Source organism: Rhinolophus sinicus, linkage group LG02, assembly GCF_036562045.2.
Source record: "Rhinolophus sinicus isolate RSC01 linkage group LG02, ASM3656204v1, whole genome shotgun sequence".
In the NCBI taxonomy this organism is placed as follows: Eukaryota; Metazoa; Chordata; class Mammalia; order Chiroptera; family Rhinolophidae; genus Rhinolophus; species Rhinolophus sinicus.
The window spans coordinates 102,874,592-103,018,770 of NC_133752.1; the positions used below are offsets into that span (position 1 = coordinate 102,874,592).

General features: G+C 42.9%; 1 protein-coding gene across 1 annotated transcript; it reads left to right on the plus strand.

Annotated features, from left to right (window-relative positions):
- The first annotated feature begins 270 nt into the window (after window positions 1-270).
- Window positions 271-74,126, plus strand: ITIH5 (inter-alpha-trypsin inhibitor heavy chain 5). Its single transcript, XM_019738263.2, has 14 exons — window positions 271-477; window positions 9,144-9,188; window positions 18,184-18,347; window positions 19,260-19,361; window positions 22,549-22,799; window positions 38,736-38,905; window positions 39,635-39,751; window positions 58,978-59,146; window positions 60,896-61,205; window positions 64,504-65,060; window positions 67,617-67,670; window positions 69,599-69,715; window positions 71,613-71,990; window positions 73,055-74,126. Exons 1-14 carry the CDS (start codon window positions 388-390, stop codon window positions 73,351-73,353), a joined length of 2,823 nt encoding a protein of 940 aa, XP_019593822.2. The 5' UTR covers window positions 271-387; the 3' UTR covers window positions 73,354-74,126.
- The last annotated feature ends 70,053 nt before the right edge of the window (window positions 74,127-144,179 follow it).

The window sequence follows — 144,179 nt, forward strand, 5'->3', positions numbered from 1 at the left end:
GGGGTGGCAGGTGTCACAAGAGCTGGATGGAGAAGGCTTCGAAGAGGGCAAGGGAGGAAGGGAGTCGGGACGAGCTCCCGGTGTCTAAGAGTTAGGGGACAGGGCTGAAGGACGGGCCAGGAGAGGACCCGTGGGACGAGCTGTGCACGCGGCTGGCCGGGCTGCAGGGTCTTCTCCCTAGAGCAGTGGGGACCCGGCTTGGACACGGGGCGGCGCGGGGCGGGCCGGGGGCGGGGCGCGCGGGGCGGCGGGCGAGAGGGGTGGCGGGGAGGCGGGGCCGTGCACCTCCGCAGCCGCCAAGCCCCGGCGCTGTCCCCTGGGCGCGTCCGCTGCCCGAGCCCCCGCGCTGTCCCCTGCGCGCACGTCCCGCCGCTTCCCAGTGCCGCCATGCTCCTGCTGCTGGGGCTGTGCTTGGGGCTGCCGCTCTGCGCGGGGTCCCTGGAAGAGGCGAAGAGCTGGGGTGACACTTCGGAGCAAGTAAGTGGAGATCTGGGGGACCCAGGAAGGGCGCCGACTGCTGCCCCTTCCCATCGCCTCCCTCGGGCGCGTGGACGCTGGGCAGGCTCTTGACCTGGAGGCGAGGAAGGGAGGGACCACCCCCATCTCCTGTCACATCGTCCCCAGTCTCCTCTCCGTTCCCCAACCTTCTGCGGGGGAACTCCCCCATCTATTGGTCACTGGGGTGAGAGTCTGGATGGTGATATTTCCTGCAGAACTGTGTTTGGGACTTCAGAGTCCTGCAGAACCAAATCTCCTTGGCTTCTGTTATCCGCGCAGATTACTGCTAGTAGTTTTTTATTGTTCATTTGTGAGCCAGAGCCCCAAGCTAATTACAAGGATCTTTAAGACGAGTGTGCAGGGCAGGGCGTTGTTACTGTGGTTACCAGCTCTCCAGAGAGAAAGCACAATCTAGGGAAGAAAGTTCCCAACTGTTGGAAGCCTCTGCTTTTCCCATCTGAAAGCAGGGCGAGCCCGACTCTCCACCCGGTGCTTATCACTGGGTTAGCAGTTTAAAGGTGGCGGGTGGTAGGCGGAGGGCCAGGAACCAAAATGTCTCACTTCTCCTAGTTAGTATGCTGTGCGTCTGCCGGGGTTTGTGTTTTAAATGGCTCAACCTCACAGGTGGATAAAACCCACAAACATGAAATCTCAACTCAGTGTTCGATGAACAGAAAAGCTTTATGAAAAACAGAGAACGAGCTCACAGGAATATCGGTGTAAAGCCCTTGGCGGGAGCAGGAGCTCTGTCTCAGGTGGACACGTCCTGGTGCGGTTTACACCCCCCCCATGTAAATCACATTCAAATTGTTTAGCCTAAGGCGTGTTTTCGCATGAGGGGAGGCAGAGATGAGTAGACACACTCCCCCCCACCGTACAGCACCCTGGTTGGTTTGCAGAGCGGATCTGGAAGATGGAATTGGCCTGAGCATCAGATGGTTTCCTTCATGTTGACTCTGCCTCTCAGATGTGCTTTCTGCAAAATGGAAGAAATGGTCATTCTCTCATAGGCTTGTCAGGAGGCATAACCCATAAAAATTCCAGGAGGCTTTGCAGTGGAGAGGGGAAAGTGCTGGCGGGGATCCAGAGAGAAAGGCTGGCCTTAGCCATTTCCAGTTGTGTGGCCTGGGTAAGCCGTTTCATCTCCTTGCTCCTTCCTTTCCTGTTGATCACAGCAGGGAGAACGTGTCCTCGTGGGCATGCTTGTAATGAGTCAGCCGCTAGTTTGTGGCAAGAACTTGGTATACAGTGAGCACTTAGTAAATGGCAATGTTTTAGTAAGTGGTTAAGGGCATGGGCTTGGTGCCAGGCTGCCTGGGTCTGATTCCTGACGCTGTCACTTAACAGCTCTGTGACGCTGGGCGGGTTACTTGGGGCCTCAATGTCCAATTCTGTAAAATGTGGGAAATAATGGGATGATGAGGATTGAACAGTTAATGTCCCTAAAGTGCTCGGAACAGTGTCAGCACTTCATGTTGGCACTGACGGGTAGGCTCGGGCAGCTGAAGTGCTGAGGGAAGGAATTTAGGGTAAAGATCTTACAACGTTTTGGGGGGTGTGGAGGAAGGAGCATGTGGGAAGAACTGAAACAATAATTCTGTTTATGCACTAGGAGGAGAGATTGAAGTTCTAACATCTGCAAGTCCAAGGAGGCTAAGCCCCCATAGAATAACATGAGTTTGGCTCCTTGTAGTGATTTCATGCTGTCTTCAACCCATGGCCTTATTTATTTATCTTGAAACAGACTAACTTAGAAGAAAACTCCAAGACAGAGAGTTCTGTGAACCTTTGCAATTTTACCTTTTTATCTCGACTCTATTACAATTTTTAAAAATGTACTTATTTAGTTATTTAGTGTGAGGTAGGATTTAAGAGCACAGGCTCCAGAACCAGACTTTCTGGGTTCAAATCCTGGCTCTACACTTTCTGGAGAGTTACTTAACGTCTGCGAGCCTCTGTTTTCCTTATCTCTAAAATGTGGATGATGTGACTTAAGAGGATTGTGAAAATTAAGAAAATTAATGTACTTAAAACTGAGGGCAGTACCTGGAAATGTAGTTAGTGCTCTAGTCTCAAAACGATGGTCTTCAAAATTACATGTAACTCAAGTGTTCTTATGTAACTGAATATGCCTATTAATTTGCATTGCAGTTTCACAGATGTTATCTTCTGTCATTTACCTTTAATTGGAGGTGTTACTAATAACACCTTAGACTCAAATTTCTTTCTTATCCATAACCAATATTTCACACAGTAGGATGTTTCAAACTTTGGTGTGCAGAAAAGACACTCAGGGAGCTCATTACACATTCAGATTTCTGACCCCCACTCCCATCGACTTCGATCCATTAGGTTTGCATGGGGCCTAAATGGTTCTGATTCGGGTGATCTGTGGACCACAGTTAGAATAATACTGCTTTAAAAGCATCTTTCAGGAAATTAATGTTAAAAAAGAAGTCTCTTGTATAAAATCAGACTACTACAAATTTATCTGTTTTGTAAGTTTCAAGTTGATATGGTTTCTTTAAATAACAATAGGGCTGTATTCCTGTTATTACAAAAGCAGTTTTTAATTTACAAAATAATAATAACTATCAATTATTGATGGTCCATAATGTCCCAGAGAGTTTGCTAGGAGCTCTATGTAAAAACAATCAGAAGCAGTCAAGTGTATGGTTAAGAGTACTCCAAGTGGAGCCAGAAGGCCTGGGTTCCAATCTGCGTCCCACCACTAACTGGCTGTGTGTACTTGGGCAAGAAACTTAACTTCTCTGAGTCGAAATTTCATCTCTGTCTGCAAGATAGAGTTGTTAATAGTTCCTACCTCATAGGCAGGGGTAGGTCTGAGTTTTGAGGATGGAGTCAAGTTTACACAGCTTGCAGGGCCCTCTTGAAGATAAAGAATATCAAATTGTGACTACCCAACTAGTTGCTAAAGTGAGCATTTATTTAGGACGATAAGCAAATCACAACCAACAATACATTTGACAAGCCGACAAATACAAGTATCACCCATTTACGAGGGATTGTAAAGTGAGGGCTCGTGAAACTTATTACATTTTATTAGCTTCTGAATGATAATAAAATATGAAATAAAATAATAGTAAACCACTTCTGTTCTTATGGTTGTTGTGAGGATGAAATGGATTAATTCAGGCAAAGTACTTGCCTATAGCAATGTTCGCTACTGTTAGTATTTATGTGCAACCTGGTTAAATCTCTGATTATCACTGCAAGGGCAGTCTCGGCATTCTTACTTTACCCACGAGAGGCATGGAGGTCCACCCAGAAGTGTGACGTCCCTACGTGCCCAGCCTGGATTGGAACGCAGGTGTGCTGATGACAAAGGCAGCTCTCAGTGTCTCCTCCAAAGACCAAGCCACTTTCATATTGACAATTGAATGTAATTTGTTTCAGTGTGATTTTTATTTGTAGCTCCTGGCACGTAGACAGTGTTCGATAAATGCTTGTGATGGCACCACATCGATTGGGATGACGCATTTCTAATTCCCCAAATTGAGAATTTCTGGAGTTTTAATGTGTTAGGATCTCTCCCTCTGAACCAAACCTTTGCATTTGGGAAAACAGAAAACCAAGACAACTGTGCTTTTTCTTTTCTTTTTTAACTTTTGAAAAGTAAAGGAAATAAAAGATTTTGTGAGCTCCAGACCATTCAATAATGTCTCCTTTCTATGGGCATGAGTGGAATTGTTGAAACGGAGGCGGAGGCGTAGAGCTGAATGGGGAAGGAGATTCCCCATTGTGGAAGAGATTCCAGAGATTTCCTCACTCCCAAACCAGCCCTATCTTGTTTCTTTGTGGGGGGTGTGGTGGGGGGAAGGAAGGCTTGGGATGTCCTGAGAATCGGGTGAGGAGTTGTATGTGGCTTGGCATTCCTAACTCGCAGTCTTCCCAAAACCTAGATGCTCAAACTTAAAGCAGTCTTGCCTACGGTGCTGTCAGAGTTCCAGTGGGAAGTCCCAGCATGCTTTCTCAAGAACAGCAGCATCTATTTAGGAAGATGGGGTTATGGGATGGAGACCCGAGCATTCTGGGGAAGGGGAGGAGGTCCTGAACCTCTTCATTGTGTTCCCACAGGCAAGGTCCATTTCCCTTGTTGTTCACAGTTAAAAGAAACAGAGACTTGCCTAAGGGTAGTTGTATTTTTTTTTTTTAAGTTGCCTGGAAATTGTTTGGAGTTTTAGCCCCAGAATGAAATTTCTTCTTCCAATCCTGAATTATGGGCACCCCAAATTGCAAATGGTTAATAGCTGCACAACCTGCAGGAACATTGCTCCAAAGGAAGAACACTTTTGTGCAGGTGGTATAGAATTATCCAAATGGGGATCTTCCCAGACTACCCCAGGTGATGGATGGCATCCCAGTGCCTTCCCAACCTGTAGCCTTTGGTTTTGTTTCAGGTCCTACAAGAGATCTCTGAGGCAACTGATGCCTGAGTTCCCGGGTCTTGGTTTCAGGATTTCAGAAGTGGGGGCCAACTGGTTGATGACTTCCTAGTTCACTGCCTCAGGCTCTCGGTGGTGTGCGGCTGAGGCTGGCCTAAGTGCAGCATCTCATGGCCCTGTTATGGGACCTAGAGTCACAGACGGAGTGACAGAGCTCTAGAGGAAGGTAGAGGGCATGAATCCTACCTTGACGACTCTCTGTCACTCAACCTGGATTGTTAAAGCACCCACACCAGAAAGCAACGTATGTGGTCCACGTGTTCAGAGTCTCTTTCACCACAGGTAGAATTAGGCTTTACTGCTCTCCTGACTTCCCAGGCTCTTTCCCATTTATGGACTTTTTAGAGTGCTCTCAGGGCATTTCTCCTTTCTTCCAATCGTGATCCAACATTGTGATAGACTCTGGGGAAAAATACAATCTCTATTGTCCAACTTACATCATTTAAGCAGTGCCTGCTGGTATTGACCTATAGTTGGACTAACTAATGATGGGTGGGGGGAGGCTGGGGGAGATTGTAAATGCCTCAAGCCTGATAGTGTTCTTGCTACATCCCTTGTGCAAAGGAAATCTTCAACCACCCTCTACCTCCTGGAAGTGAATGGCCACTGTCACCTACACAGCCACCTTTTCTCTCGGGCCCCTGGCCAAAAACTAGGGCTGTCCCATGCTCCCTGTGTGGGTCTGCAGCCCGCAGCTGGAGTCACAGATGCAGCAGATGTTGGGAGTCAATCCTCGTGGACTCCAGAGGAGCCACCCCCCCCAAACAAAGAACAAAAGTTCTGGCCACATTGTCACAATCATGACAATTTTCATGATCACTAAAGAACATAGTGCAGTCTTGTTTTTATTCCCATTTCCTTTGTAACTTATAAAAATTACTTTGTCTAGTCAATTTTCATGAGTATATTTGTTTCTTTTAAGTTAGATAGTATGGTCCTTGATGGCAAGGACATTATATTTCTCAGTCAGTGTTGTGGCATGGACGTCTTCTGTTCTGATGCTGGAAGAAATAAACTCAGCTCAGGAAGAGCGAAGAATCCTATTTGTACCATCTCTTAAGTCTATGATTTGGGGCCCCAAGCAGCTTGGTGGAGGCTCTAAGATTACTATTCATGGCAGTCCTTGATATTAAGCTGGAGTCAGTTACTTCTCTGTCCTTACACCTCGCTCCCAGATTCTCATAAGGCAATGGGATAACACTCAGACAATGAAAGGGATCAGGAACGCCTAACTGAAAACAATGATGATGACATTGGTGTCATTTCCACTTCAGTCCTAGCTGGCACCAGGAATCTGTGTATACCGGGAAGTTTTCATTCTGGTTCAATCTGAGTTTAAAGTTGGACTGAAGTGTAGCCATAGTGATCCCTTGAGAGGTCAGATAGTCATCTCAAAAATGAAAAACCAACTTCTCTTGTTCTCCTTAAAGGTTGTTTATTTTCTTGGAAAACCTATTTTACAAAGGAGGCAACTTCAAAGAAAAGACTTCAATCAAAGAACATAATACCTGAGAGGGGCTGGGCTTTTCTTCTGACCGTAGTTATGTGAAGTGGTCCCCAGCCAATTTCACAACTTTAGGGAAAGGGAAAGCCTGAGATGAATCTGCAGAACTGGTCAAGACCTGGCCTAGCGTGCTTATTGCGGCTTTCCTTGAACAATCTCACACTTCTACCTCATTTTACAAATAGAAACCAGTATCCTCCTAGTAATTGTTTGGTTCTTATTTGGTGTGAGGGCAGATGTCAACCTAAATCCTATATTATTTCTTTCTATTTCATGTTCTATAGAATAGGTTCTATAATGACTTATAATGGTAATTTATGTGTGTGTGTGTGTGTGTGTGTGTGTGTGTGTTTCCCCCGGGAGGGATCAGGAAGAGGATGGGGATTAAAACAGTTTCTGTTACAGTTTTAGTTTATAAATGGAAATATCTTTTTTGTTTTTTCTATTACTGGAAGTAATGATTGCTAATTTGTCAAAAACTGAAGTAGTACAGAAAAGTTCAAAGAAAAAGAATTCAACCACCCAAAGTTAACAGCCATTAGCATTTTGGCTCATATTCTACGCGTACAAACACTTTTACTTACAAAAACAAGGTCCTGTTAGAGATCGTGCTTTGTTATCTGATTTAATCACTTAAACATGTGTTGTGACTGTATCAGTCAGAATTGGCCAGGCTATACTGTCGTGACAAGCCCCAAAGCTCAATGTCTCAATGACAAACGTCTATTTCTTGCTTATATAGCTTGTCCATCTTGGGTTGGCAGTGGAACAGGAATGTACTTTGTAGTCACTTGGGGACCTGGGCTTGATGGAGTAGCTGCCACCTCCAACGTTGCTAATTACTGTGCCATAGAGAAAAAGCATTTCGGCAGGATCACACATCGATAATTAAATACTTGGACCAGAAGTGACAACTGTTTCTTACATTCATAGCTTATTGGCCAGAACCTGTCACATGGTCCTGCCTTCCTACAAGGGGCCAGGAAATGCAATACTTATGGTGGAAAGCTACAGAAGTATTCGGTGAACAGCACCCAGTAAAGTCCAGTAAAATGAACATTTACTGATGTCAATAAATATATTAGATCCAAATCATTATTTTTAATAGCTATATTCTAATTAATGGGTGTATCACATTATATTTAACCAAGCTGCTTTTTAAGGCTATTTTCGGCTATTTCCAATTATTAACAATTGTTTTAAAAGATGCAAAGAATTTTCTTCTACATTTATTGTTTTCTTCTACTGATTCTTTTTCCCCTTATAATACTTTTCTGTAAGTAGAATTTCTAAATTAAAAGACATGCAGACCATGGGAACATAAAATGGTACAGCCACTAGGAAAAGAGTGGTGATTTCTTAAAAATTACACTTAAATGTACCGTATGACCCAGGAGTTCCTCTCCTAGGTATCTACCTGAAGGAAATAAAAGCATATGCCCTACACAAAGACTTGCATGTGAATGTTTATGCAAGTTCCACACAACAGCCAAATAATGGCCCCAAAGTGGAAACAACCTAAATGTCCACCAGCTGATGAATGGATGCACAAAATGTGGTCCCTCCATGAATGGAGTACTATTCAGACACAAAAAGGAATGACGTACTGATACAGGCTACAACTTGGAGGAATCTTGAGAAGATTATACTACGTGAAAAAAAAGCCAGTTATGAAAGACCACATATTTTATGCTTTATTTATATGAAATGTCCAGAATGAGAAAATCCATAGAGACAAAATAGATCAGTGGTTAGGTTAGATTAATAGATTAGAGCCAGGGGACAGGCAGGAGTTTGGAGGTGACAGTTAAGGGGTGTAGGGTTTCTTTTGTGGAAATAAAAATGTCTAAATCAATTTTGGTGATGGTTGCACCATTCCATGAATATACTAAAAAACATTGGATTGTGTACTTTAAATGAATGAATTTTACTGTTTGCAAATTATACCTCATAAAGCTGTTTTAAAAAATGCATAAAATCTGGGCACATTTTTCAAGTTTTGGATCTACGTTGTCAAATTACCCTTCAGAAAGAACGATGTATTATTCACAGCAATAGTAGTTAGCACCTCTGTTATTTAAACGGTGTTTTTCATGAGTGACATTCAACAGCTAGCTAGGACTTTTTCATGAATCCAGAGTAGCTGGTTAATTAATATGATTTTTGAAAATGAGGATTTTTATCACCTTACCACGCCCCTCCTCTGCATGTGGGAAAGTACAACAAATTATCCAGAAAAAACACAATAAGCAAATTTAAGGTAAGTTCAGTTTTGCTTCCAGAGTTTTCTGGAGTTTTGAATCGAATAATTGAGCCCATCGGAGTAAAGCCGAACATGTTTACTCATTGTAATGAACACAATAGCAAAGGGCTTATTTGCAAGCCCCAGTTAAAATGAAACAGAGCACAGATATTCTCGTGAGCTCTTAACGCTTGTCACTTTACCCGCACCCCTGGAACAGAGTTAAGGACACTCAGGTAATGTGATGACAGGGTTAAGCAGCCAACCAGATGTGAGAGGGATGACTCTGACTCCTAATTCTGGCCTAGAAGCTCCCTGATGAAGGGTCAACGCTGCTTTTCAGGGTGGATTTTGAAGTGACTTTCAACCCCCTCATGTAGCTCCTTTCAGAGTGACCCCGCAATCACATTTCACGACTCTTCTCTTTTTGCAGGTTGGACTCAGGGTCCCGAGGCAGGTCCGGCTGCTGCAAAGGCTGGTATGTATATTCAGGGTGCATCTTGGGTCTGCTCCCTCGCATGTCTGTGCGTTTTGAGCCAGGGACGAGCTTTGCTTGCAGCATCTCCAAAGCCTATAAAGTTGCTTCTAGAAGGATTCTAACATCACACAGCATTCGTAGCTTTCATAAGGCTTTCTTTAAATGGATTTTCCTTTCTGGAAAGAGACTGATTTTTTTTTCAGTAGGCCTATAAAGACGAAGTATGGCGTTTTAAAGGCCTTCTTAAAAAAGAAAAACAAAACCTAAATTCACCTTTACTTCTTTTTATGACATTCTTACCCAAGAAATAAAGGCTTCCTTGTGAAGTAAACAACTAAAGCTAGCAAATAATTCACATTTGTAGATTAAACTTCATGCATGCAAGTTGAGCAAGGTTCTCAAGGCCTGTTGGAGGCTAACAGGTGGGAACTCGGGCATTCATTCAACAAGTATTTTTTCTGAACGCTTCCTGTCTGCCCTGCACTGTTCCAGGCACTGGGAATACAGCAAGGGACAAAACAGGCCAAAGACGCTGTCCTTCATAGAGCAGGAATGCTGAAGGGGTCAGAGATAAGCAAAGTAAATAATAAATTGTAAGCGAATTAGTAATGGAGAAGATGAGTACCACCGAGAAAAATAAAACGGCAGAGAACATGGGGGGCCTTCCATACATTGGCATCTATGGGATCCCTCTCTCCCTCCCTCCTTACCTCCTTTCCTTCCTTCCTTCCTTCCTTCCTTCCTTCCTTCCTTCCTTCCTTCCTTCCTCCCTTCCTTCCTTCCTCCCTTCCTTCCTTCTTTCCTTCCTTCCTTTCTCTCTCTTTCCTTCCTTCCCTCCTTTCCTTTCTTTTCCTTTCCTTTCCTTTCCTTTCCTTTCCTTTCCTTTCCTTTCCTTTCCTTTCCTTTCCTTTCCTTTCCTTTCCTTTCCTTTCCTTTCCTTTCCTTCCTTCCTTCTTTCCTTCCTTCCTTCTTCCCTCCCTCCCTCCCTCCCTTCCTCCCTCCCTCCCTTCGTTCCTTCCTTTCCCTCCTTCTTTCCTCCCTCCCTCCTTTTCTTTCTTATCTATGAGATTTCTGATCACTACTTTTAAACTGTGGGATCCTATAATGACAGCTAATGTTTAGTGAGTGCTTGCTATGTGCCAGGCATTGATCTAACGGCTTCATGTGTCATAGCCCAATCACTCTTGTCACAAGTCCTTGAGGCATTTTACAGAGGAGAAAACAGGTTCATTCAGCGAGACTGAGGAACTTGCCCTAAACTCCATGGTTGGTAAGAGGTGGTAGCAGTTTAAGTCCCAACAGTCTGGCTCCTGAGTCTTGTGCTCTTAGCTAATACACCAAACTGCCTTCTCAGTTATATGTATTTTTCTATTATTACTTTCATTCACCTGGCCTAGCTCTGTCCATTCTTTTAGATGGTGAGAAATGCTCCAAGTTGTTGGCACACCGTAATTTATTAAGCTTTCTATTATCGATGAGCTTTCAATTGTTTTTCAGGGTTTTATTTTCCCCCCTATAAACACCACTGCAAAAAACTTTGTTCATTCTATCGTGTGGGTGTGTTTAATATTCAATGGCCTAGATTTTCAGTAGGAGAATTGCTGGATCAAAGTGCATGTACGTTTTAAATGTTGATAGATGTTATCAGATTACTTTTTGAATACTGTGCCACTTACTACTGTCTGTATTAATTCCATTTCTATCAGCAGTGATGAATGTGCACATTTCTGCCAGCAGTAGATATAATTACTCTTTTTTGACTTGCCAGTCTCTTAGATATAAAGTGATGTTTCACTGTGCCTTTAGCTTGCATTTCCTTCACTACTTATGAGCTTGGACTTTTTTTGGCCATTCACAGTAGTTCTTCTCTGAACTGATTTTTTTTTCCCAGGTCTTGCACCCATTTTTCTATTGTGTTTTTTATCCCCTCATTGCCAGTATGTTGAATAACCTTATATGGTGTGGATACTCTATTTTTGGAAGAGTTCTTACTAAAATCTGTCATTTGTCTGTTAACTTTGTTTATAGAATATTTGCCATATGAAAAATTTTAAGTTCCAGAGTAATAAGTTTGTCGTTTCTTCATAGCTTAAACTTTTCATTCTTGATTACAAAGACTTGCTTGAGCCTTTGGCTTAGACTGTCTATGTAACCTCTCAGATTTTCTTAGAGTGCTCTAGGAATTGTAAGTTTTACTCTTACATGTATTATGCTTTTCTAACATGAGCTTTGCCCATCCAACCAGTGCCCGAATGGCCTTCCCAGCAGTGCACGCCCCTTCAGTGACCGCACATCACCTGCAGGGTCAACTCCAAGGACATATAAGGTCCTGCATGGTCTGGCTCCTTTCTGGCTCTGTGGCCTCAGTTTACCCTACAAGTCTCCTTATATTTATATTAACTGATCTGCATGTTCTGTTCCCCGATGAATAGAATGTGGGTAACAACAGCTGGGACTCTCCCATTGCCGCCAGTCCTTGACCACAGGGATTTGCTTGATTTCATTCTGAATTAATTCGTTACCCTTTTTATAAAGCTCCGTGGCATCACATACATGCAAAAAAATATTAATAGTTTGAAAGCCAGAGTTGTCTTTGTGTCTGCGTCTCCATGGCGCTTAACAGATACAGGCCTGGTTCTCCTACGACAATTCACTGTCATCATGTGACCTCCCAATGTAAAGGGCCATGCCTGGCACGTCCTTCATAGCAGTTGTTCTAAAAGTTGTGGACTGGATTTGTTTTAAGCAAACGTGGTAAGACACGTAGACATGAAAATGATCTTCGTGAAGGAAGACTCACAGAACCATGGCAACAGGAGGCATGGCGTGCCACGAGGACCAGCTGGGGAAACCCAGGGCCAATCAGGAGGCAGAACGGGCAGGAGGACAGCACAGTCCAGAGCCTTTACTGTTTTGTTTTGGTTTGGTTTGTTTTTTTGCAGGAGAGAATTGGTGAGTAAGCCTAGGATTGGATAGTTTGAATAATTTTGGCAGGCTCTGGGCTACAGTGGTGGTCCCTCATTATCCAGCATCGCCCTGGGATGATTCAGGGCGCGGGAATATTGATTTGGTGTGTGAGAGTTTGATAAAGGAGGTGGTTGGGAATGCGGGCCCTGGACTGGTTCCTGGTAGATCAAAGGTGTGCTCACCAGGGAGTTGTTTGTTATCCCTAGGAATTAGAGACAGCAAATGCCAGAGCATCAAGAATATAGAGCGAATCAGAAAGTCTATGCAGTACAGCAGGTAGCATGGTGCGGGTGTCGTTACCTCATGGAGGGTTAGTTATACACGAGGTCAGACAATTAAGTTCGTGAACTCATCCCAGAAAAAGTGCTACCTGCCTCATTGCTAAATATCGCTATGGTCACCTTCAAAGTACTCCCCTTGGGAAGCTATGCACCGATGCCAGTGCCCAGTCTACCTTTCAAGCCATTCTGGAACTCTTTTTCTGGATGGACATCAGAGCTGTCGTCGTATTACCCTGGATGTCCTGAATGTCACCAAAATGTCTTCCTTTCAATATTTCCTTTTTCTTTGGGTAAAGAAAGAGGTCATTGGGGGCCAGATCAAGTGAGTAGGGAGGGTGTTCCAATACAGTTATTTGTTTACTGGCTAAAAACTCCCTCACAGACAGTGCCGTGTGAGCTGGTGCATTGTCGTGATGCAAGAGCCATGAATTGTGGGCAAAAAGTTCAGGTCATCTAACTTTTTTATGCAGCCTTTTCAGCACTTCCAAATAGTTGACTTGATTAACTGTTTGCCCAGTTGGTACAACTTCATAATGAATAATCCCTCTGATATAAAAAATGGTTAGCAACATCGTTGCAACAAGTTTGCAAACTTAATTGTCAGATCTTATGTGTGTCTGTCTCCCCACTTCCAACTCTAAACATTATGATTTATCCTTTTTGTAGGAGGTGTGTAGAGCAGGTTTTTCTTCGTACATAAAGGTGATAATAGCATTTGCTCTTTCCTCTCCTCTAAACATAATGAAATATTGCTAAGTAGAATGTATTACCACCAATAAGCGATCCAAAGCTGAGGCCACCCTCTGTCTACAGGGGGTAAATTATTTCTCCAACCTGGTAAATACAGCCCCTAGGGAGGTGCCTTGTCTGGAGGTCTTCTGCTTAATGTAATAACAACATGGGTTATGCTGTTTTTCCTCAAAAAGGAGAGGCCTTAGGGTTTCGTAAAATCTCTGGACCTGGAGTCAGCCAACTGCCAAGCCTCAGCCTTCTCCTTTATCAAGTGAGGGGGAGCCAAGGTAGATGGTTTCGAATGTTCTCCATCACCTCCAAAATTATTTATTCTAATGGTTCCCGAAGAACTGTTAGACCAGGATGAAACAACAGGTTAATCTTCTGGGAGGAGGCCTGGCTTCTGGCAAATTCCATCACACATTCCTCAGTTACTTTTCCAGATGGCATCTCGGGTAATTCAGGACATCCTCTGGGTGACTTGATTTTAAGAGACTCAGATGAGTCACACGAAACATTTGGCCCCTTGAGAAACTAATTAAGACACTCCCTGCCTCAAACTGCTTTTCCGTCTGTTTAGCTTTTGTAGGAAAATAATGAAGAAATTATGATGTCACAGGAAGACTTGATATTTGCCCTGTTTTCCGGTTGACATCCCCAAATGAAATGACTTAAATATAAAAATAGAAAGCATGTTGCCTTTTTAAGAACCATGCATTGGGAAAAATTGAGGTACCTGTCTTATATCCTTCCTTTTATGACACATTTTCATGAACTTCTGTCATTCCAAGTTCTGTACTTGGCTTTTTGGGGTTTCCTTTTCCTGAAAATTTCATGTCCCTGGTCAGTATTCTTCTTACAATGTGCCTTTCTTTCTGATTAAACTGCTCGGTTCCAGGAATGTGATGTGGCTCATTACAACTTCCATGAATTTTGTGTTTTTAGAATGTTCTTTCTGTTCTCTTTCATCACATACAAATTCTACAGCTTTTTAAAACCCTTTCTTTTACAGATGTCACTGATTTCTGTTTCTTCTGAAAACTGTAAGGCCTTATAGCCAGTAAGTCATGGATATATATATATGCCCAAAAAAATGTATACACATTTTAAGAAGGAAAAAACAATTAAAATGGTAATAATATACACCGATAACAAAAGATGAATACAAATCACGTTTGACTTCTGCAATTACAAGAGGTGCTCAAAGTGGTTACCATTAGCATCCAGACACTTCTGATTATGGTGAACTACTGCTTGAGCAACATTGACCAAAGTGTCCATTTGTATACATTTTTTGGCACCCCTGGTTTGTGTGTGTGTGTGTGTGTGTGTGTGTGTGTATCTATCTCCTTATATTTTCCAATGTTGCTTTTTATTTTTGCACTTTCTTCCCAGTGTGATCATAGTGCCTTGAGAGAAGGAACCATATGTAATATTTCTTCCCCATCATTCATAGAATTTAGTCTATCACAGTGCTTAATAAACACTGTTTTATTAAAATTTCCTTTTCTGGGGATATATATTTTTCTTTAATCATTCAAGATTCAGAAAATTCAATTCAGTTCCATAAATGTTTTTATGTTTTACCCTATGCTGAGAGCTGTGGGTGAAAAAAATGGAGTAAGTCTTGTGCCTGTTCTTCGTGAGTTTACAATCGATCCGGGGCAGATAAGGGATGGGTAGCTTAAGGGGAGAAAAGGGAGTGGGGCATAGGTTTGTACAGAATTGACTTTAGTAGTTTGTAAACTGACAATGCTGTGATACAAAGGCAAAGGCTATGACACATAAATAACAGCAGGGGCTCCCGTGGGAAAATAGTAACTGGGAAGAAGCAGTAAAACGAAAATAGTTTCCTAAAACTTTCATCAGCCTGTCTCTTGGGCCCATAAACTTTGCTTCTTATTCTTGATGTAATATTATGGGAAATTCTACTATATCCATAATCTAATTTAAGTCCAAAGAAGATGCAATGGTATGGTTAAATTTAGTATTTTGTCAGGTGTCTTCTAATTTTCACACTTCACGCTCAATGAAATTATAATTGATAATCATCTTATAAATAAGAACAAATCAACATGATGTCAAAAATTGTCTCAAGTGTACCAAGAAGGAGATTTTTAATTATTTTGAAACTAGAGCTGGGCAAGGACTACTACTGACGGAGCTACGTTATTTGGAACGCTGTGCAGCTAGAGCTGTACACTCTGTTTACCTAAAATGTAAACTTAAGATTTTCCCCTATTAGTACTCTACCTTTATGTAAAAGAGCTACATAGATTGGTAAGAACTTTTGGACAATGTCAGAATATGACAACACTGCAGAATGGGTTCAGCTTAATGTCCTATGTCTTGAATGTTGACAATTTAATGGATGGTCACTGAGGTTCACAGGTAACTTTTGAATCAGCAACAAAGACTGAATTATGTTTAGCATGCTTTTGGAGTTCTGTATTTTATTGGCCACCTAACAATAGTCACTGCAGAAAGCCTTGAATGGCCAGACTGCCTCTGAATCTTTTCACAAAAGAGGCCAGGATTGGAAGTCAGTGACTCCAGGTTCTCACGCTGGGTTTATTACCTCCTACCTGTGAGACCTGGGGCAGTAAACTGATTGGCCTACGTTGGTAAAGCAAGGGGATTGGACTTGTGAGTCTCTTATTCTTTATGTTTTGTCTTTATAATTTATACCATAACTTCATTCAGTAGGATTTCAGGGTATTTCTAATATGCAGAAGTCTAGTTCACAACACAAAACAAATAAAAGGCATAAGATCAGAAATAACAAAGAGTTCAAAATAACCAACAAAATGACTCAATCCCACTCAAGCGTGAGTCACAGTAAATGCAAATGAGACCAGGCAGGTGTTCCAGTTTCTATTGCTGTATAAAACCCATTCCTCAAATTCAGTGGCTTTAGAGCAACAACCATTTTATTGCACTGTTTGTGGGGCAGAGGTTTGGGGAGGGCTCAGCTGAGTGGTTCTTCTGGCCACATGATGTCCGTGCAGGTTGCTCTGTGCTATTGAGCTGGCAGGCGGGCTCATCTGGACAGTTCACTACAGCTTTGTTCACGTGCTGGGCCCTCGGGCAGGCATGGCTGCAGCTGGACTCCACGGCCACAGTCACTGCAGTGCCTATATATGGCCTCTCCAGTGTGACAGTCCAAGTCTTACATGGTCACGCAGGGCCTCCAGAGAGTGTTTCGACAGACCTGATGGAAGTGGTGAGACTTCCTGTGACCTGGTCTCAGAGTCCCAGGATATCACTGCCAGTGGATTCGATAGGTGAAACAAGTCACTAAGGCCCAGATTGAAAGGGAAAGGAATTAAACTCCAGCTCTCAAAAACAGGAGAAGCAAAGGATTTGTGGCCATGCAAAAAAAAGTATTATTATTTTTCTTTCATTTTTTAAATTATTGTAGTAGAATACACATAGCACAACATTTACCATAACGCTTTGAAGTGTACAGTTCAGTGATACTAAGTACATTCACACTGTCATGCAACCATCACCACCATCCATCTCCAGAACTGTTTTCATCTTGCAAAGCTGAAATTTCGTGCCCATTAAACAGTAACTTCCCACTCCGCCTTTCCCCCAGCCCTTGGAAACCACAATTTTGCTTTCTGTCTCTATGAATTTGATTTCTCTAGGAACTTCAAACAAGCGGAATCATATAGTATTTGTCTTTTTGTGACTTATTTATTTTACTTAGCATAATGTCCTCATGGTTTCTTGGTGTTGTAGCATGTGTCAGAATTCCCTCCCTTTTTAAGGAAGAATAATATTCTGTTATACATATATACCATCTTTTGTTTGTTCATTCAACCATTGATGGACACTTGTGTTACTTCCACATTTTAGCTATTGTGAAAAATGCTGCTATGAATATAGGTATACACTTGGGCCATTTTTAATCTAGTAGAACAGAGGACATCAATGAGTGTGAAATAAGGAAACTCCAGTAAAAACGCAGTGAAAATGACTACTCTCTGTTGGTCTCAGTGTTAGTGAGATGATTGGGATTGGTAGGTCCTGGAGCTGGGAGTCTGGAATGTGGGTCTGATCTAAAGTAGCAGCCACCATTAGTGCCAGCAGCTCCCGGTCGTGTGGGAATGTGCAGCCAGAGTGCCCAATTTTCTGTTTCAAGAGAAATGGGCATTATAGATTTTTATGTGAACTTACCCAATTTTGTAAGTGTTATCACCTAAACTTAATTTTTTTTTTTTAAAGATTGTGCAAGTCAAATAAAAGTATCTATGGAGTATATAATTTGAGATCTCTTCCTAAAACACACCAGTCAGTAAAGATAGATAAAAGACTGATATCATGGCCTACCTGTTTAAATAGTGTAGACCAGGGATCAAACTTTTTCCTAAAGGAGCAGATACTGCTTATCAGAGGCTTTGGGGAAAAAATTAATTAGCATAGACTTTCCTTTTTCCTTCGGGGTGCTCATTCTCCAAATACTTTCTTGAGCTCAGTATTGATTCCCATTTTACTATAATGTGATTGTAGTCCAAATGGGAAAGCCCAGAATACAGGGTCTCTAAGTGGACGTTGAAATTAATTTGAAAATATGAGAATTTCTTTAGGCATGCTCTGATTTTTGATCAATTCAGTGATTCTATAAATGTGACCCAAACATTTATAACAGAAAAATATTATGTACTTGAGGTACATTACTTCTAAAATTCCAACAATTCATTAATCTATTTAAGCAATGCATATTCTCTTTTAAATTGGACATCTTAACTGTTTATTTGTTCAAGTTCGGTTAAAGGATTTGCTTCTATATCATAAACTGGTATTTCAACCACGGTTGTCTTACAAATGTAGGGGGTAAAAAGTGGGACAATCAAGAGAGACAAAGAAAGAAGCAAAGAATTACATGCCAGTGTCTCCCAAAGTGAAAGTTGTTTCTCTTATGGAGAAAAAAGACTTCCATCTACCCCCAAAATGGTTGAATCATGCTTTCACACATCACTGAAAATACTGTGTGTTAATTCTAACAGAAAACCAAACCCTTGATGACAGAATTCTCGGTGAAGTCGACCATTATTTCTCGCTATGCCTTCACGACGGTTTCCTGCAGAATGCTCAACCGAGCATCTGAGGACCAGGAGATTGAGTTTCTGATGCAGATTCCAGCCGCAGCCTTCATCACCAACTTCACTATGTAGGTGACTCATGGTCAGAGACCCTGGAACAAAGATTTCTATGTGGGGAGGTCAGGGTGAGCCTGAGATGCTGTGTGGCCCACAGTCTTTGGCTCTGAGAATTTATTTTCCAGTGGATGGTAAACGGGTCAGAAGGCTGATTTCTTGTTCCCCTCCCTCCTTCCTTCCTTTTTTCCTCTCTCCCTTCCTTCCTCTCTCCCTTCTCTCCTTTCTTCTTCCTTCCCTCCTTCCATTCCCCCTTTTTTTCCCCTCTTTCTCTCTTTCCCTCCAATAAGTGGGTCCCCATTCAGGGCCACACACACTTCCAAGTGATTGTATACTTCTGTTAAAAAGACAGTACTGCTCTCCTCCAGAAATTCTATAATAATAACAATAAGTAAAAAAATCAATAAATCAGATATTGTCAGACAGTAGCAAATGCTATAAAGATGGCAAGTAGGATTGAGAGGGCTCGTTTAGGTCGGGAAATCAGGGAGGTGGCTCAGAAGAGACGATGTTTAAGTTGAGATCTGAATGATAAGACAGCCTGAAACCTTTGCTCGGCAAGACATATTTCTTCTTTTCTTCTGAACTAACCAGTAAAGATCTGCAAAATAGGGTAGGTGTTTGGTCTGAATTTTACGCCTGAGCACGATTCACGTTGGTGAATCATCATGGAAGTTGGTTTGCATAGATCTGACTTCTTCCTGGAGAATCACAGAGGCATCCTGGGTTGGGTCTTACCATTTGGATCGGTTGAAAATTGCCATAGAATGAAACGAGTGATTCAAGGGTAGTGCCCGATCTAGAATATACTTGCATAGCTAAGAGGCAAGTAAAAATATTTTCTAGTGTTTTCATAGTTATGAGATCCATGTTTAAGTTTGTCTCGGAAGTGCAAGCTGGTAACACAGCTGTCTCTTGTGTTTCAGGCTTATTGGAGACAAGGTGTATCAGGGAGAAATTACAGAGCGAGAAAAGAAAAATGGTGATAAGATAAAAGAGAAAAGGAATAAAACCACAGAAGATAATGGGTAAGTGCCATTTAATTAAGAATTAATCCATTTTCTACCTCTTTGTCTGGCCATCTTGATCTCTTTCCTTCCTTTAAGTATTTTTAAATTTTTTTATCATCATAATAATTAAATATACCTGGTTAACAATATAGTAGATAAGGGTTTATAATAAAAAGGAAGATTTTAACACTCCCATTTACCAGTACTCACTTCCTAAAACATTCACTTCTAATAGTTCTGTAGTTTTTTGTAGTTACCTCCCTAACTGTAAATATCATGATAGTCTTGCTTTTTAAAAGTTTCTTGATAAAACTCAGACATTATCTGTTGATTCTCTGCTATGAAGACAGAGGCTTTAGCATAATTACAATAGTCCCATTTTCCCTCTTGTATTCCAAAATTTTACATTATTATTCCTTCTTCTTCCATCAATTTGAGCAGTTACACTGTCTTACATGATAACATTATACCGTCTTCCTTGATAACATTCCCTCTCTTACACTTCATCCTACCTTTCCAATTCCATTTCAAGCACCTGTCTTTTCTTACCTAATCATTTATTTTTGCATTGTCAGAGTTACTAACATTTAAATTCTGATCTGTCACAGTATTTGTATTTTTGGTTTTGTTTATGAACTGAATCTAAACATTGAAAACCAGTAAATAGCGTTTATTTTTTGATCATACATAAATGAGGTTAACTGCAGAGCCACCTAGTACTAAGATTTTATTTCCCTCGCTACCAGCCCCTTTGAAGGAAAATGACCTTAGTATCTAGGTAAAATGAGAACGTGTAAACCTGTTTGGTTCATTAATGAAAGGATGTAGTTTTGAGAAAGCTTGTTTTCTAAAATCATAGACTACCAGAAACTTTGCTGTTAGAAATCCTACTAATGAGAATGGAACACATGAGTCATGGGTTCACTTTAATACAGAAAACAACCACGCTCCACAGCTTCAGATAAGAGGTTATCGGACACGAAAGTCCACATTTATCTTAATTTTGTAGTTTCTAAGAACAAACAAACTTGAGTTTGTTTCTCAGTCCTGGCTGATACTAAATGCTTTACTCACAGCCTTGCTTTTCTGTGAGTCTCCAAACACTGTTTCATTTAATTTTACCTACACTCCACCCTTTCTCCCATCCTATAATAACCCTGTGTCCTTCTTTGTTTGGCAGGGTACTCCATGATGCCTCTGGTACATAGTTTACCTTGCCACAGCAGGTTATTAAAACCTAACTTTGTTAGACTCTAAGTGGATCCCAAGTGGTCTTTGTTAGATGTACTGTATCAGCATTATCTTTTTCTACAGTTCATAAATTGTTCAGAATCATGCCACAGTTTAGTTTAGTTAGATCACAACATATACATGTCTGGTTTTCCTGGAGTTTCTAATTGTCTTTCTTATGAGATAAAACAATTTTGTCCGTCGCTATTAACATCTAGCGAGACACATAACTCATTTGAAATGGTGACTAAATGAAGAGCTGTGACCAAGTTTTTGCAAGCAGTGACATCCATGTCATTGCCAAACGTAACTGGAAGGCATCACTGATTGGGGAGGGACAGCCTGATTCCAGAGCTGTTAGACATGGAAGAATGGGTGTCTCCAGCTCCATGGAAGAGTGTCATTGCTTTACAGCCTTGTCACGTAATGTTTACCCTGGGACATCTTTTCATTTACTTTTCTTTTTTTAAATTTATATTTTATAAAGTTTATTGGGGGGACATTGGTTATTAAAGTTATATAGGTTTCATGTGTACAATTCTATAATACATCATCTATATATTGCATTGTGTGTTCACCTTCCATCATCATATATTTGACCCCCTTTACCTTCTTCTACCACCCCCTCTCCATCCTTTACCCTCTGCTAACCACTAGGCTGTTGTCTGTGTCTATGATTTTTTTATTTGTTTGTTTGTGTTGTTCATTTGTTGCTTTCAGTTTTATCCCACATAAGAGTGAAATCATATGGTTCTCGAATTTTTCTGCCTGATTTTCATTTTCATCTAGGTTGGTTTCATTACTTCTTGTATTCCATATCTTTCTCTTTCTTGGTTCTCACCTTCACCTGCTGGAGTGTATTCTGAAGTAACTGCCTTAAAATGGGCGTGTGAGAGGCAAACTTTCCAAGACTTTGATTAAAATGTTGACCGTGTATTAAATTTAAGATTCATAATAATGTACCCTCCAAACTTGGAAGACATTGCTCCAGTGCCTTGCAACATTCAGTATTACTGATGGTGCATCTAATGTGGTCTAGTACCATTCCTTTTATTTGTTTTCTCTGCCTGACGTTCTGAAATTGGACAATAATGAATTGAAGTGTTAGTCTTTTTTCATTCATTCTGCTTAGCTCTCAATGAAACGTTTCCCTCTTAACACTTGCAACAAACACTGTGTCTCTTTTCAGCGCTGGGAAAAAGGAGTGTAGGAAGTATGTCATCTTAGTCATTCATTTATATGTGGACTTGGAGTTCTCCTCCCTATCTTTGGTCCCCCTTCTCATTCCCACCTTGTGGTGTCCTCCTGAACCAGAGCCTGCAGTGTCTCTGAAATTCTGCAGACAGTTTGTTTCTCTTCTTTGCTATAGTCCCTCCCTATATAGTCTGAGCTGTAGAGTTCTTGCTGTACTGAATCTCCAAGTCTTCCAGAAATGTTTTGAAATGTCCCAACAGCTGAGAGTTGCCCCTACCCTACTTATTCTTTCGGTTTAATCCTGTACTCTCCCGCTGATGGTCAGTCTGCCATCTTGAAACAGAGAACCCTCACTCTGAGTCTCCTAAACACATCCACCAAACTTCACCAAGATATAAAACCTCACGTAGTAGCTATTTCAAGTTGTGTAAAACATCAGGTTCCTTTGGCCATCCCTGCAAAGAGGAGAATGCAATTCACATTGTGACCCCAAAGCTCTCTTTTCCAGCAGTTCACCTATTTCAGTGTCCCCTTTCCCCTTTGCCCCCCTCAGTCTGACTCAGGGAGAGGGAGGAGAGTTCAGTAGTGTTTGAATTCTCTACTTTTCAGTATTCTTTGCACCTTTGCAACCTTGCTCTAATGCAGGCTTTTATCTCTCTTCCCAATGCTAACTTTTATTTTTCATTTCTAAGGACCCTCACAGAGTGTTTGGTGTACCCCAAGGGGACTCGAGGGAACCTGGCTTTCTCTGACCCTCTGTTCCCTTTTCTTTTCCTTGCAGGGAGAAGGGGACTGAGATCTTCAGAGCCTCCGTAGTGATTCCCAGCAAGGACAAAGCTGTCTTCCTCCTCAGTTATGAAGAGCTCTTGCAGAGACGTCTGGGGAAGTACGAGCACGTCATCAGCGTGCGACCCCAGCAGCTAGTGGGGAAGCTGATGGTGGAGGTGAATATTCTGGAGAGGTCAGGCATCGCGTCGCTGGAGGTGCTTCCTCTACTCAACAGCAGACAGAAGGGCAGCGGGAGGGCGGAAGGTGAGTGGTTCTTGCTGGGTATCCTCAGGTCTTCTGGGGTAACTCAGAGCAGGGCGCTGGCCTTAGAGAAATCTATAAAACGCATGACACCCCTTCAACAAAGGCTCTGAGTGTTTGCGGGAATCTGAAAGATAGCAACAAAACAAAGACAGTGCCCTGTACAGTGTGTGTGTGTGTGTGTGTGTGTGTGTGTGTGTGTGTGTGTGTTTAAAGCCAGCCTCTATCAGAAGATTTAAAAAGGTTTAAACCATTTGCCATAGTAATCTCACTTCTGGGAACCTAACCGATGTGAAACAGCTAAAATATTGGGAATGTTACATACATGAACCTGTTTGATAATGTTTGTAGTAGCAAGAACATTCCTTCATCCTAAATATTCAACCATACGGACGTGATTAGGAAAAGATGGTTATACACACAACTCAGCATGTGATAGGGGGAAAAAAGACACAACTGTACATACCATATAATGTTAAATATGTTATAGAGCTGACAAAAGACTAGAAAGTTATTTAAAATAATCATTTTGTATTAGGGGTGAGGGATGGTGGGATCATTTTCTTAAAATCTATGTTTAAAACTACTAGTTTATATTAAATATTCAGTTGCGTGTGCCTTATCCTATAATACCCGTAAGGCTTAATGTCACATTGGGTAGCAAGACAGCTGTGTCAAAAAAATTGCACCAGGATCAGAATGACAAGATTTCAGATTGTTGTGATGTTGAGGTCAGGCAAATGTTAAGTGACAAGTGAACGTGCAGAATCTTAATTCAACCCCTGTGATTGCAAGGAGCGTGGCCCAAGAAGGCTTCTTGTGCACGAACATTTAGGAATGAATATTTAGGAAGGAGAGTGGAGGAATGAGTTGACAAGTAGGATAAGAGAACATTGTGAAAATAGTCCAGACTTGGAGTTGGTCTATAGAAGAATAAACAGTATGGGAAGTATACTTACCTCACCAGCACACAGTTTAGTTAATGACTCTCCACACGATACGGAATTTACCCTCAAACACTGGAGTGTGTCTGGTCTGTGAGGGACTCAGGTCTTTTGATATATGTTGACTCCAAACACCGAGTTTGATCCTCTCAATCCAGATCTAATTTGAAAAGTTAGGAATATTGTCAAGGTACCTGACATTCAGAAATGGCATGAGATACAATACACCACTCTTATGCCATATAGGCAGCCCCGTGTATGGTTAACGGATTCTAGTTCAGTTATTAACTGTAACGTTGAAAAATACTACCTAGACCCTGTGAGATGCAGCTTGCATGTGGGCCAAACAGGGGTGATAACTATCTCATAGGGTCATTGGGATGTGTTAGTATGTGTGACGTGCCTGGGCCAGAGTAAGAGCTTAATAATTGTTAAATATTGTTATTATCATTATTATCTTATACGTACTTTTTTCCTTTGCAAATCTTATCTCCCCAATTAGATCGTAAGTGATTTGGAAGGCAGGTCTTTGTCTAATTAACTTTTGTCTCCTTACAATGCCTTTTAAAGAGTAGATAGCTAAGTAAGTGTCTGCAAATTAGAGATGAAAAGCAAAAAACAAACAAAAAAAACCAAAAACCAAAACGACTAACAAAAAATGATTTTAAATTTCATTTTTTCCTGATCATAACTTATAGGGAAATTTTTCTATGTACAACTGTGTGAAGGAAATATGTTTGCAGGGGAAGAGTCTGAGAGTTGGTAGGGTCTCAGAAAGGGCACAGCAGCTGTGCAGTGTGTCTGGGGTTTATGTCCAGGGCTTGGTAGGTGTGTCCAGGCCCTTGGCAGGCGATTCTGAGGGTAGTTTTACTGCAGTCATGAGACGTCTATGTTTTGCCTTGTGTAGAACCACTGACTCTTCCGAGATTGTGGTGCGTGTGTTGTTTGGAGGGGTTATGAATTATGATCGTTGGCTGAAAAGTTGCTTACTTTTCAGGGCCTGAGAGAATCTCAGAGGAATTTTTCCAGACCATTGATCTCTTGGGAACTGTTTATTTTTAAGGAAATTGTTTTCCTAGGTCTTCATAGCAGAGCAGACATTTTCCCTCCAGAGCATGGTGGTTTCCCAAGCATTTCCCCGGGCCAGGTGCTGTGGAGGGATTGCCTTTTTCTGCTCTTCATTGCCATCTTTCAGAGCTCAGCAGCGATTGTTTCTGCAAAATGGCAGCCTCAGCAGAAGAGGAACAGATGTTGTGATTTTGTCTGGACACTATTGCGTGTTTCCAAAAGAAATCCAGGGTAGAGATCAAACTAGACTCGGCTTTGCATCAAAACATGAGCTGTAATTGCGTGAATGTGGACCCCGGCCAGTACATTCCTCTGATAGGGCAGGCTCTGTTAAGAAGTCAGACTTCTGGAATTTCTCTAAGCAGATCTGTGACCACGGATGCATTTTCATCTTTAGGGTAGCAATTCTAGATAAGGATTGCTCCGTGCTAGATACTAGATTCAGCACTTGCCTGGATCAATATCTTGTTCAATCTTTGTAACAACCCTCTTAGGGAGCTTTTGTAAAATATTGAGGTGGTGAGTTCAACTTCCAGTCTCTCCCTAGTTCTCTGAAAATACCAAAAGAGGCTAAAAGCAATATTACCTATCTTTGCCCCAGTTTGCTTTTCTGTTGTGTCAGAATTGGGCCCACGGCTATGGAATCGTAGATTAATGCGGTCCTTCTCAATCTGTAAACAAATTCTGTGAGGTGTGATCTGGAAGCCAAAAGGCATAATAAACCCTCTGGATTATTAAAATAGTTAACTTATATACTCAAAGCGTATGTGACTTACGTAACTCATGGCTCAGAACCTACAAGATGACAAACTGGTGCGCAGTGAAAGGGCAAGACTCTCTCTCTCTCCTTTGTCCCCCACACCCAGCTCTTCTCCCCTAAAATATTTTGATGATTTATGGCCTCAGTAGAAAGAATGTTTGAAATTCAGACTATCCTGGAATATATTTGGGATGTGTGGTCATCTAAAGGCAAACACTGAGCTCTATATTCCATCTATGTGATTGGTTCAAATTCAAGGGTGGTTATTTCACTCTCTGTGTTAAAATCTCAAACTTCCTATTGTCCCATAGCCCTAAAAGTAGTATTTCCACTATCCCCACCCCCCCTTTTTTTTTAACAGGAAGTTTTATCATTTGTGATGATATCCCTGATAGCTAGGAGTAAAATAAAATGAGATAAACAAAGTAAGAAATAAAACCTTGCCTGTTTTATCCAGTAGCTCGCAAACCTGGCTAAACCCTAAGTCACCTTGAGAGGTCAAAAAAAAAACAAACAAACACAAAAACACAAAGAAATATAGACGACTGGGTTCTCCCTCAAACACTTGAATTAGAATTTCTTAGGGTAAAGCCTAACTCGCTGTATTTTTGGTTGATATTCTATGAATTTATATGAGACACTGAAAAAAAAAAGAGTGCTTTTAATATGTTTATTTATTTGTAAAATTAAAGAATAATGCTGAATATTTTTTCTACCACTAAAGAAGTATGGTGCTATCTGACTTTAATAGTTTAGCCTTTATATTCTTTGCCTTCTTGAAAAGCAGTTTTACTGAGATTTAGTTTATATAGCATAAAATTTACTCTTTTTAGGTGCACAATTCCCTGATTTTTGTACATTTGTAGAGTTGTGCAACCATCACCACAGCCTAATTTTAGAACATTTCCATCACCCCACAGAGATGCTTGTACCTCTTAGCTGCCACTCCTGGTTCCCACCCTAGCCCCAGGCAACCATTAAACCACTTTCTGACTGTAGATTTCAGATAACTACATTTTTAAAAAGCAGCCCAGGTCGTCTGATCCTCAGTAAATGTTGGGAACCCTTACTCTGGACTTCCCAGCAGAATTTAGGGGTGTTAACTGTGTCTGGATGTTGACCTCCTGAAGCAGCTTATAAATTAAACAGGATTAATTCTTTAATTTCCCAGACCCTGAGAATAATCTGACTTTTGATCTTTATTAAAATGTGTATCATTCCTCTTTTCTACCAACACGTTTTTACCAGTGGCTACAGGCCAACACAGAATTACTCACACAGTTGGTGGGAAATAACCTTGTCTCATGCCCAACTTCTCACCAACCTTGAGATGGACAAGTATTGACAGGCCGTCTCAGTGGAGTTGGTGCAGTCCTTCTAACACCGTCTCAAGCTCATTAAACTAAGTGTCCCATCTTCTTTCGGAAAAGGCAAACATGATCGTTCAGCACATTTTTGGTTTCAAAAGAGCTTCTCTACTTCCCTGCGTTCCCACCATGGCTTCCTGAGCCTGTGGGAATTGTCCCTCTCCTGCTCTTTCCACTCTCCCCACCACTGTGAGAGAAGAGGGTCCCACCTCTGGAAGCCTGGCTTATGTCCACATTCATCCTGGCTGTCTCACACAGCCTTGGCTTCTTGTTTTCAAGCTTATTTGGCTTTCATTCCTACCACTTTGTTCCCTAAGACTTCTCCTGGGCTGCTACCTCTGTCTCCAAGCCTCCCAGCTAGAATTCTCAAGCAATCTCAAGTCCTTGTTTCTGTCAAAACTAAGGGACCCATGTGACATCACCCTAATTTGACATAAAAAGGAAATTTTATTTTCAGGAACGAGGAGACTTTCATAACTGTCTTTGTGTTCTCCCGGTGTCTGGTTATCATTGACCATGTGTCACACTGAATATAGTAGAAAGGTAGAATATCGACTTGTGCTCTTTGAAAAAAAAACAAAACATTTTAAAAAGATAACCAACAGAATGGGAGAAAATATTTGCAAATCATATATCAGATAAGAGTCTAGTGTCTGGAGCGTATAAAAATTCTTCAACTCAAACACAAAAATGTAAACAACCCAATTAACATATGGACAAAGGACTTGAATAGACATTTCTCCAAAGCTGATATACAAATGCTGACAAGCGTATGAAAAGATATTCGAGAGCATTAGTCATTCTGGAAATGCAAATCAAAACCACAATGACATACCACTTCACACTCACTGGGATGGCTATAATAGTAAAAAAAGAAACAGAAATGGAAAATGTATTTTGGCAAAGATGTGGAGAAATTGGGACCTTTGTATATCGCTGGTGGGAACGTAAAGTGGTACAGCCACTGTTGAAAACAGTTTGGTGGCTCCTCAAAAGTTAAACATAGATTTACCATATGACCTAGCAATTTCTCTTAGTATATACACAAAAGAATTGAAAACAGGTACTTGTACCTGAAATACTTGAATTGAAATACTTGTACGTGAATGTTCATAGCAGCGTTGGTTACAATAGCCAAAAGGTGCAAGCAGTCCAAATGTCCATCATAGATGAATGGATAAAGAAATTGTGGCCTATCCATGCAATGGAATATTAGTCATCCATACGAAGGAATGAAGCACTATTGACACAAGCTACAACACGGATGAACCTTGAAAATATTATGCTACGTGAAAGAAGCCAGACTCAAAAGGTCACATGTTGTATGATTCCATGGATATGAAATGTCCAGAATAGATAAATCCATAGAAACAGAAAGCAGACTGGTGATTTCCAGGCCCTGGGGGAGGAAGGAACGGGGAGGCACTGCTGAATGGTTACAGAGTTTTCTTTGGGAGTGATTTTAGAACTGGATAGAGGTGGTGGTTGTCCAACATTGTGAAAGTACTAAACGGCACTGAAAATGTACACTTTTGAGTGGTTAATTTTATATTATATGAATTTTAGCTCAAAAACATAAAATGAAAAACATCACATTTTTGGTCATTAGAATCCCACTTCTTCAAGTGCCCTGGAAGCCATGTTTGCTGTGCTCTATAGGGGTCAGCTTTGCATCCTTTACATGCCTGGGAAGGCAAATAATAGGACTAGGTGGAATTCAATCTACGGTTTGCTTTTCAATTGTATCACCCCTATGTAAACTTCCTATACAATGTTGACCTTCAGATAATCTTAAGAACTGAGAAGCTTATTTAGAAAGAAGAGAACCATGCAAAATACAGTTTCATTGCCTTGGCTGGTGGAAGATGAGGTTGGTGACGCTGTAGCGGTCTTTGAGAAAAGGCTAGTAACCAGCCACATGTCCCGCCAGATCAAGTCACCTCTGACTGGAGACCCGCACAATGTCTTGTATTTCAGTAGATGCCCTAGAAGGGGTCGATTGAATCTGTTTTAAAATTTTACGTTTTTCTTTGCTTGGTCTGTGAACCTCATGACTTTGCCTTTTGTTGTCAAGTCTTTCTTAGAATTGTATTCTAGGCAGGTGGCATGGTGTCAGCCATAGAATGGGCGCTCACTGAGTATTTGTCAAATGACCTTAGGAATAATAACAAATTTCGTGGTTGACAATGAAAAGGCTATTAGGTTTTCAACACTTTCCTGGTTTAAGTTGATGAACTTTGTCAGCTCTCTTACTTTGTTGTGAAGGGAGGGATTAGGAGACAGAACTTGATTCCAAAGGATGGTTATAAAAATCTAGATCTCTTCTTCTTTTGCCAAGGTTGCTAGATAAAATACAGGATGCTCAGTTAAATTTGAATTTCAGATAAACAGTATGTCCCATGCAATATCTGTGACATACTTATACTAAAAAAAAAGGAAGAAAAGAAAAAAGAATCATTCGTTGTTTATCTGAAATTCAAATTCCACTGGGCATCCTGTCTTTTTATTTGCTAAATCTGGCAGCTCTGCCCTATTCAAGGGCTGCATTGTGACTGATCGCCCACCCAGGTCCAGTTCCCTGCTGCTCCGTGCTTTCCCCTCCCCCCATCCAGCCTCCACTCTGCAGCTGGAAGGGCATGGCCCTCTTTGGCCTCTGTACATTTGCCAGGAAACAATCTGGTTGTTATGTGAGGGTTTCCAGCTTTGTTCAGTGCAGAAATTATTCAGGTATGAATCATTTGGCTTCATAGTTGGGTTTGTTTGGTTTGGTTTTTAATACCGATATGAGAACCCATGTTATCTTGTTTGTTCTGACAATGGTAGTTCGGTCAAGGTCAACTGTGAGCAGGATGGCTCAGGGAGACCCGGAAGGGTGGCTTTGTCTCTTTAACTTGACATTGGTGAGCAACCTACTCTTTTCCGGGAGACCTCATCTGTTTCTTCCTTTTTCTGCGTCTTAGTTTGGTATGTGAGGTGGGATGTTGTCTGGGCATATGGCACTGTCCACCACAGCTGTGGCTGAAACCAGAGATGGGTCTAGGGCATGTGACACTGGTTACCAAGAGCATCTGCCACACCCACCAAAACACTTTCTAGGTGACCCTCTTGAAGGGCTCCTCTGTCCGCCTGCCAAACTGTGTACTGATGTGTTGAGTCATCTTCACGTTACACATTCAACAAGCTCGTGTTGAGTTCTCACCATGTTCCTGGCACTGTGCTAGACACTTGGAACCTACACATGACTACCACGTTGTCACTGCCCTTGAAGAACCAGAGTCGGCAATTTTTAATAATTAAAAAAAGTTTTTAATTGTGGTGAAGAGCACATAGCATTCAATTTACCATCTTGACCATTTCTAAGTGCACAGCTCTGTAGTGTTGACTTTTTTCATGTTGTCGTGCACCCAATCTCCAGAATTTTTACTTCTTCCCAAACTAAAACTCTATATCCATTCAATAACAACCCCCTATTCCTCTTCCCCCAGCCCCTGGCAACCACCATTCTGCTCTCTGTCTCTATGAGTTTGACTAGTCAAGGTACTTCATATAAGCGGAATCATACAATATTTGTCTTTTAGCGACTGGCTTATTTCACTTAGTATGATGTCCTCAAAGTTCATCCATACTGTGGCATGTGTCAGGATTTCCTTCTTTTTTATGGCTGAGTAGTATTCTGTTGTATGGATAGACCACATTTTGTCTATCCATCATCTGTGGATGGACATTTGCGTTGCTTCCACCTCTTGGCTACTGTGAATATGCTGCTTTGAACATGGCATGTAGGGTCTTCAAGACCCTGCTTTCAGTTCTACTAGAACAAAAGTGGAATTGTTGCATCATAGGGTAGTTCTATTTTTAATTATTTGAGGAACCGCCATACTGTTTTTCATATCGCTATACCATTTTACATTTATAGCAGTGCACAAGGGTTCTAGTTTTTCCACTTTCTCGCCAACAACTTGTTATTTGCTTGTTTTTTTTTTTTTTTTCTGATAGTAGCCATACTATTGGGACTGTTGAGTAGGCAGTTTTGAACAATAAAAAGAGCAAACCCTCTGTAAGGTTGAATCTATAAAATGACACCCAGGTTTTCTGAAGGATTGGGCTGTGTTTTGCCTGCAGGCACAAGGACAATATAGAGGAATTTAACAGAAACCTCTCCCCTCCTACTCCCTTGTTGCTCTAATGCTACTTTTGGTTCAGTTTCAAGTGCTTAGGGCATCTAGTACTGAGGTCCTCAATGGACATGAAATGATATCGGGAAGGGATAATGCATGTTTTTAGGGGTGAACTGCTTTTAGAATGCGTGAGTTAGTTGCTCTTGTTTTCATGCACATTTTCTCTGGGGAAGTCAATCAAAGAGGGAAAACTGAGCGTCAGTAATGTATTCTTTTAGGAAGAAAGAACATTGAATAAGTGGTGAAGAAACTGCTTTACTAAGAAATCTAGGCAAACACCACTTAACTGTAAAGTGATAGAGTTGAATTTGAACTCCTTTCACTGTAAATTTAAGTTATTATTCTATACTATATGTAGCTGCCATATCTGTAGAATGCTATTTTCCCAGAGGATGTAAAATACCAAATATCAATATAGGGAAGAAAACCCTCTTCCAGTAAGAAAACTATATATAATAGTGGACTTCTGAAGGTATTTAACCAAATTCTTTCTCATCTTCATTGTCTCACTTTACCCTGAGACCCAGCCAATATTTTTTTTCAATTGAAGTATAAAGGACATACAATATTATGTTAGTTTCAGGTGTACAACATAATGATGTAATAATATTTGTATGTATTGCAACTTGATCACCACAATAAGTCTAGTTAACACCCATCACAATGTAACAATACATCATACAGATTTTTTTTCTTGTTATGAGAACTTTTAAGATCTGCTCTCTTAGCAACTTTCAAATATGCAGCACAGTGTCATTAACTATAGTCACCGTGCTGTACATTACATCCCCGTCATCGTTTCTTTTAATACTCTGGTGATTTACTTGGATTCTGTCTGTATTGCTACCGTCAGAGATATTTGCCCAATTATTCTCAGTATTTTTGACTGCCCTGTATTTAAGAAATCTCCCCACTGAAGTCCAGGGGAGCAGGTCCATAAATAAACGTAGATAATTCAGCCACTTTTCCAAGGGGAAATGAGTGGACAGTGTTTGTGTGCAAATTCTTTTGTACAATCACCAGGTGTTGGCTGCTTTTCTCCAACAGTAGGGAACCCCAGGTCCACAGGAAACAGGGCAGGAAATCCCTCTGTCCACGGACTCAAAGGGGCGTGGCTTCCAGCTGATGTCCTTGGCTGTGGTTCTTTGCTCCTAAATCTTTTCACCTTTAGTTATGTTACATAGCAGTTGGCTTCCTTCCCCCTTCCGCCCCCCATGTGGTTGTCTAGGAGGAGAATGTTTATTTGTGAATAACATCCATGTTCCAGGACAAAACTAAAGACATATATATTGTTTTCTTCACCCTTCATACAAAATATATGAAGTGCCTGTCATTACAAAAGAGAACCAATGAGAGGAAAATTTAATCACACTGTATGCATGGTTCTTAACCTTATGTTAATTCCTTGGAGAATCTGGTGAAAGCTATGGACACTCTCTCCAGAAAGAAAATAAACACGTATGCTTTCATGCAAAATTATGTATGTAATTTCAGGGGATTCTTGGGAAGCTACTAACTGCATTGTACTTTATAGAGATTGTTCTGTATATAAACATTCTTGAATTTCTGTTATGAATGTTTATTGAAGTGTGCCTCTTATCCCCTTCAAATAATGATTATTTGTTTTTACCAAGCCCTCAGTGATGTAGAGAAACCCATTATGGTAAAATGTGACGTGTATATTATCGAAGAGTATTTTAAACTCACGAGTAACTTTTCATTCTAGTTAGGGAGAAAAAGAAGCTACTTCTGAAGGGGAAGAGGCTGGTGGCTAAGAAGTGGCGAACTGTGTCTTTATTGCTACCATCAGAGGTAGCTGTGTGCCACCTACTATGTGCCAGCCAGCAAGCTCAGTTCCTTGTATATGTGATCTTACTTAATTCTGACATTGATTCTAGGATGTGGATTTACTCCCGTTTAACAGATGTGGAACTGAGGCTCACAGATCTTAAGTCAGTCATTTTGAGTCCGTCAAACTCGAGAGCCCACTTTCTTCAGTGGTATGTGGCTTCTACCATAACACATATTTTCTTGTTTGAAAATACTGGGCTTTCAACAGGAAGAGAGCATCGTGGGGATGCTGGTGTCCTGAGAATGTACTGAGAATAATTGGGCAACTACCCTTTGATGGTAGCAACAAAGACACAATTCAAGCCAATCACCAGAGTATTAAAAGAAAGAGCCATTACTGAATATCACTGAGGACACACTGGAGGCAGTTGTGTGCCCCTAAAGGTTAGCTTGTGTGAGACCACAGGTGCCCGGATTAGAACAGGAAGATGACGTTAGAAGACTCAGCTTCCTCCAATTCAGACCAATTGCCACAGTTCACTCCTACTCCAAACCAAGTGGGCATGAAGGAAAACACCAACAGGAGGGAAAGACATGTGGGTTCTCATTGGAAAAGTAGGTCAGATTCTCCCACTTGGTTTGCTCCCAACCTCTTCCCTTGCCCTGTTCATTATCTTTAGAACACAACCCGTGACTGCTGAGGGCCCTGCTAATAGAGCTCATCATGCCTGTGAACTATTTTGTGGTGGTCAACAGTAAGGAAAAGCTGAATGGTATTATTCTGTTTTGGGATTTTGGTCAGTGATTGTGGGACAGCCTATACTATACTTCATTGACTAATTTTTTTTCCTCCTCAAATAAGAGAATTTTATTTGCTAGAGATATTACTCTGGAATTTTTCCCAGCCAAATTAAGAGAGGGAGTGGAAAATTTACTGGGTTTCATTGACCATGTGGTTCTTAATGGGTGGAAATCAGCCTCAGGAGCTAGGCCTCTTGGTGAGTGACCAAACTGAGAATCAACCCCCAATTTGGGCATATAAAATAGGCCCATTTAGAGGAAATGTCATGAATTTTCATCATGAACTAGTGAACATCAGAGGTCAGTAGGAAACTAAAATAATAATACACTACCCTTTCTCATGGCTTATATCAAAGAGCCTAGTCAAATGAATTATGAAGAGAAAAATTATACTTTTTAATCCCCAGTGCTTTCATTCAACCATGAATGGCGTTAATTCAGGGTAGTTGTAAAGAGCATTTCCATGAGAGATTGAAACAAGAAAAAGTAGGTACATGCTGACAGTATAAAGAGTCAGATCTAATTACAGTAATGTTCGAGGTGTGAAAATTAAGTTCACAAGTTCATCGTGGAAAAAGTGTTACATACCTCACTGCTGAATATCACTAATGTCACCTTCAAAGTACTCCCCTTGGGAAGCTATGCACCCACGCCAGCACCTAGTCCACCCTTCAAAGCAATTTTGGAACTTTTTCTGGAATGGCCATCAGAGCTGTCGTCATATTACCCTTGATGTCCTGAATGTCATCAAAATGTCTTCCTTTCAGTATTTCCTTTTTCTTCGGGTAAAGAAAGAAGTCATTGGGGGCCAGATCAGGTGAGTAGGGAGGGTGTTCCAATACAGTTATTTGTTTACTGGCTAAAAACTCCCTCACAGACAGTGCTGTGTGAGCTGGTGCGTTGACGTGATGCAAGAGCCATGAATTGTTGGCGAAAAGTTCAGGTCATCTAACTTTTTCACGCAGTCTTTTCAGCACTTCCAAAAGTAAACTTGGTTAACTGTTTGTCCAGTTGGTACAAATGCATAATGAATAATCCCTCTGATATCAAAAAAGGTTAGCAGCATCATTGCAACAAGTTCACGAACTTAATTGTCAGACATCGTAGAATGTTAAACTTAGAGGCCACTGAGTGCCACCCAATCACATACATCAAAGGCACGTGACCATTGTCTCTGTGCAGGAACCAGAATCACCTGAAAGTCTTGCTAGAAATAGGACTTCGGGGTCCTACCTCCAGAGTTTCTGATTCACGGTTTCTGGGTGGGCCCGAGAGTTTGTTTCTAGCAAGTCCCCCAGTACCGCTGAGGCTGCTGGTCCAGGACCACACCGTGAGAACTGCTCTACACCGTCCCGGTGGGTGACTGAGTCCCCCAGGGTTGGCTCCAACACTTCTAATGAGCTGAGCAGGGAAAGCGGCCTCTGCCAACAAGACATGTGTCTTAGAGGTTACTGATGCTGCACGAAAAGTGCTTCCCGGGAACTCTCTCCCTAGTCCGAGTTCCGCCAGCTGGAATTACTCTGAGTGCACCTAATGTATTCTGCTATCCAACTCCCAATGACTTTAATTTTTTTAAAAATTGGGGTATTCATGTAGAATAAAGTGTATGAATAATCTGACAATTAAGTTCATGAACTTGTTGCAACGATGTTGCTAACCTTTTTTACTATCAGAGGGATTATTCATTATGAATTTGTACCAACTGGACAAACAGTTAACCAAGTTTACTTTTGGAAGTGCTGAAAAGACTGCGTGAAAAAGTTAGATGACCTGAACTTTTCGCCAACAATTCATGGCTCTTGCATCACGTCAACGCACCAGCTCACACAGCACTGTCTGTGAGGGAGTTTTTAGCCAGTAAACAAATAACTGTATTGGAACACCCTCCCTACTCACCTGATCTGGCCCCCAATGACTTCTTTCTTTACCCGAAGATAAAGGAAATATTGAAAGGAAGACATTTTGATGACATTCAGGACATCAAGGGTAATATGACGACAGCTCTGATGGCAATTCCAGAAAAAGAGTTCCAAAATTGCTTTGAAGGATGGACAAGGCGCTGATGTCAGTACATAGCTTCCCAAGGGGAGTTCTTTGAAAGTGACCGTAGTGATATTGAGCAATGAGGTATGTAGCACTTTTTCTAGGATGAGTTTGCGAACTTAATTGTCAGACTGCACATTATGTGTACAGCTTGATGGATTTCTATATATGTACACACACAATCAGCTACTTCCAGGTCAAGAGTATTTCCACCACTCCAAAAGGTCGACTTATACTCTTTCCCAGTCATTCCTCACCCCCAAAGGTAACCACCATTCTACTCCAATTGCCGTGGACAAGTTGTGCAGCTCTTCAATTTTATATAAATAGAGGCATAGAAAATATTCTTTTGTATTTCATGCTTTACTCAAAATGACTATGAGATTCAACTGTGTTGTAAATATCAGTTCTTTCCTTTTCGTAGTATCCCAAGTTTGACATATTGTCATACATTTAATTCCCTGACCTTTCTTCTATTTTGTATATATTTAAGTTTCCTAATAATGTTAGCTAGCACGACTGCTTCCCATGAATCAGAATGGCACTGAGTACATTACATCACTTAATCTTTCCAATAGTGTGAGTTTGGTAGACCATTAATCCGTTTAACAAATGAGATAACCAAGGCTCTGTAACTTGCCCAAAGTCCCATAGACAATGAGAGGTAGAGCCAGTATTGAATGCAGGGCCTCCTCAGTTGTTCATGATCCTGAGTGCTTAGCTAGTGTGTTGTGCTTCTCATTCTTGGTGATTTGACAATAATCAGTGAGAGGTTGACTCCAGAGAACATGCAAGTTTCCTTCTAGTTCAAGGACTTTTCCATTTTTCAGCCTGTTTTCCTTCCCCTCCATCCCCCCATCTACCAGGCTGGTGAACAGGGGGCTGGCACTTGTCAATGTGTCATCGAGATTTTCCCAGTTCCGTCTTCAGATGAGCACCTCTGTTGGAAGCATAAGACCCTCCATACAGCTGTCGTTCTACAGGAATGAATGCTCCTATTTGCTGGCTCTCTGGTACCGCCCCCATTTCCTGCCCTTGCTAAGTACAAATAATAGAAGACTCAGGTCTGCTCTGTGGTTTCTGTTAAGGTTACACCTAAATGTTTCTGAAAAAGAATTGTCTGTTCTGTTGAAGAAAAGGTTTAAAATTCCTTTGTCTTTAATGACTAATAAACCCTCAGCAGAAGGAAAGTTATTCTTAAATACAAATTACCACAGGCACATTATGCTTTGTTTCCTTTTTCATTTTGCTACTTAGGGATGGAACTTTGCTGGTCAGTTTACTCCATGGTATCAACTTGAATAGATTTAAAAAATAATTAAGATGCTTTACAGCAGTTTTAAGTCTGGCTTTGGGTCAGTATCTGGGTTAAAAAGTCTCCGCATACACTGTTGTTTATGAATTCTCCGTTTTATTTGCCTATTCTTTATGGTGTATGCAGACCTAAAAGTTTGGGTTTCTGTTTCTAAGTATATAGACATGGTGGTGTTTGGATTTGTAAAGGTGGGTAGTCCATGAAATAATTCTGTGTGTTCTAACAAGAGATGAAGTTTAGGCATTAGAAACAGGATGCTCTTTGCTTTAATCAGTCATCTCACTGTTTTGTCTTAAATCACATGAAATCCATTTATCTGTTTATCTTTGTGGGATTCTAATTTATATCTTAAGATCTGTGCTGGAGAAAGCTTCGGGGAAAGGTGTTTTTTTGTTTTTGTTTGTTTGTTTGGTTGTTTGTTTTTAAAGAGCCATAAACTGTCTGGACAACCAGTATGGTAGGACCACCAAATGATTGTTTGAGGAAAGGTGTTCTTTATGGAAGTATTCCATATGGAAGAAATGACAGAATCACAACACCCCTTTTGCAACTCTAATGAAGTAGTGGACCTAAGCAAACATCATCAGCAATTGGTAAAACTATTAAGTGAAAGATCAGCAAGGAACCTAACCGGAACCCACCATCAATCTTACCGGCACTAAAAGGGAATGACTTGATATTATGTACCTTCTGATGTGATGAAGTAGTCAGTACTCAGCATCACTTCTAACCAACCCTCCAGCTCTACCTATCAGAACACGAGGAAAGACAGGGGATTGAGCTGTGGTTCTCAGCCTCAACTGCACATTAGACTCACATGGGGAATTTAAAAGTCCTGAGGCCCAGGCTGTGTCCTAGACCCGTTAAATGAGCTCTTGGCCTGGGCATCAGTATTTTTTCTAGCTCCCCCAGATGTTACAGTACAAGGGAGTAGAGGAGCAAGTTAAAAGACAAGACAAGAAAACAATCATGAAATACAGAATGCGAGAAAGTCCATAGGACAAATGACCAGTGTTTTGTAACACATATATGTAGCAGTAGAAAAAAGCCTGGGGAGAAGGGTGGACACACTTGTAGATTAAAGGGGACTTAAGAAACAGAAATCAAATGTGTGTGGGGACTTGGTTTGATCCTAATTCCAACAAACCAACCATTCCAAGACATTTTCTGAAGAATCAGGAAAATCTAAATACAGACTGAGTATTCGACTATAATAAGGCATCAAGCATTAATTTTGTTACTTGTGATAATGGTTTTACTAAAAAAAAAATGTTCTTATAGTTAGTCATACTGAAGTATTTATGGATGAAATACAATGTCTGGGATTTGTTTTAAAATACTCTAGCAAAAATGGTGAGGCCTGGGCGTCAGTATTTTTTCAGTAAAAACAGATACAAAAGATTGATAAAAAGTTGATGATTATTAAAGTGGGGTGATGGGTACATGAGGATTCATTGTACTATTCTCTCTACTTTTGTGTGTTTAAAAATTCTCATAAGAAAAGATTTAACAGGAAGTATAAAGGTGAAATATATTATAACATATCTCTTGTATTGTGATGTTTTACAAGTACAAAAGTCTAGGAAGTTCATGTGGAATACAAACCTTTATATATACAAACATACAAAATGTATCTGTTCAGTTATTAATCATGTTTATATCTTGTTTGCAGGTGGTGCTAGGCCACCTCCTTCTACTGTTGTCAACCAAAATGAAACTTTCGCCAAAGTCTTTTTTAAGCCTTCTGTGATACAACAAGCCAGGATCGCCCAGAATGGCATTCTGGGAGATTTCATCATTCAATACGATGTCAATAGGGAACAGAGCATTGGGGACATCCAGGTAAGGGGTTCGTTGTTGATATTTCATGTTCATTGCCTGATTCCTCTAGTTAGACTCAGAACTGGGGTTTCCAGTAGTTACCTAAGGGTGACAGAACTTTGTGAGTCTTAGGAAATCTGTTTTAATTCCAAACATGTCTCCAAGGAGACTACTGGTGTTCCCTGGCTGGAGGCTGAGGGTATCTATTTACTGCTTCAGTAATCTGGAGAGCAAATGAAATCTACAGTTTTCTCTGTGATGTTTTAGATGAAGTTAGAATTTTAGCTCTTCTTCATTTTTAATTAAGAGAGACTGGTCCCTGGCTCATTTCCCTTTAGCTTTTATTGCTCCAGATACAGGGTCAGAATAGTAAAATGTATTTTTGTGCATCCAGTATGTAGATAACCTTGACGTCTCAACTTGTAAGATGCTTGGTAAAAACCAGACAATGAAGGAAGCAGCATTCCCAAGTGACAAGGGGGCAGAAAGGGATGGATAATTTAAACTGAATTAGTCAACATAGTCAATAAATTTTTAAGGGATGATTTTATCCTTATACAGATTAAATTAGCAATTCGTTCTCTTGGAAGGAGCGGGACCATGGATGCTTTTGCCCTGGGTGTGGAATCAGCCCCTAGACCCCATTTCATGCTGTCTTTGACTTTTAGAAGTTCCATAGGCTGTCCATTCTACTTAGTTTTTCTACCTATTCTGGGTGCTACCATTTTTCCTTTCTCTCCCCCCTCCCAGGTTCTAAATGACTATTTTGTGCACTACTTTGCCCCCAAAGACCTTCCTCCCTTACCTAAGAACGTGGTATTTGTGCTGGACAGCAGTGCCTCCATGGTGGGAACCAAACTCCGGCAGGTGAGTGAGTGCCACATGGCCAGTTTTCCCTCTCACCTTTGCCAGCACAATGATATTCTCTGTGGGTAAAATTCAATTGATGCCAAATGTCTGCGTTACCCTTCAGCTATTCTGCCTACAGAGGACATTCCTGAACTGATTCAGGTAAGCCATTGACGTTAACTCTCATTTCAGCAGAGTGGTGTTAAGGGAGCAGAGGGACATGTTATAGAAACACCTTGAAGTAAAGGGGGCTGAGAGAGTGGATAATGTGAGACAGGACGGCACTGAGGGTCACTCAGCAGCACCATTGTGGATGGAATAATTCTGTTCAGTAATGAGATCCTTTGAGAACAATGGCAGGCACTCATTGGTCCTGCCCCCCCCCCCCCCCCCAGCTTATCCTTAGAGCAAAGGATTTGTATCTCAGTAATTCAGGCCTGATGTTCTCACAGTATGTAGGATGAATCCTAAAATTCTAGGGATGGGAGGGACATTAAGGGGCTATGTAGTGTATACTGAAAATTAAGTTATCCCCAAAACATTACTATTTACACTTTTTTTTTTTTTTTTTTTTTTAACAAACCACTGGAAAAAGCTAGTCTTATCTTACTCTGATATCCTGGCTATCAGAAAGTTGTATTTATAATATATTTCCAACTCACGTAACAGAAAACAGCTACTGGCTGCCAGACTAACTAATATCTCTACATCCATTAAAAACTTAGCTCTCTTAGCTTTCCTTTCTTAACTCATTATCTATTTTTATCAATTAATAATAAATATGTGGTTTAATGAGGAACAGGTATCTCAAACCTTGTAAGGACCCTCTGTTTCACCTGTTTCCACCCCTAAGTCCCATTCCACAGACACTTGAACCTGATCTTAGCTAATAAACTATTGGACATATTTTCTCTGTTATTACTTGTGAATGGTCTCTTTGGCCATTTAGATTTAAAAATCATGTAGTATAGTATATTGGTCTTTTCTTCATGGCATTTAATTTTTCTTCTCTCCAAAACAGTAAAATAAAAAATCCAAAATGTGATATAAAGATTAGGTTTAGCTATTTTGTTTCAGAGGATAGCCAAATATAATTTCTCATTAATACAGGGGGACGATAACCTCACCCGGTAAGTCAGCTTCCTTTAGGTCTTCAACATCACTTTCTTGTACGGAAGTCAGCCTGCTGACTCCTCCGTTTTTACTGCTTTTCTTTCCGTTGACATCTCTGATCTTCCATCTGAGGTTACTTTTTCTTTTGCCTAAGAAGCAGTCATTAGTATCTTTTTCAATGTGGTCTGCTGGTAAAGAATTTCTGAGTGTTTATCTCTCTGAAAATGATTGATTTCATTCTTTAAGGATACTTTTACTGGTATGGAATTCTAGGTTGGCAGTATTTTCTTTCAGTCCGTTGAGGATGGATTCCATTGTCTCCTCACTTCCATTGTTGCTGGTGAAAAGTCAGTTATATGTTTAATTTGTTCCTCTAATGGCAACTTTTATTGTGAACTGATTTTAAGATTTTCCTTTGTCTTTAGTTTTCTGTAGTTTTAATACAATGGTTCTAGGTATGAATTTCTTCTCATTTTTTCTGCCTGAAGTTCCTGGGACTTCATGAATTTTTGGACTCAGGAGAAAATCCTCAACCATTATTTCCGATATTGCTTTGGCTAACTTTTCCTTCTGGGATTCCAATTCATTGGTACCCCCCCGCCCCAGCTTATCCTTAGAGCAAAGGATTTGTATCTCAATAATTCAGGCCTGATGTTCTCACAGTATGTAGGATGAATCCTAAAATTCTAGGGATGGGAGGGACATTAAGGGGCTATGTAACTGTTCCTTCTGGGATTCCAATGTTAGATTTTTCTCTCCATGTTCTCTATGTTTCCAATGTGCTCTTCTATTTATTCCAACTTTTGCCTTTCCTTAGTTCACACCAAAACTATCTTCCAGTTCACAAATTCCCTTTTCAGGTATGTCTGATATGCTGTTAAACTCATCCATCAGGTTATTTCAGTTGTTACATTGTTTTAGTCTTAGAATTTCCATTCGGTTCTTTTGCAAATCGGCTCTGTTACTTTTTAGAATGTTTGGTTATTTTACAAAGTTTTTAATGATTTTTTTTCCTCAAGCACAGTAAACATAGGTATTTTAAAGTCTGTATGCCGTCATTCCAAATTCTGGAGATGCTTAGGAACTGTTTTTATTGTTTCTCATCTTCTCTCCTTGTGTGACTTGTTGTATCTTTGATTGCATGATGGACATTATATTAAAAACTGTGTTTGTAGAAATAATATGAGGCCTAAGATGATGAATTATGCCTGTTGAGAAAGTTTTGATTTATTTCTGTTAGGTAGGTGCCTGGGGACATTACAGTCTAGGATTACTTTAGTCCATTTTCAGGGCTTGAGATTTTTCTAGGCAGCCAAAATGGCTCATAGCTGGATAACACGGTTCTTTCAAAAATGGGTTTATTTTTATTTTTCATAAAATGTAGTGGGTTTACCAGAGCACCTATCCTTGATGGGCTGTGGACTTCAACTTTTGGCCTCAAGACTACTAAATGCTCAGTCTCTCAACACCTCTTTCACCTTGACAAACATCCCTTAGACAAAAGTGATCCCCAATACTGAGCCCACCTCTTTACATTTTCATCTTCTCCCAGATGTTTTTTCTCACTATTTTGTTAACTCTCTGATACTCTCGATTATTTAAAAGTAGACATTTTGTTTAGCTTTTAAAATTGTTCTCATTGGGAAAGTTGGATACAGATTACCTGTAGGTTTTCTTTATGGGCACCATTTCCCAAAGTTTTATTCACACATAGTGAAGCATTATTTTCGTTATTGATGTTTGAGAGATCACACAGCCTTTCTATATTTATGAAGTACCCTGTAAAGTTCTTTGTTCTATGTACTCCAAGTTTTTAAGTGCCATCATTGGCCAAGTTGATTTTGTGACTTTCTTGGCTGGATAATAGGATATTGACAGAAGGATAATCATGACTTCTTTTGAGACCACTGTTGAACACAGAATACAGCGCTAATTAGGTCTTGCATCTGACTTAATATGATAATTCCCATTTGGATTTTGAATCAATTAACAGCTACTGAGTGGGTGCCATACGAGTATACTAGTTTTCTTCATGTGTCTTGTTAAATTCCTATATACCTATAAAGCTTCAGCATTTTTTTTTGTCTTTAAGACAATGAGCTTCCTGAGGGCAGGGTTTGGGTTTCCCCTGGCAAAACCTAACTTGATGAAGATATTGATGATTAAAGTTACTGCAACCAATCTGAATTTGTGTTACCACTGAATATTTTGTAGTTTGATATTTTTACTTACCATAAAAAAACTATATATGTTAGGTATTCTTTAAAGATCTGTTTTTAATGGCCACATGGAAGCACTATTCTATAGGTACTTCTTTAACAATGGGAATGGTCTATATCTGTGCTATCCAATATGGCAACTACTAGTCACATGTGGCTGTCAGCACTTGAAAGGTGATTAGCAACTGAGGAACTCAATTTTTAATTTAATTTTAATACATTTAACTTTAAAAAGCCACATGTAGCTAGTGGTTACCACAGTAGACAGTTGAAGAAAATTTACTCACTCTACCACCCATGAGAGACTTTTAAGTTCTTTTCTTTTCTTCTTCTTCTTCTTCTTCTTCTTCTTCTTCTTCTTCTTCTTCTTCTTCTTTTTTTTTTTTTTTTTTTGCTATTCTTGACAACATTTGGATGGTTATATTCATGTAAAAGTCCTTGACCGCATGCCCAATCATTTTCTTAAGTTACATTCTTAGAAGTGGAATTACGGGGGCAAAGAATACCAACTCATTTGTGGTTTTTACAGATATTTCAGAAACATTTTCTAGAAAGGCCATACCAATTTATAATATAGATAACTGTTACCAGAGTAGGAATTCCAAATGGATTAAGCAGTTAAAAGTAATCAATGAACCACACTCCAAAATATGTAAGAAAATAATGTGTGTATTTAACTGGTTTTGAAGTAGGGAAGGACTTTGTAAGCCTAAAAGCAATGAAAGTAATTACAAAGGAAAATAAGTAAACCTTAGCTATATAAACATTCTCGACTTTTGTTTTAAGTAAAAACAGAATAAAAGTGAACAAAAGATGGAAAAAATATGCAGCAAAACATTTTTCTTTAACAGGTAAAGAGCAACAGGAGTTTATTTTTAATATATAAAGAGCAATTCCAGATCAATAAAAATGAATCCTGTATAAGAAAATGGGCAAAGAATATGAAACAATTTAGAAGAAAGAAGTAAGAAGATTTAATTTTAAGATTGTGAAAAAGTGTCAAATGTATGAGTAACTAAAGAAATGCAAATTTTAAACATACTATTTTTATCATCATATTGTCAAACTTAAATAATGTAAATTACTTATAATGACAATTTCTATAGTATGCATTTGCAGAACTCAACAAAATTATAATATTTCAATTATTTCCCAATAAACACTAAGAAACACCAAAACAGTAAAAGGCATGGTCAGTTCTACTGCATCTTCACACAAAGGCCGTCAGTCACCCTAAGGCCACAGCAGCTTGCAGCGCTCATGTCTTCAGATGCCTGAGTCACTTCAGAGTTTAACCTCAAACCCGGTCCATTCCAGTGCACAGGGTCTCCTTCCACTTTTGATGGGAGAGCTATCAAGAATCTTCTTACTAAATAACCCCCAGAAAGGTAATTCCTTCCCCAAAATGTGTAGAGAAAACCAGTTAACCAAATCAGGGCTCCTAGACTTACCTTCATAATAATTTGGGCACGTCTTCAAAATGCGGCTTGGAACACTTTCAGCATGCCAGACATTATGCTAAGGGTATCACACGTACTATTGAATAAAAGAATATGTAATCTTTACAACAATTTGGTTGTCATTCCCATTTTACTGATGAAAAAACTGAGGCTTTGCAAAGATAGATAAACTCAGCTAGTAAATGGCAAGGCCAAGCTTCAAAGCCTGGTATGACTGTGAGACCCATGAATCAAACCATAATGCTATGCGTATGGTGTCTCAGTGCAAGTAGCAGTGTGATGAGGCAGCACTCTGCAATGACAGACGTACAAATGGGTCAGGGTCAGTGCAGTCTGACATTTCAAGGCTGCATTTTAGAAGGAAGGATTCCCTTGCATTGTGCAAGGGCAATGTAATGATAGATGTCACTCCATTTGTAATTCTCCCTTCTTCCTTCATTCCTGGATATGAAAATTCCATTCCTGACCAAGCACTGAAAATCTGGCATGCACTCTGCTGGCTTCTAAGATACAGCATGGCCTCTTTCCAGGAGAACCACCCAAGAACAGACAAACACATGTCAGAAGCCTCTAGGTAATTTCTACTGCCCATTGCTGCTGCCTCCAGTGGTTTTGAAAACCACTGACTATCGTAGAAGCTCTAAGCTTCTCTAAGGACACAGCTCTGAGTGAAAAACTTAGTTGGCTCTTTGCAGCATCTCATACACAATATCATGTCCACGGGTGAGGAGGCAAATTACCCAGAAGCACAGGGCTTTCATGATGTGTCAGCGGGTTTGGCAACAGCAGATGTTTGTCACAAGTCCCCTCAAATTCTATGAAGGCTCATTCACTCTTATACTGGATATTCTCGGCTCCTCTCATCTCTGATGGGCCTGAAATACTCCACTGTCCTCATCACTAGGTAGACCACATGTAATAATTCCTTGAGCAATTTATTTATAAAGAATGGTAAAGATTATTGAACCTTAAAACATATACACGTTGAAGGGTATATCAGTACCTTCTGGTGCCTGAAGCTGTGTGCCTCTAGTATTTTCTAGTTCTGGTTTTAATCCCAGTGGAAATGTGAGCCCGGAAGTCAGGACTTAACCAGCCTGGAGACAGATACAGACCCCTCTCCTTCAGCCCCCAGGTGGCTGGCACATGGCTCAGCTGTTTTCTCTCCCACGTGCTTTTGCTGACCAATGTGTTGAGCGATAGTTCTGGTGCTAGGTCAGGCAAGATTTCTGCCTCCCAATTGGAGTTTGTAAAACTTCTCAGTGAGAAGGGGAACTGAGAAGAGCAACAAAAAATTGTGATCAGGGCAGACATTTTTCTTGTTCGTTGCATGCTTAAAGCATTGGCACCAGCAAAAACACATGCCCTCGGGAACATTAAGGAAAATGTATGTCTAGTATTTAATAGATATTTTTCCTCAATCAAGGTCTGCATGTTTTTCTCTGTCTTTTCCCTAATCTATATAATTAGATTTTCTACTTTCACCTTCATATTAGGGAGCTTGGCTAAGGGACCCTCTTTGGCAATCAAGCAGTGACTAACGAATGTATCATTTACCAGATGTCTTTCATGCTATAAGTTTCACAATTCATTTTCATAATCGGTGCCATTCTCTGCCAATCCTAGACTTCCATTAGCTTTTGGAAGGTTGTCTTCCTTTCTTCATTTAATTTAATGCATAGTTTTAGAGGGTAAAGAACAAGCATAATGTTTCTTATCTGTAGCTGCCAAATTTAAATGAGGGGAACTGTGAACTGATAGCCTGGAGAACTGACATCTGAATGCTGCTTGTGTTTCCTTCACTGGCTTATTTCATGCTTCAGCACACCAGCTGCTTCTTCACTGTCCAAAATTGGGCTTCCAAGAGCAATTTGGATGTTTTATGTGTCACCTTATAGGCAAATAGTCTGTAAGCTCCACAGATTTGGGGACCATTTTGTTTTTGATGGTACATGGTCCCAGCTCTTAGGACTATACAGGACAGATAGTAGATTACAACTTTCGCTGCAAAACATACCAGCACATATACATTCAGTGTAGTGTGCATTTTTAAGACACAGTAGCTACCGTTGAACAACTAGTACATATAAAACACTCTAAGAATTTGACATACATTTTTCATTTCTTTTAGCAATCCTGTGAAGTTATTATCCCCATTTTATAAATGACAAGGTGAGGGGCAGGAAGGTGATGTAACAACGCTGAAATACATGGAGTTGTAAGTAGAAAAATTCAGAGTCCAGCCCAGCCTACCCCACTCTAAAGCTCTTCAGTGTAACGTTCTTCACTGCTAGATGTAAGATAACTTGAGACCACCTCTCAAGCTTTCAAGCTCTGCGTGTTCTTATCACCAGGTCATGTGATGTGGCATGCTGCCCGTCTTGGGTGACTGATGTCCCCTGCCCCAAGAGGCCTCAGCCAGCAGCATGGTGTTGTGAAAAACTAATGGGGCTGTTCTGCTCTGATGCATAGAATTAACTATTGGTGTTTTGTTATTGAACTTGAAGCACATCTTGGGCACATACGGGGATGCAGACTTCTTTCCCCTTTACCATTCGGATTGGTTAGGCTGAATGCAATCATGGCGCAGGTGTAGAGTGATGGCAGGTGGGTGGGTGACTGTGCAGCCCAGTGATGTCTAGTGGCACATTCGTTCTAGCTGTCCTCTTTCAGAAGATGTGATCTGTCATGGCTCGGTGACCTAGAGTGATGACTATTTGGTGTGTGGCAGAGACCATTTCAGTTGATAGTGTTTATTTGCATCTACTTAGCTGCCCTTAGCCAAACACTAGCAGATGTATTTTAGAAATGCATTGCAAAACAGACATCTGGGACCTGGGGTGGTGAACAGAAGGCAGTAGGGAAAACTGCTGTTTTTTGACTCTGACTCAGAATATGAGGAAATAAATGATGGACAGAGGACACATTTTTCCCCCTAGGCCACCAGTGAAAATTTGGACATTTTCTTTTTAAGAAGTGCTGTTAAATGATTGCAATATAGATAATTTAAAATAAATTAGAGGTATCCACTAAAATTTTTTGTTGTTGAGGCAGTTAAGATTCACCCAAATGAGGTCATGCTTAACATTTTTTGAGAATCTCTGAATGAAGGCATTATATGGCTCTCGCAGAGAAGAAATGAACAATATAGAGCTTTGAGTGCTCCTGCACTATCTGTTCGGTCTGCAGGCCTTGTTCCCAGCTTCTGAAAACATCAAAAAGCCTAGCTTCCTCTTTCAAATCACTTCCTAATTTTGCACTCAAGGGTGGAATGGAGATTGGCAGACTTTCTCTGTAAAGGGCCAGATAGGGCCCAAAAGGAAACTTTGGCTACAAGTAACAGCACGATAAACACTGTAAATGAAAGAGGATTAAGTAAGATAACAAATATGGAAGTGCTTATCGGAGTGTCAGAAAGCTGTGTCATTCCTGGGTTGGCATCTCCTTGGCTGGCAGATCGAAACTGCAGGCACCCCCTTCTCTGGTTCAGGACACCCGACTCTCCCTCAGGATCCCATCTTGGCTTTGGCCCCAGACTTTAGATTCTCAAAGAATGCAATAACTATTGATTATATGCTCTGGGAGAGCTACTAGACATAGGGATGCAAAGATAAGTGAGGCAGAGCCTTTTCTCTCGAGAGGTCCAGAGGAGAAGGAAACCCATGTGGAAATCGTATGCGAAGTGCTACTATAATAGAGATACAGGTAAGCTACAATCAGGGAGCTGATCACTTGTTTTCAGGGATGCAATAGGAGGTGTTGAATGCTTCTCAGAGGAGGGGATAGTTGAGTCAGTCTTAAAGGTCTTTTAGGAGTTAGTCAAGTGGGTGGGATAAGAAAGGGGGAGAGAGATGGATAGCATGTGCAAAAATGTGGAGGTGGGAAAAAAGCATGTACAAGAAAAGCATCATGCTTTAGTTAAGGACCTTAGAATTTTGCTGGGGAAAGAAACATGCAACAATCCCATGTTAACCAAATCCATCATGTCATGTAGATAGTGGAAAGGATTTTAGGGACGGGAAACAGCTCGAGGTAGTCAACAAATGGTTAATGGTGGAGGTGACAGAGGAACTAGACCTTGAAGATGGGATACAATTTTCTTGGCAGGAAAGGAGGGAGTGAATTCTTGGTTGGGGGAAAACATGAAGAAAGGCATGAAATAAGAGTGAATATGTCATAGCTGGAAGGTTCTAGTAATATTTTGGGTTACATAACTTGAAAACCATCCTGATATGAACATTTAGAGGCAGGTAAATTGTAGCGAGTCTTTTAAGCGCATCGCTGAGCTGGTAGGAAAACAAAAAGCCACAGATTCTAAGACTGAGAAGGGAACAGAGAAGTTAAGTGGTGGGCACCCGAGTTACGTGACAGTTTCCCCAGGAGAGGTGCCAGTCTCCACGCCCTGGGGCCTGAGGTTTTGATGCCCATGTGTACTGGCGATGAGAGCTTGGGCTCCCAGCGTGGGGAGTTGAGTCTGAGATCCTTGCATGAAGCTCGTTCTTCAGTTTTCTTAGTGGGCAGAAGAAAACTCCTGCTCGTATGGACCCTCGAGCTCTCCAGAATCAATCTCCTACCGCAAATAAGGATAAGTACAACCAAAACTCAAAAGAAAAAGTAACCACAGATTCTTCCTAACCTCCAACAATTAAGTTGATCTGGGTTTTGAATCTCTTCCCTCCTGCAACAAAAAGCCCACTTTCTAGTCTCCCGGTGTCTTGAAAAGTATGGAAAGAGGGAAGGAGACGCAGGGGTATCACCTTCTCCCTGCCTGGTGGAGGGTGACTTCACTTCCTTTAAATATTTTCTTACACCTACAGTCTATGTGTACTGATACGCTGCTTACTTTTTTCGTAATTGTCCACTGTTTCCTATTTAGCATGGTGTTTTCACAGCCTCTCCATATCTTTCTGTTATGTTCTTGATGTTTGTCAAGGCACATCCCTGGGGGTGTACAGTGAGTGGCATTGGGTACACTTATACCAGGGGGACAAGAATCATGAGAACTCATGCGTAAGGGAAAGTTGAATGGGTGAAAGGACAATCAGAGAGTCAAACACCAAAAAAAAAAAAGAAAGAAAGAAAAAGAAAAAGAAAAAAAATCTGTAGAATCCAAATATGCAGTTGGGTAATATAAACTTCAGAATTCAGACCAGGCACTGGGGACCAACAATGCAATCATGTTGGTCAGTAGATGTGACAGAACGTGGCTGAAGGACACCAAAGGAGATCTGTAAAGTTAGGTGAACTTCTCTCGGTCAGCATCCTTTTCTTTACTTCCTGTGAGAGCAGGAAACCATCCCTGCAGATGACCACTGGGAGGCTGCAGACAGAAGTGGTAAGGCTAGATTCTTGGCCAGACTGAGAAGTATGGGACAGACAGTGAGGGCAAATCCTAAGGACTAACCTTCCACATGAAGACAAGTGAAAAAGGACTCTGTTTTGAATCTTGAGTTATTTACACATCAAACATGAAAAATGGATGTGCTTAGTACGTCCTAGAGAATCAAAGAAATGTTACTGGCTAAGAGCTATTTAGAAAGCTGTATAGTGACATTATTAGGTAAATGTTTGATACGTTTGTCAAAGCGAAGTCAAAACATTAGGTAACGAATCTTAACATTAGCCAGAACGATAACACAAGAGAGCGTTTGCTTCTCAAGTTAGAATGATGTTATCCAAACACAGAGACTAATGATATTTAGTTATGTTTACATTGCAAAAAATGTTCTAATATCTAAACTGATTCAGACATTTTTTAAGTTAAGGCTGAATTTAGCCAGAATTTAGTCTTTAATAAGCATTCTCTTTTAAAACCAGTCCTGAAGCAATATTGGTAGCTAGACCCAAACGTTTACTCAAAGGTGCTTTTCTCTTGCTTTGAAGAAACAAGCATTTTATATTTTTAAACAGATTGGGTAAGCAGATGTAAATAGGTAATCAGAACCAGAGTTGTAATATAATCTAACACAGTATTGCATTGACAGAGCATTTGAAATTAGAATTCAAACAGTAAGTGAAACTATAATAGCTTTAAAATAATATATTTTAAAATACAGGAGGCCTATGATTTTGCTTAATTTAGGAAATACACTGTTCATAATAGTGTGAACATTAAAATGCAGAGACCAAAGAAAGAGCATTTTCTATATTTAAGTTCTAGGTGAAATTTCAAGTTAATATTTAGCTGTTGACTCAACTGTTTGAAAATATTGGGAGATATGATGTCTTCTATCCTAAATTTTCCATTTATATAAATAAAGCTCATTCGTTTCTGCTCTTCTTCGAAAAGAACATTTTGACTAATAGAAAGAGTTTGTTTCTTGAAACCAGATTCCTAAAATGTGACTGAGACACCACACCTTTTTTGGATACCTTATGTTTCTTATAGTTTAAATTTTTTATTGTTAACATAAATTCTGTAATGTGGTTCAGTTCAGGAGATATTTATGGCAGAGTGAAAACAAGAGGGAACCAGGCATCGTGTTGTCATTAATTCTACTTATGAGTTTACACAACACCCCTTGAAGTGTACTTATTCTGTAGTCAGTGAAATAGCATTATATTTTAATATTTTGGTTTTTTCTCTGAAGCTAATCTGTTGCTAAATTTTTAAAAAAGGTGTAACAGTGATTTAGACACAGATATAGAGAAATGGTCTTTCTCACTCGTTTCATCACCTTGTTTCTAAGGTTGGGATTTTTAACAAATCTGGTTAATCGATGGGTCTGTCATGATAAGATTTCCAAACACTTCTCTTCAAATCACTGAGAGACTTGTCACGTATAAATATAAGGTTCTACTACTTTTTACAGAGTAACTTTCTGTGATCTTGAAATGCTCCTTCTGAAACATAATTGACACCCATGGACTGGCAGCATGTGCTGGCGAGTCACCGCCACTCTGGTCTTAGCCATACCCGGTGACTTGGGGCAGTGCCATGTCTGGATGCCTGTGGAGTGTGCCGAGAGGTGCTGCGATGGCGGTCGTTCCATTCTCCTCATTGTGGGTTTAGACAGGTAGTGAAGGTTGCAGTGAAGATGTGATGTTTAAACTTTGATGGAATCACAGGCTGTGATTTGTTTTTGTCTAGCCCTTCAAGTATAATAGAACGACTACAGTCCATACCACCACCCAGGAACAGGACATCTTGGGCACTGAGGGCGCCCCCTGCTGGCACCAGGAAGGACTACAGGCTAACAGGAGGATTATATAGAGAGGTCTCCCTCTTCTCCCCACCAGTGTCTGTTATCTCCACCCATCTCGGAAAGGGAGAAAGCTGACCCGTAGCCAAAGTTTGTACTGGATGTATTCCTTTTCCTAGTATCATCTCTCAGAAGCTTAGGGCTGTTGTCATGGTATGTATCTATGATCACGATTTTCCTTCATGGCTCAAATCAGACTTTTAGAAGGTCTTAGCGTTCATTGTTGGATTCTTTTAAGCTGTTCATCATAGACAATTTTTCTCTTGGGTTCATTTAAAAGGACTGTGTAGACCGATGAGACAGAAAATGTCAACTCTGTGCTAACCATTTTAGAATGAGGCAAACGGCAGGACTGCTTAGGGGAACAGCACCACCATTCTGCTGAAAACACGGGATGGTTAATATCGAATACTCGTGAACTTGGGTTTCTTCTGTGATGTCATGGGCCTCCCTTGTATTAGGCCCAACAACCCAGGGTTTGTGGTACAAAAGCCTTTTGTGTCAGAGTTAGTTCCTTTTGAGTGTGGTTTGACACAGATGCAGAAATATTTGAGAAAAGCTGCACCAAATGGGTACCCGGACGGAAGTGGTAGCAAGGCATGGGCAGGCAGCCGGTTTTTTTGTGGGCTCCATTCATGTTTCCCTCTGGGGGTCTTGTTATGCAGTGCTTCTCTCCTTGGGAAATGTTTCCGCACCATTCCCGATACGGTAGTTGGCACAGCGGATCTCTTACCCCTTGGAGGCTGTGCCAAGAGCCCACAGCTGCTTAGGCTCAGTTTTGCAGGAAAGGGGGAGAGGAAGCTTCCAGCCCCTGGTTCAGCACAGCTGAACGCAGGGCCCAAAGTGCCTCCTGGACACACCCGTCCCTGGTGATTGTGCTACGAGGGGCAGCGTGAGTGAAGAATGGAAAGGGGGCTGCATCTGTGGGGCCCAGCTCTGCTTCTTCCTGCAGACACCACTGGGCAGACTATAGAATTTGCTTTCCTGAAATCCACTAGCGAGAAGGACCATGGCCAACCCTACTGAATGAATGGAGAACCTGAAACAGAGAGTTTATTTTTATTTGTTTATATCCCACCTTGTCCTTGAAAGACTTTAGATGGACAGAGATTGAAAGACGTACTTAATAATAAACCTACGGCAGAGCTAGAATTAACTTCTAAGACATTGTTTTCAAAGGAAATACCTTTCCCCCTTATAACCCAAGGGAAGTACAAAGGAGAGGAATTCATCACCATAAAATCATTTCAAACAGAGCATAATCCCTAGTCGTTGTGATTGTAAACAACCAGGATTAAAAGCAATCTTGTCTCGTGCCAGCATTCAGGCCAAAGCACTTCTTTGCTACCTAAATAGTACAAGAAATAGGTCCTTTTCAGTTATTAGTTGCATTTGTGTACCTTTCTATCATCCTTCCATCCAAACATAACCTGAATGTTGTAAAGGTCCCCTCTGATTACTTATATGGACCAGTGCTTGCAGACTGCCCCCCTCGGATGGGCGGGGAATGCTTGCGTGCTTGTTGCCTGTGGCGCGGTCCTTTCAGGAATGGTATATACCCACTGGGCCTCTTGCTAGCTGATCTCTTTAAGAATTCTGTTTTCTTCCCCAGCGAGGCCCTTATGTGCAAATTATCCTTCTTTATGTAAGCACAGGGTTTGGCTTTCCTGTCTCTTCCCAGTTACCCTCTCTCCCCAAGATTTACTAACCCCTCCCCAATAGGCTTGCCCTCTAGCAGTGAGACGCAGTAATCTAAACCTGTCTCCCCACGTCAGCCCTGTTCTTGTCCCCACATAAAGACGAATGAGGATGGTAACTTGCTGGAAGCTACTCTTATGGTCTCAAAGAGCAAATGCAACTTTACCATGTCAGACATTTAACCCTCCTTCCTAATCAGACCCATACCCCCACTTATATTCACCTCCATTGAACTGTATGCAACATATGTAATCATAAATTTTATATGCTATTTGGAAAGATCTCCAAGGAAGACAATTCCACAGACTCCTATGGTCACCTATTAGCAAGGTCATTTTGGGGTACCATTACTCCAAGCGGTGCATGTTGGGGTTACTTGTCTCCAGCAGACTGGTTTCTTCCCAAAGTACAAGGCCACTAGGGGGAGCTGTGGGGCTAGGGGGAGAAGTTCCAGGGACATGGCATGCTGGGGTATCCAGTATCTGTTCTTTCAGGTCAGGTTAGGTGGAAAGGGCGTTGGGGGCTCGGTGGTGACAATGCCAGTCCATCGCTTGCACTGTCAGAGCTACCAGCCACCATCATACACTCCTGGGTTTGGGAGGGACCTTAAGAGGAGGAAGTTCATCCCCCCATGGGATGTCCCTTGGCCTTCAGGGTAGTTCAAGCTTCAAACCACCTGTATTGCACATTCTCTGCCTTTCTGGGCTTCCTCTAATCTTTCTGGAACGTGCTTACCCTGTTCTCTGGACTGTATTCTTGGAAAAAGTTTGACTTGGTTTCTGTTCATCTGCAGCATGTAAACACACTGTACAGAGACATCAGCGTAAGCCCACTTACATTTATTCTTCTACCTGAACATTGACCTTCTGCCTGCCTTGTAAGCCTGCTATAGAACGTGGAGTTCCTGGGGCCATCGGCCCATCTAAGGAGAGGGTAGGAGCCCGTGAAGGGTTAAAGGGTGGTGGTGGCTGCAAGCATCAGTGGCAGCTTCTCTCCAGGACCCTTGGGATGAAGGCTGGGAGGCCACCCAAAAGGTCCTAATGCAATTGGCAATTGAGCAACTGTGAGCCTGCTGGCCTGCCTTCCCTTGGTTCATGTGAGGTCAAGTTGCAGCTGTGGCCTTACAAGGTCATAAGAAACCTGGAGTTGCTGAGCTAAGGGGAGGAGGGTGGAGAGGCTTGGACAACTATTCCTACAGCAGAATATCCATCACAATGGGGGAAATACCAGCGAAGGAGGTCTTTGGCACACTATTTCAGGATCCTTAAGGATGCCAACAGCTAAACAAACAACACCCTTCTGACGAGCTTCCCCTAGTCCGAGCCTGGTGCCTGGCCAGCTCCGCGCTTGACAGGGAGCAGTGCGGCTATTTCCAAGTATCTGCCTTGGCCCTGGGCTCTCAGGGACAGCCACTGCTTGCTGTTCTCCTGTCGCCTCACAGCTGTGGACTTTCCAGAGGTCTAGACCCTTGGGCAGCGAATGACACCGAGCCGTCTGATGCTCACCCTGGGGTTCTGTTGGCTCTAAATGGACAGAAGGGTGAGGAGACACGTGTTGCCGGCACGCCGGCTAATGCCATCAGCGTCAACACTCAGGGCGCTCCACCCGCGTCTGTGTGTTGTAATATCAGATTTGTTTATTTTTACTTGAACACTATCCATCAGTCAGCTCAGTGATTCCTCCATATCGCTGTTCTTAGTCTTGTCTGCTGCGGGTTCTCAAGAACAGGGGCTGTGTCTCTCTTAGTCCCTTTGTGTCCATCAGTGGAATCCCACCTCTCTCTCATTGCTCATTCAACAGGTATTTCCTGAAAGCCTACAATGTGTAAAGTACCAAGTTAGGAGGGAGGGAAGGGCCAGGGCCCAGCTGCCTTGAGGAGCCCTGGCTAGTGTGACAGGTAGGCAACTTATTCACTGTTCACTTACTCAGGAAACATGCACCAGGCATCTATTCTGCAGCCAGACGCTGCTGGGGATGAAACAGAGAGTGAGCAAATGGAAAAAGCTCCTGCACTCAGAAGTGTAGAATTGAGTTGGAGAGACAAGTAGATGCACAAATATGTAATTACATGCTCCCCGTAAATGTTGTGGAGGAAAAGAGAGAACAGTGGAGGGAGGGGAGGCAAGAAGCACAGTCTTGGAAAATGATGTTTAAGCCCAGAACTAAGGTGGCTATCTCTAGATGGGGGTAGGGGAGCTTTTGTGAGTTTTGTATGTTTTCATTCTGATCTTTTTTTTTTTTTTAAAGGAATATATACTTTTTTATATTAAGAAAAAATATCAAAGAAAAAACAATGTCTATTGCTAATCCAGGGCAGAGGTGGTCGAGCGCAGATTACAACCTGTTTAGGATGTTTAGGAAGACAAGGGTTTGCAAAAAGAGGTGGAATGGCCAGGACTGGGTGACTGAAGGGCACGAGGCTTAGGGAGACAGGCAGGAAGAAGGTGCAACACGATGTCCGGTTTCTGGCCCGGACCACCGGGTGGCTGGAGGTGCCATTCTCTAGGACAGAGAGCAGCAGAGGAGAAAAGGTTTGGGTAGAAAGTCAAAGCTTCAAATCTTCCACATGATGAATCTGAGATGCCTGTGGGACGTGCAGGGAGAACTGGTCTGGAGCTCATGAGAGCGGTGAGCTCAGGCGGTAGGTGTGGAAGTCGTCCATCCAGTAATCGGGCCTGGATGAACTCACTGAGGCGAGGTGTGTTGTGTGAGGGGGGCTGAGTAGGCAGCCCAGGGTGGGCTGAGAAGGAGGCACCAGCAATAGCGAGGGAGGACAGGTCAGAGAGGAGGGCATCCAGGCTGGTGCCAGGGAAACCAGAGGCGAGCAGAGCGTCAAGAAGGAAGGAACCGCCATCTTGGTAGAAAGCCTACAGATACTTAAAAATGGCTTCCAGATGGTGCTGACAGATTTGGGGTATGGATTCTGCTTATTATCACAAGATCCTTAGACACATTTCCTGGGGGTGAAAGTCAGGGATGGGAGAGGACAGGAAATTCGCCTGCTAGAGTGTCTGTCCTCTGAAAAACCAGGAGTAATGAGACGGAAGGAGGGAAGGCCTAGCACCAGAAGGAGAGGGCAGAGACTAGAGGGGGGCTGTTAGACCCTGAATGAAAATAAGCCTCCCGTTGCCATTCTTTTCTCATGGAAGAACTGGGGGTGAGGGTGAAGGGTGGGGGGGATGGGACAACCCTCTGTAGGAAGAGAGGATGGATTTAATGAACTACGTTCATTGTTCTCGTCCTTGTGTGGATGCTTTCTGCAAGCATGTTATAGGAAATGAATCCATTAATTGCTGCCAGAAATGAAGTGAAAGAAACAAAGAAATAAACAGAGCCCGTCAACATGCACGGACCTGGAAGGGGTCCCAAAATCAGCTGCACATTGTAAGGGTTATAACTCAGAGGAGGCTCAGTGCCAGCAATCTTGGCGCTGAGATTCCACTGCTGCTCATATAAATGTTGGCCCTGGAGCCCGACTTGCTGGGTTTTCATCCAGACTTCCATGGGGCGTGATGCTTAAGCCCTTCACACCTCAGTCGCCTTGCCTGTAAAATGGGAATTTTAATAATCACTTTACATCCTGTGGGTTGTGAGGATTAAATGGGTCCATGGCCTGAGTGTGTAAAAACACTGGCACTTGGCATAAGATCTGGGGAGTAGAGGGCTCCCAGGGAATGCTAGCTGCCCATGCCATCATCGTCATTAAACTCCACTGCTGTCTCAACCTGGGGATGAAGAGATGGGAGAAAATGAGGTACAACTGGCATTCATTCGGTAGGGATCCACCAGGAGAATGTTGGGCGAACATCTGTCTGCTCAGGAGAGAAACTCTTAGCTTACTGAAAGAATATAATATACAGATTTAAAAGTAGATATGTCCAGATTCATTTTCTAATGGATTTTGAAGTTCCTACGGAATTCAAAGGTTGCACGTTGAGATGTTAGAGTGAATACAGCTGAATACAAGATTGAAGAGTAAGACGAAAGAGAAGAGGGACCATTCTGAAGGGAAAGGATAAAGAAACTGTGGCTAATTCGCATAGATGGAGGCAGAAGGTGCAGTGGGAGGGGTTATAAAGCAAAGGCAGAGAGTCATAGAACCTGGGAGAAGACCTACAGAATATTTTCAGGGTAACCATACAGTTCCTTACCACACGTCACTCTGCAGTCACTACTCCAGCCTTTACTGATTCTCTTTAACTCTGCTTCCTCCCCACACTGGCAAGGCAGAGTGAACACTTGTATAACATACTGTGTGGCTGGCCCTGTGCTGAGTGCTTTCTGTGTGGTCACCGATTTCATCCTCGTGACAACCTGATGCGGTAGCACTATTATTGTCCTACTTTTGCAGGTGTAGTAACTTAGGCACAGGGACAAGAAAAAGGTAGTCAGTGATGGGACTGACTACCCAGGGCCCCAGGGCCACACAGAGAGTAAAGGACGGCTCGAGGCTCACACCCAGACCGCCAGCTCTCAAGTCTGTGCTCTTAATCATGGTAAAAGCCACCAGATGTTGTTGTTGTGGCAATTATGTAATAAATGTCCCATACTTCATATGCTGAATCTCTTCAAATGTCTAACAACAATGCTGTTTAGAGACAACAATACATGGTCAATTATTTTAGCAACTCTTGTCCAGGTTCCTAGAGCCTTCCTATTTGCGGTTTCATACGGTCTTTTTCTTCTTTCCTCAAGTCACGTCTTCTATCCTCACCTCTTGTCCCCTCGGCTTCTCCCCACTCACCTGGGTCACCTCGAACCATCACACCTTCTTTGCTTCTTTTCAGAATGTCCTCCCTAGTCTTCCAAGGTCCCTTACGCCTCATACGCACACTCCTCCTCTGTGAAGTCTTCTCTCGTCGCTCCAGCCCACAGTTTTCTCCATCTTTTTAAATGCCTGTGATATTTACTATTTGTACTTGTAATCTTCTAATTCGTGAAATGCCCATTCATTCATTCATTCATTCATTCACGAAGCTTCTCTCCAGCCCCTCCTGTGTGTCGGAAATTCTCCTGCAAAGAGTCACAGTACACCAAGAGAAAGAGATCTAAAGCAAATAATTATTACTGAGTAGTATGCACTTTATAATACAAGCGTATTGAGGCCTATTCTAGTCTAAAGGAGGGAGGTATCAGCTGTCTTTGGAGGCTTAGAAAAAGTTTCAAATAGAGAATGCAGTACATCAGCTGGGTTTTGAAGAATGACTGGGGGCTTATTGGGTGAAAACAATAGGGCATAGGCAGTGGGGGGAAAACACAAGTCAAGAGAACAGCAATTGTGAGGACATGGGGGGTCTGATACACCACGTCTTACAAAAGCATGTGACGTTTCATGTATTAAACACCCACTTGTGTCTTGTATAAAATTGTCACATATCTATGTCAGTTTTTTCAGTGAGCTGACAAAGTTCCTTGACATTTAGCTACGTGCCCTTTACATAGTAGGCTCTTCATGTGACCCCTGAGCTTGTTCCTGGTGTGCAGTTTCCCAGCCAGGGGACATGTGGACTAATTTGATCAGATGTGACTGTTTTGGTTTTGTGTTTGCCTAGACCAAGGATGCCCTCTTCACAATTCTCCACGACCTCCGATCCCAGGATCATTTCAGTATCATTGGATTTTCCAACCGGATCAAAGTGTGGAAGGACCATTTGGTGTCAGTTACTCCAGACAATATCAGGGACGCCAAAGTCTATATTCACCACATGTCGCCCACCGGAGGTAAATATGAGTCCTCCTTTTCACGTTAGCTTTGACGTGATTATAAACGAGTAGCTGATTTCCCCCAAGAGGCGAGGATTTGAATGCTGAAGCTATCACAGGAAAGGCGATAACAGCTGAGAACTTTCCCAGAAGCTTATGTTTCTCTGAACACCAAATCTGTAAGTTCTCCTCTTCCAGGCCCTGAACGAAGATGGTCAAGTAAGTTATGAGGGGAAATACCTGATAGGGTTTGGAGCCTTTCCTGGTTTATCTCACGGGTCCGGAACAATGAAGCTGTTTTTGTAAAATGTTTTGGGTGGAGAATTAAAGCCAAATAGATGAGTCAGTGCTTTGTGTGCTTGAGTCTTAGCACCTTAGAAAGCAGCAAGTGGAACTGCATAGCTGAACCCTTAGTCCCCTTGCAGGGTTGTCACCGGGAGCAGAGCAGGAATCCCAGGGGTCTGGGAGATGCCATAGATGGAAAGTGTGATGAGCTCTGAGTCTTTGCACACTTGGCTTGGGTATGGGGTCCAGGTGAGTGTGCACAGGAGAAAAAAGTCATAAAGAACTCTAGGAAAGCTAGAGTATCAGAACAGTGTGCTAATGTTACCCAACTGTGTCAGAGGTAAGGTCCACCAGCTCAGGACCTGTGTCTTACTCTTGCTCTTCTCTCAGTCACTAGTGTAGTGGACACATGACAGGTGCTCAGCAGACCTGAACCTGACCCCTCCTCCCGTTCTTAAAGGCCCTTTACAGAGACGCCATCTCTCAGAGTTGTTGTCTTGGTTAAGTCTACTTTCGTCCTCTGGAAACATAAAACCCCCAGTTCAGTCGTCCTCCCTCGGAGATTTTTCATCTTTCACATATTCGTTATTTCTTATCCAAGACAAAGCTCTGATTTCCCAAATGAATTTCGTTTGGAACTTGATCTTGCTTGGACCAAACTTTGATTGGCAATGGGATTTCCTACCAGTCTCCAGAGCAGTGTGGTCTGGGAACTGCTTTACTGGTTGATGGGAGAAATAAAAGATTAGATTTAATATTATAGCAATGATCTACAGCAGGGAATCGACAAGGCTGTCAAGTCCCTGAGGGAAGAAACTCTTTGTATGTCCCCTAGTTCTTAGCATAGCCCTTGACTTGTAGTGTGTGCTCAACAAATACTTATTAAATTGAATTTATTTTAATGGTACTTCATACAATTAGAAAGTTATGTGGTGGTGGTGGTGGGGGTGATAAAGCTGTAGAAAACAGTTGACGTGCATTATGTATGTTCTTTTAGAATCTAAACCTTAGAAACCTTCCTGGTTTTATTTTTTTCTCAAGATTTCATTGTCCCAAACTCTGCAGGTAAACAGAAAATTAATCCACTGCTCTCACAGAAGTAAGTGTCACATCAGGATTAGGAGCATAGATTCTGAAGCCAGATGGCCTGGATTTCAATCCAGCTCCACTATCCATGAGTCATTTAATCTCACTAGGCCTCAGTTTCCTCAACTGTAAAATGGGGGTAATAACGGAGTTGTTCTTAGGATGAAATGAATTAAAATATTTAAAGTACTTAGCAAACACTTGCCAAATTTTTAGACAGGCTGTTTGACCTGGAATCACCCCGTATATGTCGGTGACCTCTCTGCAACCCGACCCTGCCACATGTCACTCCTGCTCATGCTTGAATGGTTCTGAGAGATCTGTAGCCACGAATGTGCTTCCAGGTTAAGGAGGCATGTGCAAAGGCGTGAGCGGTCCTGTTTTGGTGTCCCACAGGCACAGACATCAATGGGGCCCTGCAGAGGGCCATCAGGCTTCTCAACAACTACGTGGCCCACAACGACATTGAGGACCGCACTGTGTCCCTCATCATCTTCCTGACGGATGGGAAACCCACCGTCGGGGAGACCCACACCGTCAAGATTCTCAATAACACCAAGGAGGCTGCCCGAGGCAAAATCTGCATCTTCACCATCGGCATCGGGAATGACGTGGACTTCAAGCTTCTGGAGAAACTGTCGCTGGAGAACTGTGGCCTCACCCGGCGTGTTCATGAGGAGGAGGATGCGGGCTCACAGCTCATCGGGTCCGTTGTGTGTCTCCTCGGGACAAAGAGAGGATGTCAGGAGGGGGTTGAGGGTTGAGTTTCATGAGAGATTCAGAAACGAGCGTGCATCTTAACGATAACTCATGACAGTGGGTGACATCAGAAAGGGTTTTGAAACCAGGCAAGTCTGGCTGCAAGTTCAGGCCCTGCTTGTGACTTTAGGCAAGATTTTACGTTTCCTCATCTATAAAGTGAGGATTATGGCCAGTTGACAGAATTTGATGAGAAAACCTGTGTGAAGCATTGGCAGAATGGCTGTCAGCTGTTAGGTGTTCAGGTAGCTCTTCTGGTTATAATTGTCTTCTTGACATTTCAAAGCACTTTCTGGTGTATTTACTCTAATTCCACCCTGTGAGTTAGCTGGAGAAGCAGTGTTATCTGCATGCTGAATACTAGTTAAAATGATCTTATCTTTATTTGGAAGCAAAATGACCAGTTGACACTGGTCACTGATTTTATATATATATATATATATATATACACACACACACACACACACATATAAGAAGAACTAGAACTTAGGTCTTCTAACTCAGTTCAGTGCCTTACCTCAGATATCATGTTTCCAAACATCAGGTATGACTTTGTTTTTGATTCAATGACATGCTGACTCCCAGTTCAGCATTATTGCTTTAACCCACTTTGTGGCATATATGAGGTATGACCAAACAATATGGAGAACGTTTAAATAAAAAAAAGATTATTACACTAAAAAACACATTGCCATTAATTGTCCTCAAAATACTCCCCTCGCTTCAAACACATTTATCCCATCGTTCTTGCCACTTTCTGAAGCAGTTCTGGAAGTCCTCTTTCGTGAGTGTCTGTAGTTGAGCTGCTTCAAGGTCCTGAATCAATTCAAAATGTTTATCCTTCATGATCATTTTGACTTTGGGAAAGACGCAGAAGTTACAGGGTGCTAGATCCAGTGAATAAGGTGGATGAGGACACACTGTAATGTTTTTATTGGACAGAAATTGCCGTACCAGAAGCGATGTGTGACACAGAGCCTTTTCGTTGTGATCACAAAATACGGTGAATGCTGCTGCCGGGTGCCATCCAATGGAAAGGCAGGGACTTTCAATATGGGAAGCGGGTGCTCGCTTTGGCAGCACATATACTAAAATACGGGAAGTGGCGTGTCGCACTTTAGTAACAGTGTGTGACAAGTTTCAACTTGTTCGGAGCAGTCAGTCGGGTGTGAGCTATGGTTGAGAAGGTGTGTTTTAAAGTGTGCCGTAAATCATTCTCCATCATGACACACATCGCTTCTAGTATGGTAATTTATATTCAATAAAAAACGTTACAGTGTGTCCTCATCCACTTTATTCACTGGATCTGGCATGTGCAACTTTTGGCTCTTCCCCAAAGTCAAAATTATTCAGGACATGGAGGCAGCCACAACAGCGCAACTAAACACACTCACAAAAGAGGACTTTGAGAACTGCTTCAGAAAGTGGCAAGAATGATGGGATAAGTGTGTTTGAAGCAAGGGGGAGTGTTTTGAGGGGGATTAATGGCAATGTCTTGTACTGTAATAAATATTTTTACTTAAACATTCACCATATTTTTTTATCACACCTCATATAGTAAATACTTACAAGGAAAGTGAGCTTTAGGTAGATTTATAAGTGTTTAATAGCCATAATCAATGATAAATCTAACTGGAGGTCACTGAGGTGGGCAATAAAGATAGGTCCTTGGGATGGAGCTACCCACCACTTTCCCTCAGCATTTTGTCAAAGATTTAAATCAAACCACAGATTAGCTTCCCACATTTTCAAAATCATTCAAAACTACATGCAAAGAGGGAGAATCTAATGCATTGTCTAACAGAATTGAGGTTGCATAACGTGTTCATAAGCAAAAGCAACTACATTGAAACAAATAAAACTGCACTGTCGTACTACTAGAAATACCGCCAATTCCCAACATTTATGGAGAACTTACAATATGACGGGCATTTCTACACACATTGTCTCAAGTGATCCTCACAGAAACCCTACGAGTGGGTATATTAGGGTAAAGGCTAAGTGGCCGTGCAGATGACTTTCTCCTGTAATTGTCGGACAGGATTTGTTCTGCTCCATGAGTCAGGTTCCTTCTACTTTACTGCTCTGCACCCCTTAGGTGTTGTTCTTAACTGCAAGGTTGAAATGAGGTCACTGTCACTTCTGTATTCCAGTGCTAAAAGGAGGGAAGGAAAAGAAAGCCAGGGCAAGCCATCTGCTTTCAAGTAAGCATTACAGAAGGTGCACGTATCACTTCTGCTCATATTCCATGGGGGAGAACATGGCCTAAGAAATGTAGTTTGTAGCTGGATGGACATGTGCCCAGTTAAAACTCAATTATTATGAAAGAAGAGGAGAGTGGGTCTGAGAAGACAGCTTGTAGTCTACCAAAATAGTTACTGTTAACGTTCCAATTTTACAGAGAAAGAAATTGAAGTTCAAAGAGGTTAAGTCATGTGTCTCAAGACACACAGCAAGGAAGTAGCTGAGATGGAGGTCTAACTCCACACCCTATGATCTCTAGATCTTTGGAAAAGGGATTTTAATTGTCTCTTTACTCAAAATGTAGCAACCGTGTAACATAACTGGGAAAAAAGCTAATGCAAGCAAATGCTGCATTACACAAAAGCATAGTGTCAAAGTGAAGGTCAGATTTCTCAAGTATAACATGCTAGTTAAAACACATCTGTAATACGTGCTTGCTTCTAAGAAAAATGTTTTAAGAGGCCCTTCAAGAAACAGGTGTGTACAAAGGAACGTTACCAAGAGTGGTTAAGGAATCTTGAACTTCTATCACCTGAAGAATAGTTAATGAAATCAGGGGTCCATTAGGCTGCATGAAAAGATGAGTTGTAGGAGCCCAGAGCAGTGTTTGTCAGGTATCTAAGTGTTGAAGATGGGTTAGTTTAATCCATGCTGTGCTGCTCCAGAAGCAACACTGAATCCAGTGGGTAGAAACTGCAGGGAGAAAAAGGAGATGCCTCCTCCTTCCTCATCAGAGCTGTTGAAAAAGAGACAAGGAAGCCTTGTGAGACGGTGAGTTCTCTGTCGCCCGTGGTGTTGAAGCTGCAGTTGCATGGCCTCCAATCAGAAATGTTCTGCTGGGTAGAATGTTGGACTTGATGGCTTCTGAGGTTAGATCCACCCTTCCAACAGCCCACAGTTTCGTTGAGGACCTGTCCTGCCTGCAGTCAGGGCAGGTCCTGACTCTCTCTCTCTCTCTCTCTCTCTCTCTCTCTCTCTCTCTCTCTCTCCTTCCGCGCCAGGTTCTACGATGAGATAAGGACGCCTCTGCTCTCGGATATCCGCATCGACTACCCAGCCAGCCTGGTGGAGCAGGCCACCAGAACCCTCTTCCCTAACTACTTCAATGGCTCAGAGATCATCATCGCTGGGAAGCTGGTGGACAGGAAGATGGACCGATTGCATGTGGAAGTAACGGCCAGCAACAGTAAGAAATTTGTCGTACTGAAGACAGACGTGCCCATGGAGCCCCAGAAGGCGGGCAATGATGTCACAGGAAATGCCAGGCCCAAGGGTGATGAAGAGGAGGACTCCAACCCCCTCAGGCGTCTCTGGAGCTACCTGACCGTGAAGGAACTGTTGAGTGCCTGGCTGCAGAGTGACAATGAGCAGGAGAAGGAGCAATTAAGGCAGAAGGCCCAGGCTCTGGCCGTGAACTCTCACTTCCTCACCCCATTTACCGCCATAAAGCTGAAGAAACCACTGCAGCTGAAGAAGCTGGAGGACCCCTATGGCATGTCTGCTGCCACAGGGCCTGAAACAGTCATGCAGAGCCTGCAAGGCTCCAATCTGCAGCCAGGTAATGAAACTCTGGCGATGGCCAAGTGTCAGGGGCCTAACATGTCCTTTCTACCTCCTTTTCAGGCCAAGGTCATCTCAGCAGTAGCCCGTTTTAGTTTGCTGTGCTGTCATGTTTATAAACAACAACTCTACACACAGCTCCTAGTTTTCACAGAGTGCATTCAATTATTGGGTTTGTTTTATTAACAATGGGATCTCTGCGGAGAAATTAGAAGAGGTGGCAGTTGTCTCAGAAATGTTGCCCAGTGAGTCAGTCTACTCATCAATCATCAGTACTGACTGCAACACGCACCAGGCATTACTGGAGATAAACAAATGAATAAACAAAGATTCATTTTTTTAACTGCCTTTCCATATTTTTAAGTACTTTGGAGTCATGTCATTTGAGGTGCATGCTAGATTTTATTTTCCTGAGAACATAGGTGAGGACCAAGTTCTGGATTGTTGAGAGAATTTACCCGTTATGTACTTAGCACTCAGCATCTAAACAGAAACTGTCATTAGCTGTCTCAGCGCCATTTTGACGGTGGAATTAGTAGCAACAAGAACAGGAAAAGGAAAGGAAAAGTAGTTCAACCAAAGCAGAGGATTTTATTCTCATGTTTGTGGAAAACAGCATGTTTTTTGTGTGTAACATTTTTATTAAATTCCTGTCAAATTCACATCTCCTAAGGAGAGGGAATTGATGTTAACCCCGGGCCTACAAATGCTGTCTTATTTATTCCTCACACGCTAAACTCTGAGAAGCACCTGGGCCATGGTGGAGAAAGCACACGTTAGGATCTGGACAGAGCCGAGCTTCAGCTCACCGAACCTCCTGACCAGTTGTATGGCTCGGGCAGATTTCTGAACCTCTCTGAGCCTCTATTCCCTTATCTGTAAAATGTCAATAATAATAACTTCTGAGAAGAACTGTTGCAAGGAGTAAATGTGTTAAGTCTTTGGCACATATGAATGTTCTACAAATGTTAGATACCCTCTCCCCTGAGCAGTGCAGAACTAGAAATTTATTGAAAAGTTCAGACCTTGATGTGAAGGTTAAAAATGATATGTTAGGTTTTTTGTTGTTGTTATTTTGTTTTGTTTTTGTTTTCTTTTTAGAAAGAGTGGAGCTTGTCTTGGCAAAACCAGTACAATTTTATTTCTGATGAAAAGCAGGTCACGTGATGCTATGAAAAAGCCATATGAGAAACCCAACTCATTGCTCAAAAGAGTTGTTTGGGATAGAATTTTTCAGAAGCATCAGTTAATACTCAGGACAGTCTTTCTTGTTCTGAAGCTTGGATGGATTTTAAATTTAAATTTTAGGGCCGGCTCGGTGGCTCAGGTGGTTGGAGCTCTGTGCACCTAACGCCGACGTCGCCAGTTCGATTCCCACATGAGCCAGTGAGCTGCGCCTTCTACAGATAAGATTATGAACAACGGCTCTCCCTGGAGCTGGGCTGCCGTGAGCAGCCAGAGGTGAGCAAGTTCTGCCGTCGGCTGCGGTGGGCTGCTGGTGGCCATCATGAGTGGCTGGCAACTGGCGAGAGCTGCCAACCGACTGACAACCAGCAATCCCCCTGGTGACCAACTGCCAGCATGGGCCAGGGGCCTATGTCCTACACAACTAGACTGGAAAACAATGGCTTGAACCAGAGTAGGGGGGGAGCGCAAGAAGGGGGCGGAAATTTAAATGTTAGTGTCTGTGGCAGCTGCCACTCCCCAAGGCTCTTTAGAGTAACCATCCAAACTGAGAAGTTGCTTCTCCACCATGGTGTGCCTGACTCTGCCCGTGTCCTCCTGGCCAGGGACCCGTGTAAAGAAGACAGGCTCTGAGACACATTCAGATACTTTCATCTTTTATTTCTGAGAGGAGCAAATATCAGTGAAGAAGAGTGTGATCTTGTTAATACCAACAGTTTGAAATAAGATATTTATTTTTAAAAATTAATTTATGTTTAGGTTATTCTTTAATTGATTATTTCTGCCTGCTGCTTTAGGAATTGGGCTCACACACACATAGCTACAGACACGGGACTGTAACAATATATGTTTTACATTTTTGCAGTTTTCTGTTTTTTTTATAATTATGGTAAAAAAACACACACAAAAAAAACAAAAACAACCTACGTAAGATACAATTCACCATCGTAACCATTTTAAGAGTACGGTTCAGTACTGTTAAGTATGTTTGTACTGTGAAACGGAGTTCCAGAACTTTTTCATCTTGCAAATCTCAAACTCTGGACCCAGTAAACAAGTCTACCTTTCCCCCTCCTCCCATAACTATACCTTATGTCTGATGGAATATTCCCCCTATTATACACACAGAAATCACAGTGATGAAGGACAGTGTCTAATTTATAAAAGTATAAAATAAGCCTATGCACGCTACACCTTCAATTGTGTGTTGTGAGGCCAAGCTCCTTCTTTAAAAAAGGTGATGTTTTCAAGTTTCCCCCAAGATATCTGAAAGCTACATTTTACTGATCTCAACCCTTTCCTCTCTATACCCCTCTCTTCACCCTCTTTCATGAATAACAGTGGTTGTCTTCGTCCTTCTCCTTTCTAGGACCAGCTCTCAAGAAACCATACAACCCAAGAATTAAAGTCTCCAAGACATCAGGTAAAGAAAAGATCGTGGTTCGTGTGATTTGAGAGTTCAGATGTTTAGAAAGTGGACAATCAGGAATTCCCTGAAGCCAGTTAAAATACCAGCTCACAGAAACATGACACCGGGACCCATATTTACTGAGCCCACGCCAGCAGCGTGGGGCAGTTCTGAGAACCTGGATCATCATTAAACCGTGACATAAACACCGTGGGTAACACCATCCCTGGGAGCCTGGCAACAGCCCCCAAAAAACAGGCAGCAGAAGCACATTCTCATAATTACTGAGTCATAAAGACATTTGTTTCAGAGATCTGAAGTATACATGCTTCCAGTTCCTGGGGTTACATGCAGGTTTTATAAAAATTGTCATATATAATTTTTAATCCTTGACTTTAGAGGAAAGAACAGATAAAAAATACCATAAAATTTCCTTTGGCCAGCTTCCTGGGATTATGATAAAAATGCGGAAGAATAATAACACCAGGGCTGGGCTGAAGTCTTCAAATGCACATATGTCCTTTGTAAGTCTTGCTACTGGTGTGCTGGACGTGCCTGCTCCTAAAGCCAGGGACATCCTGGAGATTAGCTGTGGGAATAGGAAACAGACAGTCTCCAATGGAGAGAACATGATTCCTTGGCACCTACACATGCTTATGGAATGCAAGAGAACCTTCCTCATGGGCTCTGCGTGGCGCGATGACTTTCAGACCACACCTCTCTTTTGTGGAGCAAGCAATGTCTCTCCTTGGAAAGGGATTTGGGTGATTTGATGTGGTGTGAGCCCAGGAAACTCTTAGAGAACCGTCCCCCAGTTATATTCATACCTAGAGCGTGCCAAGAGTATGTCCCAGGAGTATTATCTCCTATCGTGTCATTTCTTTCATTTACAGAAGACCAGTACTTCTATTTCTTTCTGTGTTGCCATTCACAAGGTGCTTGAGGCACTTCACAGCGAGATCAGCCAGGCTCTTTCAAGGGCCCTTCTGAGTCATGGTGAGGCAGAAAGGGTTTTCGGCAACGACACCATGGTCATTAATTTGCTTGGCAGTCAGTCTTGACCTCCTGCCTCACAACCCCCGCCATATATAACGCGTATACATACATGTATGTACATCAAGTAGAGAGGTATTCAGAACAACGTTGTGTTTGGTGCATAAGTTTGAGAGAAACTAACTCCCCCGTCTCGTGAGAGAAGAGAATTGATGTAGACTCTCGGGAAACATTTTGTCTGCACAATAAGAGACAGGGCTGTCCATCTTACCCAAGGTGAAAAGGAAGAAAATGGCCAGGAACGAGGCCAGCTAAACGTTGTGGTCTCCTCTGTGGACAAAAATTGGAGAGAAAGAAGTCAGTATGGCCCAGAGGAGGGACTTGCAATGTCATCACTGATGGTCCTGCCTAAGCTCCTGTGTCCCTCACGTGTCATCAGCCCTACATTGGGCTTGGTCATTACTCCTGCTACGTAGGGTTGTGACATCTGGCACTTTGAATGTCCTTAGTGCCATGCAGTGTGGCCACAGGAGAAGGCGGGTTCTCACCCATACCTCTACACTTGGGCAGTCAAGGAGAGAGGAAAGAATTGGGGGCGGCCACGTGGGAAATTGAAGAATGTGGACTCAGTAATAGTGGGGGTGTGTGGTGGTCCCTCGTTCCTTTCTGTGCCTGGCTTTCCTCTCAAAGCTTAGTTGTCTGTGTTTGGCCAAGGTGCAGTAAAAGGAGCATTATATTTGAATTTAGGGGACCCGAGTTCAAATATTCACTTTACCATGTCCTAACTGTGTCACTTGGGTGAGTCCCTTCACCTCCCAGTCATCTTCGTCATTTAGACATTCAGGATCACGGACAGGAGAAAGTAAATGATTTGTGAGAAAATAGAAGAGTACGGAACCCAATAAATGTCTTTCTTTCTCTTTCTCTCCTGTTATTTTCTGCCCTGCCAGCGGATGGAGACCCCCATTTTGTTGTGGATTTCGCCTTGAACAAGCTCACTGTCTGCTTCAACATAGATGGGCAGCCCGGGGACATCCTAAGGCTGGTCTCTGATCACTCAGACTCTGGTAAGTCCTGCCCTGCGTGGTGGCCCCTGGGCAAGAGCGAGGTGCGTGTTCTGTTTCCTCTCTGCCTAGACTGGATATCCAGGTATATAAGGGGGCACATCATAGATGCTCAACGATGATCGTCGATGGTTAATTAAAGGAAGCAGACTGTGTGCTGGGCTTGGAAGCAGGAAGACATGCGTAGGAAACCCTGCTCTCTGACTTAACTATTCTGTGGCCTTGGAGACTTGACGCGGGGGCTTCTGCTGTCTCCCTTGTAAAACAGAGATGGTGATCTTTGCGCTGCTGGCCGCACCAGGCTATTATAGAGACCAAATTAAATAATGGATAGGAAGCTGTTTTGTAAATGCACATGTGCTGTATAAATTCACGATAATTATTGTTATTATGTATTTCCATTCAAAAACTGTGATGATGGTGGGATGTTCTCAACTCATCTCTCTCTGTTCCTTGATGATTGAGATGTTAACGCTGGATGTCAATTACTGAGCTCTGTGTGCACAGAACACGGATGTAGGAAGGGCTCTGATCCCCTTTGTTCCGTAGAGGGACCGCGTGAAAGGGATTGGTATATGAAAAGCTTCTCGAGTTACACGCAGGTAACAGTGCCTCAGGGAGGGCCATGTGGATAGCCACACAGCCAGACTTTATGACAACAAGCTTTGCAGTGGACATTCTGGTATTTCTCAGTTCTGAGGAAATGAGTTTTTTGGAGGGCTAGGTGACAGTGGGTCCCGTGGCCGGGTGACACGGATGATGTCATTATGTAATGTTTGATCCCAGGCTGATTTCCCACCTTGCTGTCCTGTGGGGCTTCCTAGTTTTAGAGCTAAATCTCAACTTGTGTGTGACTCAAAGGACCCAGGAGTGATAGATAGGAGCTAGGGGCCTATCTATCCCCCACCCTGGAGGTTCCTATCCCTGTTGGCACTGTTCCGTCATTTCTGTGTTTAGCGTGGCGTCCGCAATGGGAAGCTCAGTGGAAGGTGCTTGGGGCCTGGAGGCGGGACTACCTGACTTCCATTCATTCTGGGGTTCCTCCTTTCCCTGGCTCCTTGTCCCAGAGAAGGCAGTTTTCCCCTGGAATGTCCAAGAAGTTGCTAGTGACGATATAGAGGAAGAGTATCCCCCAAGCAGAGAAAACAGGAGTTAATTATATAGCAGGATTTTTTTTACTGCTAATTCCTCTGAGAGCAAAATACACTTCATGGGCGTCACCCAATTCAATCCCAAACATCTCACACGGGATGGCCTCCTGTCCGGACAGCATGGTTCCCCCTGGGCCTGGCTCACAGGCAACACTCAGGTCTAGAAAAGCTGTCATTGTATTCATGACGGTGAAGGAAAAAAGAAAGTGCTGTTTGCTGGCCATCAAAAGCTTACACACATGCCCCCTCCCGTGAGCCTCATGACAGTCCTGTTAGGTTTCACATCCCCATCTGACAGATGAGGACGTGGAGGCTTGGTGTTTTAAAGGGACGTGCCCAGGGATGCACACCTAGGATGTGGAAGAACTTGAGTTTTTGGACTCAACATAATTCTAACCTTTGCGTTATACCACATCTCAGATCAGTGGTGACTGGTAGAGAAGGAACATGTGTCTTGGTCCCTACACTCAGAATGAAAGAAATCCGAGAATGCACGCAAACAAACACGGGAACCCTTTCGGTGGTATGTTGACCCAATCCTGCATCGTCCTTCCGCCATCCTGAGATGCGGGTCAAACATGGGGAAGAAATTCACTCGTAGGCACGGAGTGGCCTCCACTTGCCAAAGTTCACGGTGCAAGAAATACAAAGATAAGGCCAGAGAAGGAAGGGAATTCTGATGGGACGCCTTTAGCATGAAAGTGGGGATGGTTTTTCTAACCCCTGCTCTCTTCCCCTCCGCCTTTGAGGTGTGACAGTTAATGGAGAGTTAATCGGGGCCCCGGCTCCCCCCAACGGCCACAAGAAGCAGCGTACTTATTTCCGCACCATCACCATCCTGGTCAACAAGCCCGAGAGGTCGTACCTGGAGGTCACACCGCGCAGAGTCATCTTGGATGGTGGGGACAGGCTGGTCCTCCCCTGCAACCAGAGCGTGGTGGTAGGGAGTCGGGGGCTGGAGGTGTCAGTGTCCGCCAATGCCAACGTCACCGTCACCATCCAGGGCACCGTGGCCTTTGTTATCCTCATTCACCTCTACAAGAAGCCAGCCCCCTACCAGCGAGACCACCTGGGCTTCTACATCTCCAGCAGCAAAGGCCTTTCCGGCAACTGCCATGGACTGTTAGGTATGCAGCTGCCCTTCGTGGGCCAGAGGGGAGGGGTCGGCTCCCTGAGGAAGGCTGGTGTTGCCGACAGCTTCAGCTTGGCTGAGAAATGCCATGGAAGTGTGGTCTTTATACATATCATGGACATTGTATTTCTTGCCTCCTGGTGACTTTCTAGAATAGGAATGGGCTTTAGAGGCTAATTCTCACGGCCTTCTGGGAAAGTGAGCAAAGAAATGGGGAGTAATCCTCTCAAGGTCTGGTTCCTTACTCTCAGCAAGAAGATACAAAGAAAGGGCAGTCCACAGCCCTGCACCCGGCATGAGACGGTGTCCCTTCCGGGGGTCACCCCTGTTGCCGTGACACCAGGCTATTCACTCAGGCTGGCTCTGTTTGATGTGAAGTTTCGTGTGGGCCCCTTGCCCACAAGTTAAGAGCTAGCTGCTGCCAGGGCTCAGTTTAGAAAGCAGGATTTCCTGGCACTTGAGATGGACGTGCTTCTGTAGCACCTGCCTGCCAAGCACGAGCTCCCTCTCACAGCCGCAGACCAGGATTCCTTGGCTTTAGCGGTGCCCTTGCTTGACCTGGAGAACGCAATTATGCGTCTCAAGAATGAACTGAACCCAGTGCTTGCTGTACCCTCAGCCCAGTACAACGCACTAACTGTATAATATGGGGCGGACTTTTGACTGGGGAGGAAAGAAAGGAAGGCTGACCCTTCTTCCCTATTTATCATCCCCCTGCTTGTCCTCCTGACTCAGTGGTTATCTTTACTTGCTGGGTAGGCAGCTTTCCAGTGTTAGCAAGTGGACAGCTTCCAGCTGTGGGGGCCATTACCTATAAAGTCTTGGGTCTCTCCTCTCCAGACCCGCCAAAACACTGCATTCTGTCGCTGATGCTGGGAAAGGCATGGGGGCCTTCTGGGAGGCACCCAAGCCTTCCAGTTAAAAACCCTCCTGCCACTAACATCATTAATCCCCCTTCTCTGGGTGCCACATGTGCATTTGCTGGTAAGATTTTTTTTTTTTTCAACACAGTGTGGCCTTGCACTTGACTTAGACCTGTTGCTTTTCTTGTCCTCTCAGGTCAGTTCCTGAACCAGGATGCCAGACTCACAGGGGAGCCTGCCAGGCCCAGCAAGAACGCTACTAGTCCTCCACTCCCCAAGGCAGGTGGGGGTTCTGAGACTGTCCTGAAGGTGAAAGGGCACCAGGTCCCGGTGGTCTGGAAACAGAGGAAAATCTACAACGGGGAGGAGCAGATAGATTGCTGGTTTGCCCGGAACGCCACCCAGCTGCTCGACGGCGAGTACAAGGATTACCTGGCAGCCCATCCTTTTGACTCAGAGACTACGTTCGGCCTGGGGATACCCCGGGGACTCTGACACTAGCAGCCTTAACGTAAGAGTGCATGACAGGGAAGTGGCCTTTGGGGACACCATGGTGTGGTTCTTGTCGCTGGCACGTGCCTCATCTCTTGGCAATTGGATGCAGCTTGCGGCCTACCCCTGGTGGCCCGTAGACCTGACGTCTGCTTGAGCAAAGGGTAGGGTCAGGAAGCTGGAGTGAGATGTTATTTCCTCTGCTTCCTCGTCCTGTGTCCCCTCCTTATGTACAATAGAGAAAGGTGGTAGCACCAAGGTGGGAAGGTCATAGTTGAAAGCAAGAAGTCTGTATCTTGTACCAACTGGCTTGTCCATCTCATAGCCTACCATAAAGTCACTCTGATGAAGGATGGTTGCCACCAAGTTTGTTTTCTCTGCAGCAATGGCCACGTTTGGGCACGCTGCTTTCCGCCTTGTAAATGCTTAGGAATCCATCCTCATAGTACTGCTGTGTCCTCCAGAAGTGTGGCCAGCCTCTGCTTGAGGCGACCTTCTGATGGAGCCCAGACCACGGGTCATGCAAATAGCATGTAGATTTGATCACTGTAAACCATTAAGTCTTTGCTTGGGAGAGGACTTTCTTCTGCTGTGATAGCTTGCCCTTGAAAATTAGTTTCCATTTTTATATTAAAAAAATTGATTGAAAATAGAAAATCTATATCCTAGCTCCCCATGTCTTTCCAGTGGGCTTTGTAAACCACTTGACTTTGCCGATGGAGAATCTCTTATTTATTCCAGTAAGCTAAGTGCTTTTAATAAACAGAACAGCCCCACCTGGGTTTTTTACTGGCCTGTCATGGCTGGAGAGTCGGCCCATTGAATGGCGAAGCTTTTAGTAGGTTCCGCCCTCATCATAACTGTGGGCTTCCGTGCTCACAGTCTCCAGGAGGTGATAAACCGGGTTCTTGCAGGACCAGACTTGGGAGGTAGACACAGCCCAGGGCGCGACCGTCAGCTATCCATAGGAGTCCGTTTGCACGTTCTTGGCAGGAAGTGTGGACATGCTCACGTTGTCTAAAACGCCTTCCCATCCCTCAAGTAGGCAAAGCCAGGAAACCAGCATGACTGAAGGGCTCTGGTTCTAGACGTTGGACAGATCTGGTCCCAGTAGAGAAAGGTTAAAATCATGGAGAGGGGTCTTCAAAAGTCAAAAGTCAGCGACTGTCACCCTTCTCATTGTGGACCCCCTCTGGGCAGCCCGTCCTTATTATCAGGGGGACGTGAGGCTGCTGATGGCATTGCAGCCTCCTTTCCCATCCTCCTCGCCAGTTCCCACTCTTGCTCTGTTTGGTCTTTTCAGGACCACCGAGGTTCACTGATGCTCACTGAGTAAGGGGCATAGTCAGGATGCAGATGGACGCAGGGGGCACTTGAGCCAAATGGCAAAGAAAGAAAGATTTGAGTCAGAGAAATAGAGTATTTTGATGTGAGTCTGAGTGAAATAAGGGCTTTTGTGTTGGCTGAACTGGAGGTTTTTCCCAGTCGGGAGCGACTCCAGAGCAGACTTTCATGAAATATGGAAGCATACTTAGCACTTGGAGGGGAATCAGAGTTACAACAATTGTTTATTTTACTTACCCTCCCGTGGGAACCATCTGAGCAGCCGGACAACCTCCACGTGTTCCTGTCGGACCAGGCAGCTTCAGGAGATGAAGTTAGTGCCGGGATTTTCTGGCCTGTCTCAGTATCTCGGTCTCTGTCCACTGTGAGCCCACCAGACCACGGCCTTCCAGCTGTGTCAGTTTTGACTCCCATCCTTTCAAATTAGCTGCCTGTTTTCGTGCCAGAGGTGTGAAGACACCTGCCCAGACTGACAGATGCTCCCATATTTCAGAGCTCAGAGTTCAGAGGAGAAGCGTGAGTCCCAGCCAGCCAGTGCCCGGTCAGGCTCCACGGGGACGTCCCTGTCATATAATCTCGGTCCCAGCTGGGTAGATGTCCCTGAGCCCAGAGGCCAGCCTGCCGTGTTAACACTTGGGGCAGTGCTCTGTGTGCCAGGTGTAGGCCTCCGAGCTGCAGAGAGGAGACTACCTCCAGGCCTTCCCAGTTACTACAGCTGTTCTACAAGCATCCAGTAAGCTACCCATCAAAAAAATTTTTTTTTAAGTATTGAGGTTGAGCTTTTATTTTAAAGTTTTTATTGCAGACAAATCTCACTTTTCTTTCTCCCTCTCTTAAATTATATATCTATGTTTCTCGCTAAAGGTATCTACCATTAAATTTTCTGTTTTAGCCAAAGAGTGATATCTGGGAGCCCAAAACTCCACACCTGTGTTATACGTAGGGCCTTTTAACTTGGTTGAAAAATATAGTATTTGCTGTTGGAATGTATGTTGTGAATAGCAAGCTCTTTTAAAGTCAGTGCAGGGGAAAGGAGGAATTCTCAGGTGGGGAAACTGAGGCAGAGTGCAGTCAAGTGATTTTTCCCACATTGTATAGAAGACTTAGAACAGGGTCAGGCTGAACCTCCAGAACTTCTTTTGTTAGCTTTGACACAATTTCACCATTTGGGCAATCTTTTGTTTTCCTTGAGAATTTATAAATTGGGGGGGGGGGGATAATTAAACAAAAAGTTGAATGAGATTGAGAAATATGTTGCAATTAGAGGAGATAAATCTCATGTTATCATCATAGAGTCATAACAATTGACCAGCTGGGATCTTCAAAGTCTCCATCTCTGGGTTCCCATCCCCTCCGGCATCTAAAAAAGAAAGGCATCTATGGGTCACCTTTAAGGGTCTCCTAATTTAAAGTTTCATATTCCCCAGATAAAATAGACTGAATGTTTTCAACCCGCCCATGCTAGGCACTTTATCTTCTTCTATTCGACTTTTCAATAATTTACTGCTTCAGGCTCCAGGGAGTGGGTGTTTGGGAGGATAAACCATTAAACCATCTTGACTCGCACTGCAGCTGAGCAGCTGTGATGCAGGCACCAGGAACTGAGAAGAGCACCCCTTTGTTTCTGTCAGGGGAAGCATTAAACTTTCATTGAATCACAGATCTTCATAGGTGGATCAGAGACAAGATTTGTTTCTTTAAATTTATCGCTTGGCTAAACTGAATGCTATGGACGGAATGTTTTTGTCTCTCCAACCCCCCCAAAAAATATATGTGCTGAAGCCGAAATGCACAGTGTGATGACATTAAGAGGTGGGGCCTTTGGGAGAGAATGAGGTCATGAGGGTGGAGCCCCCATGATGGATTAGTGCCTTTATAAGAAGAGATACAAGAGAAATGATCTTCCACTGCTCCACTATGTGAGGTCACAGTGAGAAGACACCATCTAGGAACCAGGAAGTGGGTCCTCACTATGCACCAAATCTGCTGGCACCTTGATCTTGGACTTCCAACTTTCAGAACTGTGAGATATGAATGTTTGTTGTTAAGCTACCCAGTCTATGGCATTCTTGATATCACAGCCAGAGGTGACTAAGACACTGAATCAAAATATGAATCATTTGGATTCCTTTGAGCTACACAGAATGTATACAAACAATGCTGTTATTAAATATGGAGGACTCTTGGAATCAGAAGAACATGACCCAGGTAAAATAAATAGCAAATAAAATAATACGCCTAAGCAAATACTTAGAAATGTAACTTCAAATATTTATTTTAGTTGGTTTAAAAGCATAAGTAGGGTACGAGATAGTTCACATTCAAGAGACATTTTTCTTAAACAAAAATTTGTAGAGTGACGTCTAAAAGCAAACAACATATTGGCATGTTTATGTTTTGAGGGAACATGGAATTAAAGCTAGAGAGAATAAAACTTGATGATTCTAATTGCACTGCTTATTTTCAGGAATTCCTGAATTACATAAAAATATATGTAAATGGAGTAGTGAGTGACATTGGAAGAATAATGTTAAAACAACACAAATTATTCTATGCAACAGCAAATATGCAGCAGCCATTCCTGACCTTTTATAAAACTGTCAAATATGAGAGGTCTTAAACCTCCCAGTCCCTTATTTTCTGGGACCCTGGCATCCCAAAGTTTTGATTGCCTTTTTTTGGGGACACTCATTTGCATTCACTGGCCATCATCTTGCTCGGAACTTCCGCTTGGCACAAGGTCACTTTTCCTCCTCGAGGGGCATCTTTAGCTTGTGAGCTTAGTGTTCCCACCCCCACCAGGGTGGTCCTGCCAGATCTTGCTCAGAGGCTGAATGGAGCAGCACCTGATTAGAATCAAGCCAGACACAAAGCATGGTAAGCCGTCACCGGGAGGCTGTGTTAAAAGCAAGCAAATGCCTGATCTCAAGGGCACACAGGCAACCTCTCTGGGCTGAAGCTTCCTCGTCTCTAAAACAAAGGCACTGGACAAGATAACTTCTCAGATCCTGTGGTCTTTATCTTCTGCCTGCAGAGGAAGATAGTTCCTGAACTTCCGAGTAACGAGTGCAAAAGGATTCATTCAGTGACTCGAGTTATTTCAAGATGCAGTCAGTGTTCCAGAACTGGGATTCAGAGGAAGACATTCAAAGTTCATGTGTTTAGAGCAGGAGATGGAATGAACGCAAAGTCTGAAACACAGGGAAATCCTGTAAGAGAACTGGGAAGAGGGCTGTTACCTGAGGAAGGAGGAGGCATGACTATGGAGGTAGGAAGGAAATTGGGAACCATCCCAAAGGTGGAGCAATCTAAGCTGCAAGGAAGAAGAGCATAGACAGAGGCAATCACACGAAACGTTTTCTTCTAATAATGTGAAGCAGCTGGGAATGTCTTCCATACTGAAGCAGTCTCCTTGCCCTGTTCATTTTGGGGTTACTGAGAACCCACAGTGAGGAAAGCTTGCTGAATCCCAGGTTCCTCCTCCCCTTGACCCTGTCCCAGATCTGTCTCCATCACCTGCTTCCTTTACTCCCACTCCTGAGATACGAAAACTGCCTAGGGAAAGTCACGGAGCTCCACAGGGCTCTCACAGGCATTCAGCCACGTGTCTTCCCTGAGGTACATTGGCCTCAATGCCTGCCGCCTTCCGCAGCTTTCTAGACCACCTCGGCCTCCAGCTTTCCACAGGAATTCGCCTTCTGTTTTGCTGAGAAAACTGCAGGAGGAGTTCCCTTGTCCACTCCAACTATCTCGTCATGGCGCTATCATCCTGATACTCCCTTCGTTCCATCTGTACCTGCCCACCTTCATTCCAGATCCTCTCCCTTCTCACTTCCTCTGGCAGTTGCCTCAGTTATTCCTTTTCTTCCTAGAATCTCCAGACTCTCATTTCCCCACCAGGTCCTTCCCTCTTGGTTTCAAATATCATTCAGAAGTCTCCTCTGGTCTGAGAGGATTGTCCCTGCTCGGGCTCCCTTCAGCTTCTATGTTCTCTCTCTTATTTCTGTGGCAGGCTTGCTGTAGTTGTTGGTATTTGAACGCTCGTTTTTCTTTTTCAGTCAGTTGCTTAACTCATCATATCCAGTTTCTGTGCTCACGTTAGTGGAACTGTATCTCAGACATCACGTTATCATTCCTGAGGTCTGGCTCCAGCTACCAGGGTCTCCAACCCCCACTGCAAGGCTCTGTTGGCCGCTTCCTCTTCTAAAAGGCTGATCCCTTTACTTCTTTTTGGGATTTAAATGTATTCCCCCTCATGTCTTTTGCTGAATTTCTTTCCTCCTACCAACCTGTGGACTTTACCCAAAAGTTCATCCTTGGTCCTCTATGCTTTCCACTGCTCATTCTTCCTTAGAGACCTCATCCACTTCATGGTTCCATCATCTGGCCCTGTGTCGAAGGCTCTAGAATATAAGTCTGCAGTGTTGACTTCTCATCGCAGGACACTTCTTTTTAGTTACTCTGGCATCACCTGAAACACAGGAATAAAAGCAAACCTTCTGTCTCCAAAGTGTCTATATTTTTATTGTACGTATTTGGAATTTGGGATCTGGGGAGATAGGAAGAAATCCCAGCACAGTCCTTTTCTATTCTGATTGTTGCAAATAAAGGTGGAAACGTGTGTGTGTGTGCACACATGCACATACGTGCATGGGTACATGTGTTGGGTACCTTTCATAGGCCAACTCAAAGTTAAGTTTTATTGACACAGCATTCTTCCTGAACATTCTCTGTGTTATTTTCTCAAAACAACAGCTGTGTTTGTGTACGAGAAAACCAATGTCCTGGTTGCTCACTGGGAATTCCTAGTTATATAAGACGACAAATCACATGCACTGAGTTTGTTGACATGTCAATCAAATAATTTCCTCCAAAACTCATTATAAATACATTTTAGTGTGCTTTTTACAAATACATTTTATTAGAAATACATACAGACAACACAGGAAATGCAATACTCCAGATACCCGAGTGTGAGTGACTGTGTGAGTGGCACACACACACTCTTTCATCCTGTTAAGTTTCCTACCGGAAATCGACCTCACATTGCTAGGATCTTTTAACCACGCAGGTAACATAAGCTCTAGAAATGTTACAGAATGCTGAAATCCAGCTTCTATTTTGAAAGTTCACATGAAATGCTGCAGAAGAGGCAAACCTTTCCAGGGGAATGCAGAAACAGTTCAAAGTCTGAAGACGGCTCAAAAGTGAAGTGTATTTGCATTTGAAGAAGGCTTAGAATATTCCAGGAATATTCTAGAAACTACAAGTTCTCCTATACTGCTTATTGTTTAAAATCTCTTCCTCTGCCAGCACTGGAAAACTAAAATGGAACACTTTAAGAACCTGTGATGAAAACACAGTATAAACCTTTGTATATTATGGAATGACAATAGCATTTTAAATTGTTCATGCACTTTTCCCAGGAGAGGAAATCCTTCAAAACAAATATATTTACTTGTTCATTCATTTAGCTAATATTTAATGGGCACTAACTATGTGGAGGGGACAGAATGCCCTCCCTCCCCAGCCCTAGAGATAATGTTTCTTGTAATTAGTTATCATAAAAGACAGACCGCAGTGAGCCCTTACAGCGATTCATATAAAATGTGTGTGGGGTTAAAGAGACTGTTTTTAACCTGTTGCTGGCATTTGATCCAAGTCTCACAGAACTGGTGGGGTTGGAGGGGGGAAAGGTGCAGGAGTAGCTTATATAAAAACATATTTATTCTTAATAAAAACACAATAAAGGAAAGGAAAATGAATTGTATAGGAGAACTGAAATGCAGGGAGATGGCGTGACTTGCCAGCATCACACAGCTGTGTGAGCTTAGGCTGGCCTGGCTGCAGGCCTTTGTCCATCAGATGACAATGGGATGTTTTGCACAAAACAGATACGCTTACAGTGACTGTGCAGAGCCCTGAATGCAGGACCCGCCTGTGTATGTCAGCTGACTATCCCAGGCCAAAGAAGAAAGGATGGGGTAGGGTGCTGTCTTGTGTGTCCCCAGATGCAGTGACTTCAGCATTGCTTTTTGCCCTGAAAGCAAGTGTCCGTTGTATAGAATGGGCTTTCTGACTCTGGTCTGCGTGCCAGGTGGGCAGGGAATTCTGCCGGGGTGAAGACCACAGGATCCCTCCAAGTACATCTTTCCCCCTTTTCTCTTAGAAACGACATCCTAGGAAACAGCTCCCTGTAGGTAGCTTTCTGAAACAAATCATTGTCTGCTTGAAGGACATGGGAACACATCTGGGGGGCTCCAGCCTGGAGAGCCAGCTGGAGAAAGGGGGTCCCAACCCCCAACCCAGTGAAATACACAGAAATGGAGAAAGACAGAACTCACGTGCACATTCAGTGGCTTTTAACTGTCACTTGTCTTCCTGGGGAGAGGCCCAGACAATGCGGCTACTGATGTGATTAATGAGTCGCTGGGCTGCACCTGGCAGAGAGACTAGGGCTGGGGAGACGGGAGCCCCAGGAACTTCCCTTTTTGTCTGTCAGACACCCAGCGCTGTGCAGGGGGGACAGCCCTGGCTTCTCCGGAGGAGATGAGCAAGTCCCAGCGAGAGCACATATGTCTGACAGGGGACAAGAAAGAGCCGAGCACAGACTTAGATCTGGGGCCACAGGCCAGTGAGAGTTAGTGCCCAAGGATGGGGGACAGGAGGATGCCGGTTCTGCACAGAATCCCACGGCCCGAAGGTAACACACTCAAAACAAATGTGCCATGTCACTGCCCAACCTCATTAGCACATCCTCCATCCCCACAGTTCACGTGAACAGAGCGAAACCAGATTATGAGAATTACCCGTATTTGCAGCAGGGAACAGATTTCCGAAGTTCTGTGAGGTTCTGCTTGCAGGCCCCTTCCTTCTATGTCCCACACAGGGCGGGCGTGCTTTTCATCCCCTGCTCCTTCTTTCTTTCCTGTCCTTTGTCTGGGGCACCCTTACCCCATGGGCACTTCAATACAATGGTTTATGGCTATTAATAAGATGAGGTAGATCTGTGCATATGGACAGGGAAAGCTGTCTGGCACATATGAAGTTAAAAAACAAGTTGCAGAATAGCTTGTATATAATGGTAGCATAGCTTGTATATGCTCCCATTGGATTACAGCACCGTGATGCCGAATATCTTTTGAGTCATGGACACATTTCAGCACCTGATAAAATATGAAATCTAAAATCTCTCTCTCTGGGAAAAAAACCCAAAACTACCCCCCAAGTGAATGTCTTACTAAAGTCATCCAAAGCAGATCTCTCGTTGCTGTTTTCAGGTGGCAGCCGGGCTAGACTCAAACCTAAGCGCCTTGTACAGAAATCTAAGCCTAATTCATCTGCTATGGGTCCTTACATGACCCTTGCTACCCTAGTTTATTCCCAACTGCCCATCCCTTTTAGGGAGCAGAGCCTAATTCTAGGCACAATAACTAGAATTGTTTTCTTGTTCCCAACTCTTCAATTCCTTAGACTAAAGCATTTCCCAAGACCTCCCTGCCAGGTCAGGCAGAGACAAGCCTATTCTTTCCTGCTTCTAGGGTCATGGTGGCAGCTGAGCCCCAGTGTGACTCGCTGATGACCACACAATCAGCCCAAGCCAGGCCTGACTTACAGGTCCCAGCTCAGTTCACCCCTCCCAGAAGCCAAGGCCTTGCCGCCCCTCTGTGCGGGGCCTGCTAGGATTACAGCTGAATGTCCCCGCGAGAAAGGGGAGAACAATCGAGCAGGTCGAGTAAAGCCCCGGCGTGTCCCCGCGCGCGGTGGGTCCCTGGCTGCTGTTTCGCCGCCGAGCTGCTGAGAAGAATGGGGCTTATTATATGTGGGGGGAGGGGGAGGGCCAGCGAGGTGTTAAGCAGAGAAAATGGTAGAAATTCAAGTCGCAGCGATGCTGGCAGCCCGGCGCCTGCTGTTAGACAGTCCGATGAACTCGATAAACCCCAAGGCACTTTCCCCACACCCGCCTGATCTGCCCGGGGGAAACTCTAGCACCGGGAGGAGTGGGCAGGGCTCCGGGAAGGGTGCGGGCAGAGGGACTGCTGGCAGCCTGGGCGGCACTTTCTGCGCCTGCTCAGGGCAGGCCATTCAACTACTGATTTGGTGACATAATGGGGTCTCCAGGGAAAGGAGCTCAGCTGGGAGGGGCCCCTGCTGCTGGGACCCGGGCAGGGGAGAGAGGAAGAGGGAGGGAGCAGGGCAGCAGGAGGACCCCAGTTCACCAATGCTGGGGATCAAGCCTGAGGCTGAGGACCAAGGCCCCTCCAGGGAGAGGGTCTTTGTCAATCCCTCCTATGATGCTGGTGAGAAGCCCTTCCCTTGGGAGAGTGGCAGCCAGCCTAACCAACACCCCTTGTGTCCCTTTCTAGGCCTAGAGGTTGGGGTGACCTCCCTTCCTGGTGGATTCCAAAGGCGTGTGCTTCATCTTAAAAGCCTCCAGGCACAGGCATAATGTGAATGGACCTAATGCCACTGAACCATACATTTAAAAATGCCAAGACTAGAACTGCCGTGTCATCCAGCAATCCCACTGCTGGTATATATCCAAAGGAAACTATTGTCTCAGAGATATCTGCACCCCCGTGTTCACAGCAGCTTTACTCACAATAGCCAAGGTATGGAAAACACCTAAGTGCCCATGGACGGGTGAATGGATATGGAAAATGTGGTACATTTATACGATGGGATATCATTCAGCCTTGAACAAGAAGGAAATTCTGCCATTTGCAACAACATGGATGAAACTGGAGGATAATATGCTAAGTAAAATAAGCCAGACAGAGAAAGACAAATACCACATGGCATTGTTTATATGTGGAATCTTAAAAAACAAAAAAACAAAACACACACACACACAAAGAAACAGTGAAACTCATAGAAACAGAGTAGAAAATTGGTTGCCAGGGGCTGGAGGGTGGGGGAGGTGGGGAGAGGGCACAACCTTTCAGTTATAAGCTGAGTAAAGTCTGAGGATCTAATGTACAACATGGTGACTATAACTGATAATGCCATGTTGTATAATTGAAATTTGCCGAGAGAGTAAAACTTGTGCTAAAAACAAATTGGCGAAAGAGTGTCTTGAGGATAGTTTTGCACATGGATGTTCATAGCAGAATTATTTACAATAACCAAGAGGTGGAACCAGCCCAAGTGTCCATCAACAGATAATGAATGGATGAGAAAAATGAGGTCTTTCCATACAATGGAATAAAATTCAGCCTTAAAAAGGAAGGAAATTCTGACACAGGCTACAGCATGGGTGAAACTTGAGGACATTATTCTAAGTGGAATAAGCCAGTCACACAAAGGCAACTACTGTATCATTCCACTTATAAGGTATCCAAAATAGTCCAACTCTGGCTGATAGCCCTCCATTTTCAATGATAAACAAAGCCCAATTGTTATCTGACTGTTAAAAAAATAAATAAACCCTTGGAAAATACGAGCATAAAGAATTTCTTTTTGTAAATTTGATTTTTAAAGTATTCTTTGGGTCCCTTTGGGGGAAAAAAGAGACCTACTTCCAGGAGAATATCTATAAAGAATAAAACACCTCTTCTGACAGTTTGAGTAGGCTAAGCCAGGAAACAGCAATAAATTATCTCAGAAGTGAGATTTAGGGGTGGCCTAATGGCTCAGTTGGTTAGAGCATGAGCTCTGAACATTCGGGTTGCCAGTTTGATTCCCATGTGGGCCAGTGAGCTGCGCCCTCCACAACTAGATTGAAGGACAACAATTTGGAGCTGATGGGCCCTGGAGAGGCACACTGTTCCCCAATATTCCCCAGTAAAAAAAAAGAAAAAGAAGGGAGATTTAGGATATTTTGCCAAAATTGAGAAAAAGATTGGGTCCCAATAGTCCTATATTATTGGAACTTCTGTTTGTGACAAAGGGAGTGGGATCCTGTCCCTCACCAGTGAAGGTCTGACCCTCAAGAAAGATAGTGTGGCATATTGAGCAACAACTTAGTGACTGTTCCTGGTCTTCCATGGGCTGTCATTGACCACGTCACTTTTGGGAGGCCCTCTAATGCCTCTAAAACATTCATTTCCTCCTCTGTAAAATGGCGATCTTCGGGACTGCTTCCCACTGGTTGAGAGAAATCAGTGCATGGAATCTGGTGCCATATCTGGAGTATACTAAGTATTCAAGAAAGATAACTACATATCCAATAAATAGCCAAGCAACCAACTTTCTCTACAAAGTAACACCCCTTGAGTCCTCACGAATGCCTCTAGGTAATTAGGGCACCGGTTCCTAACTAGCCTTTCTGAATAAAACTTGGGTAGATCCCAGGACTGGTCAGCTCGCTCCCGGATGGGTCTTTTCTTTTTGACTTGGCTTCTGAGGCCATAAGCCTGCCTGGTGCTATCAGGCTCTGCATTCAGGGGAAAGTGCCAACCGTGGCTGTGCAGGAAACCTCATCATGTTTCTATCTCCCTGCTCTGCTGGAAGTGAAGAGTGTGATTCCCAGGACCGTGTGCCAAGGAGGGTTTGGATGTGTCTCTTGCGAGGATGGGAATGAATGCCACACTCCTGCACTGAGTGCTGTGACAGACATTTTATCCCCACACATTGTTCCAAATGCTGCTGCTGCCAGTGGGAGAAAATGAGATTCCCTGATAGGACTGAGCTGACCCTTTGTCTACTAAGCTGCAAGGAGGAAACCTATCCAGCCTGACACTTACTGTAATTGAGGAGAGAGGGAGGGACAGGGACAGCATGGTAGCCCCTGCCACTTGTGCCTAAGTTGGGGCCCACCTGGCCTCTCCCTTTCTATTGAGTCAATGAAGATGCTGAACCCTTGTTGTGGTATCTTAGTCAACTACGGCTGCCATAGCAGAATACTCCAGACAGGGGTGCTTACACAACAGATATTTATTTCTCATAGTTCTGAGACTGGAAGTCCAAGATCAAGGTGCTGGATAATTTAGTTCCTGGTGAGGACCTACTTCCTGGCTTGCAGAAGACCAGAGGGCAAGCTTCTCATTGTGTCCTTGGGTCCTTACATGGAGGGGGGAGGGGGGTGGGGAGAATGACTTCTAGTGTCTCTTCTTATAAGGACTCAAATCTTATTGAATCAGGGTACGACCCTCATTTAGCCTTAATTCCCTCTTTACTCCAAATACAGTCACATTGGAGGTCCTAAGCACAGGGTCCACTTAGTTTCCTCAGCTCTGGAAGGAGACTACTGGTGTGGCAATAAATGTTTTAAGAGGCCTACAAGTTGTTTATCACTATTAGGCTCTGACCCCACTCGTTAAGAGGGGAGGAAGGCTTTGCTCACACCTTGGCCGAGAACAGCTTCCTTCTCCTGGGGACAGACACAGTGACCTGGCTTCTCAGGCAGCTCAGGCAACTCCCACGCTTGGGGCTCATTTGGAAGCAGAGAGTGCAATGTCAGGGACTTTTATTGTCTGTGAGTGATTGTCTTGTTCACCACTTCACTTTCTAAGAGAGGAAACTGAGGCCCAGAGAAGTAAGGTAGCACAAGCTTGTTGGGGCAGGACTTGAACTCAGGACTCCCAATTCCTGGTCCAGGTTTCATCTAATTTTGGAGAACCGTAGTCTTCTCTGAGGGGCAATCATTCCTTCCTCAGCATTCCTGAGCCTTCTTCATCTCACCCTGAGCTCCACAAAGAAACCCTGCTCTGGCGTCCATTAGAAAGAATCACACCCAGCAAAAGGGACACTTTGTTCACTGACGCTGGGAGGGAAAATTGGTACCATCTGTCTGAGGACACCTTGGTGGGAAGTATCATCTTAAACAAGTATGTGTGTTCCTTGACTTAGTGTCCTTCCGGCTTCAAGGGATGCCATCTATAAATATCACTAAGATGTGAGCAAGACATTCGTGGACAATGATGGAGCCAAACTAGAAACAACTCAAGTGTCTAACAAGAGGGGATTGGTGACATTACTCATGGTACATTCATATGAGGGCATCTTATTATGCAAGAATATTTAACGGCATGGAAGAATGTTCATTTATATTAATGAAGAAGAAAGCTGTATACAAATCATAGAAAAGAAGACTGGAAGAAATGTGTCAAAATAATAATAGTGATTATCTTTGGGTGGTAGGATTATACATAATAATAATTTTTTTATATTTAGTAGTATCCAAAGTTTATACAATGACTATATATCTAAGTTTCTATAATAAATATATATTAATATATATGATTGAAGATTGTCACTATTGTTTGTTTGTTATTTTTTGTCAGTCATGATCAAGTCATCCACCACCCAGAACATGATGGTCTCAAAAAGGAAATAAGACATGTAGATGATAATGACGACTTGAGATAGAAAATGATTTTGAACAAAACCCTGAAACTAGAATGTGAAAGATGGTGAAGCATGTGTCTGTCTGAGGTCTTGGTAAGGGAAGGGGGGACATGAGGAGTGTGGACATATGGTTCTGTGTTCAATGGGTCTCTAACTCTGTCTCCTACAGCCAGGCTCACTTCCAGCCCCCACACCACTTGTTTCTGGTCATCTGATGATGGTGAAAAAAGGAATGTGGCAACAATATTTATGATTAAAACTAGCTGGGGAGAAGGGGAGGTTGGTGGGTATGGCGTGGACCTCCAGCAATTTGAATAAGTCAAAATACCTGAATGTTCTAAGTAGCTAAAGAGTCCTTCCATTTCTGATAATTGGTGCACTTGGGGTTGAAATAAAGACAGAATATTTTCCATTCCCTGTCCTTTCACGGAACAGGGGACATGACAGCCATCAGTCGTCTTAGTCTAACCTTCCCATTATACTTCCTTTATCTGGAGGCTGAATCTCAAAGACAGTGTGGGGACAGAGCTCCAGAAAGTAGTTTACAGGCTCTCGGCCTCACGTGGAAAGGTGCTGGCTTGGGTAGTGGATGGACGTCAGCTGTGGCTGATTGGCCGTCGGCTGTGGCCGGTTAGCCGATTGGCCGCTAGTATAACTGCTGCGGCTACCGAGGAGAGCCGAGGAGAGCGGAAGAGAGTAGAGGAACAGAGTCAAGGAGAGTGGAGGAGAGTCATCGGTAGGTTGGCGGAAAGGCGGACGGCAGGTTGTGTGTCTGATGGACCCAGCCTCCAGTGAGACCATAGTGGTATGACTCCCGTACCTATGGCTCCGTGGGTGTTCCTTTTTGGCTTCACCATATCCTGCATTCTTATGTGGGGAGGGGGACCAGAGACCCCGCAGGCCGCCCCGCACGACAAATGGCGCAGCGAGCAGAGTCTCCCGCACAACAGACAGGAAGCATCAGAACAGCATTCAAGTCACCAAAATTTCCAGGCTGGTCGCAGAGAACGGGGATAGATTATGCCCCAAGGAGAATACTTTGCAAAACAAGCAACACGAAACTCCAGCATGGAACATCTGAAGTGTATGCCTCATGGACTGTACCCTCTGCCCTGTAGACACGTTCAGTGATTCTCTTATAACTTAAAGAAAATAAAAATTACCTTATTGCTTTATGGGTTCCTTGGGGGAAATCCAGATTCTTTCGAGAACTTCCTTTGCCAAGGACGCCCCACAGTTTTGTTGGCTCGACCCCTTCCTGAGCTGAGGGGCTCCAAGGCCAGCTTCCTGGCTGCACTAGCCATTTTGTCCTCAGAAACCCTTTGAGACGCACTCACATTGACAATGAATGACACCCTGAGCAGCACTAGGACCAGGTCCAGCTGAGGGTCAGGCATGTCGTCCAACAAAACCATCTAGAGCTGTGGGGAGAGCGTCACACGGCAGTGGAGGGGAATCCATTCAGCATCTTTGCTGTTGACACTGTGGCAGCCCTTTCGCTGGGGTGAGATCCCCTGTGCTCCTACCTGTCTGTTATCAGGGAGCAGGAAGGAAATTGAATATTAAGCTTGTAGCTCCCAATTATATATGGCAAAGAAAGACGTAATGGTGGGGGAGAGTGAATTGAAATCAAGTAGAGGCGACTCACAATTATTGACGGCCATGGGAGCACAGAGATAAGTCTTGAATTCCACAAGGGAACGCTACTGAGGCTTCCTTTCTGCCCCAGTGTTTTTTGCCCAAACTGCTTCAGGGGGTGTAAGGTGGACTAGTTTATGGCCCCATGGAGGACCAGAGAAGCAGCTCGAATGTGAGTGACAGGTTGAATCTGTACAATCATTGCTTGAATAGCCAAGAGTGGGCTATTCCAATCCTTCTGGCACCAAAACCTCACCGCTGTCTGGAACATCAACCTACAGGACTGCCAGAAATGTCACCCGAATTCTTACTGTGGTCCAGCCGAGGATGAGCAGAGCAAGGCTGGTGGCCACCCTCTCAAGTGACATGGTCAGCAGGTTCGGGAGCCAATGCCCAGTCCAGGCCTTGCTTGGGGAGGGCTGCCCGGGAGGACAGAATGCACCCAACAGGACCCAGGGACTAGGACACAATGGTTCCTGCAAAGGAGTGACCTCAGGGCCACTCAGTGAAACTGGCCGATGAGTTCAAAGTTCAGCTTGTAATGGAGACGTCACTGCTTCCGGGCTCTGAAACTTGAATGATCAGTGCCATCTCGTGTCTAGTGCTGACATTCCCCCTTACAGTCAGCAGACACAGTGCAGCAGAGAGCAATACTTGCCCATTTGCGGCACGTCAGGGGGCCTGAGCAGCTCAGACATTTGTACTGTTTTCCCAAATGTGATTGCTTTCCCTTTCCTGCAGTATTAGAATGCCCCGTTAGGTTGAGACCCCAGTAACTGCTTTCTCCCCATTGCTGCTTTCTATCCCCCCAAATCTGATTCAGGCGACTTCCTGGTAGACCCCCAGCTCTCTGCACACCTCTCTGTTTTCTGTCGGACTAGACAAGGCTCTGAGGACAGTGATTCTTTGTCTTCACGGCTCCAGTATGTCGCACGGTGTCTGATCTGTGGGAGGCAATTAATACTCACCGAGTGGATGAAAGAACGTAGAGGGAGGGGCCAAGAGACTGAGGTGGGGCTGATTTTAACTCTGATCATTTTCCTTTCCAGAACTATGTTTCTTGCACAAGGGAGGGAAGCAGTGTTTTGATCAGCGAGGCCTGCTTGCTCTTGCTTGTCTCCTTTTCTCCCCTTTCCTCTGACTTCCCTCTGCATAATTTTCCAACATGGTCCCCACATAATTATGCATGGATTATATCATTGTTTCTCAAACGGAGGGAAGCACACCACCATTCTTTTAGGTTTTATACAGACACAAAAATCAATAATATGATCTCATAGAGAAAAAGTTACTCTCTATCCAGTTCTTGTTCAATCCTTCTCATTCTGACCCAGAAAAAGAAAAGATCATGTTACTATGCCTTTAACACCTCTCGAATATCCACCTTAACAAAAAAATCACAGGCAACCATCACAGACAAGACCATCAGCAGGAAACAATACCCATCTATGACTGAAAAGTGGAATTATTCCCACCACAAAAAGGAAATGGTCATCATGTGACATGTAGAGGTGTTAGTTAACGTGGCAATGGCCATCGTATTGTGATATACAAATGTATCAAATCAACGTGTTGTACAGCTTAAACTTACATGACGTTATATGTCAAATAATTTCAGTTAACAAATAAGTGCAACTGAAAAATTTTGACTTCCAAACCAGGAAGATTAATCTGTTTGCAGTAGTGATTTAAGTTTTCCTTGCAAAGTAAATGTATAAAGTTCACTGAGTCAGCTGAAAGGAAAATATTAAGCAAATCACTGTAAAGACAGTACATGTTTATGGCCAGAAGGTGGCCTGTGATATATGAATAATGGAAATTTGAGAAATGCTTGGATAACTAGACATCTTCTCCTTCCGTCGCCACCTTTCTGCACCCCTGGCCTACCTGTCCAGGACCTGCTTGACCACTTCAGAGAAGGTGAGGGAACCAGGGGAAGATCTAGCCAGAGGTGGGAGTGCTCAAATGGCTGCTTACCCCATCGACACATTGTTTCTGCTCAATATGGCTGCTCTGACAAGGCTGTTCTCTGTACCATAGTGAACGAGTCAACCCTGAATTTGTTTTCCCTGGGGCTGCCCCACTTTGCAGCGAAACTGGTGAGCCAGGCTCAGCTTGGTGGCGTCTTATTCATCAGAAACTACACTAAGGCTAGTGAACGGGCCTCAGCCCCGGCCGCATGTGGCAGATTAGATATCTGGTGGCTGCCAGGGCAGGCGAGCACCAACCCAGAAACACGTGGTGACTGAAGGTCTCAGGAAAGAACCATGGTGTCCATGATCCCAGGCTTTCTGGGTAACGCAATCTGAAAATCAATTCTCATTAAATACAAGTGATATGAATACCTCTGACAGGGTACATCTTAAGTGATAATTAAAAGCACATTTCCCAACGCTTAGCTGCTATGAAATGCATCCCTGTTGATGCCACAGAGGGGGTCTCGTGCTAAGACCCTGTGGACGGTCATTAGCTCCCCCAGGAAATCTCAGAGGTCCTGGTGTGTCATTCATTATTCTAATCTGATTTTCTTTACTCGGGGGAAGTGGAACCTGGCATGGGCACTTTCTCTCTGCAACTCCAGCAACAGTCCTTACAAAGCAATTAACATCGTCATAAACCAAGGGATGAAGGCTGTGCACAAATACAACCTTCAGTGTGATGTACAGATGGAGTTTATTCATCATTAATAGCATCCCCACTACATTTTGTAAACCTCTCTCAATGAACAGAAGGAGACATGGCAGTTGAGATGTTAGATGCTAGAAAGAATCTCAGTGTCTGGGGCCCCCACAGTGAGAAGTGGTGCTGACAGAGGCTTCAGACTTTCGGAAAAGTATGATAATTTTTACAATGGCCAATAATAGCCTCTAATTTCAATATCACGATGTCAGATTTTATCTCAAAAACTACTGGAAATGATGGGAATGTTCAATCTCTCTTCTGAACTGGACTTGTAACACATCATTAAAACATATCATGAAGGCATAGGACTAAGCAACCATGCCAAAAGAACAACAACAACAAAAACCTGTCCTTATATGTTGTTTTAGTTTCCTAGGGCTTCCATAAAATACCACACACTGGGTGGCTTAAAACAACAGAAATGTATCGTCTCACAGTTCGGGAGCCTGGGAGTCTGTCATGGAGCTGTTGGCAGGGCTGGACTCTCAGAAGCCTCTAGAGGCAGAGCCTTCCGGGCCCTTTCCAGTTTCTGGCAGCCCCAGGCATTTCTTGGCCGTGGCAGCACCATTCCAGTCTCTGCCTCTCTTTTCACGTGGCCTTCTTCTCTACGTATCTTTTCATCTTTTTATAGACATTGGATTAAGGGGCCCAGCCTTACTCCAATACGCCTCATCTTAACTAACTACATCTTCAATGACCCTATTTCCAAATAAAGTCACATCCTGAGGGGCTGGGGGTTAGGACATCAACATATCTTTTCTTTTTTTGCAAGGGTGGGGATGGGGGCAGGGGAGACTACAATTAACCTTTAAGACACATGGAAAAAGAGATTAGTCAATAAATAATGTTTGGATAACTAGCTAACCATTAGAGAGAAAAATGAATTTCTTAATTCTTTACTGACTCATGGTGAAATACCAAAGGGATCTGAGTTTTCAATGTAAAAAAAACATTGAAGCATTAGAATCATAAACGCCAACACATAAAATGTATGTGCAGGCCTGGTTTGAAGAGCTTGACACCTATCAAAATAAATCCTCACAACAATTCTGCTGTTATTTCCATTTTACAGCAGAGGAAACTGAGGCACAGAGAAGTTAAATAATTTCCCTGAAATCACACAGCTGGTAAGCAATAGAGCTGGGATTCAAACCCTGGCAGTTCGTTTCCAGAACCTGTGCTCTTAATTTTATATGATTAAAACAGTCTTGGAGGAAGGCAATTCTACTGTCCGTTTTTTACTTTACGCTCTTCTGTGGTGTTTAAAATTTTTAGAATGGATATGTATTACTTTAAAATTAATAAGAAAATTTTTTATCTTTCTCCTTTCCTCTTTCCCCTGCCCCCTACCCCCCACTGTCTTCCTCCCCCATGTCCTCTCCCCTACCTAATCAGACTGTTAGTCTGTCTGAGATTTGCATCTAAAGGAATCAGAAGCTTCTACAATGGAATATTTATGTTAGAACTCCACGCTTATTTCTCGATCTTTCTGGAATGTTCTGTCTTCCTTGGTGCTGAAACCCAGTAACTGTTTCTCACTCTGTGAAGTAATATTTCCTTTCCCAGTTCTGAAGACTACGCTTGGGGTTTTCTCTATACCAGTCTTCTCAAGCAAAAAAGTACTTGTGCAACATTGGGAGAGTTTGTTAAACAGCAGATTGTGATTTGGAGTGGGGAGGAGGTTGAACCTGAGATTCTCCATTACCAAAAAGCTCCAGGGAAAGCCCAGGCTGATGACCTTGAACCACGACTTGAATATCTAAACCTCTTCCTTCTCATTCAGTTTACTTTGTACTTCTCTTTCCTTCAGGAAATCAGGACAACAGAACTTGACCTAGAAAAAGACCAAGGCTGAAATCTTCTAAGAATCTGTCTTTCCCAGTAGCATCCTCTGGGGAGCATGCTTTGGGGCAAAAAGAAAAACAGGGTGGGAGTACAAGAGCTTTCTTGTTCAGCTTGTGGAAACTTGACCCCAAGAAATGAAGTCCTCTGAAGCTTCCACATGGTGGGGGGCAGGACTCAAAGTGGGGGATTCCCCAGAAGTTGAGCATGTTCCCAAAGGAGCCCGATGGCCAAAAAATGATGCATCACTACACAGATGGTTTGGGCACTTTGCTTCTCCATTCACGCAAGCATTTTACTGGTTTTCTGTTCAGTGTGGGTCCTTGTGCCAGACACATGCTAACTTTGTCAACACAGTAGAGAAACCGTGAGCGGTTTGAGTACTCTTTTTCTCCGGGGATCACAAAGGGCTTTAAATAGAGTATCTTATTCCTATTTACACCTATCAAGTTTAAATTAAGTTCCTGACTTCCTTTTTGTTCTCTTGTAGAAGAGGTTACAATCTTGAAGCGATGGAAGTTAGCCATTGCCTCTGTCCTCGTGGGTAGCTCACTGCTTCCTCCTCAGTTTTTATTCACTCTCATTGTCCTCTCTACAGCTACTTCTGTCTCATAGATACAAGAATGCCTGCAGCTACAACACACTGCACACCCTACAAACTCACACAACTAATGGAAAAAGAGGACGCAAAGTGTATTCAACATCTTCTGAGCAACTCCGAGTCTTCTTCCAGGATCATCCCCATCAGATCCCCAGCCTGGGCTCTAGCCAGAGTTCTAGCCAGAGGTCAGCTTCCACACACGAAAATCAGAACAGCAATCCCAAAGGGCCCCTGATCACTTTCCAGCCTGACTAGCATCATGCAGGGTAAGCCGTCCAAGTTGGCTTGCCCAGAACGTGGGAAGGCTGTGTTATGGAAACACTGCCTGGTGTCATGGCAACAGCACGGGAGCATCCCCTATGCCTCCAAGGCCAGCAGAATGTGTGTCTCTGACCTTATTTTAAGGAGGAATTTTCCCTCCCTCTCCCCCCACCACCACCCCATCCTTTGGACAATGAATGACTGCAGTTCCCAAGGACCATACTTATAGACAGAGTCATGGGAAACAAAGCAAAGGGAAACAACCATGGCTGGTTTCGGTTCAGCCTTCCTCTGAATATAGCATATAGTTTTGTTCTTACATAAGGAGGAGAATTTATGTCACACATTCATCCTGTTCTTTGTGCGTGGTATTATTTAGACAATACGGAAAAAGTGTAATATTACATAGAACACAATTTGAGAAGTGAAACTTGACATGAAAACAGCACCTCATATTCTAAGCCAAAAGAAGCTGGATTTGGGGTTACCCTCTCTTGGATAAGCGATGTGACCATTCCATTCCTCTACGGTGCATTCGCCTCAGGTCCTCAGTCCTCTTCCTTCCTGCCTCCAGGGTGCCCACCACTGCGGAGCACATCTGGTGGTCAGCTTCTTACTTCTAAGCAGAGCATTCTTCAAGTCCTTGGGGTGGGAAGGAGGGTCTGCCTATTCCCTCTGCCAAGTAACATTACTGAAGACAGCTGGGAGCATGGTTCTTAAGCAGAGATGGGAGAAGAACCAACACAAATTCCCATTGGGCTTTTCAGATTAAGAAAGAGCCATACGCTTTGATCAAAAGAGAAAACACAGACTCATAAGTCAAAGGAAATTGCCCATGAAAAAAAATCGTGTTTCATTAGGTAGAGCTGGAGTATTTTGGTGGAGGGCCTTTTAAACTCCTCCTAGACAGATTAATGTCAAGGCTCACCATCCTTTACTCCCCTAACTCCAACCGGTATCCACTTGACCCTATAGTGACTTGATTCCCACCCACTCCCAGTTTTTGGAGCAACTTGAAATAGTCATTTCTTCCCACCGTGGACCATCTATGCTTCTCCCACACAGATGGAGAAAGTGAGGCGTGTCCCAGCAGATTCCACGCGTTCTTCCCAGCTTCCTTGTCTTTACCACCCCCAGAGTTACATGCCTCTGTGCTTTTCAAGCTGGATTCTAAGCAACCATGAAGCGATTCAGTTCTTCCCATCCCCGGAGGTGCAAAGCCATGATTGCATGAAGATCCCCAAAGCAAAACAAATCTGACATTGGTTTTCTTGTCTTTGAAGGGCAGTCCAGCACTCAAGTGAGATGTGACATTTTTAAATAGGTCACAGGGCTGCAGTTTTCTTCCATGTTGCTATGTTACCCATGGAAATGAACTGCAATGATGTAATGAATGTAGAATCTAAAGGAGAACCATTTACTGAATGCCCAATCTGTGTAGGGCAGTGACGAGGTGCCAAGGGGTTGATCTCTAGTTGAGAGGCAAACACCCAAGAAAAGTAACTTATAACAGAGGAGGTATATGCAGGGCTCTGTCGGTGAGAGAGTATAAATTCAGAGAAGGAGCAGGATATTGTCAACTAGAGCAGCCCGAGAAGGCATGGGAGCTAGTGTGGCCGAGCCTTGAAAGACGGCAGGGTGGTATGAGTCCAGGCCTTGAGAATGGGCACTGTCTCAAGGGGTGAAAAATCATTGACCAAAAATGGTACTAGATTCAGGAGTCCCTGCTCCTTCTGTTCCATCTCACCTGTAGAACTGTCATCGATGACTTCATTCATTCTATCTTGCATTCTCTACATGTAACAAATGGACAGCTGTAACAGAGGACAGCTGCCTTATCATGCAGGCCCTGAGACGGCCCCATTTTACAGTGCGTGTGTGTAATACAAAGAAGTACGTGGCATTCTCCCTTCCTCGGAGAAGCTTACACTAAGTTAACATTATTATCACCTTAGGACTTAGGGCTGCTCTGCCCAGGACACCATGAGGCCTGAGGGGGGCATGTTAAGAGGTGGGGGAGGTCTGATCAGCATGAGAAAAACCTAATTATAGGAAAATACCAGCACAAACTGCAACAAGGCAGAGACCAGGAAAAGGAGGTAAGGGAAATAAACCTTACATTTAGCACATGCTTCTGATAAGAAGACAATTCAAACGAGTGGGTTAAAATAGAATTTTTACCAAGTGAGCTGTAGTACATTTTCTTGAATTTCTGTCACAAAACTCATCAATAGTAAGTTTTCTGGTCTAGTGATAAAAAAAGAATGTCCAACAAACTATCACAAGAAAGACTGTGCTAGAATTGTTGGCCACTCAGAGACCTCTTATTGCCCCCTGGTGGGACAGTTTGAGAAATATTAGGACAGAAAGCATGTATTTGAGTAAACTTCGAATATACTAGGTTGGTGCAGAAGTAATTGTGGTTTTTGCAGTTATTTTTAACCTTTTAAACCATAATTACTTTTGCACCAACCTAATACATACACCTCAAAGATATTTCGATGACAGGTTAACGTTTGGCCTATTTCACAACCCACCTGAGGTTGCTCAAATAGGATGTGATGAGCCAAGGCTGAGAATTACCTAAGAGTGAGTGGCTTATCGATAGTGTTGGAATTATGGGACGTAGGCCTAGCAAACGTAAGCTGTGGAACAGAGCAAGTCGAACTGGAGTTGAGTGAGGAGACTGGGCTTGCTGCCTCCAGGACTAACCACTGCTCCACAGAGCAAGTCACGTGATGTTCCTAAGCTTCCCTTTTCTTCACCTGAAAAGCAAAACAAAACAAGAATAACCTCAAGGGTTGTCATGAAGACAGAAGATATGAAAATATTTCAAAATATAGAATGCCATACACATGTGAATGATTATTAATTATGTATTTTAATTAGTACTTGACTAGCCTGAAGTGTTACTCAGTGGTCAAAACAGAAGCTTGGAGAGTTGGCCTAGTTAATTCTAGAGGGAGCACTTGAGGTGTTCTCTCAAAGAGAAGGCATCTGGCTGAAATTTTGAAAGGAACTAAAAACCTTGGAAGCTGACCACTTTATGTTAATTTGGGGAAATGGACATAAATGAGGAAACTTCTGCATTATTCATGAGGAAAGGTGGAAACTTAAACCATTAGTTTCAGGAACCCCTGTGAATACCATCTACAAGACTAGGAGAATCTTTCTCTAAGATTTTCTTATTAGCTTCTGACCCTGCTTTTATTTTAGTAGGTTAAACATCATGCTTCTAATGGAGATATTTTCCCCCCACATCTAGGACAGAACTTAAAGCAAATTGTTCACCTTCCATTAAATCCAATACCAGTAACAGCGATGCTTTGATTTCCAAGCATGTTTGTACATAAACTTGGAAGAGTTATTCTGATTTGACAAGCACGTCTCCATAGGCAGGAGCAGATTCTGCAGTCTGGTTCACACTCACCTATTCCGCCTTTCTTGGGAAGTCTTCCTGTACTGCAGGGAGTAGTAGGGAGACATTTGTTAGACTTCCTTGCGACTGGGCACAGGATGCATAATTTTATCTGTCAACTTGGTTTGGCCATAAGGTGCCAAGAAATGCAGCCAAACATTATTCTGGATGCTTCTGTGAGGGTGTGTTTAAATGACGTTAACGTATACATGGGTGGACTTTGAATAAAGAAGATTGCCTTCTATAATGTGTGGGCCTTGTCCAATCAGTTGAAGGCCTGACTAGAACAAAAGACTGAGCCACCTCCTGGCAAAAGGGAATTCTGCCAGCAGATGGCCTTCAGATTTCGTCTGCAACATCGACACTTCCTGGGTCTCCAGGCTGCCAACCCACTCTGCAGATGTAGAACGTGCCAAGCCTCCATTGTCACATGAGCCAATTTCTTAAAATACATGTCTTACTATATGTGTACAGCTCCTATTGGTTCTGTTTGTCTGGAGAACCCTGACGAATACAGAGCATCTAATGAGATTTCCATTCCACCAAACAGAAGCAATTGCTTGGGACTTGAATTCCGAGCTGGCATGGAGGGGACAGAGGCAGAGTGTGAGTCATGCCTTGTGCTGGTGTGGACAGAGCAGAAACCTGGACTCCCAGAGCTGCAGCGGCAATGGTAGGTGGCTTTCTGATGATGACAATCACAGCTTTTTGGTGGCCCATTTCTGCAGTATGACTTGGGGAGTAGTTCCTGGAAACTCAGCCTTCAGTCTTACCAGTGACCTTGGGAGTCATTTAACAGTCTGTAACAAATCCTTCTCTGCATAATCTAACCAGACCAGACTCTGCTGTTTGCAAGTGAACCCTGACCAGTGTGGCACATCAGTCATTTTAGCTCCTGAAACTCCTACTGTTAGCCGAACACGGGCTTAACAGCAATCCAACAGGGAACCTTCTATGATGGCCCACAATTTGAGGAAAGTTAAGCTGAAGCTCTGAATAAACAGAAGTTCCACAGCAGTGTCCGTTTCTATGATGCAAAGACTAAATCCGCCCATGCTGGATTTCATCTCCAAACACAGGTGGAAATACTCCCAACATTCCACTACCCAGGACACAGATTTCACTCCAGGCCACAGGGGTAGCATTCCCACAGCGGCATCCAGGACAAATTCCATCGGCTCCCTAAGCAGAGGAAAGAGAAGAGGAGTTGCTAAGCCAACACTTGCAGCCTTTGCCCATCAAAACAGACCCATAAATGGGTCTCCACGGTGGAAGACGTGGCTTCTCTTTTACTGGCTTAAAAACATTCAAGGCTTTATTTGGCAGCCAGTTCTCTAATGGCAACCCCATTTTATTTAAATGAGCCAGTCTTTCCCCATAGTTCATTCTTTGGCTAAAAATCACAGGCACCAATCATTTCTGCACAAGGAGGGCAAGATCTCTGCCCTTTTGGAGAGAATAGTCTTCAAAGTAATGAGGATTTCAGGAGGCCACAGTACTGTTTTTCTTTTACCATTTCACTCGCTGTGCCATGTTTTCATAGCTTCTTACCACAGGAAGGTGATGAATAAAATCTGTATTATTTATTTGTGTTCCCCTGGAAGTTACTTCATGCCCAGGGCTATTGGTATATACTGGATGCATTATAAAGGTCAGCCCAGCAGGTCTTGACCACTAGGATTGGTAGGAAGCACACACGGCACAGTGGGCATCAAGACACGGATGTCCCTCCACTGTCACTCATATATCACGGATCCTTTGGAGTTATAACAGCCAGCAAAGCATGTGCCAATGTGTTTGCTGCACTGCAGCCAGAGAAACATCTTCTTTCTTAAGTTTTTAATAGTTTACTTTCTTTAACCCTGGGTTTTTCGAAACGTACGATTAGCATTTGGGGCCAGAGTTGTTTGGAGAGGGATCTTTTTAAAACCCGAGTCTGAGCCTGTCACCACTCCATCCGGAATAATTCCTATAAGGCTCACCATGACTTGGCTCCTGCTCTCCTTTCTTCTCCAGTTTTGCACCAAAGTACACCCTCTGCTCTGGTCAGACCTTCAGCTTGCAGGCCCAGCTCTCCCCCCAGCTCCCCGCCATCACATGACATAGCAACCACCACCCCCTTCTTCATGGCACTTGCCATGGCTGCAGTTCTACATTTACTCACGATGACTCTTTGCTTAACATCTTTCTCCCCCACTGAAGTGTGAGCTCCCTGAACAGGAACCAGGGCTGGCTTTACTCTTCCTTTTCTCCCTGGTACCCAGCACAGCGCCTGGCTCATAGTCAGTACTGAATAGAGATTTGTTGAATGGAAGGATAGATGGATGGATGGATGGATGAAGGAATGAATGAATGAATAGGAAGAGTGCTGAGTAATTGATTATACTTAAGAATACACAGAAAAAGATAGGTCCTCACAACAGGGCAGGACATTCAGATACCTATGTTTTTCACAATGCCACAAGGGAAGAGCAAAGACTAATTAATTTCTGTGCATCTCAAACCCAGCACGGTGTCTGGGACATAGTGATCGGTACCAATCAGTATCCATTGAATCGAATGCTATTGTACCAGCTTGTCTCATTTCTGATAACCACTTTCTGTCCAATAACCTTCAAAGAAACTGACCGATCCATTGTCACAGGTCAAAAGCCAACTGCAATGCAGCATATCCAGTGAAAATGGGTTGAGCTGTTTTCCCAGAGACACGTTCATTTACTAGGAAATGCCAGTAGTCCAATAAATAAGGATTGAAGAAAAGGAAAAGTTTATCACGGCGACATCAGGTTTTTCTGCTTTAAAACAGCCAGGATGACAAAGAAAGGCTGAATATCAATTATAGATTCACTTAGCACTGCTAATGGCTAGCTAGAGCCCATTTTCACCTGTATCGCAATTAGTGACAATTAAATATATATTTATGTACAGAATTCAATTAATTTGGGGGTACAAGGACAATGGCATGTTTTAGACTCTGCATACATCCACAGAGCAGGGTCCTGTTCTGTAAGACCTGATAGAGGGACGTCAGCAAAATGTATAAAAAAGTTCCTATTACTTGTATCATAGAACTGAGAAATAGGCTTCTTTAAGTGCCATATTTTCATTATGCCATTCTAGGTGACACTGTCCTGTCCTATGTCATACGAGTCCATTTTCAAATGCATTCGATTCCAGGCCATTCACTTGAGCAAACATTTAGAAATAAATGAGCTGCATATAAAATATATATTACAGTTCTCTATATATTGTGATGCTTGTCCCAGGGACTTCAACGGAGGAATCAAATTACAATATTTACATTTTATTTACTTTTACAATAATTCATAAGTAATAATGCCGTTTTATTTTTGTAAAACGAGGAAATTATGGAGAACTTAAGAAGTATCTTCAGACAAATCAGTAGGACAGTGGATAAGGTAGAAATCCGGACACATTAATATACCTGACCCACAGCATTTTAAAAATAAGCTGAAGTTAAAAGAAAGTCAGTAAGTATTTCTGAAATAGTTTTGTGCTTTTTCGGTAAATGTTAGATTTATCGCATTTGACTTTCATGTGTGGTCAGGAATAAGAACAACTTATGTTGTCCTAGAAGTTATTTTAAGAACTAAGAAAAAGATACCAACACCACCACCACCACCACTTGTCCCCACCCCCCCCCCCCATCAAGGGGTCATGTTTGGAATATTCAGAAACAAAACGCAATATGATTTTTGTTTTTGTTCACTGGAGAGGGAAAAAAAAATCCCCTAGAAACTGATCAAATCTTTCCATCTTCTTCAGTGAAAGTGGTCAAATTGGACCAAATGCTCCACAGCCGTCTTTCTTCCTTTGGTTCCTGAAAATGTTCCACCAGAAGAGAAGGAAAAAGAGAACTCGGAATTCCAGCACAATGTTTTCAGACTCACGGAGGTAGGAAAAGTCAGAGACAAGGATATAAAGAAGAAAGACCTGAACCTGTGCCCTATAACTGTGTACTCTCTTTTCTTATTGTTACTAATCACAAGACCACAACCTTTGAAGCAATCTCCATTTTCTCCCCAGGGGGCATTTGCATAACCTCCCCGTTACTGAGGGTCTCCCTGGGGCCTGATCCGTTTCAGTAAAAATATTTGAAGCATGTGGCATTGTAATCAAGTGGGCCCATTGTATCTAAACCAATCCATAAAACAACAAATCTGTTGTTTGGGGATCCTTTTTACAAAGCAGAAGGGCTAGGTGGACCTGGTCTTAATTAATCACTTTTGTTTTTCAAGGGGCTTATTCAGGGCGAGTATACAGACCTTAGGGATACATAAATCACTAGATGTATCCAAGACTGCTAGAGAAATTTATAAGAGCATTTTCCAATGTGAACTCATGTTGAATATTTTAATTTCTGAGCAAAATGGGTCCCAAACCCTATCAAAGTAGCTATCTTCCTCCAATGGTCGGTTCCCCAGCAGGGCACTCTTGGGTCAAAGAACAGTGCTCACAGGATGACAGACATTAGACTCCAACCTCAAGGGTTCCTTACAATGGAGACACACACAGTGTCCACTGGACGTCTCCTAAGGCTTCTGCTGCTCAGCGGCAGAATAAATGCTGCATTTCTTGTTCTGCCTCTAAATTCTTACTCTACCATTTACTGCTCCCACATAGCTGCCTGCTTCCTCCACAGACGCTGCTAGTGGCTGTCCTAACATGTCCAGGGTCCTGCAGCACCCACTTACGTTATCTTAAACTAGAGGCAGAATCCTGTGCTAATTTTATCGAAAATATGCAAAGAGCTCACCCTGTAATAGGATTTCTCTGTGAAGTAAACTGATAAATTATTTCTGCCTTTTCTTTGTATTACCTTTATAGTTTTGAAAAACATACTGGAGTATAGTCTCTTCCACTTTTCTATCATCTATTTATCATCCATCTATCCATCCATCCATCCATCATCTATCCATCCATCTAATCTATCCAATTCTCTCTCTCTCTCTTTCTCTCTCTCTCTCTCTCTCTCTCTCTGTCTCTCTCTCTCTCTCTCTGTCTCTGTCTCTCTGTCTCTGTCTCTCTCTCTGTCTCTCTGTCTCTCTCTCTCTGTCTCTCTCTCTCTCTCTCTGTCTCTCTCTCTCTCTCTCTCACACACACACACATCTCTTTGGTTAAATAAAATGAACACAATCAGTTGACCCCTCCAGTAGCTATTTAGACTGGAAAAAGCCCCCCCCACACACACACTGCATAGGCTGTACACTCACCTCCACTTCCCCACACCCTTCCCTCTTCTTCAACTTAAAACATAAAATCAGTTTTGGAAAGCAACCTAAATGGGTGCTTTTAGAATACTTGGGCCACGTCGGCCAGTGAATGTAACGGATATGGTAAAAGCACCTCACTCAAACAGATGAAAGCAGGAGAGGGCCGATGGCATCAGACAAACTGAATGTTTATGGAGGCCACACAAGAATGGGGTGGGTGGTGTGTTTGCCTGAATCCTCTCCTAAATGTGTCTGAGGACCTTCCTGAGGAGCTAAGAGGCATCGCCATCATAATGTTGATATAATGAAAGTGGACACGCCACAGGGTGGTCTGGGGAGAGCTGTCACCGTGCATCTCATCAGCCTGATGACCTCGCATGAGGGAACACCCCTGCCTCAGCCTCCATGACCTATGACCCCGTTGCCCCCCACTTCCAAGTTGAGAGGTGGTCCTAGGCACGGAAGGTCAATCATAGCCCACCAAGGACAAGTGCAGTTCTTTGTGGATCTGAAATAATCAGTCCCTACACATCCCCAGCAAGAAAAACATACACGTATTTTAGAAGAAACTTGGAAAAGGGAAATCATAAAAGAAATAAAGTGGCAGATGTCCTGGTCTGAGGTCACAAAAAAGCAAAGGCCTGATAAGAGAGAAAGGGGACAAAGGGAGTCCAAAGAGAGGAATAGAAAGTGCACAGGCCGTCAAGGGTCCCGGCAGGGAAAAGACACAGGGCCGCTTTCGCTTGTGGTGAAAGCTGCCAGGACAGCTCTGTGTGGAAATGCATGCTTCGTGGTGCCCACCACTGCACTCAGAGCTCAGACCAAGGACCTTGAAACTTGAGCACCTTTCACAAAAAGTGACATCAAATGTTCCCGAAAGTGGCTTTATGATTTCCAGATGATGGAATCTTTCCCAGACTCGTGGGAGTAGAGTTTGCTCTGCTTTCACTCTGTGAAAACGCCCAGCACGTCTAAATCCTTATTTCGTGGTGGGCAGTTGATGGGAGAGAAAGTGCACAGCTCTAAGATGCACTTTCCAGGGAACCGCAAGCTTTAGTGAAAACCGTTGAGGGTTTTCCATAGAAGCTTAGATTCTTCCTTGATGCCTTTGTCCACCTCCAGAAAAATCACTGCCCAGGCTTTTTACAAAATCCTGTCATACTTCCCTTGCAGCAAGCTGACCTTGCTGCTAGAAGACTGAGACCCTCAGAGGCATCTTGTACTCCAAGGGATCTTTATTTTATTTCTTTTTTAATTGGTAAGTTGTTTCTAAGGAAATCTTGCCCTCTAGCTTTCAAGTCTCAAAATTGGGTTCCACCCTGTGCACGCTGGTAGATAAACGGATGGATAGCACCATCTAGTGGATTATTGCCATATGGCAACCTGAGTCAAAGAAAAGATGAAGAGAAAGGTGACACTCTGGGCGGTATTTTTCACTATCCACAGATTTCCCATAGCATTTCTCTGTACTTCCTATCGCATTACCTATATGTACATCCTCTTTCCATAAAGGAGAAGGAGGACAGAGTGCAGCCCACTGTCACTTACTAAGATGACATGACATATCTCAAATAGATTTTTTAAATTCACCCATTTGTTATAAAATTATAAAGTAGCCAATTCTTGTCTTCCCAGTAATTACCACTGGGGATATGGGAGACCAGAGAGCACAGAAAGAGCATACACACCTGACGTGGGCCAAAGTCAGTGAATCCTTCCAGTAACCTAGTGGCTCAGCAGGAAACTGCAAGAACAATTGTGACGTGAGATTGCCAGGCTGCGTCTGAAGGGGTACGAAGACAGCAGGTAGCCACGGAGAGACGTCTGACCTGCCTGCTGCTAATCTGATTCAATCATATACTAAAGTGTGTTAATTATTATCGTCTGCTGAATAAAAGATGCAATTCATTCTCAAGCATGAAAGTGCACAGTAGAAGTTGCAAAACTGCAAACACTTTATAACCTAGATGGGAAGGGACAATGAGAATGAGCTGAGCCTGTCGTTTGATTCACATCTTTTAGGGAAAGGACACTTCCAGATATCAAAACCCTCTATTTCATTCTCATCCGTAAGTGACTGCCCCCTTTCTACTTTATCTCCCTTAGACTTTGGGACCTGAGGTGCTCACCTAATTCTGCTGCAAGTTCTACTTATTTTTATCTTGTTCCAATCTTTTCACTGCCTAAGCTTATTATTATTATTATTATTATTATTATTATTATTTTGGTTAAAAAATGTATGGCTCTATAACAATGTGAATATACCTAACACTACTGAACTATACACTTAAAAATGGTTAAGATGGTAAATTTTGTGTTACGTGTTTTTTTTAAAGCATGGTTTTAAAAATTTATGTATTAGATTCTGGAAACCTTTAAAATAAAAAGTTTATGTGATTTTTTTTTTTAAACAGGATTTAAAAAAATTATCTACTAGATTCTGGAAACTTAAAAAATGGTGAAAAAATATTTCATGTGTGAAGAACAGGGAACTCCGATTCTAAGCAACAAAGCGAACTTGCCTGTTCTCCATCTCACCTAACTTTACACGCTCTTCAGGTTGGAAATCTATAGAACAACTAAGTCCAACGGCCCTTGATTTGTGTATAACAGGAATCCCAGAATGAAGCCGTGTGCCTCGTTGAGCCACATGTTTCTGGGGGCCTCTCTGGGTGAGGAGAGTAGAGACTGTTTTACAGAAGGAGCCTAAACACCTTTTCTGTGTTGTCCCCTCAGATGTTCTGGAACATTCTTCTCCCAGTTTCTTAGCTACCTCCTTCTCACCCTTCTGGTCTTGGATCAAATGCCATCTCCTTCGAGAGACTTTCCTTGGCTCCTTATCTAGCATGGCTTACCCCCCACCAATCACCCACCATTCTACACCACTCTCCGTCAAAAGCGGTGTCTTCACAGCATTTAATGGCAGTTTGCAATTGTCTTCGTATTTGTACCTGCAGCTTATCAGGCTGCCACGATTGGAATGTACGTTCCACAGGAGCTGAGCTTCTGTCCATCGTGATCCTCACTGCACCCCACTCCATGGCACAGTGCCTCCATCTCATACATGGCTGGTTGGGGAACAGAATAGTAAATCCCTACTGAAGGGAATCTAATCTCCCCAAAATGCAAATGCATGGACCCTTTTATCCAGCAATCCCACGTCTGGACATTTATTCTACAGTCAACTACATGTGTACAGTAATATGTGCACAAAAGTATACTGTGACATTGTGTTACAATAACAAGAGATTAGAAACAACCCAGGCCCAGCAATAGAAAACGTCTTGCATAAATTCTGGTACATATGGTCATAGAATACTACACAGCTATAAAAAATATTGAGGACGATGTCTGTATGCACACAAGGAGAGATCCAGGTACAAAACAGTATACACAGAGTGCTTCCAACACACAAAGTAGGATTTGTATATTTGTGTTTGCTTACAAGTAAAAGACAAGTAACAATGACTACCAGTGAGGAGAATTTCCTCAGTTTATGTCTTTTTATCTAAGAACTTTTCCTGTTCTTTCATTTGGGACATATTTCTTTGTTTCCTCATTTTGGCTGCCTCCATGTGTTTGTTTCTATGTATTAAGTAGATTTGCTATGTCCCCCAGTTTGGGCCAGGTGGCCTTATATAGTAGGTTCCCTGTGGGGCCCAGTGGCACAGTCTCCCTGGTCACCTGCTCTGGGTGCTCCAGGAGTGTGCCTTGTGGGTTGCGTGTGCCCTTTTGTTATAGATGAGCCTTGATTACTATTTGCATGTCAATGGGTGGGATTGACCCTCAGGGTGATTGGCTGTGGGATTTGGCCACATCCATAGCTTATGGGCTGGTGTGCAGGGGGCTTAACCCACAGAGTCGGATTCACCCCAGCGGGCTCTGGTGCCTCTTGAGACCACCCTTTGTATGTGCTGCTTGTGGGGCTAATTGGGTGGTGCTCTGCTGTGGTCTGAAGCCAACCTTTAAGTATGTTGGTTCTGAGGCCTCCTGGAAGGGGCTCGAGGACAGGCTCAGGTCACCCACTGCCTGTGACCAGCCAGGGACTACCTGGTAGGGGCTACAAAGTGACCCATGGCTGTTCTCTGCCTGTGCTAAACCTGGAAGCATGTGGGAGAGGTCACGCTATGAACTGAGAACGTCTGCACCAGTAAAAGGCCTGGGGTAACTGCACAGAAAGCCCGAGGACACCCCGAGGCCTGCTGCCACCTGCTGGCTCCTGCAAGGTTCAGCCTCATGCAGTACGCAACTAGGGAGTCACTAGAGTGGTCACCAGATTAATGTAGAATCTGGTTTGGAGCCAGTGCTGAGCCTGGAGCTACTCACAAAAGCCTCAGAGCACACTGAGGCCAGTAGCCACCTACTTGGGGCACATGGACTCAGATAATTTTCCAAGAAAGAGTGCGATGTGGGCGGGGCTGGCTACTTGCTAAGAAAGTACGTCCAGCTTTGGGAGAGTTGGGTGGGGGTGGTCCCAGTGGAGTCAGCAGGGGCGGGCTCAATTCAGGAAAGATGGTGCCTGCCTGCCGGCTGCACAGGAGGAGGCCCCCTCACAGGGCGCCTCTCTTCTAGCCTTTGCCCTGAAGCCATGCAGCTCAGTCTGCCTCCATGTGCCTCTGATGTCCCCGAGGCACCGTCCCTCCGCAGGAGCCCAGGGTGAGTGCTTGCGAGTGCGTGAGTTTGTGCACAGGCCCCTTGAGAAGACATCTGAGCTTCCCGCAGACTTCCGTCCTACCCAGGTGGTCAGAATCCCCACCGTTTTTCATAGCCAGATGTTGTGGGTGCTCTTCTTCCCAACACCAGTACCCCAAGCTGGGGATCCTAGTGTGGGGCTGGGGTCCCTCCTGCCTCCAGGAGGAACCTCCGTGACCAAGGTACCCCTCCTAATTCTCATCTGTCACAGGGAGGTTTGGGGCCTGTTCCATGTCTCCACCCCTCCTACCAGTCTCGTCTCGACGTGGCTTCTTCTTTATATCCTTAGTTATAAAACTTCTGTTTGGCCAGACTTCAGGTGGTTCTCCAGGTTGGTTGTTCTATAATTTGGTTGTAATTTTACTGTGTTCATGGAAGGAAGCAGGCACAGTGTTTATTTACTCTGCCATCTTGGACCTCTCAGGAAGGGATTTTTGAGGATAACAGTCCCGTGGTTTCTCAGACTTGGAAGCATAGAAGTGTAGTTGATCATGTTTATTGTAAACTGACCAAGCTCACAAGCTGATAACCTGGAAAATACCTGTGACAAATGATTTGGCCTTGAATCTTCCCAAAAAAATCCATGTGCTCAGATGAAAACGGACCTTCTATTAAAGATGTGTGTTTGGGATTCATTTTGTCCCGAGAAGACGGTAGCCTTCCCTGTGATCTTGCTCCTGAAGTCCATTTTTAGAAACAGACTTAGAATGAACTTGGAAGCAAAGCAAGAATATGGGTATAAAAAGGAGGCAGAGGGAGAGATTGTGTGTTTGTTTGTTTTGCATGAAATTGCAGTTATTGTAATTATTCAGTAGAGCAAATTTAATTTTAAAAATATCCCCTTTTATCACAAGTAATTATTTTGGTGAGTCATGGCCCAAGGAAATTATCAAAGTCAATAAAATTGTTTCCAGTGGTAATTTACCATCTACAATTTTCAGATACTTCAATCCTTTTATGTTTTCATAAAATCTTGTGAGGAGGCATTACCATCTCCATGTCAGCAGTTAAGTTCTACACCTGGACTTAGGGTGTAGTGCAAACAAGTGAGGGAGCTAGAGCTTGAACTCCATCTTCTGGCACCAAATCTGTGCTTCCTACCACACCACACAGGTACCTCAGCACGGTCCCTGTGATTGGTGATTACCAATCCTCCTCCACTTCTCATTACACTCACATTACAGATCACCATGTGTACATGTTTAGAACTTTGAACTTGACCTGCTGTAGACATGCTAGGCACTGCTCTGGGCAGTGGGAAGATAGAAATGAAAAGTAGCTGACCTTCTGCTATTCCTATCCTGTGTGTGAAATCACAGCTGCTGTAATCCTTCGAGGGGCACTCACTTACTGAGAAGATGAGTGTGCTAAGGGCAGAGACCATCTCTAGCCCACTGGCCATTGCCTAGAACATTAGGTAGATGCAAAATAAATAAATACACCTCCTAGGGCCCCCAAATGATTTGGAGATGATACAGTAGAAGATTGGTGGCAGTTATATAGAGTGGGGGGGGGAAGGAAAGACCTAAAGAAATAGATTTTGATAGCATCTTGACATTATACTGGTTTATACCCTAATTCATTTCAAAAGTAGACTAAAGGGAGCTAACTTACTCTTTTCTTCCAGGCTCATGTGGCTTGGTAACCCAGATAGCCAGTAACTCATTTAACTTTCAAGATAAAACTCAGAAATATTATATGTTGTTTGGGATAAAAAAATAGGCTCATAGAGGTTTGCCCAAAGCCACACAGGTGATGAACAGCTTAGCAAGACTGACCCAGCGCACATCATGCTTCCTCTCACTGCTTCTCTATGAGGGACTCTTGAGACAAAACGTTAGCATTCCTGACAGCAGAGGATGAGAAAGCAGAAGAGTCTGCCCAAATATCTCATTATTAGGCATGTGGAACTCCGATGTACACCGAGGTCCCCTGAACCTGGACTGTGAGCAGGATAAAATGCAGGATTGTGAGTGGTCCCCAGAAGTTTATTAAGTACCACTACTCATTGACCTGACAGCAGGTCACTTCACACTTTTTTGCCAATGGCAAGTGACAGGTTAGTGTCTGGCTGGTGATACAGTAATTGAGTGCGATAAGATGGCAAAGGGGCAAGAAGCTAATGATGTGTTGCCTTGTTAAGCAGAGCTTACCATGCCTCATTAGGTTTAAAAGAGTTATCGAGACAGAGTAATTATCAGAGACAGTAAAACTGTTGTATTAAACGATAAAAAAGCCAGTATCAAAGAGAAATAATTAAGTGCTTAATAGGGCATCTGCTGACTGAGAGGCTGCAGAGGGGGTCCTTCCGCTGGGTGGGACCTCATGCAACATTAGTCATTTTGGACCATATTCTATTTTTTTTTTCAGTTTTGATTTTTTTATTGTAAAATACACATAACATAACATTTATCATCTTAACCATTTGTAAGTGTTCAGTTCAATGGCATTAAGTACATTCATATCATTGTACAACCCTCATTGTCATCCATGTCCAGAACTTTTCCATCTTGCCAAACTGAAACTCTCTCCCCATTAAACACTAACTCCCTACTCCACCCCCTGTCCCCCAGCCCTGGCAACTTCCATTCTACTTTCTGTGTCTATGATTTTGACTGCACTAGATGCCTCATATAAGTGAGATCATAGAGTGTTGGTCTTTTTGTGACTGGCTTGTTTCATGTGGCATGGTGTTCTCCTGCTTCCAGTTGTGGTGTGGATCAGAATTTCCTTCCTTTTTAAGACTGAACGGTCTTCCGCTGTATGTCTAGATCGCACTTTGCTCATCCATCCATCTGTTGATGGCTGTTTGTGTTGCTTTCATCGTTTGCCTATTGTGATTAGTGCTGCTATGCATATGGGTACACCAGTATTTGTTTAAGGCCCTGCTTTCAATTATTTTGTGTATATATCCAGAAGTAGATTCACAGGACCATGTGGCAGTTCTATGTTTAATTTTTTGAGGGGCTGCCATACTGTTTTCCATAGCGGTTGCACCATTTCACATTCCCACCATCCGTGTACACGGGTTCCAGTTTCTCTATATCTTGGCCAACTCTTGTTATTTTCTGTTTTTGGATAGTATTCATCCTAACGGGTGTGAGGTGGTTGCACCATACAGTTTTAAATGGACTTCAAGTGTATACTGGGTTCCACGTTAAGACGTCCACTTGGAAAAAACCAAGGTCATCCTTCATAAACTGTATTGATGGAAACTTCAATTCTGCTTAATTCATGTATTTATTGGTCACTTCCTGAATGATGAGGGGTGAGCTCTCAATCCCAGGAAAGCAGCTGGTTAGGAGGATCAAAACACCTCTGAGGAGCTGGACTTATTGCATGGGAAGCAATTCATAAAGCAGAAATGCCACCATGTCGGGTTGGGCCCATGAAGCCCTGGTCACAAGTAGGTATCTAATTGAAATAAGGTTATTCCCTTCTCTCTCTCTCTTTCTCTCTCTCCTCTTCCCTTTCTCACAACCTTATTCTCTCCTCTATTTTGTTGCCCTCTACATTGTACCTGTCCAAATCTTCCGTGGGACATTGGTGCCATAGGAACTGCTTAACCCTGGAGGTACCTAAAATTAAGGGGATCTTTGTTGGAGTCCATCCTCTTCAGCCCTTATTTCTCGAGCAGCCATAGTACCAATAACGATGAGACTCAACCCTTGTCACCATCAGCCCCAGGTTTCTCCCCTCACCCTACTTTCTGTGTCTCTCTTGCAGGCTGATTCCATTCCTTCCTGTACGTTCTCTCACTGTTCCCAGGAGAGCCTCTGCTGTGTCTGTCACCCTGGTTTCGAGTGCCCTCTCTACCTCTTGGTCCATATCCAAGTATAAATTTAGAATTCTGTCTTCAAGAGTCTCAGTGCCTCCAATCCAGTCCTCTTCCCGCTTCCTGTAGAATTAAACGAGGGTGGCTTGAAAACTGGACTGCCTATTCCACATGTTATCCCCTTGTTGTTTTGTAGTGCAAATCTCAGCTACCGGGTGGGACTGAATGCTTCACAAGATGGGCACTCTATCATGGACTTCCTCAGTATTTCCCACGGTGTTGTCATTCAGGAGGTGACCAGTAAATGCATGAATTAAATGAAATTGATGTTTCCATCAGTATAGTTTCTACAGGATGACCTTGACTTTTTTCCCTGTGGATTCCTTACCTTAGATCCCAGTATGCCCTTGGTGGAGTCCGTTTACAAGAGCACAATCTAAAATAACTAATGCAGCTATAGTAGCATGATTAATTTTGTGGATATTGGGAAAAGAAAGAGGAAACTTCCTGGCATCGATTCTAAATTGCATCGCTTCATACAGGTCAGATTGTTTCATTAAGTCTCTTTGTTTTCACTTACTTTCTGCCAACATCCTTCCTAGAGACATTCCTCAGTCAAAATTCAAAACTAGGCGACAGGAAGGAGGAGAGGGGAAGGGAAACAGGGATATATATATATATATATATATATATATGGCACTAAAGTGATTTGATTTGATAGCTCAACTGCAGAGCGAAATAGAGTGTTTGTAGCATTTTTGTTTACTTGGTAAAGAGAGAAAGGGAAACATATATAACCATCTTCCCAAAAGACATGCAATTTTAAAAGGATTTCTAGGCCCCAGGATATGCATTCTTGCACATATTCGTTTTATGAAAGATTTTTCTAAGATCAATAAATATCGCATATTAACTTTGTACCAAATAGGTTGCAAGAGATACTTAGCACAGAGCACATGGAATTCCCCATCTTCCGGGACTGGTAGAAGTTCTAATCTGCAAAGTTGACAGTTTAGAAATTTGGGTATTTTTTAAACCTAAGCACTCACTAGTTCAAATGAGGACCTCAGTTCAATTTAGGTAATCTAGACACCATCAGCTAAGGAAGTGGAAAAAAAAAACTTACTCTGATATCGTCAACAAGTCAAGTTCTATAAATTAATACCTAAGAGCAACGATTCTTATCCTTTGGGGAATCATGGTCTCCTTTAAATATAGGATGAAAACTTTGAAATTTCTTGCCAGATTAAAAAAAAAAAAAAGTTACAGGAATAGATGTACACAAGAAGTCCTTTTAACTCTATTCAGAGCATTCAAAAACATTTTATACCATTCAGGAAGGAATGCATAGTAAGCTTCCTGGGAGGGGTCCATAAACCCCAGGTTAAGACGTGCTAATCTAGAAATAGCCAGAAAGAAGGTAGTAAAGGAATCCAGATTTCATTCTGTTGTTCAAATTTTACCAGGAGTTGAGAACAAATAAGGAGAGGTCAGATTGTAGTAAAAACAAAATGAATTTAATTTAATGTATTTCTTCTAGAGCCTGCGTGCTGAATGTCCATCTTTAGGTGGATAAAATAATTTGATATTTGAAGCAGAACAAATGTGTAGAGTGTCTGTCCCATAAACATTGAGGAGAAAAGAAAGCTGCTCCAAATTTAATACTTTAATGTTTTGGAAACTGCAGCTTGGAAAGACTAGATGCACGGGTACTAAAAATAGAACTTCAGAAAATGACCCTTTTGGTCCCTTATTTCACTTCTATGAGACAAGTAAGGGAGGGTAGCATTTCCCAGATGGGAAAGCCGTGAAAGGTGATATCTGATGGATAAAACTTTGAAGAGCTATATAATATTGCTGATTCCTACACAATTTTCCTTACAAATCTACTCAGCCTACATATTTTTCCCTTGTTGCAAATTATAGCATAAAAAAGTGCTTTTTCCATTGTACACGTAAGTTGAAAATTGTAAGTATGTTTAATTTTATGCCCTTTGTCCTGTGGGAAATGAAACTGAAAATCAGGAAATGTTAGCACCTCGGAGACCTGTCGATCTAATTTAACCTCTTCCTTTTCATAGATGAGGAATCGTGTAAAATGACCTGTACGAGGTCACATAGCTACTTAATGTCAGAGCTGGGATTCGAATCCAGGGCAGCCCCCACTCTATATTGTTTTCACAGCTACACTGGACCCCATCCAGCAGGAGTGCATTCTAGATATTAATTAAGTTTATGGCTTTCAAAAAGCCCATTTCTTTGTGCCTCAGTCTACCCATATGCAAAATAAGAGCCCAGACTGTAACTGTGGTCACTGCGTGAGGTTAGTTCATACAAAGCTACTGCTGATGCTTCCTGAAAAACATTTTTTTAAATTGTTAATGAGAAGTCATTTGACAAGCTTGGGTATCACTGTCATGGTTGGTGTGCAGGTCCAATTTGGAAGAAGAAATGCGCCCACAAATGTGGCTCTGGAGCTAGATTAAGCTTAAAAGCCCGAAGAAATGGGATCTGGGTGGGAGTAATTATTCTACGTGGAATCTCATTTTCTCAGGCCTACCGGCCAGCTCCTAAGTTTTTCCTTGAGGGTCTTACTAATTTGAAATAAGCACTTGAAGAAATCAGGAGGGAAGAAAAGGAGGAAAGAAAGGAAGGTTTAAGAAACAAGGGAAGGACATGTAGGGCGCCCCCACAGTGTAACAAATTTATTGCAGCCTGTGCAAACCAGCTGTGAGCAGAATTTATTTTTTCCCCTCATGTTGGGTAAGGCAGCAAAAGTTTTTGTGCCTGAGCTTTACAATTTGTCTCCGATGTGCTACAGGGCTTCAGTTGAGCAAGGAGGGCACGATGCCCTGTTACAAAACAGAGTACCGATGGTTAAGGCAGCCGGGCGCTCTGGGTGAAAGGTGCAGCCACCAAAGCTTACAGAAACGGCAAAGGAGATGGTTATGATCGAAATTAGGCTGAGCTAGCATTTGTGCAAGATCCACTTACAAAATGACCAGCACCGCTCAGAATCCTTTGTTCTGGCTGGCTTTTTATTTAGGATCGCGGAGAAATGGGTTTCGTGAAGAGATATCATCTCTGCCTCCCAGGAGACACCAATATTGACTAAGACTAAGAAAGCAAATAGTATCAGATAACCTACTAAAATAAAGCAGGGAAAGTCATTATGCTTTTACTTTATTGATCCGGTTCCTGGCTACATGGGGGAAAAAAACAACTTACATTGTGGAAGCTGGAAATCTCTAAGGCTATGACAAGATGTTGTTTTAAAATGGTGCATTTATCTGCACGTAAGAAACAAGACTTTGTATTGAGCAGTGGGGGAGGGGTGGTAAGCTGAACACCAGAGGAACAATACTATGCTGGCCAAGAAGGGAAAGCGGCCTTGCAGGGATGGTGGTGTGCGTGCGTTTTTGTTTTTAATTGTTGAATGTGCTTTCTGAATAGATGAAAATACATTTAAAGTGACTTTACTCAGTCCACAATTTCAATTGCTTATTTCATCTGGAAATACCCTACAAACATCCCAGAAATAACATTGAGCCAAATATCTGGACACCATGCGACCCTGTCAAGATGACACATAAAATTAACCATCCCAGTGGTCATGGGGTAACTCGAGAGGCAAGGTTGGTGGAAAGAAAAGCAGGTTTTGTTCCAAAATACCAGCATTAAGGGAAGGCAGTGGACTCCCTGTCACAAAGACTGCCTTCCCACTCTTAATACCTCCATAGGTTTTATAGACACACAAGGAAGGGCAAAACAGAGGAAGGAAAAGTTGGCTAGGCAATTTCAGGAAAAGGCACTTCCTAGAAGATATTCTGCCGCAGAGTCTGGAGTGAACCCCATACAGATACAAAAAACCCCTCCCAAGTTACTGGGCCAGGTGTGTACATTGGTCCGAAGTAAACAGAGCCATTGTAACTGGTATGCATAGTAAATGCACAGTAAACAGAGTCATCAAGGTTTGGGAGAGGAGAGGGAAGCAAAGAAAACAAAACTTTCAAAAAGTCCCAAGCCAAACCACTGCCAAATTGAATTATATCAGAGGTTTAAATTTCAAAAATAGAAGATAGAGGGTCACTGTTAAAAACTCTGGGCCCTGCGCGTGCAGAGGCCTTGTGTAGCTGCGCACACAGTAGGTACTCAGTAGCTATTAGTCAAATGAATAAGTGAGTAAGGATTATACACAATACAAAAGTAAGATTTTCACAAAATTAAAATTTTCTGTCTCAAGAGTTCCAGGTATGAAACGCTGTGCAAATTCTGGTATTAACTCCACTTTTCATAGCATGAGGTCACTTTCCTTCTTAAAACATGGGCCACCCTCCCCCTGTGAACACCTAGATATGTGTTCTCCAGGAATGGTGGACAAACTTATTCTGATCAACCTGTCTATTGAAAACAACCAAAATAAGCTGGATACATATTTTTAAAAACTGTATTCTTAAAAGAACCTAAGAGAGAACAACAATGAAGAATCACCAGGAGAAAAGTGAAGGCGAAAACCCAGGAAGACCAGCCAGCACTGAAGCTGTCTTTGCCTTGAGGCCATCTGCCTACCCTGGAAATAGAACCTATAAGCAACAAAGGGCTTCAACCCTGACCAAAAAAATGAGGGCAAAGAGTGGAAAGTTTACTTCACAAAAGAGGAAATCAAAATGGACCATAAATGTAGGAAAAGGGAAGCAATCTAAATCATCTGTAAAATGCACATGTCGACACACCCCCTTTCCCTGGCTAAGGGAGCGTGGTGGAGGCCATGGGATATTTCACACTGCGCCATGAGAATCTACACTGGCTGCCCACTTTGGAGAAACTTGCGTGTAGATGCTATGACCCTCTAGATGGTCAGTTCTACCCCTAGATTAGGGTAGATATTCCCAAGAGTAGTGGTTCTCAAGTTTTGGTGTGCTTCACAATCTCCTGGAGAAGTTAGAACACAGATGGCCAAGCCCCAGCCCCAGAGTGTCCGATCCTGTAGGGTGGAAGTGGGCCCCAAGAATGTGCCTTTCTAACAAGTTTCTAGGCAATGCTGACACTGCCCTTTGGGACCTCATTTTGAGAACCACTGCCCTAGAGAAATGTGTGCCTATGCGTCTCCTTAGCAAGGAGACACGAATTTTCAGTGGCATATTTGGTAATAGTTCCAAACTGGAAACACCTTGACATCCATCAATAGTAAAGTCAATAACCAAATGGTGGTATATTCATACAGTATAATATTATAGAGCAAGGAAAATGAATAAACTACAGGTACACAGGTACTTGGCCGAATCTTAAAAACAAAATGTTGAACAAAGTAAGTCAGACATAAAAGAATATACATTATATGATTCTGCTTATATGAAGTCAAAAACTTGCAAAATTAGACTATTTTTTAGAGTTGCTTAAGTGCTAAAACTATATAAAAGATATATAAGAAAAGCATGCACACCTAAGTGCCAGAAACTATAAAGGAAGTCAGGATAGCAGCTCCCTCGAGAGGCGACAATGAGCATTGTGGCAGGGCCGGGGTGTGCAGGATGGTGGGACTTCTGGAATGTTGGCAGTTTCTAGTGCGTGACTTAGATGTGGCTAAACGGGACTTACTTAAAATACTTCATTAAACTCTACATTTATGTTTCATGTACTTTTATGTATATATTTCATAACAAAAAGGATAGAATGAACAACATTAAGTCTTCCAATCCATGAACTCAGCTAAAAGATTCCTATCGCCGAGTGACTTCAGTGTCTTATCATCTTAACAGAATGTATTTCTCCCGTGTTTGTAGTGATGCTGGTTTAAACAAACCTACTGTGCTGCCAGTCGTATAAAAGTGTAACACAGACAAGTATGTACAGTACTTAATACTTGATAATGATAATAAACAACTACTTGGCTGGTTTATGTATTTATTATGCCATACTTTTAATTGATATTTCAGAGTGTACTCTTTTATTCAACAAAAAGCCTGCTGTAAAATATCATATTACACTGGCAGCAGACATATACCTCTTGTGTTTACGGCATCTCTTATTGCATCATTGTTGCTTGTGCTTAATTGAGTCTTGTACAGTGCTGTCTTGTGCAGTGACGTGTTGTACAGGCTTGTAGCCTAGAAGTAGTAGGCTGTCTCATGCAGCCTGGGTGTGCAGGAGGCTAGACTGTTAAGGTGTGAGTAAGTGTGCTCAATGATGTTCGCACAATGACGAAATCGCCTAAGTATGCATTTCTCAGAACATACCCCGTCATTAAGCAGCACATGGCTATATTAGGGTTCCCCCCCTGCACCTGACAGATAGAGGGAACACCGGCTTCTTCACAGGGTATCCTCTGCATGCCGTCCATATCCAGAATATCCAGTAGGTAGACCCATAGCAGCCCGTGATCCATTTGATTTCTTCCACTGGGGAGAGAAGAGAGTGTACTCTCTTCAGATTCCACAGACTATCAGATTCCCTATGTAGTGGAACAGGAGGTGCAAGATGCTATGCCAGCTGCTGTCAAGCATTAAAACATTAAAAGAGAAGACATGACTCGTGCCCTCAGAGAATTTATAACCTAGTGAGACCTTTACAAACAATGCAATTGGGATGGCTGGATGGCTCAGTTGGTTAGAGCGCGAGCCCTGAACAACAGGGTGGCCAGTTCGATTCCCACATGGGCCAGCGAGCTACACCCTCCACAACTAGATTGAAGACAATGAGCTGCTGCTGAGCTGCTGGAGGGGTGGCCAGATGGCTCAGTTGGTTAGACCGTGAGCTCTCAACAACAAGGTTGCCGGTTCAATTCCCGCATGGGATGGTGGGCTGCGCCCTCTGCAACTAAGATTGAAAAGGGCAACTGGACTTGGAGCTGAGCTGCGCCCTCCACAATTAAATTGAAGGACAACTACTTGGAGTTGACGGGCCCTGGAGAAACACACTGTTCCCCAATATTCCCCAATTAAAAAAATAAAAAAGGAGAACAATGCAATTGGATAATGAATGCGCATCTTCCTGCTCAAGCTAGAAGGGCCGGGCTAGGCACAGGCAGAGAGGTGTCCTGCCCTCCTTCTGGGAGTTCACACTAAAGTGGCCCAAGGACAAGTCACAAGTAAGGTCAATGGGTAACTTCTCAGGCAAAGAAAATATCGAGTCAAGCCAAACGGAAGCCTAAGTCTGGGTCTAATATGAGTAAAACTGTCATCGCACTTTGAAGATCTATTACTTTATTGAATAAACTGTTCAGAACCGTAGTGCTGGTGTTACCAACAGGGCTGCACAACGAATATTTCTGTGGATGGTCCTGAGAGGAGTCAACAGGAAGCTTCTATGGGGTCAGAACCAACTCAGTGCCCGCCCATAGGCCTACAGCCCAACTGGCTCCCTCAGTTTTCTGCTTTGCATTCTTGTGCCAATGGGCGTGGTGGCTGGAAGGGGGATGGGAAATCTGAGATGGCATTTTGATATTTTTCAGGATGAATAAAATGATTACTTGTAATACAAATCAATCACACAGAGGAGAGAGAGGCACGTGCCATCTGTGAGTCTTTCCCTTTTCTTTTCCAATTTTTCTTTACCGTCACAACTTTCCAATCTCTTTTCCAAGCCTTTAATAAAGTCTTTGGAGAAACAAGCAGGTCAAAGACTCGAGGAAACATATGCCAATACCACTTAGCACATTTCCCTCCCAGACACACACTTCCAAGCCAGCCATCTGCTGCTCTGTCAGCCCAAGTATTTATAGCCTCGCTTTCTCCTCGTCATCAGGCCCTGCTTTCCCTGCCACGGAATCCAACGTCCAACGTCGTCCCCTCCCCCTCCCAGAAGATACAACATGATATAGCTAACTTCTAATCACTGCACCATTTCCTCCTATTTCAGATATTACAACAAAGTTACTCTTGAAAAGATGTAGGTTATATCCGATCAACAACTTGCCATATATTCAGCCTCTGTAGAACAAAAATCACTTCCTGAGTTTTCTCTGTCATTCTGAGACCCTCGCAGATGGACTTCATAATCGTAATTCAGTAGAACAGTGTATATTAAATCATCAGCATTCAGTCCCACTTTTTTTAGGCTGGCTTTTGTGCACAATTTGGGAAATAATATTATTGACCTAGAAAAATCACCGGACTGAGAACGAGAGATGTGAACGCTCACAAGTGTAATCAGATTTATTCATCCTTGTCAGATCGGGAGGCGCTCATCTCTAAGGAGGTAATCACCCCCCTCAATTTAGGACTGACCCAGAGCCCCTGAATCTGGGGTGCTTTGTAGTAAACTTTCTGCTTTCACATCACAAACCAGCTGGTGTGCTCAAGACCCCAGACAAGGACCTGGCTTCTGGATTAACCCTTTCCTTTGCTGGAGCCTAAAAGACCCAAGTCTTAGCTGGTCCTGCCATCAGATCTGCATCCTTTGATCAAAGGGAAATAAGGGACACTTGCTGCATACAAATTTCACTTAGCGATGCCACCACCACCGCTCCCCTAATCCTAACACAAACCTGACCAATAGGTGGAACTTATAACAAACTCACAGACCGCTCTTCCGGTGTTTGGGGTTTTAAAGTAACACGTCTCCCGAGGAAGACAAACCAAAACTGTCTACTTACATATCAAGGTGTTCCAGGCGCCCACCGCAGGGAACACTTGTAAGGTGACCTCAGATGGGCCCAACAGTGCTCCATTGTTGCAGCCATGGGATGGGGACATAGGAGAGGCATGTGGGGAGAGAGTCCAGCAGGGAGAGGAGGATCCTCGGAGATGGCTCTCCGGAAATGCCCCCCGCCCAGCCACCCCGTGGGGTCCAGAGCTCAGACTCCTCGTGTGAAAGGGACAGGGGGTCCAGCAGGTATGTGGGGAGCCGCTCCCAGGCCTCAGGGGCACCCATGCCCAGGCATAGAGGGTGCACTCACAGGTTTGTTTCTTTAATCATTTACTTTTATTTTTTATAGTAGTTTCAGGTGTACAAAACCACATAATGATTAGACATTTACACCCCTCACAAAGTGATAACCCCCCCAAGTCTATTACCCCCTGACATCATATATAGCTGTTATAATACCATTGATTATATTCCCTATGCTGTACTTTACATTCCATGAATACACATACCAGGGGTGCCAAAAAATATATACAAGTGAACACTTTGGTCAACGTTGCTCAAGCAGTAGTTCGCCGTAATCAGAAGTGTCTTGACGCTGATGGTAATCACTTTGAACACCTCTTGTAATTGCAGAAGTCAGACGTGACTTGTATTCATCATTTGTTATTGGTATATATTGAGTGTTACAATTTTAATACAGTTTTCCTGTCTTAAAATATTTATACATTTTTTTGGGCACGCTCTGTGTGAAGATAGGTAGATAGATGGATGGATGGATGGATGGATGGATGGATGGATGGATGGATGGATAGATAGATATAGATATATTTAATTATAGTTGACATTCAATATTATTATATATCAGCTTCAAGTGTATTGTGCAGTGGTCAGGCATCTACACAATCAATGAAGTGATCCCCCCAATAAATCCAGTACCCATCTGGCACCCTACATAATCATTATTGATTATATTCCCCACACTATATTTCACACCCCCATGACTATTTTATAATTACCAGTTTGTACTTTCTAATCCTTCAGCTTCTCCCCATCTCCCAAGCCCCCTCCCATCTAGCAACCATCAGTTTGTTCTCTGTATCTCTGAGTCCATTTCTGTTTTCTTTGCTCATTTATTCCATTCTTCAGATTCCACCTATAAGTGAGATCATATGGTATTTGCCTTTCTCAGTCTTAATTATTTCATTTAGCATAATATCCTCTAGGTCCATCCATGGATGCAAATGGTACGATTTCATTCTTTTTTATAAATGTAAATAAATGTTTCTTTATCCCGTCACTTATTGATGGACATTTCAGTTGTTTCCGTATCTTAGCTATTGTGAATAGGGCTGCAGTAAACATAGGGGGTGCATATACTTTTTTGAATTAGTGTTTTGGTTTTCTTTGGATAAATACCCAGGGGTGGAATTGCTGGGTCATAAGGTAGTTCTATTTTTAAATTTTTGAGGACCCTCCATACTGTTTTCCATAGTGGCTGCACCAATTTGCAATCTCACCAACAGTGCATGAGGGTTCTCTTTTCTCCACATCCCCGCCAACACGTGTTGTTTGATTTATTGATGATGGCCATTCTGACAAGAATGAGGTGGCATCTCATTGTGGCTTTTAATTGCATTTCTCTGATGATCAGTGATGTTGAGCATCTTTCCCTATGTCTATTGGCCATCTGCATGTCCTCTTTAGAGAAATGTCTATTCAGGTCCTCTGCCCACTGGGTACCCTCACATTTCTGAAAGGAATTTGGAACATCCCTCTCCAGCTCTGTCACCCATTCAGACAGGAAACAGGTTCTCTGAGGTGACGGGGCCAGATGAACATGGAGGTAATCATGGGAACACAGAGGGCTGCAGGGGTGAATTCCAAAATGTTGAGGAGACCTGGGACCCCCACAATGAGAGTGTCCACCTCACCGAATGCAAACTGATCCAGCCTTTCTGTAATGCGATTTGCTGGCAATATGTTGCCCTGCGAATGTTTCAAAATGTTCCTTCCCTCTAATCCAGTCATCCTACTCTGGGAATGTGTACTAAGCAAAAATAGACATGGTTATTTATGACTTACAAAAACCCCACACAATCTAAATGTCCAACTACAGGGAGGACAGTTCGTTAAATCATGGCAAGTCATGCCATGTTGAAGGGTATAAAAATGTTTTCACATAATTCTCAGTGACTTGGGGAAAATACCCAATATGGTATTAGTGACAAAAGTAGCTCTCTTCTGGCATACAAAGCATACAGCCCACTATGGACTTAGAAAGAAAGGATGGCAGCAAATGCACAAATCTTCTAGTGTTTCACCACTAGAAGACTGTGTAGCAATTATCAGGGATTTTTTTCCCCATATTTTGAATTTCCTACAATTTTTATAGAAATTGCTACAATGTCTATAAATCACATTTGTAATTGGAAAATAGAGTGTTTAACCCTGCTCTGATTATATCATCACTCTCAACTTCATCAAAACGTATAGTTTATACAAATGCATTTCCATTACTAAGGAACATTCATTATCAAATTAGCACACAAGGGCTGCTGTGTAGACAAGAATTGGGGAGCAAAGGCTGTCCCCATGCTTAACTCAGTGATCTGGAGCAAATCAGATCATCCCATCTCATGACATTGGTCTTGAACCATTGCTATGAGCACCAAGGTGGTTTCATGCAAACTCCAGAGGAAAAATGCTTACGAAGACTATTAGTCATTTACATCATTTAAAATATAATGTTACTGACGTGTGGACACCATAAACTTCTTACTCCTGCGGTACTTAAAACCAAAGTCAGTTTATGAATTAACTACAAAGAAAACTGGAAAAACCTAGTTAAAATTCCAGCTCTGCCACATCAAGTTGGTAACCTGCATGTTACTAATCCTCTTCTGGCTTCAGTTTCTTCCTTGGTCAAACTATATGAATAATATTAGTACTGATGAGTGGGGTTTTTCTGGTGTGGACATTGAATGGAGACATGCTAAATGTTGGGTGTAGTAATTGTTCCTTGTCATTTGGGGGACTATCAAACCCTGGAAAACTGGGCGAGAAAGGCTTTCTCAGATTGGCCTCTTCCCTCGGGTCTATGAGTCTCAGCTGTGGCCACTGAGATGCTTGGCTGGATAAAGCCCTGTCATCACTCAAACTATTGTTCTATTTTTAACCAAAATGTAATTCTGTGTCCTGAGAAGATAAATCTCCAGCCGTCTTCTCCTTTGACCCAGTGCTTATACGTCCTATCTTGGCACAGCTTGGAAGTCTTGTTTCAGCTTCTTTTCTTTTGTACGGAAGTCCCATAGAGACTGTATATTATCGATATTCAAAGAATGTTTGGAAAGGAAATTGGAGGAATGGGGACATAAAGAGAAGGATCAAAAGGTATTGGGAGCTTCCTAATGAAGCTAAGAATAGCATTATGATCTTGAGATTATGATGCTGAGCGAAATAAGTCAGACAGAAAAAGTCAAGAACCATGTGATTTCACTGATATGTGGGATATAAAACTGAAAGCAACAAAGGAACAAGACAAATAAATAAAGAAACAAAAACTCATGGACACAGACAATAGTTTAGTGGTTACCAGAGGGTAAGGGGGGAGGGAGGTGATAGATGAGGGTAAGGGGGATCAAATATATGGTGATGGAAGAACAGACTCCGGATGGTGAACACACATGTGATATATAGATAATGTATTACAGAATTGTACACCTGAAACCTATGTAACTTTACTAACTATTGTCACCCCAATAAACTTAAATTAAAAAAAACACCTGACTTTAAACAGGAAATAGCCAAAGAGGTAAAACAATAGCCAGGAGCTAATAATCAAGCAATCAATTCATCAATCTATCAAACAAAAACTCCTGTGAACTCTGCAGTATTCTGCCGGCCACAGAAGCCCCTGAGTTCAGACAAACGGCCGTTTTGACCTTCATGCCCCAAGCACATGCCTCCAGCCGTGGTCGTTAGAGTCCTGCCCAGGAGCACTAATATATTGAGCAGGTTTTATATGAAGTCCTTTGCCCAGCTTTATGGACAATGAAGCCAAATGCAGCTGACGGGTTAGAGGGTGCTTCCGGCACTTTTGAAAGCATAGGAACCCATATAAACACAACACAGAAAGAACAGATCTGAGTTAAGGACATAAGAAAGGAATAAACAGAAAAGCTGGAAAATGAAAACAACGCATTGCATTTTAGACTCTGGGGTTTTTAGTTTTTCCTACTATTAATACTTTCTCCATTTGGTATCTATGCAAACTTGTGAGTTAAGCCAAGCAGGACTTACTACCATCATCACCATCGCTGAGGTGTAGAGAGGATGAATCATTTGACCGAGTTAACCACGCACACTTACTCACAGGCACACAACACGCTGTCAGCATTTCAACTCGAACCCAGGCATCTCAGCTTCTCCCCCGCTCCACTTGGGTGAGATGCTGCCTCGGGAGGAAAGAAAGGAAAGAGGTTCTGACCATCTTTGGGGCTGTCCGTAGCCTATACAGGATCTATAATCTGTGCTTTCTAAAGGTTAGTGCCGTATGACAGAAATCATAGTCGGCTTAGCGAAGTCCTCAGGCTGAAAGGAAACGCGTGCTCGTTTGTGTACCAAAGCTGCCTGTGCTGCATCGCTCTGTATTAACGACTTGCAATGTTCCCAAGGATTTTCTTTAAAGCCACAGGCCAGCGATTTCACTGTGTGTGCATTCACTGATTGGCCAACAAGTGCGTGTTTGGACAGCGCAGTGAGTCTTCGCCACGGGAGGCGAACAGTTAGCAAGGCCGCCCTCCTCATTCCCGCATTCAGATGTGGGAGCTGAATTGTGCGTGTATCATGCTCTCTCCTGCTCTGTGATCCAAGGGACGAAGCACCCACACCAACACCTGAAGTTGTCCCATGAGGGAGTCTAGCCCAAACACCTAAAAGGTATCTTTTCATCCAATATTTGTCAGGCCCCAGACGGGTATCATGAGCCTACTCTTTTACTGTACCTCTTCCTTTTCCTCTGTAGGTAGTGGCATGGTGGAAGTATGGGGGTACAGAAAAGTAGGGAGTTGCGGGTTGGGGATGCCTTAGGTGTGGACATCCACAGCTAAATGCTGACCCTTGCATTCAAGCGTACCAGGGTCACCGGGCCAATGGATGGTATCCTCTCCCCGGCCCCTCCGGGACTGTGTGTGGCAGAGTCACCACCAAGAACCAAAGAGAAATCTTTTTAGCATTTGAGTCTCCGGGAAAGGACTTATCTTTACGGACAGCACTTGGACATTTGAGAGCTGGGTTTGCTTCTAGGGTGATTATTCAGGGCTAGAAGAGAGAATAAAGGGACTTCTTTTATTGGCCACTATAGAGCCCTCATTCATTCAAAAACTTGAATAAACGCCTGTCAGATCTCAAGCACTATGTGCTATAGACACACAGTTGGTGCTGCTCCCCCAAATGACTCTGTTGAGACCCTAACCCCCAAGGTGGTGGTATTAGAAGGTGGGGCCTCTGCAAGGTCATGAGGGTGGAGCTCTCACGAATAGGATTAGCAGCCTTATAAAAGAAACCCCAGCGAGCGTCCTCACCATGTGAGGTCACAGCGAGTCTATGCCATGTCTGAAACAGGAAGCAGGCCCTCACCAGACATTGAATCTGCCGGGATCTTGATCTCAGACTTCCAGCCTCTAGACTGTGAGGAAGAAATGTCTGTTGTTTATAAGGCCCCTACTTCATGGTATTTTTGTTATGAAAGCCCAAATGGACTAAGACACAAGGTAGGCGTGAGCAATGCAAAGAATAATAAGATATAAACCTCCCCTCAGGGCCTTGCCATCCAGCTTAGGCTCTAGAGAAAGGGTTCTGTGATTGAAAAAAATAAAAAGTACACTTTGAGAGTTTTTCACTAAAACTGCTGCAAAGGAACTTCACAAGATGTCCGTATTGGAGCAAATGTGTGACAAGGTATGTAGGAAGACGGAAAGGATACATTTGGGTTCATCTGCAACGTGGAGAAACAGGGGAAGCAGGAGGAATGTTTGTCAGGAACAAATGTCGCTCCTTCTAGGCAGCTCCAGGGAGCAGGACAGCAGGAAGGGACCGAACAGTGTCACGAGCGAGCATGAGACCTTCCTCTCAAGACTTCTAGAGCTAGTGGGGGGTCTCAGAGAGGCAGACTATACTGTGTTTGTCATCCTGCATCACTCTTGGCCGGTGGGGGTTTGAGGAAACCACTGGTGCATCAAAATCAGGTTGATTTCTTGCTTTTTCTTGGAAATCTGATAGCAAACCAGAAAAAGCATGCATAAAAAGAAAGGAGGTCTTTAATCAAACAAATCACCCTCAAGCAAAGTTATCCTTAATCATTTAATGATAGAAAAACTGTCAGCCAACTTGCTGTAAGTAACTGTAAGTGGGAAGCCACTCACATTCACTTGCGGTCCCTTGGAGGGCAAAGGAGAGAAGGTTTCTTGGTTAGTTGAAATGAAGTTTGGTCACACATAACAGCAAAACCACAAAACAGCAGTTATTTCAGCAAGGCAGAAGCTGGCTTCTCTGTCACATAACTGCAGAAAAGCAGCAGCGGGCTCTTAAAGGGGTCTAGAGGGCCCCGTGCTCTCATCTTTCCATTCTGCATTTTCAGGGCGTGCATTTCTAAGGCCACCTCATGGTCCAAAACAGCTGCTGGAGTTCCAGCTATCACCTCTTCAAGGAAGGAAGGAGAAAGAAGTAGCAGAAATGCAACAAGGACTCTGTTCCCAGTAGTCCATGCCCTTCGAGAAAGCCTCCTGCAAGTCCCACGCAGCATTTCACTTCCATCCTATTGACCACCACTGGGCCATGCAGCCACTTCACACTGCAAGGGAGCCCAGGAAATGTGACCTTGAGGGCCCAGCTGAAACTAGAGGTCTGGTTTTTAAGAAGGGAATGGTGGGTGTGGACGCCTTTCAAGACTGCTTTCTTTGCCTTCAAAGCCTTTGCTTTGGCTTTGGCTTTCACTTTCAGGGGGTTGGGGGGGTGCGCGGCAGTGGCTTCCTTCTTTGCTTTCGGTGCTATCTTCCTGAAAAGGACATTTGTGTAATTTAAGAAGTGATCCCTCTGACTAGTCTAGTACCCACCTGGCACTATATAGTTATTACCATATTATTGACTATATTTTTTATGGGTAGTAACTGGCAGTCTTTTCTCCTTTGTCCTTCGATCTTCAGAGCTATGCTGCCCCCACTTCTCTTCTCAGTCCCCCTCACTCACCTCTCCCCATCCACAATGCCCCCGCTCTCTAACTACCCCTGGAAGTTGTACACCATGAACGTCACATTCCCACAATAAAGCACAACAGGCTCTCACCACTAAGATGGTGTTGAGATTTAATAAAACTTCTAGAACATGTACCATGTGCCAAGTACAATGTCAAGTTCCTTCGCGTCCTCTGTGCTCGGGGCTACGGCTTACAATCTGGGAGACAACACAACTTGTCAAAGCTTACATTACTCTGGAAAGGTGCTGTCTTCCTCTTGTTTCCTCGGCGCATAGGGACCACTCAAGGGGGAGGGATGCCAGGAATATGAGCACATATCCTCCTTCTCCATGTTCTTCTCCTCTGGCCTCATCCTTCCTCTTCCTCAGAAGCAGAAGAGAGCGGAACCGACTGGGGATACCAACATCACAGGAAGAGAGGTGTACACAGAGGTATTTCATCTGGAGTGTCCAGTAGGCTTATGAACTAAGGCCTTTTCCTTTCTCTGGGATCCACTCCGGTTGTTAGAAGCAGAATCTAATTCTACTCAGCTTACTATTATGATGACATTTCCCTACTTTAAAGTATTCAAGCTTCAGGCAAAATATGGTTGCTGTCACCTTTCCCCAACTTCCTGAGAATTCCATCCTTTAGCAAATGCAAACAAATAAACTATTTGGGCTGCCTTTTCAAAATTTTGCACCCTACACAAGAATAATTGGTAATAATTCTTTGGCGGTCCTTGTTATTCTAAGCAATAGAACATACCTAAGTAAGGAAAAAGAATACAAAAAGAAAAAGAAAGAAGCCAACGGTGGAAAAATACAGGCAATGATGGGCTGTCTTTAGTTTAAAATTAAATGCCCACGAGAAGGCTGACATCTTAACACATTTCTAGTAGTTTACATTTCAGTGTGAATTCTTCTTAGAATTGTGATGAAGTAAAGCTATAAAAACCTTAATTTCCGTTTTATCACTGATCATGTAGATTATTTTCTGAAGGACAGCTGATATTTTAATTTTTTGCCAAGTGAGGGTTCTCCTTCAAACTGTGGCTTGGGTCATCTGCAGAACACTCTGGAGCTTAAATTGCTGCAGAAAAGGTGAAGTACAATAACCAACTCTTTCGTGTGTTCTCTGATTTGTATAGATTGATTTCATAGTGAGCCTGTGAAGCTTAATCTCTTCCACTGAGCTGCAGTTAGGAAACAAGATTATGGCACTGACAGGCAAAGGAACAGCTGTTTTTTTTTAAAAAAAAGTGTCACAAACTGCTACATACTGTACTTTTTAAATGGAAAATCCCCACATGTGAGAGCTTGTCATGGGTTCTGTGGCATCTCGAAACTTTGCTTGGGAATGAGCTATCTGAATTCTTCTGTGGTCCTCTCAAGTTTCAAAATAATGATTCTCAGAAGGTATTTTGCAGCGTTTCTATCAGTCAAGGGCACACAGTTGTGAAAATCGTGTGCTGTGAGGGCAGACAAAATCATTGGCAGTCTGCCAGTGGATTTGTGTTGTTTGCCTTTTCAACTCACAGCCCTGGAAATTCTGACGGTGTCGGTAGCTCATTGGTTTACTGAGTATCCTCCCCTCTGCCTCTTTGAGGTATTTCTTGCTGACTGGTGAAGCTTTAGGAACTTGAAATTTCTTGCTTCCCTGGTGAGAACAATTAAGACATATCTGTTCAGTTGAAGTCAACACAGGAAACAAAAACACATAATCCTAGAGTAGGATGTCTGAAACGGATGTGTTGGCTTTCTTGCAGCATGATATGGGAAATAAACACGGGCTCTGGAATTTAATTTAAATCTTTTACTCGCAAGGTGGCTTTGGGCCAATCACATCACCTCTTTGAGCCTCAGTTTCGTCATTTGTGAAGTGGCGATGCAAATATCTGCCTGGCAGGTTTGTTGTGAAGTTTAGAGATAATATATGTCGGAAGTACAAAAATATATCATTTAAAAAAATCATCCCTCCATTGTTCGATACTTTGTTCTTGGTGATATGTTTTTATAAAGAACATTAGACTAAAGTGTCTTGGGCACAGAGATTCTTTCATCCAAAGCCGGGTGAGGTCCCGGCTCACCGTAGGTTCCGTCTGCCCTGCACCCCTTAGAATTTCACCTTCTCCAGTAACCAGCAGAGTGTCTTTCTTTGGTCAGGGAGTGCAGGGATGTGGGAGAAGGGACAGGTGTCAAATTAAGGGACAAATCCAGTTGCATTAAAGGCTTAAGTCCAGCCTTTTTTTTATGTCACAAGGAACTGTCCTGCCATGGCTTCTGTTTAGTGGCTTGGATCAATTTCATAAAGAAGACTTTTGCTCTTGCTGTTGTCCCTTAGAGAATGAGGACGTTGACAGTGGTACATCCCACAAACCTGTTGTTTTTTAAGTGTCTGTTTTTTTTAATTGGTCTTCATGTCCCCTCTCTGTGTATGCCTTGCTTTGTCAACCTTTTCTCTTTTTCTGTGTGTCTTTTCCCATGTCTACTTTGTCTATATGTGTATATTTTTTCTAACTCCATCTTTTCTTCTATTACTGATCCGAAATATAGACTTCAAACCCTTAAAAAACTTTTTTTCTCATTAAAGATGGCAGGTGGGTCTCAAGAATTTATTTCCATTCACTCCTAAAACACCACAAAGCAACCCAAAGGGGTTAGCAAATAACAAACAGTTATCATAAAATGTAAATCGATATAGGTAAGGAGAACAGGAGAGAAAATGACGGGAGAAAATTTGCGAGCTGGAATACAGAAAGTGTCTCTTCATCAGGTAGAGATACAGATCCAAGAAAGATGAATTCTACGCCTGCAATTAGGAAAGCCAAGAGGCAGAACCCTGGAAGTTTCAGGAATCAGCTGCATGATGCCCTTAGAACAATATCGAAAGTGGTGCTGGAAACAAGAGGATTAGATGAAAGTTGGGTAAGAAGCAGTTGGGTCCCAGATCTCCACTTCTTCCCCACCCGACAGAAAGTGAGGCCCACCTTCAACAAGCCCATCCCCACACAGAGCGCCCATCTGCCTTCCATGCTCCAGCCTTACATATGGGCAGATCGCAGAGGTTCACTATCCCTCTGGGTAAAGCCTTCATCATAAAAGAGAGAGACTGCAATGAGTTGAATGTTCACTGTCTCCTCACAAATCCATATGTTGAATTCTAACCTCCAGGGTGATGGTGTTAGGAGGTGGGGCTTTTGGGGTGGTGATGAGGTCATGAGGGTGGAGCCCCCATGATGGGATTAGTGCCCTGATAAAAGAGACCCCAGAGGGCTCCCGCATCCCTTAACACCATGTGAGGGCACGGTGAGAAGACAGCCATCTATGAACCTGCAAATCTGCTGGCATCTTGATCTTGGCTGTCCAGCCTCCAGAACTGTGAGAAATAAATGTCTGTTGTTTGCAAGCCCCCAATCAGTGGTATTTTTGCTACAGCAGCCCAAACAGACTAAGACGGAGACCAAAACATACAGAAAACACAAACTCGGAGGAGACAACATAGAAAGAAAAAAACTATCAGAAACAACATTAATATGTACAGAAAAATAAAGGCATATACCACACCCTATGAAAAAGCAACCCTTGGAAATCACAATAGGACAGCAACAAATGCAATAGAATTGCTGGAAGATAAAATTGAGAAAGCACACAAAGCAATAGAAATAGGAATGAAAAGATGAGATAATTGGAAGATGAGTCCATGATATCCAAACATATAATAATAGGAAGGAAAGAAATCACCAGAGAAACAACTCAGAGTTTTCCAGAACAGGTGAAAATAAGTTGCCAGATTGACAGGGACCACTGAGTCCTTAGCACAGGAGGTGAAAATGGACCCACACCCTGGCAAGTCACTGTGATGTTTCGGAACACTGGGCCACTAGAAGATTCTGTGAGGATCTTTCAAAGAAAGGAAATGGTTTCCTATAGCAACATGTGTCAGAATGGCAGAGACTTCTCAAATTAACACTAGACACTTTTAAAAGATTAAAGTGGAGAAACAGCTTCAAATTTCAATCTAGATATCTATACCCAGATAAGCAATCATTTACATATGAGGGTAGATTAAAAAAAAGTTTCTAGTTAAGCAGACCTGCCACTCATCCTTTGTAATGGAGTTTCACAGGACGTGGGGACAATCCAAGGAGAGGTGGAGGGAGTGCACAGGGCGATCAGGAACGAGGATCAAGGTGACAGCTGTGCCGTGGGCGTGGCGAGCGTGGGCCCTCACTGGAGCAAATTAAACAAACAGCGAACAAAGCCCCCGCACTTATTAACTCCAGGAAAACAAAAATTATGCAGGAAAAGAAAAGTGATCATAGCTTACTACTCGTCTCTCAGTGAATGGCATTTACATAGTCTAATAAGGTAAACACCAAAATTAAACAAAATTTTGATATAACCACAGTGGGAAGACGAGGAACTGGAAGTGCAGGAGAGAGAGAGAGAGAGAGAGAGAGAGAGAGAGAGAGAGAGAGAGAGAGAATACTAAATTTCCAGGGTGAAAAACCAATAAAGCATAATCTGAAAAAAATCAAGAAGCAGCAATATAAACATTTTACTAGAAATGCAATATTAATTCTAAAAAGAAACAACTTAAAAGAGTTGAAAGTCGTTTTTGTGGGATAGGAGATTCTTTAAATTATTCGTATGTATAACTTTAACAAAAATAAAAAAGGAAAGGAAAAAAGAGCAGCCAAGGGAGATATATGAATTACAATACTTCTCAAGTATTCTTTAAAAAAATAATAAAAACTCTTTCTTTAAAAATTAAGTTGCATTTTATTAATGTGACACGAATCTCCTTTCCCTGTAAAAAAGAATTGCTCCCAATAGGAGCAGATAGTCTTAGTCCTAAAAATAACACAACTAAATACAAATTTAAGAAACTACATACAATGAGCACTAATACCCTTCGTTTCTTTATTGAGGTATAATTTATATACAATAAAATACATCCATTTACATTTCATTTCAATTTGCATCCTGGGCAACTTCTAACACGATCAATATACAGATACTGGGATGTTTCCATCTCCTCCCTAACAACTCCCTGTGCCCCCATCCCAGACATCCCTACCTGATTTGTCTTTCCTTGAGTTTCATCTAAATGAAATGAAATACATATAGCATGTACTCTTTTGTGTCTGGCTTCGTCTTAATGCATTTAAGTTTCATCTATGTTGAATGGTATTCAGTGATATTTGTTTATGTAAAAGTTTTGACAAAATTGGGCGAGTTATTATTATTTTTTTTTATTCCTCAAGTCTCTTGATTGCAAGCTCTTCCTCATCATCAGCAAACTCCATGGTCAATTATCAAAAAGGGAACAAGGATCTGACAGTGGAGTGAGATTCTTCTGGATAACCCAGCTCGGTTGCTTAGCAACAAACAGAATAACTGTATTCGTTTAGTGGATTCTGAACAAAAAGGTAATCATCTTTTATCCCCAGATAGATAGGAGATGATGTTATTCCAAGTAAAGTGGAGGAAAATATAAAAACCATGAGAATGGAAAGAAAACACATCTAGTAAATAAAAGCATAATGATGCCTCCTCTACTAAATGGGAACCTTTGAATCCCATCAAGTGTTCTGTTTAAGACCAAGGAATCCTCATTTGCATTAAATACCATGGTGTAAGGCACTAGTGTGCACAATCTTTTAAAAGGCACAAATAAGTGATGCCAGAAATAATTCTAATTTATGACCAAAATAAAGAGAAGCATGTTAACCTTTATTAGTATTAATACTTAAAAGAAACAATTTGAGATGAAGGGAGAAATTTGGTCCTATATGCAGGACAATTTTGTCCTTCTAAATAGAAGAATTCCATTAGACACTATTCTTCCACTCCCCATGGTGAATACCTGCTTTCCATAGTAAAGGTGATGACTTATATTTGTTCACCTGATTCTTTAATCTCAAAAAGAATAGCATTCGTTAGGCCGGCGGTGTTGCTAACAGAACTTTTTTTTAACTTTCTCAGGAGTTTTGCCAACTCGATACCATCACTTCCTTCTCATTATCTGTGCCCCTACCCCACCCCCACTATATAATCCGGCAGAAATAGCTTTTCTAAGAATCATGGATTTAATGAGCTGAATATCCCCCAGCCATTTAATGCAAAGTGTTTAATAATCAATCAGAGATCGGTTTCACTTAGTTTTACAGGGTTGAGAGGGAGACAAAAACCCTTCACCATCATTTTTCAGCTGTCCCCAGAGCTGTTCCCCACTTTCCTCCTGAAGACAGGTTTCTAGGTTTAAATCATGCCCCAAGGGAATGGATATGAAATTCTGGTCACGCAGCTTTCTGTCAGTGCCTGGGCATCGGGTAAAAGACAGCTTTGCAGTTTCATTTATTTTAGGGGCAAAGTTGACTACCAAATAATTGGGTTCAGATACCCTCTTTTCTCGGGATGGCACGGATAAGTTCTCTGTGAGGTGTTTAATTGCAGCTTTTCAAAGGAAAGCAAAGAGGGGCACACATCTTCCAGAGCTGCTATCTTTTTATTTTTCAGTCTAATGACAAATGTTCTGATCTTTTGAATGTAAAAGACTTCCACCTGTGTTCTGAATTGTGTGTGCTGGGAGGGCACACGAGGTGGATAAACAGGAAGGCAGGCCCTGCCAAGCAGCTTGCAAAACGAAAACACATCCTGGGGCCCCACACAGTTAATGAAAATTTCCCTGCTCCCTCTGCTCCAGCAAGCCGGCTGCCCAGTAGTACCGAGGTGTAAAAAGTTCTGAGTTACTAAGTGCCCACGTGTTTTCGGTGTTTTACTCCCTGTCGTGACATTTTGTGGCTGTGGTTTCTGCTCGGGGGAGATGTAGCAGTTAAAAGAATAGACTTGATGGAAAAGTACAGCTTTGCACATGAGCAGAATCTGGTTCAAAACCGCCACATTTACAGCCATTTACTCAAATTGATTCTCCTTTGGATTAAAAGGCTAAGGTGCCCAAAGGATGAGTCCATGTCTCCACATTTTAAAATTCACATGACAAAAGCCAGATTTCAGGTTGGTTAATTTTTAACTTGAGGGATAGGTAAATGATGGTGAAATAAAAATAACCAAAGACTTTGAATCAGAGCAGTGTTCTCTAAGTTTCAGAACTGAGGACAGCAGGAGCACTAAGTTTTCCATTGGATTCCATCTCATCGCTTCTTTATCTTTCTGTTTTTTGTTTTTTTCTTCTCTCCTGTGAGTTTCTGGGGGAGAAGGTAAGAAACTAACTGTGATTAGAACAACACATGCTCTCTATGTGGTACTAACGAAATCGAAACCAAAAAAAAAAAAAAAAAAGAAAAAGATGCTGGGTTAACTTTCCTGAGATATAAGCCAATTATAACACAAAGCAACATGATGTCGTTATATTTGTTTGGCCTGCTCATTATCAAATAGCGTTAGCAAGTATTTATCGAGCATCTCCTAAGTGTGAGGCACAAGACACACCCATTCATGGGCCTCAAGAAATTTCTAGTAGAGAAAATTTCTTTTGAGCAGGAATTCTCAAAGGACATCGATGGTCCTCTCGGAAGAGTTTTTCAGTTGGTGGGCGTCTGGGGAAATAAAGGCATAAGGTACATGTAGAGTGGCTCGGGTGTTGGGAGTGACATGGCCAAAGCTGGTGGACAGGATGGGGCAGGAAAGCCGTCTTTTTTAGCAGCAGAGTAGCTAGGAAGATTTTCATAATGGTTTCAAGGATTTAGTGCAAAGCTCATAGGAGAATAGATGGACCCGTGGACCTACTCTCATAGAATGTCTGGTCTGGAATGAACTTTAGAGATTGTTACTGATGACTTAAACAGAGGTATGGGGGGAGGGGTGTTGGGAAAAGAGCTTGGGGGCAAAGCAAATCATCGAAAATAAGCAATGACACTGGGACACTGTGGGAGGTAGGACCTGAGTGTGAATGTCTAGGGTCTTGGGGTTCAAATCGGTCTGTCAGGGAGGGGGCTGAGGAGGGAGGGGTGAGGAAGTTCAGACCAAGGTTTTCCTGGCCCACAGGGGCTGTGCTCTGGCCCAACTTTTCATGGCTGGTGTGAAAGCCAGAAGGCTGCAGACACAACCTGACATGCATGGCACTTTGCCCTTAGGCATGCCTGGCTAAGCACGCTCAGTGTTCCCAGGTATCTTCTGTGGGCTGAATGATAGCCAATCTCTGCAACCATGGCCACTCTGAGGCATAGGACTCTTCCCGCGACGTCTGAGGCCTGAGACAGAAAGTGGCTTCTTCTCGTGCCAGGACTGGTTCGGAGCAGAGCCTGGCCTGCAACCCAGACATCTTAACTCTCCTGGTACCCTGCCGTGCAGTCTGCTGGTCTCATGTCTGCAGATCTGCAAAGGCTCATGCCAAAACCAGATTCCAGGCACAGATCTGCCTCTGGAGTTGTCAGACCAGCCTTGGCAGGGTCAAGGGCAGGTTTTTCCACCTTGGCATTATTGGCACATGGGGCAGGAGAAGTCTTTGTTGTCGGGTGCTGTCCTGCACACTGTAGGATGTCCAGCGGCACCTCCACCCACTAGATGCCAGCAGCGCTCCTGAAGTTGTGACATCAAAAAATGTCTCCAGACATTGCCCCCCAAAATCCCCTGATGAGACCAAATCACACCTGGTTGAAAAATCACTGCCGTGGTGCATCTATAAATATGGTGGCAGGGCTCCCCCCTTTGTGTGACAGGTGTCACCAAACCCAGGTTAATGCCAAGGTTAAACCCAGGTCAAGGTGAGGTTGAACTAAGGAGATGTGTGTAAGAAGAAGGTCTGAGTCTGGTGTCTTGACCCCGGACTTGAGAAGCTGAGCATAATTGAGGGAAGCAGGGAGTTTTTGGATGGAGAACACTGGACTGGGGGAGTCTGAAGACTAGTCTAGCCCTGGGTCTGAAACTTGCTAGCTGTGGGTAGCCACGGAAAAATCACTTCGTGTGTCTTACCATCGCGCTCCTTGTGTCTAATGAATTGAAGTCAACTTCTAACTTTCATTGTATTATTCAGGGTTCTTCAGGGAAACAGACCCAAAAGGATATCTCTATCTATTTTACTATTTATATATATTCTATATCTATAGCTATATATTCGATAGATAAATAGATGAGAGAGAGATAGATAGATAGATAGACATAGAGATGAGGAGATTATTTGAGGCATTGGCTCACATATTTATGGAGGCTGAGAAGTCCCACATCTGCCACCCTGGAAAGCTGGTGGTGTACTCAGTCTGAGTCCAAAGGCCTGAGAACCAGGAGTGTCACTGTCCCAAGGCAGGAGCAGATGGATGTCACAGTTCAAGCAAGAGGACAAACCCGCCCTTCCTCCATCTTGTATTTTATTCAGGCCCTCAGTTGATGAGATATACCTATGGGCATTGGTGAGGACCATCTTCTTTTCTCAGTATGTAGACTCAGATTCTAATCTCTTCTGGAGACACCCTCCCAGACTCAGCCAGAAATAATGTTCTGCCAGCTTTCTGGGCATCCCTGAGCTCAGTCAGGTTGACACAGAAAGTCAACCATCACAACATCTTATTGTTAAGTTAAAATGGCCTTGGGCTGTAGCTTTCTGCCTCCAGGTGTCAGACAGAGGAAAGGCAGTCAAATCCCTGGCATTTCCATTCAGATTCCAGAGTGTGGGCTGGAGCTGAAGGGAAGAAGAAAAGCAGATGCCAATCACAAGCCGGGGAGACGCCCCCTGTATGATGGGGTTTCCTGCCCTTTCTCCTTTGTCCCCCTTCTTCATCTCCATTCCTTCTCTTTCCCATTTTGTTCATTCATGAAGCACTGAGGCAGCTGGCCAGGAGAGTGGAGGAGAAGAGGGAATATAACATTTCATTCATAGAGTGCGTGTGCGCTTTTTATATTTTGTATTGTCCGTATGAGTCAGAGGTCCAAAATTTTTACACAATGTATTGGGGCGCGCGCATGCGCGCGCACACACACACACACACACACACACACACACAAACTAATTAACACACATGAAGTAATTGGTCCACAATGCTAAAGAATATTGTCTTTTCAGTAGTTGTTAGGGGACAACAGTCATTTCACTCAGCTGCATTCCAGCCTCAGATTATGAGAGAGGAATGTCATTGCAGGCATTGCCTCTTTCCTGTAAAGATTTCATTCAAATAGCAAGAGATCTGCATCAGATAGTAAAAAAAAAGACAGAGGCAAATTACTTCCCCCATGAAAATGGCCTAATAAGGAGGCATAGGGACCTATTTCAGATATGAATTAGTAAAAATTAACCCAGGGAAGTCATGCTTGAGTATGGTGATTTACAAAACAAATGACCTTGTTTATTCCCCGGTTACCTAGAGGAGGACAACTCATGCTGCCTTGAGGCCAACGCAGCCTGAGTGGCTGGAACTGACAGTGTTTGCAGAAGCCATTAGCTGAGAACCTAGAGCCACTTGCGATTGTCCGGGAGGTGCACTGAGTGGGCTCATAGCCGGTGAACCTTGATCTGTTTTGCATACCTGCCTGTAATTTATAAATCAGCCCATACTGATCCTGCCAAGAGGAAGTCTACAAACAAAGCCATCCGCTTGGGGTTCCTGGAAATGCTTTTATTTGGGTGTGGGGGTGATGTTGAGGGGAGCAGAGCATACCCTGACTAGAAATAAGCTGCAGAGAGCATGTGCACACAGCACTGTGAAGGAGAGAGGAAGGCACGGCCTTCCCGAACTGTGGGTATTATTGAGAAGGCACGTCTCTTAATTTTCAGGAGGGGAATATCCTCACTAGGCTTGGGTCCTATCGGATAAGGAGGGCATAGAATTACAACACATTTATAGAAATTCTTACACAAAATCAATTAGCAAGCGCTTCGGACTCTGAAGCAAAGGATTAGCATAGGTCCTAAAACAAAGCACCTTGAAAAGGGAATATCAGTATTCCAACCCAAGGCACACTTATTAAGACACCCATTTTTATGCTTGAATAGAAAGAATTCAGTGCTCAGGTCTGAAGTTGCACGGTCTGCACACTCCCCATCAGGACTGCTGTGAGACTAACAAACCTCTGTCAATTAAAAAGCTGTTTCCCCACCACCTCTCTCATGTTAGATTTTTGTCCCTTCTTGGTCCCTTCACTTACATCCGCTATTTCCAACATCCTGTTTGTCAAATCCCAGCTCCTTCACTCATTGGCTTTGTGACCACGGGAAGTTGCTAGACCTCTCTGAGCTTCTGTTTCCTCGTCTGTACAATGAGATACTACTTCAGATACAGTACACTGCACAACAGCTACTTTGCAACATACCCTTGATAATGTGGGCTTAATCTCCCCCTTTCCTCTGTGCTGTATCTCATTACTGAACAACTCCTGTAACTTACAATACATGGCTTTACTTCTGTCCCTAGCCACGAGACAAAAAAAAAAAAAAAAAAAAAAAGATAATAAGAATAATCATGTGAATTATGGGCTGCAGACCTGAGGCCGACAACTCAAGACTCTTCAGGCACATTTCTGAATGGGAACCATATCAATGGTGAACTCTGCAATCCACTAGATGACAGCATTTCACATTCAAATGATAGCTATTCCTATGTCACCACACAAAGGAAAGGATGCGGCCATATGAATTTGGAGGTCCAGAGTGAATTTTCTCTCATAGTTGCCTCTGTGTAATTTCAGGAAAGAGAGAAATAGATAAAAGTCTTTGTCACCTTAATTATTTAATGTTTCTTATCTTATTTTCCCCCCTGGTAATTTTAGAAGCTTAAATAATACAGGCAGAGCTAAGGCAGGATGAAAATATTTTTTAAATAAATTTAATCTGAGATAAAACTCCTGCTTTATTTTCCTATAGAGAGAAAGGTTTCAGAATTGGTAATTTTTCAGTATGCCTAAAATTTAAAAAATAGTTCAGTGATGAATTTTGTCTTTTAGTATATGTCACTTTGTGTCTCCATTTTATGTCATTTAAATATTTCATATCTAAGTGCTATGGTATTTCATTATGTTTTTTCCATATGCCCACTTAAAAATGAAAGTATATCATTATATGATACTAAGTAGGTAAACTATTTTCTAGTTATGACATTGAAGGAATAAACCAGCAGAGAAAATATTACTACACATGACTATACAAATATACAGAGGGTGCCAAAAAAATGTTTACATGTTTTAAGAAAGGAAAACTATATTAAAATTGTAATATTCAATATATACTGATACCAAAGATGAGAGAGGAATGTCATGTTTGACTCCTGCAATTACAAGAGGTGTTCAGAGTGGTTACCATCAGCGGCCAGACACTTCTGATTACGGCGAACTACTGCTTGAGCAACGTTAACCAAAGTGTCCACTTGTATACATTTTTTTGGCACCCATGGTATTTTTAATGTATATCAAAATGTCTCATGTATCAAATTAGGAAGCAAATAGCTGATGAGGAGAAAGTAACTTCAAAATATGTAAGAATCAGAAATTTAATAGCCTTAATTTTAAAAAGAATGCTCACAAATCAAGGAGACATAAATGAACAAATAAATAGAAGAAAATGAGTAAAAGACGTGAATGAACATTTCATAATAAAAGAAAATGACTGAGCAATAAATATATGGAAGTATGTGCAATTCCAGTAACCAAAAAAAGCAAATTAAAACTGTAAGACAGCATTTTCAGCTATTTTAGTTGGCAGAATGGTTTCTTTCTTCAGTTCTCAACTTAATGCTGGTAAACATGTAGAAAACAGGAATTTTGATACATTCGACTACTGGGAATGATATTAATTTCCTCTAACCCGTAATTCCTCATGTAATAATTTATCCCAAGGAAATATTTGCAAAGATTTAGCTGCAGTGCTACTTATTATAGTGTTCTTTAGAATAGCTGAGAAATATAAACAATATATAACCAACTAGGAATTAACTGGTTGAATTATGTGTTTATACAACAGAAAACTATGCAGCTAGTAAAAATGACAGTATAGATTATCTTAGTCAATGCTCACCACCTGAAATCCACTTAAATAAGTAAAGTAAAAATGGTAAAATATTGAAAGGTCAAAACAAGTAAACTCATGACCACCTAAGGAAATGTACCGGCCAGGTCACATGGGAGCTGTAAGTGGAAATCAGGTTTTTCACCCATCGACACCAGTGGTTTCTCGTCCCTGTGTCTCTGCAGGGCTATTCTGTTCTCCTGCTTCCATTTACAGATCAGCGCACTTGGTCTCATACAAGTTCTGCTCCCTCATGGTTTCCCTTTGCAGGCAGCATATTCTTTTGATTTCATCGTCCCAGCTGACTCGACAGTACAAAGACCTCCATCGTGGTTTAATTGACGCAGTCTTTGTCCAATTCCAAATTACTGGGAGAGAAAAATCTGAATGACCCAATCAGGGGAGTGTGTGTGTGTGTGTGTGTGTGTGTGTGTGTGTAAGAGTGGGTGGACATTGTCAGTGGAGTGAGTGAAGAGGTACTGTGAAGTGTGATTACATGTTGCCTAAACTAGGACCTCTTCCAATCCTACCTGGGGGAAGAGGCCATACTTGGCATGTCTATTATGTAAGAGAATATTTAATGACATAAAAAGACATTCATGCTCTACTAAATGTTAAAAAATGATGGCACAAAATATACTATGATTTATTTCGAAAAATAAATACGCATAGAAAAAATTACTGGGAGGATTCTCTCTGGTGGTGGATTATGGAATATTTTTATTTTCTTTTTTAAAATTTCTGTTTTCTAAATTTTATGTAATAAACTAGTATGATATAAGTAATAAGGAAAACTATACATTTTAATTAACAAAAATAAATATAGGAAGGACATACAAATTTTAAATGGAAAAAATAGCTTAGGGTCCTAAATTAGCCCTTAGGGAAAGATAATTATCCATATGAATGGGACGCTACTTAAAACCTGGAAGACAACAATGGTGGGTAATCCTCTGAGTATCCCAAGCAAAAGTCCTTGTGCCCTAAAATGCATTGTTTCTACTTGGTGTATGTGGCCAGTGAACACTTAAGAATACATATAATCTATAGGAAAATTATCAATACCGGTAATTTTTTTTTAGACTCTGTTTTAGTACAGTTTTAGGTTCACAACAAAATTAAGTAGAATGTGCAGAGTTCCTATACGGCCCCCGCCCCCCCCCCCACACCCACACACAGCCTCCCCCGTTATCAACATCCCCACCAGAAGGTACATTTGTTATAATTGATGAACCTCCATTTACGTCCTCATCACCCAGAGCCCACAGTTTACAGGAGGGTTCACACTTGGTGGTGCACTTTCTACAGGCTCGGACAACTGTGTAATGCAGTTTCACTGCTCTAAAAATGCTCTGTGTTCCACTTACTCATCCTTCCTTCCCCCAGGCCCCACCCCAACCCCCGGCAACCACTGATCTTCTTACTATCTCCAGTTTTGCCCTTTCCAGAGTATCATATAGTTGAAATCATACAGTATGTAGCCTTTTCAGATCGGCTTCTTTCAATTAGTCCTGTGCGTTTAAGGTTCCTCCATGTCTTTTCATGGCTTGACAGCTCATTTCTTTTTAGCGCTGAATAATAGTCCATTGTCTGGATGGAGCACATTTTATTTACTCACCCACTGAAGGCCATCTCGGTGCTTCCACATGTTAGCAATTAGGAATACAGCTGCTGTAAACATCTGTGTGTAGGTGTTGTGTGGACACAGTTTTCAAGTCATTTGGGTAAACAGTAAGGAGTACGAGTGCTGGATTGAATGATAAAAGCGTGTTCATTTTATAGAAAGCTGTGAAACTGTCGTCCAAAGTGGCTGTGCCATTTTGCATTTCCATTCTGGTACATTTTTAAAAATACTTTCATATACCTATTAAAGTTACTAAACCAAACCAAACCAAAACAAAACAAAACAAAAAAAAAACGAAAATAAAACACTGAGAAAATGTGCAATTTTGAAAGAGAAGAATTTTAAAATGTTCTAGTAGTTGGGACAAGACCTTTTCTCTTAGGAACTAATTATATTATTGTTTAAAAACACACTTTTCTTTGCAACTCCCACGCTTGTCCCCTTAGCTCTCAAGCCTGCAATTGCCCATAGAGTTCCAACTACACATTTCACGGTTTGCCAGCAAGAATGGCCTACTTTATAAGAACAGTTTACCTCAAAATGAATTTTTAAGAGATGCCAGACGCTCCCACTTCCACCCCATTCTCCCTGGAAAATAAATAACCATTAAAGATTCACTTCTTTGGGTTAAGGCCATGTCCAGGAGCCAGCATTTAAAATGCAAACATCCCTGGGAGGGGAATACATTTAACCATAAACACGTTAGTGTGAATGCTTTTATTTTCTTTTTTAAGATTTCTGATATTCCATCCAGTCCCCTTCCAGGGCCAAGGGAAGGAGAGAGATGGGTGGGCCTTTGAAAGAAAAGAATCAGAGATTTGAATGGATGCCAGGCCGCCTCCAGGAAGAAACAGCTGGGATCAGCAGGAAGGCACTAGACACTTGGCAGGAAATTACCCTGGGCAAGAGGCTGGGGAGTGAAGGTTCACAGGCAAAACAGCAGAGCTGACTTAACTCAGGCCTGGCCCTGGCTGTTCCCAAAGGTGCCCTTGTCTTCACGGTTTGTCTCTGCAGTGTCTCAGTGGCTCACTTGATGCAAATCCAGATCAGGGGAGAACCTGGGGTACTGTCCTCACAGTGGGGAGCTTGGGGAGGGCTCACGGAGGGGCTCCTCCCTGTCCCTGGCACAGGACCAGTTGTTTTTGCCAAGAGCCATAAATCAGCCATTTTGACCTGTTGCTGCGAAGGGACAGTCCATAGTTATTTTCCCCCTATGTTGTGCCCTCAGCACCCAGCTGGGCTCTTGGCTAATGAGACTCAGAGGAGCTGGGGAAGGGCAATTCATGACAGTGTTCGCTGAAATGCATCGCTAGAACACACTGCTCTGATGTGGCTGCAACTGAGACTGTATGTTTTACTATTTTGCTGCCTAGTTCACATGTACAGTATTTAAAATGGATCCTTGTGCTCTTAACCTGTGTTTGCAGTGTGTGCACTGCAAAAGCATATTAGGTGTAATGGGCCCACCAAGATATCCACCTCCAAGCAGCTTCCTATCCAGTAGAAATGATTCAACAGATGTAGAATTAATTCATCAGTGTGAAACAGTTTCTAATAAATAGTCAGTAAAAGGGATGCAGATGTCCACAGAGGGAGGGATGAAAGTGGGAGTGCAAGTGTGGGCAGTATAGGGAGGTGTAGGGGGGCAGGGAGATCCCCGCAGGTTTCTCGGAGATATCATTTTAGTGGGAGCTTGCAGAATAGTGAGACTTCTCGGAGGCATAGAGGAAACGAAGCATGCCTGGAGGACAGAATGGTGGAGGCACAGGCAACGAGAAGAAAAGTATAACGTATATTCTGGTAACGTCCCCGCTCAGTCTGCTGGGTCGCAAATGTAGGGGGCAGCAGGATGTCCCGTCTGATAAGTAGGCGGTAGGGACTGTAACGCACAGTTAACAAAAGGCTGGGAGCTTGGCATTGATTCAGCAGGCCAGGAGAAGTCGAAAATGGAAAGCCACGCCATGTTTCTGCTCTGTGCTGAACCCAGTTCACATTTCAACTCAGTTCAATGATACAAATCTGTGGAGATCTTTGTTTCCAAGGATTCATTCATGAAATTGCCCATGGATTTCCCCAAAGGGGCTCTTGTAAGTCCCCAGAGAACTTGCGAGGCTCCAGAGGCTGGCCACTTTATCTTCTCCTGGAAAGTCATTTTCTTACAAAGCTCAGCTTATGCTTACTATTCAACTGTTAAAAAATAAACAGCATGTTACTTAGGAATCATACTTAGTAAAATATAAAGGGAAGCCAGAGAATAACTAATACAAAGTCAGGATAGTGGTTATGTCTAGGGTGGGGAAGAGAGGGGCCTTCGCTTTTGGGGGTATCATAGGGATTCTTGTAACAACAAATAATCATCTTAATCTGAGTATGGATACATAGGCATTTATTATTTTTAACTGTCTATATATGTTTCTATACTCTCCACCACACACATGATACATTTGATTAAGAAACTTCCTAAGCACACGTGTAATGAAGGGTTAGTCTGAAGAAGAAGGATTCCTTTTTTTGTCCTCCAAACCTTGAGTTTGTTGTATGAAGATGAGGGGAAGAACTGAGAGCCATCTTGAAATAATTGGGAAGTAATTTGAGAAATCTCAGTGTCGTTTTTTAAAGAACGAGGCTGTGATTAGAGGCGTGAAGTATTAGAAAACAT

Excerpts from the sequence above, each read along its gene's own strand:
- ITIH5 (XM_019738263.2), top strand. The coding sequence starts at position 388 with ATGCTCCTGCTGCTGGGGCTGTGCTTGGGGCTGCCGCTCTGCGCGGGG. Across the intron at positions 18,348-19,259 it reads TTCATCACCAACTTCACTAT|GCTTATTGGAGACAAGGTGT; the intron begins GTAGGTGACTCA and ends CTTGTGTTTCAG. Across the intron at positions 61,206-64,503 it reads GCGGGCTCACAGCTCATCGG|GTTCTACGATGAGATAAGGA; the intron begins GTCCGTTGTGTG and ends CTTCCGCGCCAG.